Source organism: Cibotium barometz, chromosome 62, assembly GCF_041138505.1.
Source record: "Cibotium barometz isolate CiBa-2024 chromosome 62, ASM4113850v1, whole genome shotgun sequence".
NCBI lineage: Eukaryota > Viridiplantae > Streptophyta > Polypodiopsida > Cyatheales > Cibotiaceae > Cibotium > Cibotium barometz.
The window spans coordinates 27487238-27631416 of NC_141107.1; the positions used below are offsets into that span (position 1 = coordinate 27487238).

At 43.2% G+C, this 144179-nt stretch overlaps 1 protein-coding gene across 1 annotated transcript; it reads right to left on the reverse strand.

Annotated features, from left to right (window-relative positions):
- Positions 1–23147: 23147 nt before the first annotated feature.
- Positions 23148–115005, reverse strand: LOC147604314 (T-complex protein 1 subunit zeta 1-like). The gene is made up of 15 exons (XM_086795684.1): positions 114626–115005; positions 78405–78468; positions 77739–77874; positions 54963–55114; positions 54550–54597; positions 54200–54292; positions 41874–41980; positions 26830–26944; positions 26648–26734; positions 26252–26456; positions 25949–26043; positions 25719–25787; positions 24363–24470; positions 23862–23980; positions 23148–23732 (listed from the first exon to the last, which is right to left on the reverse strand). Exons 1-15 carry the CDS (start codon positions 114757–114759, stop codon positions 23660–23662), a joined length of 1605 nt encoding a protein of 534 aa, XP_086651810.1. The 5' UTR covers positions 114760–115005; the 3' UTR covers positions 23148–23659.
- Positions 115006–144179: the final 29174 nt, after the last annotated feature.

A 144179-nucleotide genomic window follows, 5' to 3' on the forward strand; every position in this document is an offset into this window, starting at 1 on the left:
CGCTCTCATCTAATGGGATAAAGTATAAATATCACTAGAACAAAGCAATCCAAATTTGATTTTTTCTTGAAATGGAGGAATTTTGAGCGTTCTACAAGTGCAAAAAGTAATTTCAAGAAAAACTATAAATGTGTAGGGTAACAATACTCATGCTTAATTCATGAAGGCTAAAATCAAAGAAATTTGTTTACGCACATTTAAAGGGAGGCAAACCATCTAATTAGCAAAGTGTGTATGATGACATTTATAAACTTATCCAAGATCTTTATATATATATATATATATATATATATATATATACAATGTACAGTACACTCTCACATGATCAATACATAGAAAAGTGAATAAACAATGGAAGACTTATTTCTTAAAAGGTGTAGAGCAACTTACTTCGGGGCTTCCCCTACATTGACACGATAAATGGCTATCCCAACAGCTCCCTAAGGCTTAAACTAGAAAAGTCTATCACCGAGTAATGTAGACATGGTTCCTTCAATTAACTCAAAACCTTCCCTTACATTGACCCCATAAAATAACCATCCTAGTGGCTCCTCGAGGCTCAACTAGAGAAGTACTTTATGGTGTAATGTAGGCAATTCAAGTGCAATCTAAACTATGTTCATGTAATGTGAGGGCAATGGCCATGTGTAAATAATGGGCCAAGGGCTTGTGGACATGGAGGCCAAGGGCTTATGGACATGGGCCTAGGCCTAAGTGTGGACATGGAGGCCAAGGGCTTATGGACATGGGCCTAGGCGTGTGGGCATGGGCACTAATAAATGAGTGTGAAAAGAGGATGACATATATGAGAACATTGTAAAGCCCCAAGGGCTTACAACAATGGGCTTGGATAGCCTTATCATTAAGCTTCCAATCAAACCATCAAGTGTATAAATCCTTTTTGGGGGTCAACTTGAATCTCCGTTGCCTCTAAAATCTCCTCCTAGGTAAGGGACTCAATAGTAGCTATTAACTTTCTAATAGATCACTACACCATTTTTCAATTGTCAAATCTCTCTCTCTCTCTCTCTCTCTCTCTCTCTCTCTCTCTCTCTCTCTCTCTCTCTCTCTGAATAATATAAAAAATGATCACGTGGACATACTGCCTTATGTTGCCATGAAATCGTATAGTTAAATTGGCAAGATAACATCACTTCAACTCAGTATCTATAACAATCAAACTCTAGTGTCCACTACAAAAGTCAATAAACCGTATAAGGTGGTAAATCTAGTATCTATGTCACAATAATACCAAAAGTACAATTTAGGACACCTGACACTTACTTTTCATGTTAGGTCATTATAAAGATTTGGGCTTGGTCCAAATCTGCATGCCTAAACCATGGACATATATCCACGTAGGGAAACCAGAAGCGAGGATATAAGAGAATCCAAAATATATGCTGAGTATATACCATGCGTTGAGCTTCCCATGGCAGATTTGATAAAACCAGGCTGCACAGTAATTCACATCGTATTACTTTGAGAAAGAATAACACTTTAAATTAAAGTTTATAGCATGGACATAACAAACCTTAAAATAGTTGGCATAACTCTGTTGTTAGGTTTAACCCTAGATAGATGATCAATCATGGCCCACCACATGAGGTGCACATGTCAACATAACCATTGTGACATACCAAGGAAGGGCTTGGCCTTGGTAGATGATCCTATAAGGATTCACTCATGGGCGAAAATTTCATAAGGAGCGACCTCAAACGTCACTCTAGGCACAACCAACATATACTTCTCAAAAGAAAAACCATTTACGTATCATCATGGAATCATTATTTTTAACAGCAACAAAATCTAACCAATTAATGAAAACTTTACTTTTAAACAACATGATTCACAATCACTTACATCTTTCTAACTTTTCCAAGTATTGAAACAATAATTCCAATCAAGGAACCAACATGGTCTTAGAGTGACGGTGACTGGGGCAGCCATGAGGTTGTTCCTGCTTATTGAACACATACCCGTTCAAGAATGTAGCTCTAATCTTATCACATAAGATTCCATACAATAAGAGATGCGTAGTAAAACCATTCTTTAAGCTTTTCCACATGGTCGAGAGAGGCAAAACTTTGATAGGTCATTTATTAGACAAGGAGACTCGTATAAAAGATATCCTAGTAGTATTAACCCTTGATATTACTTCTATTCCTATTGATCCACTGTCCTTAAGAAATAAGAGATTATTTTTGGTATATCTACATCTACCTAAAGTAAAACCTTTTAAAGCAAGGAAAACTTAGTCATGCTGCATTTTAAGTTCATTCATATGAGGTATTTCCTTTTAAAAAACTCAATTTGAAAGGAAAAAGGAACCGTTGAACAAGCCTCATGGACTCTCAACACTTCAAAGCACTCGGTAAGCTGCCATATCGTTATACTAGCGACTTATAACACAATACTTCTAAAGCATGAACCATGACAACTCAACATTTTCATCAATGGCTAAGAAAGCATGTGGTCACACCATTGATCCTCAGTATTATTACCTTCATGACACATGAGTTGTAATGCCACATCATCACATTCCATTAATAAGTAAAGTATGCTACCTCACCCATAACTCTCTATATCTTGTAACTAAAGAGCCTTACCACACAAAGCATGAACCATAACACTCAACACTTTCATCTATGGCAAAGTAAACCATTTGGTCACACCATTGATCCTTAACATTATCACCTTCATGACATTTGTCGTGATGCCAAATCAACACATTCCATCCAATAAGTAAAGTATGTTACCTCATCCATGGCTCTCTATATCTTGTAACTAAAGTAGTGATCCACCTTACCACATATATTGGCAACATTATTTACCTTTAATCAATATATATTAAGCTTTAGGCATTAATTCTTCTTAAACCCTAAGCTTAAAAAATAATACCCTATTATGAGCATTAATCATTAACCCTATTCATATCAATCCCTAATTTTCCAAGTATCAAAGCAATAACCTAATCATAAGGTTGATCACTTTTCCTATTCAAGTGATTAACCAAGCTTTTCTAACCACCATGAGGTTAACCATTCCTTCCTAAAACACGAGGGTTAATCAAGGCTTCTTAGCATTCAACTAAGCATGGAAAGAGAGGGTACAAAATAGATGAGAGTTCTAAGCATTCAAATTCATTCATGTCTAATACAATGGCCAAGATGATAGATAATTGAGTGGGCATGAGGTTAGTGCATAATTAGAGTGAGAAAGGGGAGAGATGTCTTGATTGGTTGAAGGATAAGGAACTCAATCATGTAGCAAAATGAGAAGGGATTGCCCAAAATGACTTGATTAGGGTGGAGGAGAAGATACTTAAACCTTTAACAAAATGAGAGGGAGATTGCCTCAATAGATGGAGAGAGGGATTATTATTTTTGATAAATTTCTATTTTGTAGACACATAAGCTTTAAGTTCATTGGTTCTATTTTGTATATCACATGGACATCACTTTAGAAATTATTTTTATTAACACATAGGGTCCTTGAGGCTACAAGCTCATTGGGCCCCTTTTGTATATCACATGGAGAAGGACAATGTAAGATTTAAAAATCCTTAAATTGACACATAAAGAGGCTTCAAGCTCATTGGGCCTCTTTTATGCATCACATGGAGAAGAACAATGTATGATTTAGAAATTCTTTTTAGTTGACACATAAGGTCCTTTGAGGCTTCAAGCTCATTGGGCCTCTTTTATGCATCACATGGAGAAGGATAATATTTGATTTAGAAATTCTCTGTAGTTGACACACAAGATCCTTTAAGGCTTCTAGCTCATTGGGCCTCTTTAATACATCACTTTAAAAATTCTACATCAATTACATGGAGAAAGTCAATGCAAGCTTATTAGGCTTCTTACCGCTCACCAATCACTATTTTTCTCTTTCTTCTTACTTGGTCTATGTTTTATATTTATACATGTGCTAAAATGTCTTAAGGTTATTTGAACCTTACAAAATCCTTTCCTTAAGTTTTAGCTTTCAAGTTCATACTTTATAGCCTACACCGTTTTATTTCATTTTTATAATATTTAAGCCTTTGGATATTAGCCTTAGCTCTATGTAAATAACTATAACTAAGATCTTATTCATTTAATTTTTGCTATCATTTTAAGCAAGGAATCGCCCAATGCTTTCTAACCTTATTATCTCCAAAATTCTTTCTAACTATCTTGGCTCTACACATGACCTTGTTATTCCTAGGGTTTCTTACATAGCACTGCTTCATACGAACCCTAGGGTGAATGTGAACAAGGCAGATTAATGGTGCACGATTGTTTGTTTAATGTATATGAGTAGTTTAACATCGCAATAAGAATCTTTGGCATCAGATTAGGGTTTAATATAAAAATTTACCCCCTTTTCCTTCATGTTCCCATGAGACTTGGGTGGCTAGATGTGGTTCACACATCCCTAAGTCAACGTCAGCTTCCAATTACGTATGTGGATGATTCATGAGTTTGAAGGCCTTTGAATTTCATATATTCAAGTTTCTATAAAGTTTGGTCCCATGCAAACCCTCCAAATAACTCTTTTTAACTTTACAAAATTACCTTAATATTACTTGGACGAGTTTAGCTAAATAAAATGTTTTCATTCCAAGAGATTTTTAGAACTTAACCGTCTCTTTCTAAATTTATTTTCTCTCAATATTTTTATCAAGAATATGAGAACATTTTGACTTCCTGGTTTGTGGGCTTCAAGGAGGGATCCTATGTTAGAACTTAACCTTCTCTTTTTAAACTTATTTTCTCTCTCAATATTTTTATCAAGAATATGAGAAGATTTCAACTTCCCAATTTGTGGGCTTCAAGGAGGGATCCTATGTTAATCTCCCTTAAATCCAAGTTAAATTGCATCTAGGTTAACATGAGAGCTCATGTGTGTTAGTTTGCATAGAGGAGGAGGCGACACCAAGCTAAAGAGATTAAGGTGTATGTGAGAGTGGGAAGCTCTCATGGATTTCTCTTTAGCTTCCTTTGGGACCAATCTACGAATTAGGGTTGAGTGGGACTTAGTGTGGGAAGTGAATGAAATTATGGAAACAAGGAAAATAATGCATGACAGGAGGAGATAAATAGAGAAGGTGTGGAGAAGGTGAGTGGGTTAGAGGAAAGCTAGCAAGAATCCACTTGTAGATAAATCTACCAATGCATTTTGCTTTGTGTTTTTTAGAGTAGGAATACACACAAAGCCCTTGAGGGAGACCCTTTAAGGGAGAAGGATAGGAGAGAGAGTAACTGTAGATTGCCACTATTCATTCTATTACTTGTTTTCATCGTGACTCACTTTTATAACTTCCTTGCGACACAACTCACTCGTTTCACAACTTACTTGCACCATGACTCGCTCCCACCTTGACTCACTCACACCTTGACTTGCTAGCACCACGACTCACTCACACCATGACTCATTCCCACCTTGACTCACACCTTTTTAGCTTTCTTACATCACAACTATCTCATTTCACAACTCTCTATATGGAGCTCAAATCTTAGAATTATGCTTAGGCACAATGAGTACATGAGCCTAAAGACTCTCTAGTGGTTAGTGTAGGTAATATTGGGAGTGAAAAGGAACATGGTAAGAGTAGAAATTGGTAGGATAATGGAATTATCACCCCCCATGTTAGTCATATAGTAGCTCTTCTAGGTGACAGATAAAAGGGGGAGGAACATGGTTGTCCTAGCATCCGGTGGGTTGCCTTAGGCCTCCTCAATAGAGTAGCTACTAAGGTAGCTATAGTGAGGCTTTTGTGAACCATAAGAGGCTGGATTATTCCCCATCCCCATCCCCAACATAAACCATGGTCTCTTCATCAATCACACCACATAAACCATTGGCTCATTCTAACCATCATTACTACAACTCAGTAACACATCACGTTGCATTGTTTTGTGGGCACGAAGCTATTTGCATGTAGCCACCCTCATTTGGCCCCTATCAACATTCTAGTAAGTAACAATTATCAACACAATTTTGATGTCTACGTCTTCATGTGAAATATCGATAAATACATGCAACCTTTTCACCCTCCTTTTACTGCTTATATTCGCTCCCCATTATTGAGTGGGTAGAGAGCTCCCCATGGAGGGTAGTTCTGGTTGTTGTTTGTAGGTATTCTTCCAAAAAGTCCAAACACACATCCTCCTAGATAACCCAAGACACCTCCCCAACAAATACGCACTCACTACATAACGACCGTGCACTTACCCAAAACCCAAGGACGTAATCCATTAATGTGGTAAGGAACTTTTACGCACACATCATGGACCATGGTGGACAACGCCACATCCACCTTGCTTTAGGAGCCTCAAATGCGGCCTTTGGATCTTTTGCATCCATTCACCAAACTACCCCTCACCATCAGGGGGATGAATCTTGCTCCCTAGACCCAAAAATACTTCGATCCACCATCCATGGTTGCCTCCTCCATGCCCTAGTCAAAAACCCCCCCATCGGTAACCTTTTTAGGGTCGCTTTCTGGGTGCCATGCCATACTCCAATTACCTTAGTAACCCCTTTCCTAGACAAGGTTAGCCTCATGGCGGCCTTCAGAATCCTATCCCCATGGGGGCCCAGATTTCCCTCTTTCCTTTCCCATTACATTGATTCCTACCACAATATGGATAACTTTGGGGAGGTTGAGATGTTGGATGAGTCCCTTTGCCAAATCCCACTCACCAAGGATCTCTCGTGCATAGAGCCCTACATCTCCCAAATCCATGAATCAAAGCTCCACCATGGGAAGAGATCCATGAGATTGAGGTTCGGCACCTAATCGCAAACAAGACCACCTCAATTCCAATGGGGCTGAATTTGATGACATAGTCATCCCAAACGGATGCCTCTAGTCCATGTGCTCACCTTCGTCACTTATCAGAAGGCTTTCCCCTCACCATCTTGTTATCGTTTGCCATGCTGCATTTTGTCTAACCTAACAAATTGAGCCGACATTGAGCTCCATAGCTCTTATAGGGACTTGACGGGCAAGATACATTGCGTACACATGCTCACCACCAAGATACTTTCTCATGTGCCATTAGCAAAGAGCTTCCCACCCATGTGCCTTACCCAACTCGTTCGCACCTTACGGTGCCTCGTTCCACTGATACCCCCAAGTCCCACCCTCTTTTGAAGAAACCCAAAAGAGCACCATCTTGTAATCCATCTTTTTCTTACCCAAGGCCCAAAACTTTTAACTGGCCACTCGGCATTGGCTCTAACCCAATTGCGACCTCAACCTCCTACCGTCACCTTCCATTTTCCTCAATCCACCCAAAAGGCCACCAATAATATGTTTGAGCCTCAAGACTTTTTCACCCTTGCGTGGAGCACCCAAGCTGTCGATGCCCATCCAGAGAGTCACTCAGTGACCCACGACATAGTTCCCGTCACCCTTCCCAAAGCTGTCACCCATTCCCACTTCCAGCTGGACAGCCTCTCGATGGACTTAGCATTATCGTGCACATGTAGGCTAGAGGCACGGTGTATTGAATGGGTGGGGTTGTCAAATACAAGGCATGGAAGGGTCTGATTATAGGAATGTCCAAGCATGCGATAGGTTGTTCCATGGGACCGTACCATGGGCTAGTGTCCGCCATGGTCCCCCCATCTAGAAATATACTTAGATGGCTATCTCAGTGCAATGAGGCTCAATATAGGCTCATGAAAGAGAAATTCCTATGTGTCTATTACATGCAGAGCCAGTGGATATTACAACTGACATGCATGGGCATTGGGCAAAAGGTGGCCTTGTGTAGAAGCTTCTTTCGGTGGAAACTTCAACACTACTTCAATCTAGGGAAAGTTGTAAGCTGGCACTTTTGCCTTCCATGTGCAGGATCTTGTGCTAAGACCACCTTCTTTTGATTCGCGCACAAACTTGGGGTCAGTGCAAATTTCTCTAGGGGAAACCATGTATTCTTACCACATTTAGTGATTTGCCGAGGATATAGGGTGTATGCCACTTGGGTTGGATTCCTATGTGACCTACAACTAGGTAGTCCTTGGGGTCAACAAATTGTCAACCTCTCCTGGTGTGATGTGGGGTGGTGTAATGCTCCTTGCATTATAAGCTTGAGGACTTGTAAAACTAGTACTTTGATTCTCCACCCAACCATATCCCAAATAGTCCCTAAACTCATGGTTATATAGGCCTAAGTGGTGCATGACCTTCCAACTTCAGCCCCTTAACCTTTCATTTGCTAGACATTGCCTTTTTATTGTTCAATGCCTCTTCAACTACCCCTATAAGGGGGCGCCTACTTCTGTGTCCCTTGGGCTTCCATTATGCACCATCTATTCCCTTTTAACTTTAACTTTAATGTTTATTAACCATTACTTAAATATTTCCTATTTAAAATCCCCTGAACCTTATTTATATGTAACATTTTACATATAAATAATCTTTCGCAGTCTTACCTTAGTGTTTCCTGTCAGTCTCTTAACATTTCCACCCTCTTGAAAGAAAAGTTTTTGTCCTCGAAAACAAACTCAGGAAACCTTTTCTTTAGTGTAGCCACTCTTTCCAAAGTTGATCATTATTCTGGTCTATCTTTCCACTTTACTAAACATTCTTTAAACACATAATGTTTAGTATTCAAGAATATTTTCAAGCTCATGTGGAAGAATAGGTGGTTCTATAAAATCAACTATTACTTCTTTTCCAATGATGTTATCATTGTTTTTCATCTTGCACTTCAGTCTACTATCATTGTTTTTCATCTTGCATGCATGTCTTTGAGAAAGTCTTTTACACTCTGCAATTTTTTAACATTGCTTGTCTTGCATGTCTTTGAGAAAGTCTTTTACACTCTACAATTTTTCTTTTTGTAACCCAACTGCTATGGGTTCTCTAGGTTGAAATCCGTACATTAGCATGAATGGACTAAAATAGTAGAATGTTTAGCACTATTATAAGCAAATTCTAATAATGGAAGATACTCATCCCAATTGTTTTGCTTACGATTAACATATGCTCGATCCAACTTTTTGAACACTTCTTTCCAAAAATGGCTCGTCGGTCGCTTACTATATTTGTTGGCAATCCATACAATCTATATGGATGATGGATAAACATTCTAGCCAATTATTGTGTTTTTACTCCTTTTTTTAGTTGGTATAAATTGTACCAACGTGGTTAACCTATCGACTACTACCCACATTGAATCATGCCCTCTACTTGTTTAGGGTAGTCCCACTATAAAATCCATAGAAATACTTTCCCACTTACCCTTAGGTATTTGTATTGGTTGTAATATTCCACCTACTTTTAGACGCTCGGCTTTATTGACTTGGTACTTAGGGCATTTTATAACATAATTTTGGATGTCCTTCTTTAAACCTATCCAATAAAATTATCTTTTAACAAGTGCATAATTCTTTAAACCTATCCAATAAACAATATTCCACCTACTTTTAGACGCTCAGCTTTATTGACTTGGTACTTAAGGCATTTTATAACATAATTTTGGATGTCCTTCTTTAAACCTATCCAATAAAATTATCTTTTAACAAGTGCATAATTCTTTAAACCTATCCAATAAAATTATCTTTTAACAAGTGCATAGGTCTTAGAAATTCTCGGGTGCCCCACACTTGGATTGTAATAATATTCTAGTAAAATATTCTCACGAATATTTTCTTCTTTGGGTACAGAAATGCGACCTTTATATGACAAGCACCCTCCCATTATCGTTGGAAAAAAAATTCTGATGATCTTTTTCACTTATTGGCCCTTCTTTAAGTGATTCCTTTGAACCACTATTTTTTTTATGTGACATTCTTTTATCACTAGCCACCTACATTTTCTTTACTCTCTATTTGAGAGATCTTTTTTGATCAAATAATTCCAAACTACTTGATAACTAGAGTCATTAGCACATTTTTCTTTTAAGTGAGCCAACAACTCACTTTCTAGTTGAGTCAAACTTAACTCATTTATAGGTGCTCAACTTAACTCATTTATAGGTGCTCAACTTAGAGCATCTGACGTGACATTAATTTTTTCTTTACTATATCTAATTTGAAAATTAAACTCTTGTAGGATTTAAGCCCATCTAGCCTTCCTACCTTTTAACTCCTTTTGCGTACTTAACCATTTAAGACTTTCATGGTCAGACAATACTTTAAAATTGGCACCATACAAATAATGACGTCACTTTTTAAGGGCATGCACAAATTCAAATAGTTCTTTCAAATGCAATTGGCCTTCCCTTTTGCAATAATACTGCTCCTAAAGCAAAATTACTAGCATCCGTTTCCAATACAAATGGTTCATCTGGATCAACTATTTACAAAATAGAAGTAGTAGCTATTGCTACTACTTCTATTTACAATACAAATGGTTCATCTGGATCAACTATTTACAAAATAGAAGTAGTAGCTATTGCTACTTTCAATTTTTCAAAACTAGTTTATTGATCATGAGTCCAACTAAATTGTTTTCCTTTTCCTTTAAGTTGATTCGTCATTGGAATAGCTATCTTAGCATAATTCCTTATAACCTTTCGATAGATTCTTGCAAGTCCTAAAAAGATTTGTAACTCATCTATATTAGATGGGTCCTTCCATCATCTTAGTATAGCTTTAACTTTATCAAGATCCATACAAATCCCTTCCTCGGGACACTATATGTCCAAGACATTGCACTTCTTTTTTGAAGAAATCATATTTAGACTTTTGAGCAAATAATTTATTTTTTCTCAATAATTGAAATACTTTTCTAAGGTGCTTAATATGTTCTTGTTCATTTTGACTAGAGACTAGTATATCATCAATAAAAACCACCACAAATTTTCCTAAGTAAGGATGAAGTATAGTGTTCATCATGGTCAAAAAAGTGGCGGGAGCATTAGTTAGACCAAAAGATGTAACTTAAAACTCATAGCGCCCAAAAGATATCCTCAATGCTATTTTTGGAACATCTTCAATTATAATTCTTACTTGATGATATCTAGATCTTAAATCTATCTTACTAAAATATTTAGCACCTTTGAGTTGATCAAACAACTCATCTATCCTGGGTATAGGAAATTTATTTTTTATTGTAATTGCATTCAATCCACGATAATCTATGCACAAAAACATAGATCGATCTTTTTCCTTCACTAATAATATTGGTGAAGCCTAGGGAGACTTAATTGGCCTTATAAAGCCTTGTTCTAAATATTCAACCAATTATTTTTCAACTTCTTGTCTTTCAGTCAAACTTACTCTATAAGGTGGCGTACTAATTAGCTTTGAATCCTTTAAAACTTCTATGGGATGATTTATCCATCTATCTAGAGGTAAACCTTTTTGCAATGTTTCCAGAAAAACATCTTTAAATTCTTCTAATAAATTGTTCAAAGAAGAATTTAGTACTTCACAAATACTTGAACCAAGCTTCTCACAATGGTTTTTAAATTGAGGCATTACATTACAGAAAAAAATTTGTTCTATTTCATTATCTTGATGAAGCTTTTGGAGCTCAATATTACATATCAAAGGAGAAGATGGTACATTATGCTCTCTTTGGAATGTAATAAATTTTCCTTTATGCTCAAATGTTAGTGTATTATGAAAATAGCTTCTCGAAAGTGTTTCCCCCCCCCAATGAAAATAACCATTCTCTCCCAAAAATTACATTTGCGCGGCGGCGATCGACATACACATCCTTGAAAATCCAAAAGTGCTTCATACTCTTAAATTTTTATCCCAATTTGGTTTACCACAGTATCCCACTCATCTTTATCATAGCCATTGGCTAATGATACTATATACTTATGAGAACTTGGACTTGAGGCAACTTAAGTTTCTTAACCAAGTTGTAATTTAAAAAGTTGTGTATGGTCATATTATCTATGAGGATTCTAACTTTTTTATCTTTAATATTTCCATGCACTCGAACCAAATCATGTGGTCCAAATGATGGTTCCCACATAGATTTTGCCACCACACAACAATGCTTTTTATCATAATGAAAAACCTCGATTGATTTATATTTAGGAGAATCCTTAAGTGTTACACTTGAATAGTGTGTACTGATTTTCCTTTAGGTTTATCATTACTATTCCCAGTAAGTTCTTGTCCTTGGGACTTATGTCAGAAAATGGCATTTTGCCCAGCCCTAAAAAGGAGATTTATTTGGATTTATTAGATATTATCCATCTTTTTATGTCTTGTTGCTAGCCGACTACCCTTTCACACTGGCTAACTATAGCAGCCCCCCTAACTATATATAGCATTTGCCTGACCATTCAACACTTGTACCACTTCATAAACATATCCAGTACTACTTCTGCTTTTGTTGTTGCTGTCGGGGATCGCACATCATCTACTTCATCATCATGAGCTCTTCAAGTCAGCACTTCAGCATTTTATATTAGACCACACCTTGACAGCAGCCCACTCTCTGCTCAACAGGTCAGCACTTCAGCGTTTTATATCAGGCCACACTTTGGGGCATCATCCCACTCTCTTCTACAGTAGAGCACTAAAGCGTTTTTCCTCATCTCATAGGACAACAGCCCACTCTCTGCTACATAGTATAGCACCTCAATGTTTTATCATCAGTACCACACTTGGGATAGAAACCCACTCTCTGTACTACAGTTTATCATTGTTTTTCTTCTATAGTTTACCTTGGGACAACAGCCCACTCTCTTCTTACCATCTCACACCACTCGGGATGGTAGCCCTCTCTGCTCCTCTCCATCCCTTAGGTATTGCAGCACCCTTGTCACCATAGCTTGCACCACTTCCACCACTCGGGACGGCAGCCCTCTTTGCTCCTCACCACCCCTCAAGTATTGTAGCACCCTTGTCACCAGAGCTTGCACCACTTGGGAGGACAGTAGCCCTTTGTGCTCTTCATCACCATTCAGGTACCGCAGCACCCTTGTTACTAGAGTTTGCATCATCATACATCATCATCACTTCATCTTCCGCCGCTACTCACTACCACCTCGGAGTGCCTCTGCATCCACCGACGCGAGCCTTCGACACCGCGACCACCTCACGGAGTGCCTTTGCCTCACATCGATGATGCAAGCCTTCATCACTAAGACTGTGCTTCAGCTCCGACATTGTCTTTGCTTCTGCAATGGTCCTCTTCTACTCAAAATCTCCTCACATCAGAGGGCTCGTGTACATATCTTCACTTACCATTATATATAGACTCACTCACCTGTTTCATGCTGTGTTGTTTTGCTCTGATCTCTCGTTCATTTGGTCCTTTCGTCCTTTTTCTGTCACATGGTATCAAAGCTATCGTGAGGGATTGAAGACCTCGACGAGAGCACATAGCATGGATCGTATGCTCGCTCTCCTAGAGGACCAATTCTTCTCACCAAAAGTTGATTCTCCAAACTCTGATCTGGACCACATAGGGAATGGGACTTCTTACTCAGAGGAGAGCCCCGTTCAAGATTTCTTTGGGAGACGATCAACCCATCTACATCACCTCACCTTCACCACCTTTGCCACCATCATGATCGCCTTCTTTAACTTTTTCAAACTTTGCTTCCAGAGAAGGATACATAATGTGTCAATGTGGGACCCTAGCATCCTTTATCTTCTCTCATAGTCCCCTTTTTGGCCTGAGAGGGGGTGTCTGAAAATGGCATTTTGTCTAGCCCTAAAAAGGGGGATTTATCTCAATTATTTTGGATTTATTAGATTTTATCCATCTTTTTATGTCTTGCTTCTGGTCAACTACCCATTCACTGGTTGACCAACAACCTCCTTGACTATATATAGCATTTGCCTCACCATTCAACAGTTGTTACACTTCATGGACATTCCATTGTTGTTGCTCTGCTGGCTGGGGGGACTGCACATCATCTGCTTCATCATCATTGTCTCTTCAGGTCAACACATCATCGTTTTACATCAGGCCACACCTTGGGACAGCAGCCCACTCTCTGCTATAGGTCAGCACATTAGCATTTTATATCAGGCCATACTTTGGGACATTAGCCACTCTCTGTTTTACAGTAGAGCACTTCAGTGTTTTTCTTCAACTCCTGGGACAACAACCCACTCTCTGCTACATAATACAACACCTTAGCATTTTATCATCGATACCACACTTGGGTCAGCAGCCCACTCTTTGCTACAGTTTATCATCGTTTTTCTTCTATAGTTTACCTTGGGAGAGTAGTCCACTCTCTGCTCACCATCTCATACCAGTCAGGACGACAGCCCTCTTTGCTCCTCTCCATCCCTCAGGTATTGCAGCACCCTTTGTCTCACCAGAGCTTGCACCACTTCCACCACTCGAGATAGCGGCCCTCTCTACTCGCCGTCACCACCCCTCAGGTATTGTGCAGCACCCTGATCACCAAAGCTTGCACCACTCGGGATAGCAGCCCTCTCTACTCTTCAATCACCATTCACGTACTGTAGCACCCTTGTGACCGGAGTCTGCATCATCATCACTTCACCTTTCGTTGCTCACTACCACCTCGGAGTGCCTCTGCATCCACTGATGCGAGCCTTCGACACCGGCCACCTCACGGTGTGCCTTTGCCTCACATCGACGTGAGCCTTTGTCAAACCGACCGTGCTTTAACTTCGACATCGTCTTTGCTTCTCAACTGGTCCTCTTCTACTTAGAATCTCCTTAGATCAGAGGGATCTTGTACATATGTTCACTCACCATTATATAAAGACTCACTCACCTATTTCATGTTGTGTTGTTTTGCTATGATCTCTTCTTCATCTGTTCCTTTTGTCCTTTTGCCCTCACACTTAGAAAACTGCTTTTTATCATGTCCCGAAAAAATGCTTTTTATCATGTCCCGGCTCAAGACAAGAGAAATAAAGTTTTTCTTTAACTGCTCTCTCAAAATTTTACTTTTTAGAAACTTACTAAGATTGGATTTTTGCTTTTTTGAAGGTTCTTCCTTTTTAAAGAAAAAACCCTTTCTTTTTTGAGAGCCTAAATTTTCTCCATGAGGTTTATATAAAAAATTTGTATCTTTTTATTTACGATTACCGTTACCCATGGTATTGTCAAAAAAATTAACAAATCTTATAGCCTCATCTAAGTTTTTTTTGGCTATTTGGAGGGAACTTCCTTTTCGTACTTCCTTTTTAGGCCTCTAGTTAAGCCTCTTACTTTTTGAAAATTGTCTATTCCCTTAAGCTTTAAGATAATTTCTCTAGAGTAAGTTATATATTGAGGAACCACTATCGACTACTCCCGAAGAACTTGAGGAAGAAGACAAGAAGAACCCGATGTTTTCCTTACATGTCCATGAACAACAACTCACATACCCGCCAACCATGGAGGATGTCACATTCTAAAGTAACTTCCATAGTCACCTAGATACCCCCTTTAACATGGCCACAATCTACCTGGTCGATTCCTTATTTAGCGTGGAAGAGGAAGAGGCTCCCATGGAACGTATTACAGATTCCTTGATGAGAGAATTATGAGTGGGAGTTAAAATGGGTTTGGTTGGAGAGGTCGTTGGGGTTGGCTGTGGGGGATTTTCTATAGCACCATCAAATGAGGAGGACTTGAATGGTTGGGCGAGATTCTACAATAGAAGGCTTATGCCCGCGTCCCAGGTTCTTTATAAACTCATTTGTGATTGTCCTCCTTGTCTTCAAGCATATGGCTTTAGAAAAGGGAAGTGGTCTCCTATGCCTCATCCCACAAAAATGACTTGCGAGTAAGCCACATGAAGGGTCTGAATGGTGGTATTGCCAGTTAACGAGGGCTTAGTTGAAGTAAGAGTAGACTAGATGATATAGTTGAAGGATATGCCAAGCGGGATGTAGTGGATGATTGGGCATGCTATAAAGATGGTGGAAGGTAAACTTCATTACTTTGGGGCAAACAAGGGTTTTCATGGTTAACATGCCCAATCAAGTGAAGTGAGTCTATATAAATAGGGTACTTGAGACTGGGTGGTACCGTCGGGTGTGGCGCCGTGAGGTCGAGGAAATGGTCTTCCTCAATAAAGAGTGTGGAATTGATGAACAGATGACACTAGGTGGCAAGGTTAGACAGAAATGGATGGGACTCCATAGAGTATAGCAATGTAATGTCCCTGAAGGAGATGGCTTGGTTGAAGAAGAATAGGGTGACGAGGGTGGGCTACTACGTAGTGTTGATATGGGCTAAAATGGTGTGGAAGTTGGGGTGGAGATAGGGTCTGATAAAAGATGTTAAATTGAAGCAAATATAGGGCCAGGGTGGAGATAGGGTCTGATAAAAGATGTTGAACTAAAGCAAATATAGGGCCAGGGTGGAGATAGGACTAAGATGGAGTGGAAGTTGGGGTGGAGATAGGGTGTAATAAAAGATGTTGAATTAAAGCAAATATAGGGCTAGGGTGGAGATAGGGTGACGAGGGTGGGCTACTATGCAGTGTTGATACAGGCTAAAATGGTGTGGAAGTTGGGGTAGCATGAAGCAGTTATTAGGCATAGGTAAGTTTGGGGCCCTCTTCTTGGATGTAAGCATCTCGGCTCTTGAGCTCTTTTTGTTGTTGTCAGAGGAAGTGGTGCTTGGAGGTTTCAGCAACATGGCCAATAAGCTTGACCCATCCATTGGTAAGTGACAACACCGAAAGTACCATGGGGAGTGGGGGGTGTTGCAAACACTTGGGGAAAAGAGATGGTTTGTGAGGGACCAATCAACCACATCCGTGTGAGGGTGTCTCAGAGATGGGTATGGGATGCAAAAGTCCAACCAAAGTATATGTCGTGGAGGTTGGTACCCTTGCTTGCTATAGGGCACCCCCATGTTTAAACCCACTGCCATGCTTCAAACACTCTAATGATCTTGACTCCCCAAGAAAAGGGATGTCAAGTAAATGTTGAAGAAAGCAATTATGTTGTGAGAAGTGTACCCACACAAGCACACCTTTCACCCATTGCCCATGCATGTCACTTGCATATTTCATGATGGTGTGGTTGGGCACCACCATGTGCAAACCCGCAGCCATGCCTCAAACACTCTAATGATCTTGACTTCCCAAGAAAAAGGAGGTCAAGTAAATGTCAAATAAATCAGTTGTATTAGTGAAGTCCTTGTGTTGAAAAAGTGTACCCACACAGGCACACCTTTTGCCCATTACCCATGCACATCACTTGCATATTTCAAAATGGGAATCATAATTTTTTTCACTTCTCACATCTCATGGAACTCTCAAACACATGCACCTACAACTAACCTCATCAACACTAACCCTCTAGGTATATCTCTAGATTGGGGGGGCATGGCGGTAGGACCAATCACCTGGAGAACTGGGGAACCCTTGACCTTGTAGGTCCCTCCCTTGAGCCCTCCCTCGAGCTTCCATGCCTATGTGTTTTGAATCCAATTCACCTCTAACAAAACCTCACCCTGGCCAATGTATGCATCAAGAAAATGCCCCATCTCTAAGCATCATGCTATGAGATCTGAGCATAATACCTTGTCACACCAAGATGTCCTAGACCTCGATCTACCCATGTTGATCTTTCCATGGGGTCCTAATACTCATTTTGCCAAACAAAGGATGGGACCACTCCTACCAACTACCTTGTGTTGAAGGGTCCATAACACGTCCATAACCAATAGAGGCCCGACATAAAGAACCTCTAAACCACCTATCACTTTCCATGCCCCCTGGACAAGGTACCTACCATCATGGCTACCCAAAGCTACCCATCACTTTGCCCTACATCTAGCTATGGAACAATCCTGAACTACCCACTTAACCTCAATCGGTATATCTTGGACCATCCACACCATCGACTTCTCGGTAGCTTCACCACCGACTTGGATGTGAAGACGTGGCCACCATTATGAAAGGGGGTATGTTAACCACTATGTATTGCCTGCCGACCTATCATAAGAAGGCGCTTTGCCATCTTACGTGCATAAACAAGCACTAATCTTTTGTAAGAAGACGACATTAGAACATATAAAGCAACATTACCATGAGCTTAATGTCAAATAGGAAAAGTCTATAGACTTAGTGTATATAGTTGCTTAAGATTAGTAATAGAGATTAGAACCTTTTTAAGTTTGGTCAGCCTAGTGTGAAAACTAGTCACTTGCTCAGCCAGGTGGGTGGTCCAAGAAGGCAAGGACCCCAAATGAGGCACCCAGGTGGGTGTCAGGTGCAGTGCTTGGCTTTCGAGGCCCTTGCGGCGGGCAACATGCGCTTAGGTGTGAACAACCCATTATATCTGGATAAGATAGGTGTGAACACGTGCTTAGGTGTGAACAACCCATTATATTTGGATAAGATAAGTGTGACATGTGTCGTGTGTATTTATGAGAGTATGATTTGAAAGATAAGGCCTATGTCTATAAAAGCGTTGCACTTGATGAACTTCAACACAACAATCAAACCTTTAGCTTGAGTCATGAAATTCTCTCTCTTCTCTCTATCTCTCTCCCAGGGCTCACCATTTACAACATACATGCTATGTCAATATATTGGAGGTGGCATACAAAGGTAACAAGAATGATGTGGCATTATCGATGACTAGGTTGATGACTTAGTAACTCAATTAGGTTGACCATGTTGACATGGACAATTGAGGGGACAAGGTGAGGTGGCATGATGCTTACTACGTAGAGTCTCCCCAAGTTAACATGGATACAAGGTTTCATAGACATATAGGAGGTGTGCCCACCAAGTCTAGGATACCAAAGCTAAATTAAGCTTACACATGGCATGGCTTCTAGGCTTGGTTCATTACCAAGCCTAGATTATCAAAGCTAAATAAGCTTGGGTTTAGATTTACGTGAACACAAAATGCAGATTTTCACTTATAACCTGGGTGAAAAATAGGCTTCCTAAACTTAAATTAATTTCATTTAAAAAAATTGACCATTATAAATATCTTAATCCAGATGAATTTAGAGTAATTTACATTAATATTATAATTTTTATTGTTAAACTATAAAACTTTCACATGCCTTCAAGTAGATTGCAAGAATTTTGTAAATGAGATCTAAAAAATTCTAACCATTGAATTTTGAATGTCACCTTATCTCCCATATACTATCAAACTTCACCATTCTCTAAAATTGAACAAATAAATACACTACTTTTTTTGCATATGAGATCAACTACTTACAAAGCACTCGTAAGTTCTTAAAATAATTTTAAAAAAAGAAACAAAACTTAAAAAAAACAGTGAATCAAGTTAAGCTCTATGTTATGTGAATGTATTATGTTCAAAGTGGCTTGTTGATTGGAGCCAAGATGCGAAAGTTATAAGCATTTTAAGGACATACTGTCCTAGGATCAAAATTGTGATATGAGATACCTCGTAAGAATGTGCGCAAGGAAATGTATATTTATAGATATCTAAATTTTGCTTGCATTACATCATTATGTGCTCGACTTCATGTATTATTTCATTAGATGATCTTGTAATGAAATTACTTTCGTAGCTAAGGGAGATTAGACATTGAAGCTGAGAAGAGAGGCAATTTTCAGCATATTTTTAGAGTGCCCAAGTGAACAAAGGTGAGCATCCTTACCATGCATCCGTCCTTATATGGTATGAGAGCTAAGGCTCTTAGACTAGTTTTATTATGTTTAATCAATGAGAGCTATGCCATGTGCCAAGGCATGTGCTCTATGCCAGGCCTTCCATGGCCTGATTGCCCTTGTTTGTGCAAGAAGCCCTTGTTTTCTTCTTTCCCTGCTCTCACGAGAAGGGCAAGAAGCACTTGTTTCTTCTGTTAGGGCAGCCAAGGCAAGCATCTCGCTTCTCTCCTGCTTGATGGTGCGCAAGGGCCAAGCCCCTCCAGTGCTCCTCTGCAAGGCACCAAGGGTCGAGCCCCTTTCTATCCTCTGCTCACCCTGCTCGCTAGTGGCTAGGGCAAGAGGCACAAGCCTGCCCCTCCTCTGTCTACACAAAGTTCTCTCCCCCTACATGGCAAGCGAGCGATCCAGGTGCCACATCATCAAAAATTGTGATCCAAGAAACCAGATTGCGATCGTCAATCTCACTGATCCAACAAACCCCACTGTGCGATCACACTTTTTCTTTTTTTTTCCAATTGTGCGATCACACTTTTTTTTTTCCCAATTTGGCATCTTTGATCGTCAATCTCACTGATCGCTATCTCACCTCCCCAATCTCACACCTTTCATCATCAGTGATCCCACACCTTTCATCATCAGTGATCCGACTCCTAGACGATCCCACTTTCCAAACGATTCAACCTCGTTGATCTAGACGATCCCACTTTCCAAATGATTCAACCTCGTTGATTTGTTAATCTTAGATCATGGTGATCCGACTCCTAGACTATTCAATTTTCTAGATGATTCAATCTCTTTGATCACCAATTCTACTTCTCAAATCGTGATTCAACCTCACAGATCTCTCATCTTGAATTTTGGGATCATGGCGATCCAACTCTTGGACGATTCAATATCTTTAATTGTTTAATCTTGGATCGTGGTGGCGATCCGACTACTAGGACGATCCCACTTTCCAAACGATTCAACCTCTTTGGTCATTCATCTTGGAACGTGAGGGACGATCCGACTCTTGGATGTAATCTCTTTGATCGTCACCAATTCTAGACCTTGAATCATCGATCTCACTTCTATGATTGAGATTCAACCTCTTTGATTCTACCCTCTGATCATTGCCTTCTAATCGTCAATTCAAATTTACCCCTATGTTTATAAGTTGAAAGAAAATTGTGCCACCTCCGTGCCATACCTTGTGTTTGGTTTTTTTTTTTCACATATGCACCAATAAAGTGTAACTATAGTAAAAAACAAACTTAGTAAAAAATTGATGGTGATTAACATATTCTATAAGGATTTTGTAAGGGGCTTCTTCTATATTCAACAATCGAAGCATTTGTCCCATTCTTAATAACAAGACTCAAAATTCCTACAAATACACTTCTAATGGCATTCTTGTTTTATGTTGATAAATAATGAAGATCAATTATTTTTTTGTAGTCGTTCAATAAAGTAGTCTTAGTAAGATTGAGAATGAATTATCAACATGTTAGTGCCCTATGAATATCACTTGATTAACAAAGACCTATGAAATCCCCAAACACAATACATGTGAATTCATTGACTAGGCTAGCTATGTCATGGCTCGATAAGCATGTTTAAGTACTCTAAAATTTGTGCATCTCCCTAAGTGTAATATACACAAATGACCTCAAGTCAAATTCACCATCCATTCTCGTTTTATGTGACGTGGAGAAAGTTATGGAGCATGACCTCCAAGATGTTCATAATCCAAATGCTAATTTTGGGACCCTCAAATAAAGATAAACATCCGCACTCTAGCTTTCTATCCACATCCGCAAACATAAGTGCCCTTTTCTCATGTGACCAAGCATCTAGGATGAGACATGCCAACATGATTGGATAAAAGCTTCCAATTGTTGTAACATTAGTTTTTTGGAGGCAAAATCCTAAGAATGTCTTTCAGATTCCCTTGATTCATTTCCATGCAAAAGCATTACTTGCAAATGTTGAGGTAGAGAATGTGATAGCATAGATTGGAAATGTGATGGACCAAAGGATAAGCCTCATCGGTAGAGAGGAAGGTTGCACCCTCTCTGTAAAGATGGAGGGAACTAAACCCCTCCATAGAGGAAGGATTAAGCCCCTTTGATAGAGAGGAAGGTTGAATCCCCCTCCACAAAGAGAAAATGAAGCCCCCTACGACACTTACAGAGAGGATCTGCACCCAAGAGGTGGAAGAAACTAGATGTCGGATATCACACCAATAATTTGAGTGGCATTTTTTACTTGGAGCTTAGTTCATTTTTCAGCATGTTGGGATTTCCTCCTTAACTGTCATAACCCATACTCATTCAGGAAAGAGAGAAAATAGGACCTATTTCTTTTTTCCCTTTGTGCTCACTCCCCCCCCCCCTCTCTCCCCCTTATTCTAATCTTTAAACTAGCTAGCAATTGAATTAATAGATTAGAGCAAGATCTCCGAGAAAGTTCAATGCTTCTCATTGGACTAATTGCACATGGTGCTCTATAGGACCTAGTTCTTAATTCCCTTCGTGCTCACTCCTCCCCTCTCTTCACTTTATTCATATCTTTAAACTAGCTAGCAATTGAATTAATAGAATTAGAGCAAGATCTCCACGAAAGTTAAATACTTCTCATTGGACTACTTGAATATGCTACTCTAGATAATCTCTCTGCCTTATCATATCTAATCCTCAAAACAAATTAGCTAGCTCCCTGGAATCTCTCTTGCGAGCACCACCTTCCTTTCACTTCTAGGAAGAAAGCCCTACCTTGTTTTCGAATATTCTTAGCAGACTGATATCCTTTAAGAGAGTGCAACATCGCCACCCTCCTTAATCATGTCCAGACCTCTAAAAACTAAAGTTGAGATAGAGACCCTGTGGTGAGTCAGGCTTTTGCATCTTTGGTACGTCAAATTATGCGATACATGCACGGTACACTTCTCTAGGTAACATAGAAATCCATAGCAGAAAAATTTAAAAAACAAAATAGCAAAAATTAAGTTACGAGGAAAATATCTTTCTGAAAAGCCAATAAACAAAAACCTTCCAACACAACACATAAGAGCAAGCTTTGAACTTCACCTGTCATAACCATCATTTCAATCACATTATCACAAACCACCACTGTACCCCTAAAAACTATATGAACCCACACCTTCACACTCAGTCCTAGTTCATCTACCTGTCTCTTGCCAAGGCTTATATGATACCTTGACAGCAACCCATGGTGCACCATGTTACTGCAGACGCATGGCAGCCTCTTCACGTCAATTGGCATGGGGAGCTGGCTCAGTGGATTGACTTCAATGGCTTTGCAACTTATCATCATGGATTTAATCTACTTCAATAAACTTGACCTTCACACTGTTAAATAGCCTTCAGACTCATCAACTATCACTCGTGAAAATGGCATTTGCTTTACCTATATATGTTACGTTGCCATTTTGAATACACCACTCAAATCCTTTCCGGTAGCAGAGCACCATATGCTAGTTGATTAGCAAGCGGCTTAGAGAGATGAAATTGGCACACTACAGATACATATCGTGGGTGTATTTGCTGTTATGTGACATTATCATGCTATGATTTGTCTCACAAAAAATACACTGGTCTGTATAAGGCATGAAGATAAGGATGTGCTGCAGTGTGTTACTTCTTTTACAAAGATCAATCAATTAACAAGTTAAGTCACTGAGATGAAGAAAAGCCCTCTTCAACACTGAACCCTTCGAGATGCAGTTACTGCATACGGCAAGGCCTCTCCGGCTACATCCACAGCATGTGCAAATGTCTGTAGTGTCACGCATACATTTGCATGTTCCCTAGGGTAAAGCTAAGACAAGAAAATAAGGACAGTATTCAAGGCTGCAAAACTTCTCATGTTCTCCTGGCAAAAACTTGTAATCCCCCTGTTCCAATGTAATACAATGGAAATTTGAATCCTTAAAACTTCTCATGTTCTCCTGGCAAAAACTTGTTATCCCCCTGTTCCAATGTATTACAATGAAAATTTGAATCCTTGACTTTAAAACAGCACATCAGACCACTAACTCAACATCATGTAAAAAATCACTCAATTTGTTCTACGATTCTCCTGAAGGCCGAAGAATGCCAATGAAGGCATCATCTTTGGGATAAATTTTGAACACACAGGGAAAAAGCACCACTTCAACTCTTCCTCATGTTTCTCCCAGCCCTGATAACCTCATCCACCAGAAGCAATTGTGATGCAATAATAGGCCTGAAAGCACAAAGAGAGTTCATACTCACATCCATATGCTTTGAGGTGTACACATCTTGCTTGGTGGCCCATGTAAAAAGTTCACAAATATTTGGGGAAGATAAAGCACACATGGGATTTTGAAGTTACCCTGAATTAATAATTTGCCGCTTGACACTGTAGTTGTCAAATATCCCCTCCATGTGTGGGTCCATGGGCTCACCCGTATGATGATTCAAACCAGCCACCACGCCATTGTCATGCTCTCTCTGAAAGTATCAAGCAGCCGAATGAAGAACAGCTGAATTCAGACAAAAACTCACTACACTCCCATGATTAAGCTTTTTGTTGGCATGGCAGACTCAAAAGCCACCTCACTCCCCATAACTACGGCAAAAGAGAAAAGCAGTCGGCGGTCTGCCTTCCGATTGGAAAAGAGCTCACAGCTACCGCTGCCCACCCATTTTCCTTGGGAGGCCTTCCCACGACAGTCTACCCATTTTCATTCTGGGAAAGGCCTCCTAGCAGCCTTTCCCTATTTTCTTAAAAAGCTCTAGAACTAGAGTCTAGTTGCAATAAAATCACACTCAAAATCCATCATAAATTTCATCCATCACAACAAAGTATCTCCAATGGCACAGAATCAGTCACCTGCAATGCTATAATAACGTCTTGGGTGTCCAATCCTGAATTTTCTGCCAGAGTTTTTGGAATGACCAAAAGTGCATCCGCAAATGCTTCAACACCAAGTTGTGCTCGCTGTACAATGCAGTAATAACATTAATAGAAGTGTCTTCCTACCCATGCCTCGTGCTAGAAAGGCAGACCATGTTTGTGCATTACAAAAACTTGGTTTCTTTTGTGGTGATGGTGGTGGTTAGTGTGTGTGTTGGGAGAAGGGGCACACGGGTGGGGGGATTGGGTTTTGGGGTCAGGAAAAGACTCAGACATAATTTGGCAACTTCTGCAAGACCTTTTCTTCAGCACAAGAAGTAAAACACAGGAGCACGCATGTACACGCACGCAGAAAGGAGCACCATGCACATGCAGGCAGACAAAAAAAAGAGCGCATTATGCACATTTACACGACCCCCCATGTCTTTCTGGGAAAAGATCCAGAAAGATAATTTGGCAAGTTGCCGATGAGGTGACAGCTCAAGTGGTAAAGGTGCTTGTCTAGCTCCAGGACATCCTGGGTTCAAAACCCACAAGGTGCTTCCTTGGCAGCATTGCCTGCGGGCGGATAAAAAAGCCCCTATGGGCAGATAAAAAAGAGAAGTACGAGACGATCTTGGGCCCAAGGCCAGTTGGGAAAAAAAACTTGTTCTGTCAGGACTTTCTTCAGCACAAGGGGCACCTTAGTCTAGAATAATAAGGAGCACACACATGCATGCACAAATGAGCACCGTGCATGCACACAAAAAATTAAGTAAACTATGTACATGTGCACAACCCCCACGCCAGCCATTGAAAGCTCAGAATATTCCCCAAGCTAAACAAAACACACCATATGCACACACACACACACACACAGAGCACACATAATGCACATGTACGACATGACCCCCACATCCACCTATCAAAAGCTCAGATAATTTGGCAACTTCTGCAGGACTCTCTTCAGCACAAGGGGCACCTGAGTCTCAAGTAATACAGGAGCATGCATGTATACGCGCACACAAAAGAGCACTATATGCGTGCACGTGCGAACAAAAAAAGAGCACATTATGCATATGTACACAACCCCCATGTCTCTCTGGGAAAAATCATTTGGTAAGTTCTGCAGGACTTTCTTCAGCACAAGGGGCACCTTAGTCTAGAGAAATACAGTATTGCACACATGCACGCATGTATAAAAGAGCAGTGTACACGCACATGCGCAAAAAAGAAAAAGAAAAAAAGAGAGCACATATTGCACTTGTGCACAATTACTAAGCACAAGTCACAAGCATGAACAGCTTTCTGGGAAAGGGCATCACTATATTTTGTTCATGACACAACACTTACGCCTTTCACAGTCTTCTTCACTTCATTCACAAGATATTGCCTTGCTGCAACTTCAAAGGCTCCTGCTCCCTGGGAAACACAGAAGAGATGTTTTGATTACTTTTTGGCTTCTCATGCTTACTGAAGCTGGTTATCTTGGGTGATAGCACAAACCCTTTCAGCATCCTTGAGTCAGTGATACTAGCGCTCAAAGACCTACAGCACAATGATAAGGGTTGTGAAATGCCAACCAGGATAACAGCCTCATCTTCAAGTGTGTTCTTTACTGCCCGTAGCCCATCTCGAACAGCATCCTTAATCTGTGCAATGGTATGGTCATTGGGACCTATATTGAAAAAGCAGCAAGTGAATGAAGAATTGTATTAAATTGGCATGCAAAAAGGATAAATGTTACTCTATAATACCTTTAGTACAGCCATTAACATGACTGCTAAAGACTTTTTGAAAGACCATACTAGAGTGTCCAACACACCTTGACACAAGCTCCAAAAGAACAATTTTACAGGGTTAAAAGAGTATGATGATGTGTGAACCTTTTATTAAGATGGTGCAAGAGTGTGGGTTCTTTACTTCCTCAACAAAAGTGTACTTTTCCTCGCCCAACACATGCTCGTATACAAGTCCAGCCCATCCCAAAACATCCGGCGTTAGATCATCCACAGAATTGACAGCCTCTCCACCACAAGCAAGCACTAACCGCTCCATATTTCTTCTCTTTGCTCTTCGAAGGGCCACAATCTACAGCAAGCAGTTTTCAGTGTTACTTCTCAGACCTGTGCATCGAACTCTCAGAGGTGATGCACTCTCACCTCAAACAGGCTAGCAGTATCTGTACCAACAGGACACACTAGCTTCCTTCCTAAGAAGGCCAAATATTCAAAAGCAAGCAATAATGGGTATTTATAGGAGGGAAAATTTAGAAGACTTACACCATTCCTCGCCAGTAAATCGAGAGACATTGGATCAATGCCTTTTTGATTGATTACCACAAAACTCTTGTCAGTTCCTTCACAAACCTGCACATTTTAAGCAACACATCAGTTCAGACACTCAATACACTCCTCTAAAAGATAGCTGGCATGAACATGATAATCAAACAAAGCTCAGTTACCTTCTTCTTTAGATCAATTATCTTTTGAACTTTCTCATCTACGCTTCTCCGTTCAGCTGCAACCATCTGCTCCCTTTGTTCCGCATTGTGATAAAAGAACCCTGCATTTATCTCACTGAAAATTTTCAAGGTTAATTAGGAGTACCAGTTTGCACTTCCAGAGTAGTTTTTAGCATATAAAATAACCACTGCAATTATCTCACTGAAAAATTTCAAGGTTGATTAGCAGTTACAGCAAATACTTCCAGAATGGTTTTTAACATATAAAATAACCATCCTGGAAGGATGAAACCACTCTTTCTTTTTGGCCTGCCTTTGTAAAAGGTAGGCCTTGATATGAGGTCTTGGTTTTACCGAAATTCACACTGAGGTCCCTCTTGTAACAAAAGGCCTGTAAATTATCCAAGTATCTCTGCAATCCTGTGGCTGAGTTCAAGATGAGGACTATATCATCTCCAACTGAAAGAATAGATACCATCATCTGAACCACTCATGAGCGGTCTCTCTGCAATCCTGTGGCTGAGTTCAAGATGAGGACTATATCATCTCCAACTGAAAGAATAGATACCATCATCTGAACCACTCATGAGCGTTTGCCCCCCAATCTATCAATGAAATTGGAGATCTCATCAATGCACGAGGGGCAGAGTAGCTCTTGGTACTCTCATAGCCATCCTGGATGGGTTCATTGGATGTGCTCGTCACCTCCACTGGCACACGTCTCACGACATGAGGGATTACCATTGGTAATAGTTGAGGGTATCCTCTAAACACCTTCAGATTGAGATAGGGAGAGCAGGGAGTATACCAATACACAACAGGAGGAGCACATCTGCAGATTATGCACAAGCCAATGTCTGTTTCCTTCATGTTTCAAGGATTTCCATTGGACTAGGCATAGAATAAAGGTATTCGGCTAAACTCTAGCCTTAACACCTGGATGGGATGGGCTTTGGTTTTACAAAACACCACAGCTTGGGTGAGCTAGGTATTAGTCTAGTCTAAAGCTCCACAATGATCTGACCTTGGAGCTACACCATCTTAAATGCTCGAAATTTTCACGTACTTATGATTTAAGTGTATTTGTGCAACAACCTGAAAATTAGGGCTTGTGCTATCAGGTTTGTAGTCTATATTGGGTGTAGGCATGGTTACCAGATGTTTTAGCGAGAAACCACAAGAAACGATTAATCAGATTCAAAACCTTAAGTTTCAAAGCATTTTTTTTAAACGCCTCTAAAACAAAGGCCTCAAGCTTCCAGCACAGTATACATCTGCATATGTATATGCCTTACAAACATACACACACCCATGCCCTTGCACACCGAATGTAGTGTAATTGGTATAGACAAGTCTTGCTAATGAAACAATCAATGAGCAATCAAAAATGTTTGACCTTTGGTGTAAGCGTAGGAATTGGCCGTTTTTTTTGTTTTGTGTTATTCATTTTGCTTTTGTTTCTAAATTCAAGTTTTTCACCATTCCCAAGTATATGCGTCTCGTCCCCTTGCAGTGCCATAAGCACAGATGAGAGCCTTCTGTTGCCCCTCAACCTCCCCCCTGCTTAAAATCAAATACCACTAGTGGAACTGAATTCAAAACGGGCAATAGCTGGGGATGCTACGATTGCGACTGTGGAAGTGGGTGCCTTGGTAGACTTTTCAGCTTGCCACTTAGTGCAATCCTTCATCCCGTGTCCTGCAGTGTGACAGAAGAAACAACGGTTCTCTACCTTGTATCGTGTCTGCTCATCTGGCTGGAGGTAATCTCCAATGACGCCCTCCTTTGCTTTTTTCTCTGGAGTCTTCTTGGGCATGGAATCTTTCTTATTTCCTAATTTGACCCTACGAATTTTTCTTTTGGTCCTTTTGGTCTTTGTTGTTGTGAGCCCCCTCACCCTAGGTAGATGCCTACTCGGTAGATGACTGCTGCTGGGGCTTTAGCAAGATTAGGCTGTACCTGCTTGGGCTTACCTCCATTCAACATCAGTTCTTGATTCTAAGCGAGGGTCAGACTTCAATACACGTGCATAAGTCTGAGGCTCAAAATTCCCAAATAGGTACCTAATGTTTGTGCCTAAGCCTCTAATGAACTGTTTCAGCTTGTCTTCTTCTCATATACCCAACTATTGGGCCGCGGTAATGACCTTGTTGGAATAGGTCAAAACACGAGACCCATTGTGAGTGGGTTTGTAAAACTTGTCCTCAAGATTGGTCATATAGTGTGGAGGAAGAAAACGGGCCTTAAGGTCAGCCACAAAAGTAGCCCACTCAAATTGAAATTAGCTTGTGAATGGATCTGTGTGAAGTTGAGACCAATATTGCCATCAACTAACAGCTTCTCCAGTGAGTTGGGGTGCTGCCACATGGTCTTTGTCCTGTGGATCTCTGATTTTCGCTAAAGAAAAATGTGCTTCAAACTGATGAATAAATTGACAAGATCGCACTTACCATCATACTTACTAAAGTTTGGTAAGTTCGGATGACAGTGGTGGTAGGGGTGGTGCAGGATGAAGGATTCGGAGCCATCTTGGGGAGGGATGCCAAAATCTGTGCCATTGTCTACTGATGTTGCATATGCATAGCCTCCCAATTGAGTCTTAGCTCTAACTCTCGGTTGGCTTCTTCTCGATGGCAGATGTCTTCCTCACACTTGTGTGTGGCTTCCTTATCCCTTCGTTCCTCCGCACGTCTCTGTTCTTCTTTATTTTTTTATTCTTCAACTTTTGTTCTTACGTCTTCACGTCTTTCATCGTCTTTTCTTCTTTGTTGCTCCAGATCAAAGAACATTTTTGCCAGATCTAAGAGGCCTTCTTTGGGCTTCTCTTTTTCTACGGCAAGCTACATCTTCAATGAATTTATTTGCTCCATCATTATTCTCAAGAGCTCCTCTGTGCTTGGCAGAAGCATACTTTCTTTGGTCTGTCGCTTTGGAGACTTTGTGCCTCCATAACTTCCTATTGGCTTTCTTCTTGATGCGATGTCTCTCTCGACATGGTGGACACCTAGGTGGTTTTTCTAGACCATAGTATTATCATCCACTGGATGCTCTCACTTTTTAGGTAGCTGAATTGGGTCACCAACCTGATGCTCTGATACCAATGATACATGCATTGAGGTTGATCATGGTAACACATTGAGGTTGACATATTTGGATGCATTTCAGTTGCGGACAACTGTTTAGAAGCGGGGGGTAATGTCACCATTTGGCCACCCGAATGGTTCACTCTTGCTTTCACACTATGTACATATTGGATTAGTGTCCACGGCTTATGGAATATGCCTATGCAGGTGATTGACACGCGTCATGCTGTATAGTTGGATATGATATTCCGCTGGGACTTGATGTTATCATGCCCGGAATATCTGGAGGACTTGGCTTTCCGTTGGGACTTGTGCCTTTGTGTACATGCCTGGAAACGCCTGGAGGACTTGGCTTTCCGCTGGGACTTGTGCCTTTGTGTACATGCCCGGAAACGCCTGGAGGATTGACTTTCCACTGGGTCTGGTATTGCGTATACTTGCCTGGAAACACCTGGTCTTATATGGTTTCATGAACAGAAATTACTCATGCCAATGCTGCATTGCACAGCATCTTTATGTGTTTACCTGCAAATGAAATTGCATGTTGTTTTCATGCCTGCATGACCTATGTGTAGTTCCGGGTAAGGGGACGCCCGCCCGTGAACCGTGCGTGTGAAACTATCTGCTGACATGGTTGTGTGGTATGTGAACAGATGGTAAGTATTTTCCGATCTAGGCTCAAATAGCCCTTAGGACTTGGCCAATATTTATAAGTGAGTGCGTTCCCATTTCATTAAAGTTTGGACGCCCAAAAATCACTTATAAATTATGACCTCTTCCAAGTTCACACTCACTGAAGTCCCGAGGCGGACAAAACTCAATGTCCAGGACCTGATCCTCCCCTTTTACTCATAAATGGACATCTCCTCATGTCCCTTCACCTGATTGGACCCCAATTCACTTACTTATTAAGAGAAATTCGTGTTTTCTCTTCATGAGGATTTTTGGAGGCTGAAAACTCTGTTTTTCCACCATTTCTCTCCATTTCCAAGCTCTCGATAGCCATACCCAACTTGCTAGGGTGTTTTCCAAGCTTCCAAGAGTGTTTCCAAGTGCTAATCACTCTCCTACTCACTCCCAATGACTGAAATTCAGCAAAACAGCTCTCATTTTTGCCGTAATTTTTGGTCTTTTTGCTGAAAACCCTAATTTCAGCCTTCCTTTCTCAAGTTGAACCATAGGGGAAGCTTTCCCAAGGTTCCCTTCATCCTCTTGAAGACTTTTGTCGCGAAGGATTGCGGCAAATCGAAGATATCAACACTTCTAAAGCTTCCAATGCGAAGGCTTCCGCTTGCAACAACTTTTACGAAGACTGGTAAGGTAATTGGACAATGTATTGTCATTACTTACTCAGTAGAAGGGCAGGACTCCTTGTTTAGCCGCCCTGTGTAGTATTTCTCTTGTCCTATGTGCTCTTGAAGATGTTGCTACCTTGCTTGGTAGAACATAGAGCCAATGGTAGAGAATATGGGCACTGAAGTCGGGCCGGGCATCAAGGCAGCTCCTTGGTGATCTACATCGACATACCATTGTTTTCTAAATGCTAAATTTCATATGCATTGGCATGGAGGATTTGACAATGGATGCCCGTGAAACTATGTATTGAATTTCTTCAATCGTAATACAATTTACTCAAGGGAGGGGTCGGCCGTTCCGGCTCATTGTGTGCCTCTTGTCAATTCAGCAATTTACTTCTTGTATTTGAGCAAGTGTCCTTCAAATCTTAGTGTATTTAAGTGTATTGATTAGCATTGTGTTTAACCAAGTTACATTGGTATCAGAGCATACGGTTCTCTTTCACTTCTATCGTGAGAGACGATCACCGTGAACACTAGCTATCTCTACACTTAGAACATTATGGACAGCCATACAATGAATGTTGGAGATGCTAATACAAGAGGCAGGGACAATGAAATGCATGCCTCCAATGCTTTACAGGATGAGCAAACTCATGTGGTGCACAATAGGGAACTTGAATATGTGGGAAAGCCGTCCCGTGGCAAAGAGAAGATGCAAGAAGAAGAGTCCATAGTCTTGAGGGCTGAACTTACTCGTATGCAGGCTCTTCTCCATGCACAACAAGAAGAATTGAATCTCTATCGCCGCGAGGATCCATTGGTACATGACCGTTTGAAGGCCAAGAAAGCTGAATCTTATATGGATCATGCAATGGCAATGATTGCTCAAGAGTTGCACATGCAACCGAGAGATGCAGCACGTGCATACTTGGCTCGTACCGAGGATGCCTATGTAGAAAAGGCAACCATCCCACATGTCTTGGAATCCCCACAAGTACTCGAACAAGAACTTATGTCTAAGAGGATGAACCTCCATGCGATGGGAGAGGAACAATCAGTGACTTTACGCCATGCAAGAATACCTCATGTAGCCCGTGAAGGATACAATGTTTATGGCAGTGATCAAAATGTATGTCAAATGCCATTGCCGGCTGAAAATGTACATGCACAACACATGCAACATGGGCTGCAATTTTCTGTTGGTGCAGGTATTCCGCGTATCTCTCATGCCACTCATGCCTTCGAGTGTGCTCGTGAGGGAGAACTTATGGCTGAAAATGTATCAATGCATGTGGAGGGGCCAGCCATGCCTCATGCTTACAGGGCACATGTATCTATGCCTTATGCATCACCTTTTGGTCCAAAAATGATGCCAATTACAGGGACTGTCCCAATGGACAATCATGGGGGAAAACATGTTTAGATGCACACACATGCATCAAAGTCTCGTGACTTCAAAGCCGGAGACAAATCTGTGAAGTTTGACACATATCATGGAGAATACGATGCATCAAAGGCACTTGCTTTTATTGCCCAGTTTGATATTGCTTTCAGTGATGAGGATTTCACTCAGAAATCCATGATCCGGCATGTAAGCATGTTCATGAAAGGCACTGCTGCCCATTGGTGGCTCACGGAGAAGCTCTCACCGAATCCCGTTACATCATGGGAAGAGTTCAAGGAGAGGTTTTATGCTCAATTCTTGCCTCCCAATGCATTGAATGAGATAACAATGAAGTGGGATTGGGTAAAGCAAAATGAGAGGGAATCGGTAAATGCATATGTACAAAAGTTTTGGAAAGTGCTTTTGGAGGTGTCTCCATTTATGCATGTCACCGAGGCGGAAAGGAAGAGAAGGTTTCAATCGGGATTGCAACCCGTGTACAAAGCGGGATTACAAATGTATCCTGGTCATACCTCACACCAACTAATCGCAGCCGCCACCGCCACCGAGCAATTGGAACTCAAATTGAGTCGATCCAATAAGACTAAACCCTCATTTCAAGGCAAAGAGAGGGCTGTCCAAAACCTGCAAAATGATGGACAGCCACCTAAAAGGGACCAAAACCAAGCCAAATCAGGTCCAAAAGCTGAAAATAAGTTTGCTAACAAGCGCCCTTATAAGCCGGCAAACTTTGGTCTTAGTGCTGAGAAGAAGGAGCAATATATGCGTGAAGGCAAATGCTTTACTTGTGGCAGCACTGAGCACATGGCAAGAGCATGCCCAAATAAGAAGAACAAAGCTGAAAATGCTAATGTACCGAAGCCTAATGTGCATATGGTTCCGGATGTGCAGGGCAACACTTCACATGATAGCAAAGATAGGATTGTATGTAAAGCTTGGGGACAGCTCAAAGATCAACCCGCTTTGTTCATGTTTGATGATTGTGCATCGGAGAATTTCATACCCACTCAGATGCCAGCTGCTTTGGGTATTGAAGTGGAGGACATGGGTCCTCAAATTGAAGCAAGGGCTGCCTTTGTTGGTAGAGAAGTGCAGGTCATGCCTATTTTTGGCAAGTTGCGCATACACATTCAAGGCTATGTGGATCATGAGGATTTTCTTGTGGCGCCTTTGAATGGTTGTGATGTATTGCTTGGAAAGCCTTGGTATACACGTATTGATCCGTGCAAGGCTTACAAGACTAACAGGATCATCTTCATGCATAAAGGCCGAGAACATGTAATTGATGCTGGTGAAGAGGGTGATACCATTCCCCTTGTATCTCATGTACAAATTAAGAAACTAATGAAAAAGAGTGTTTTTGCGTACTTGATTTTTGTACGAGATCATGTTGAGAAAAACAATGTACATGTAAACACTCTTAGTAATGATAGGCTGAAATTTTTGCGAGAGCACAATGATTGTTTTGCTGATGAGTTACCAAATGAGTTACCACCTGTACGACCAGAAGATCATCGCATTGATCTTGTGCCGGGTAGTTCACCACCTAATAGGCCAGCCTATCGTGTAAGTGCATCCCAAAAAGAGGAGATCATGAAGAAGCAAGTGAATGAGCTTCTTGAGAAAGGTTTGGTTCAGCCAAGCTCTTCCCCATATTGTTCACCCGTCCTCTTAGTTCAAAAGAAGGATGGATCCTTTCGTATGTGTGTGGATTATAGAGCTTTGAATAAGCTTACCATCAAGAATAGGTTTCCGATTCCACACATAGACGACATCCTTGACAAGTTGGATGAATCGGCATGCTTTAGCCGAATTGATCTCAAGAGTGGATATCATCAAGTGCGTGTAGTGCCTGAGGATGTACACAAAACTGCTTTCAGGATAGCATTTGGGCTTTATGAGTATCTTGTTATGCCTTTTGGTCTTACAAATGCCCCGGCTACATTCAATAGAATGATGGATCGCATATTCCGTGGGTACAGAAAATTTACAGGTGTCTTCTTTGATGACATACTAGTCTTCTCGAAGACCGAAGAAGAGCATAAAGCTCATTTGGCTATTGTTTTTAAAGAGCTCCATAAGCATAAACTCTTCATAAATGCAAAGAAGAGTGAGTTCTTCTTGTCAGAGATACATTATCTTGGGCCTATTGTGTCCAAAGATGGAGTGCGGATGGATCCTGCAAAGATTGATGCAATTCGGAATTGGCCTGAATTGAGTTCAGTGCATGAGATCCGTAGTTTTCTTAGATTATGCTCTTACTACCGCAGGTTCATTCGGCACTTTGCATGGATTGCTTCTCCTTTGCATGATTTGACAAAGAAGAAGGCCGTGTTCAAATGGACTAATGTAGAGAGAGATGCATTCCTCAAATTGAAAGATGCAACTACTCATGGTCCAGTGTTGATCGTTCCAGATTTGCAAAAGCCTTTTTGTGTGGAATGTGATGCATCTGGAAATTGCATAGGGGTTGTCCTTAATCAAGAGGGACATGCCGTGGCTTATGAGAGTCGTAGATTGCATGATGCAGAGCTATCTCTTGGCATTTATGAGAAAGAGCTCTTGGCTGTAATTCATGCACTTACTATATGGAAACATTACCTTCTTGGGACTGATTTCACTGTGAAGACAGATCACCAGAGTTTGAGGTATTTTCTTACTCAAACTAAGTTGTCAGATAAGCATATGAGGATGGCCAATTTCCTCTCTATGTTTCATTTTCAGATCTTGCACACCCCGGGAAAGAAGAATGTAGTGGCCGATGCATTGTCACGAAAGCCGTATGTAGCAGCTATCTCGGTTGCTTCTCATGGGGACTTGTCTACCATGCGTGATTTGTATCATACGGATGCTGATTTTGCCACTATTTGGGCTGATTTGATGACTGGTCATGCACATGCCTCATATGTGATCAAAGAGGGTTATCTCATGAAAGATAATTGCCTATGTGGGGTGTCTGACATGAGGCAAAAGGTTTTGGATGAGTGCCATGCTCCTCCATATGCTGGTCATAGAGGTATAATGCCTACTACGCACATGATTGAGCAGTATTTCTTTTGGCCAGGTATGCGGAAGGACATAGAGGCACATGTACATGCATGTATCACCTGTCAAAAGGTCAAATTTGATAGGCAAAAGGTACCAGGTTTGCTTCAGCCATTGCCTATTCCCACGCAGCCATGGAAAAGTATTACAATGTATTTCATTATGGACTTGCCACGTACCCAACAAGGTAATGATGCAATTTGGACAATTGTGGACAAGTTTAGCAAGCAAGCTCATTTCTTGCCGGTCAAAAAGACCATCAAAGCTGAGCATATGGTTAAAATATATCTTGCACAAGTGTTCAAACATCATGGAATGCCGAAGTCCATTGTGGGGGATAGAGATCCCAGGACTACAAGTCTCTTTTGGCGGGCCTTATTTGATAATATGGGCACCAAATTGAATCACCCTCAAACGGATGGGCAAAGTGAGGCTGCAAATTCAGCCGTGTTGGATCTCTTGAAATGTTATGTGGCGGATCAGAAGTCTTCTTGGGAGAAGTACTTACCGCTTGTGGAATTTGCATACAACAACACGGTGCATGCATCTACGGGAAAGGCCCGGTTTGAGATTGTTTATGGTAAGGTGGTTTTGCCACCCATCCTTCGCACAAAGGATGTGATATTTGCAGCTGATGAGTATGTAAGAGACTTGGATATTGCTTTTGCTCAGGTGCGGACAGCCATTGCAAGGTCACAAGACAAGCATAAAAAGGCTGCCGACAAGCATAGAAGCCAATTGGATGTTAAAGAGAATGATTGCGTATTGCTGAAATTTGAGAAAGCAAGACTCGCAAAGAGGCCTGGCAAAGAGAGTGCATATCCTAAGCTTGCAACCAGGTACTATGGACCTTTTCGAGTGATCGAGAAGATCAATGAAGTGGCTTTCAGATTGGCATTACCTAGTCATTGGCACATACACAATGCTTTTCATGTGAGTCTTCTTCGCAAGTATGTAGGGCCGGAGCCCAGTGAAATGCTCATTAAGGATCCACCAGAAGTGGATGAGCTTGACGAGATCTTGCAACCAGAGCAGATTGTGTATCACAAGGAACGCAAGCTTGCTGCAGGCAAAGTTGTGAGGCGTTACCTTGTGAAATCTTCCCATTGATGCTAAATGGGTAGATGAAGAGTTCTTCAAAGATTGCCCCTATGTGCTTTAGACATATTTGGATGCATTTCAGTTGTGGACAACTGTTTAGAAGCGGGGGGTAATGTCACCATTTGGCCACCCGAATGGTTCACTCTTGCTTTCACACTATGTACATATTGGATTAGTGTCCATGGCTTATGGAATATGCCTATGCAGGTGATTGACACGTGTCATGCTGTATAGTTGGATATGATATTCCGCTGGGACTTGATGTTATCATGCCCGGAATATCTGGACGACGCTGGGACTTGTGCCTTTGTGTACATGCCTGGAAACGCCTGGAGGACTTGGCTTTCCGCTGGGACTTGTGTCTTTGTGTACATGCCCGGAAACGCCTGGAGGATTGGCTTTCCACTGGGTCTGGTATTGCGTATACTTGCCTGGAAACACCTGGTCTTATATGGTTTCATGAACGGAAATTACTCATGCCAATGCTGCATTGCATAGCATCTTTATGTGTTTGCCTGCAAATGAAATTACATGTTGTTTTCATGCCTGCATGACCTATGTGTAGTTCCGGGTAAAGGGACGCCCGCCCGTGAACCGTGCGTGTGAAACTGTCTGCTGACATGGTTGTGTGGCATGTGAACAGGTGGTAAGTATTTTCCGATCTAGGCTCAAATAGCCCTTAGGACTTGGCCAATATTTATAAGTGAGTGCGTTCCCATTTCATTAAAGTTTGGGCGCCCAAAAGTCACTTATAAATTATGACCTCTTCCAAGTTCACACTCACTGAAGTCCTGAGGCGGACAAGACTCAATGTCCAAGCCCTGATTCTCCCCTTTTACTCATAAATGGGCATCTCCCCATGTCCCTTCACCTGATTGGATCCCAATTCACTTATTAAGAGAAATTCGTGTTTTCTCTTCATGAGGATTTTTGGAGGCTGAAAACTCTGTTCTTCCACCATTTCTCTCCATTTCCAAGCTCTCCATGGCCATACCCAACTTGCTAGGGTGTTTTCCAAGCTTCCAAGAGTGTTTCCAAGTGCTAATCACTCTCCTACTCACTCCCAATGACTGAAATTCAGCAAAACAGCTCTCATTTTTGCTGTAATTTCTGGTCTTTTTGCTGAAAACCCTAATTTCAGCCTTCCTTTCTCAAGTTGAACCATAGGGGAAGCTTTCCCAAGGTTCCCTTCATCCTCTTGAAGACTTTTGTCGCGAAGGATTGCGGCAAATCGAAGATATCAACACTTCTAAAGCTTCCAACGCGAAGGCTTCCGCTTGCAACAACTTCTATGAAGACTGGTAAGGTAATTGGACAATGTATTGTCATTACTTACTCAGTAGAAGGACAGGACTCCTTGTTTAGCCGCCCTGTGTAGTATTTCTCTTGTCCTATGTGCTCTTGAAGATGTTGCTACCTTGCTTGGTAGAACATAGAGCCAATGGTAGAGAATATGGACACTGAAGTCGGGCCGGGCATCAAGGCAGCTCCTTGGTGATCTACATCAACATACCATTGTTTTCTAAATGCTGAATTTCATATGTATTGGCATGGAGGATTTGGCAATGGATGCCCGTGAAACTATGTATTGAATTTCTCGAATAGTAATACAATTTACTCAAGGGAGGGGTCGGCCGTTCCGGCTCATTGTGTGTCTCTTGTCAATTCAGCAATTTACTTCTTGTATTTGAGCAAGTGTCCTTCAAATCTTAGTGTATTTAAGTGTATTGATTAGCATTGTGTTCAATCAAGTTACAATCACCTTCATGCATAAAGGCTAAGAGTGTCATGTGCACGCTAGGGATAGGCAAATTGAAGAGCTAGAGTGTGATATGTTGTGGGCGGACATGTGCTTTTTGGTCTGCTATTGATAGTGTGTGCTTTTTGGGTGTTCCTTCCCTATTTATTAGGGGGAGGGGTACCAGTTGGGCACACACCGACAAACAGAGCACAGGAGTGCAAAGCGTGTGGAACCATCGCACAGGAGACCGTCGTCCTTGGGAAACAACCCCGGGTAGTAGAGGACACCAGATGAGGACGATGGCATGGCACTCACGAGAGCATGACGCTCTAGCTCATGGCTCAGTGGGAACGGCCAAGATTGTGAACCTTGCTCATGGCTGTCATGGTTGGGTGGCGAGTATGCCTCCATCCCCTTCATGGTTTATGGTTTGTTATGAAGGTCTGCCTTATGTCATGTGCACGCTAGGGACAAGCAGATTGACGAGCTAGAGTGTAATATGTTGTGGACGGACATGTGCTTTTTGGTCCGCTATTGATAGTGTGTGCTTTTTGGGTGTTCCTTCCCTATTTATTGGGGAGAGGGATACCAGTTGGGCACACATCAACGGATGGAACACAGGAGTGCATGGCGCGTGGAGCAGGAGCACCATTGCGCAGGAGGCCATCGTCCTTGGGGGACAACCAAGTTTAGGGTTTGTTCTGAAGGTTTGCCTTATGGGGAGATCATGGAGGTTTGACAGAGAGCATGTGATTTATGCCAGTGAAGAGGGTGATACTATCTCCATTGTATCTCATGTACAACTTAAGAAATTAATGAAAAATGGTGTTTTTGCGTACTTGATTTTTATACTACGAAATCATGTTAAAGAAACTAATGTGCATGTAAACACTCTTAGTAATGATAGGCTGAAATTTTTGCAAGAGAACAATGATTGTTTTGTTGATGAGTTGCCACCCGTACAACCGGAAGAAGCTCACTGTCTAATAGGCCAGTCTATCATGTAAGTGCATCTTAAAGAGAGGAGATCATGAAGCAGGTAAATGAAGGGTTTGGTTCAGTTGAGCACTTCTCCATATTATTCACCCGAAGGATGGATCTTTTCGCATGTGTATGAATTATAGAGCTTTAAATAAGCTCACCATCAAGAATCGAGGTTTCCAATCCCACACATACATGACATTCTTGACAAGTTGGATGGATCGGCATGCTTTAGCCGAATTGATCTCAACTGTGGGTACCATCAAGTGCATGTGATGCCTGAGGATGTACATAAAACCGCTTTCAAGACAACATTTGGGATTTATGAGTATCTTGTTATGCCTTCTGGTCTTATGAATGTCCAAACGACACTCAATCGAATGATAGATCGCATATTCCATGGGTACAAGAACTTTACAAGTATCTTCTTGGATAAGATCCTAGTCTTCTAGAAGACCGAAGAAGAGCATAGAGCTCATTTGACTATTGTTTTTAAAGAACTCTGAAAGCATAAACTCTTCATATATGCGAAGAAGAGTGGATTCTTCTTGTCAAAGATACACTATCTTGGGCATATTGTGTCCAAAGATGGAGTGCGAATAGATCTTGCAAAGATTGATGCAATTCGGAATTGGCTCGAATTAAGATCGGTGCATGAGATCCGTAGTTTTCTTGAATTATGCTCTTACTATTGCAAGTTCATTCAACATTTTGCATGGATTGCTTCTCCTTTGCTGACTTGGCAAAGAAGAAGACTATATTTAAATGCACTGACGTAGAGAGAGATGTATTCCTCAAATTGAAAGATACAACTACACATGGCCCAGTGTTGATCATTTCGGATTTGCAAAAACCATTCAGTGTGGAATGTGATGCATCTCAATGAAAACTGTAAAGGAGCTGTCCAAAATCAAGAGGGACATGATGTGGCATATGAGAGCCATAGACTGCATGATGTAAAGCTCTCTCTTGGCATTTATGAGAAAGAACTCTTGCCTGTCATTTATATACTAACCATATGGAAACATTAACTTCTTGGAGACTAATTTCACTATCAAGACAGATCACCAGAGTACAAGATATTTTCTTACCCAAGTATATGAGGATGGCTAATTTCCTCTCTATGTTTTATTTTCACTGTTCAAATCTTGTACACTCCAAGAAAGAAGAATGTAGTGGCAAATGCATTGTCACGAAAGCCGTATGTAGCAACTATCTTGGTTGCCTCTCATGGAAACTTGTCTGCCATGCGTGATTTGTATCATAGGAATGCTGATTTTATCATGCACATGCCTCCTTTGTGATCAAAGAGGGTTATCTAATAAAAGACAGTATGTGTCGTGCTAACATGAGACAAAAGGTTTGGATAAGTAACATGCTTCTCCATATGTTGGTCATAGAGGCATAATGCCTACTACGCACATGATTGAGCGATGTGTCTTTTAGCCATGTATGCGGAAGGACATAGAGACACGTGCATATATAACCTGTCAGAAGGTGAAATTCGAAAGACAAAAAACTCCAGGATTGCTTCAACCACATTGCCTATTCCCACGCAACCATGGAAAAATATTACAATGGATTTCATTATGCACTTGCCGTGGACCCAACAAGGTAATGATACTATTTGGACAATTGTGGACAGGTTTAGCAAGCGGGTTCACTCCTTGCCGGTCAAGAAGACCATCAAAGCTGAGCATATGATTAAGATATATCTTGCACAAGTGTTCAAGCATCATGGAATGCCAAAGTCCATTGTAGGGGATAGAGATCCCAAGACAAGTCTCTTTTGACGGACCTTGTTTGATGATATGGACACCAAATTCGACTTCTCATCAACCCTTGTGAGTTGCTTTAGGATGTGGGTGACATTGCCATACACATTCACACGGGCATGACATATAAGGAGTTTCGAGATGGTTGGATGACGCATGGTCATGATTTTGGTGTTGATGATACACATGGCTACATGGCCATCTCTAGTGATACAGTTCACATTTAACACCCCCTTTGAATAGAGATTTCACATTTCTCTAGAAAAACCCTCAGATGTCTTAGCAAGTATCTCATATTTTGATGCTTTTACTTTTCGTGCAAGCAACACAAGCTGGGCTGCTAGCCCAACTGACTACATTAAGGTAGTACTCATGTGCCTGAACCCAGTCCATAAAGGCTCAGCATGCCATTATCCCCATCACACACATCCAAACTACAAACTGTATAGTGTGTACTATATTTATATGCACTCCTTAACAAATCATGGCCAAGTGTGACGCATACTGTGGACCTAACTAAGACTATCAAAGACTCAAAATAATTGATTGATCCGACTCCAAAAACTGAAGTTTAGTAGACCAACAGAGATAGATAACACTTTATGTGAACCACACCTTTTTTCATATTCTAGTGAGACATTGCAGGTAAGGATGTAACAGTTTTCAGCCCGTTTTTTCATATCTGGGTGGCGTGCTCCATGATCCAGTACCAACCCTTCAACCTACACAAGAACTCAGCAAGCAAAGCATTTTGAGAAATGAACAATACAAACACTCCTAATGACTTTACATTCTTATCGCCCTTCTTTCAATACTCAGTATGGAAAAGCACCATTGGAAATCATCAAAATCTTAAGTTTCACTGAACAGCATGCATTATCACATGCATCAGTATGTCCCATCAGATGCATATAGACATACTTAGCCAGAGCAGAAAAGGCAGAGATCAGGAACCTAATCTAAACCCAATGTAGAGAATTGCTACTTATTAGTGCACAGTTTGTATGGGAAGCACGAATGGGTTTGTGCGCAAAAGGACAAGGATAAACCGCCCTGAGCAACTGGCATTGGCCACAGAAGCAGGGGTAGCAGACAGAGTAGCCAAGCATTCTTGGCTTACAACTCAGCTGGACCAGCCAGCATAGCTTTTAGGTATTTATCAACGTCCAAGCTGTAGCATATGTCAAAATTGTGCATGCCCTAAAAGTGCAACTAGGATGTCATGATGGTTTAAGTGTTCGGCCCTTATGGATGACCCATTAATGCTCCTTGGTCCATGGAAATTGCAACTTGGCTTTTCCAGGTGACAAACCTGGGGCTTATCTGACACCAAGAATGACATGATCTCTGCTAGCTGTCTAAAACCTCAGAATGCCTGGCTAAGCAATCTTGCATGGTTTGTTGTTTGGCTCCTCTATGTCTCCTGTGCTTACTTTTCCAGCACGGCTGATTGTACACATTTTTCAGCCAATGTAAGTGACTCAAACCATGTAAGACAGCCAACCATACAATACACTTGAGAAAGATGTAAATGAGACACCCTCACTGGCTAACTTGCATAAGTCCATCTTAGAATCCTAGGTAAGTGTACTAGTGCACATTAAAAAATCCTTCAACAGTCCAGGCAAGGTGGCAGCATGGACGTACATCAGCATCTTTACCAGCACCAACTTCTCTGACCATGCCCCAAATCCCTTGCACGTAGGGGATCCTTAGCAGTAGGGCCCATCTCAGACCGCTTCATCTTGGACCCAAAGATCTGCCAGAGTGTTGAGGAGTTCTAAGAGTCCTACAACTTCCCCCCCAGGCACCACAATTGCAGCTCTTGACAGGGCTCTCCACGAGAAGAGTTGCTTTATGCAGGTGACAGGTTTCAAGCTTTTCGGGAGCAAGTGAGGAGTCTCTGCCACAAATTAGCCTCGCTCCAACATCTTCAGGAGCAGACCCTGGACTACCCTTGGATTGGTGCCCAAACGGAGGCAGTTCGCACTTTCACCGGAGGCCCTGGAGATACAGGGCATGGAGTACAGATATCATGTATGCACTGCCTCCTGGACTCAATCCCGGGTGACTGGAGATTTCTTCTTGGCCTCAAGCTCCCATCACCGCAGGGACAGCAGAAGCCCCGAGAAACTTATTGGATTCTCTCTTCTTGGACAACGATACAGAGTAGACCTTGCCAGCCCCATAGTTGTTACGAGGCGCACCTCTAACAGTTCGAGGTGTAGGACTGCCTGATCAAGGCATCCACAAAAACAAAAACAAACCAAAAATAAATAAATTGCTGGTTTGAGTCTTTAGATGGGGCTTTAAGGACCCAAGGCAGCCCCTCTCACACACACTCTCTCTCCCTCATTCTCTCCCTCCCTCCCTTATGCCTTTCTCAAGACCCAAAGTTCAAAGTTCAAACACACTACGATGATGATGTTTTTTATACCCACTTTTGGAGCTCTCTCTATACTCTACCGGTTCATTTCATTTTACTTTGTACCCTTGAATCTTGATGATGTATCCAGATGATGAGGATGGACTATTTTGGTCCCATAAGTCATTTTGGCCTTTTGCAGACGTTTAATACAGCTTTCTTTCTTTCACACACACTCTCTCTCTTCCAGCGCCTACAGTCATTGGGGATCCCATCAGAGAGAGTTTGGGGCATCTATGCTTTATATGAGCAGGTCTTCGGGCGCATACAATGCCCCGGGGGGCTATCTGATGTTATTGCTAGCACCATAGGTGTGAAGCAAGGATGCCCACTCTCTCCTACACTATTTGGGCTATACATCAATGAGGTGGCTGACTTCATTGGTCACGGTGGTGGGGACGGGGTAGACATCTCAGGTACCACAATCCACATTATGCTATATGCAGATGATATTATTATGGTCTCTGAGTCACGATGGGACTACAGCACCATCTCCATGCATTGCATGACTTCTGCACACAGAGGGGGACTTACACTGAACCTTGGGAAAACCAAGGCCATGATTTTCACACTCGCAGGAGGACAGGTAGAGGTGGTAGACTCATATGTGTACCTCGGGATTACATTTACGACTCCGCCGAGAAGATTTACTATGGCACAGGCAACCAGGGATAGACTCACACGAGGGTATGCAGCACTGGCCATGCTAGAGAGATAGTGTCACCAGGCACACTTCCAGGAGACCTGCACGAAGGGGTGGTTGTTTGACACACTAGTCACCCCTGTTTTGATGTATGTTGCAGCAGTATGGGCACCTGGGCTCACCACCTCCACATGGTCTCAGATAGAGAGGCCTCAGATTCTCATGCTCTCACGGATGATCCGCAGCAAACCCTCCGTCCCACATGACATTGTACGGACGGAGTTTGCTGCACCTCCTATGCTAGTAGAGGCCCTCTTCCAGGCGATCTGCTTCATACAGAGGATCAGAGATATGCCATCAGATCGACTCTCACATAGAGCTTTTGAGACGTCCAGGCAACTCGCAGAGAGTGGAGATAGGAGATCATGGTATTCACAGATGATACAGTCGCTCACTCAGCATGGTCTTGACATAGATCACTCAGTATGATATACATGCACCACACATCCAGCTCTCTCACAGTGAGAGGAACAAAGTCCTTCGGCAAGATTTATGGCAACGATACACTCAAGAGACTTGGATTACACCCATTCAGCCTCCACTGCCGAAGATGCTATACTACAGAGATCAGTTTATGCGTATCTCAGCGGATGGATTCATACAGAGACCTGGATACATGGATGTGTACATGCCTCACAGTGCCCAAGTGGTGATTGGCCAGCTCAGAGTGTCATCACTCCAGCTTGAGATTGAGGCAGGTAGGGCAGCACGGATCCCCAGAGCAGAGAGGATATGCATACTATGCGAGGAGGAGGTTGAGAGTGAGGAACATTATGTATGCATATGCAAAGCATATAGTGTCATTAGAGAGAGATACACCACCATCTTCAGTGGACATCCCTCACTCCCCCAGATCATGGAGTCCGCAAACCAGCGCAGATTTTGGCCAGTTCTTGCTAGAGACACAGTGCCACAGAGAGACACTGCTACGGACTCATACCGCAGGGAGAGGTGGGCGACAGCTCCAACTCACTAATTTCTTCCAGAGATCTATCCCAGTGCCTACCCTGACACAGGAGGGGGTTACGCTCCAGCACGTTGCGGACCTCCGAGCCAAACGGAGACCGAGAGCACCAAGCTACCAGACTCCCAGACTACATCAGAGGGAGATCACAGGGTACGGGCTCGACATCAACACCGTATCCAGGAGCGGCTAGCTCACTTACACTCACACCCGGAGATCATGCTCCGAGGTATTTTTGCCTCACCATCGCCTATGTATCACATATTACACCCCCATTATGGTACTGGTTGGAGCTAGACAGATCTGCATTGCATTCTTGTTTACCCTGCGCATATAGGTTGCATACTGAGCCTCAGTAGTGCTCCATCCATCACACCCCCCAACTAGCTCAGTACTTTCATAGTTTATTTCATGTTCATTTTGTCCTTTTTTTTATGGACATCCAGAAGATATTGACAGTTGTACATTGATTTGTCTCATAGGTCGAGTTCGGCCTCTAGTAGACGTTAATACAGCTTTCATTCTTTCTTTCTTTCTCCCTCCCTCATACACACACTCTCTCTCCCTCTCATTGCAGCTAGCCCCAGAGTATAGCCGCACCAGAGGCACACTGATTGATTGGGCTATAGAGCTAGGGCGGTCCAGGTGCCCCAAGATGAGAGGCCCATCCCGACACCAGCGGAGACTACAACAGAGGATCAGGACCATACTAGGACGGCATGGGAGACGTCCAGTCAAAAAAATTACCATGGAGGACATTGAGGATATCCGCCATCGACCGATGAGAGACATCTTTGGATAGTGATATATATGATGCTTACCTTTGTTGCTGGAGTTTTCCTTCCCAGATGTTATCCATTAGGAGCTCCTACTACCTTACTTTTCCTCATAGTTGTTGTTTCAGTTTCAGTTAGTTGTTTAGTTGTTTTAGCTTTTCTTACACAAACATTGTATCAGATCCACCAATTGTTGTAACCTTTTTGGTCTCATAGGTCAGTCATTTTGGCCTTTTGAGGACGTTAATATATCATTTCATTTCTCCCTCTCTCATACACCCCCTCTCTCTCCAACTTTCACTATATATATATATATATATATATATATATATATATATATATATATATATATATATATATATATATATATATATATCTATCTATCTATCTAGGCTCATACATATAGTGAGAGAGAGAGAGAGAGAGAGAGAGAGAGAGAGACTAGAGTGTGTATGTATGAGCCTAGATAGATAGATAGATAGATAGATAGATATATATATATATATATATATATATGGGACCAATCTCTACATTGTTATATAAAGAATGTAGATGCTAAAATATCCATGTATTTCTCGTTCCTTGGAGAAAGGTTCTTGGCTTTTCCCATACAACCCAACCTATTTGTACAAATAGATGGAAAGGTAGATACAGATATTTAGCAGTAATTAAAAGAAAAAATTATTTGTTTCTTTTTACCGGTACCGCTCTACTAATCAAACCAGAATATTGATTTAGATATTTTATGTAACAATTTACTATACACACACACACACACTCTCTCTCTCTCTCTCTCTCTCTCTCTCTCTCTCTCTCTCTCTCTCTCTCTCTCTCTCTCTCTCTCTCTCTCTCTCTCTATATATATATATATTAACACGCCTCTAACGTCTCTAAAGAATACGAGTCTTTCGAGGTGCGTACCATACCCGCCTCGTACCAAACGCCTCTAACAACCTTGGCCAACCCTGCCCCATGCTTGAACCAGATTATGGTCTCTCTCTTTCCTTTGGCACAAGAAACTCATGGAAGCCAGTTTCAGATGACCTTCAATGAAATTATGTCTTCAGGTTTCCTTCTGATAGAGGACCTCATCCACCTGAACCCCAAAGAAGGGGGTGATTTTAGAGATGCATCATAATTGCTTGCTTGGCATCACCTACAAAATCCTTGCCAAAGCCATTAGCAACCGGTTGCAGCCATATCTCCCTAACTTGATCCAAGGCATGCAAATGGGTTTTATCCAAGACAGGGCCCTCAACAAGACAACCCGTGATCCGCCATATCGATGGCAAGACTAAGCCTCTTAGTCCAAGTTCAGACCACAATGAATCCAAGAGTCGCTTATATAGTGCTTATTGTCGCTATAAAAATAGTCCATCCATAAGTAGCCAATAACCTTGGATTATGGAATTTGAACCTTAGCCACCTGAATCCGCATGCTTCTCCTAATCCCAAGGCTCCCCTAACCCTGTGAAATTGGTCCCTAACCCCAAGGGTTAGTGTTAGGTACGTAACATAGCAATACTTCTTGACTTTGAGGAGGCCTACAACATGGTGACTTAAGCAATTCTCAAAAGTACAATGCTCCGGATGGGTCCTCAACCAAGTCTCGTCCTCGTACAAGGTGTACAAGAGAATCTTTTTTTGATGTCTTGCTCTATTCTTTAGGCTGCCATTTCCTCTCCTTGTTCATGGTGGAGGCCATAAACAACTTTTTGAGATCCCAAGGCACAAGTTCACATGGCCTTCGCCTTCCCATCCACATGGAGAAGCTTCTCGACTCAAAGTTTGCAAATGGCACTACAACCTCTCTCTCTCAGGCAAGGGGAACATGCAACATTTTGCCTTGACGATCGAGGAGTTTTTCTTGGCTTCAAGGGCATAGATCACCTGGCACAAGTATGGATCTCCGCCACTCCAACTTGGCTTTTTTGGCAAGGGCCAACCAAACATCCCTACTACCATGTGGTACATTACCTCCATTCGACCTTCTCTTGCTCTTGCATTGGCCAAATTTAACACCCCATATGTAACTTTCTTCGGGCAAGAGGGGATGGTCATGCGGCTCAGGCCAAGGTAGCCAAGAGAGTCTTCATTACACCACCCCCCCCCCCAAAAAAAGGGAGATTAAGGATCATAAATCGAATGGTGCAAAGCAAAGCCCTACTCAGAAAAATAGCTTACATGGGGTAAGGGGGGGATTCCTTTCTCAAACTTGCATCAACCCACATCCTCATCTGCGCTAGCCCCTAATCCCCCAGTGTCAAGTGGATCTTAAGTGGCTTCTCTCGACAAATTCAGCACCTCTTTTGAGGATAATGAGCCACACACATTTGGATTGTTTACCCCCTCTTCAAAAGCGGACTAGTGTGTCCCCGAGTGGCACACGAGGATATTCCGTTTCCACGACCACAATGACACATTGTGTAACAGGTCCATGAGACTCGGAACAATAGACAGACACTTCAAATACCAACAGAACTTGGAAACACAACGAAAGAACCACAAATAAAATAAAGAGCCGAAACGGCCGGCCCCGTGTAGGAACTTCTTTATTCAAAGAGAAGCTTTTACAAGAAACCAAGGTGTGGGTGTGAAAAGCACCGGATTTTGCACCACACGTCAGCAAGGCTTTTTTCCCATATCACTATCCAAGAATACGAGCAGCACCAAAGGCTGTCCCAAACAATCACAAAAATCAGCCTTCAATCACCACCTATTGTACGGCCAAATCAATGGGAGAAAATATAACTGGCTGAAACCACATGTGTGGGTTCTGTACGGCTGTGCGGATGCTGAACAGCTGCTGAAAGCTAGTACTGTTCTACGGAGGTGGTTAGGAGAAGCTGTGCACGGCTTGTGACCAGCAGCCAAACAGAGAGGAGAGAAGGTGATGTACAGCCTGTGTATGACCAACTGAGGCAGAGCAAGGAAAACAACCAAGTGCTGTCAGCTGTACGGCCAACACACACAAGAAAACGGAAAACATGACAGTTGGCGACTTGCTGTGTACGGCCAACGCAAGGAAACCACCTGCAATCAGCTGTACAGCCAAAACCACCAGCTTCGCCTGCTGTACAGCCCATGCTGAAGGGAAGAGAAAAAGCTAGTGCCGACCAGAGGATATGGGTGCTTGCTGATTTTTTCCATTTTTGCCATAAGTGGCTGAGTATGCCCAAAATATCAGCTTTTGTGCTTCTCACAACTTGTAGCCCAAGTTTTCTCTAGGCGCCTCTTTCTGTCCACCTATTCATGCTCAAAAAAATAATATGTCCAGCCCGTCATTAATGATGTGTGAACACACTGACTTATAAGCATTATAAGTCGCATTAATGAATAAAATCCCATGTTGCTCATGCTCAGTAGCCATCTTTCACGCCAAACTTTGCCAATGAATGCTTCAGCTTTCTTTTGTGGAAATCCATGTCTCACCTTGGTTCTGTTCTGTGTATGGGCTTGCCCCAAAACACTCATCAAGACTAGTGAAGGGACCAAATGGTGACATCCCCTCCGTCTTATAAAGCAATTGACCAGCCTGATACCACTGAAGTATTGCAGATCAACTGCCAATCTATAATATTTCATAATCCGAGTATTAAAGCCATAAGTCCAAATCCATTATTACCAAAGTGAAATAAACTTTATCCATATCCAGAGTAAACAACTTTGATAATAACTTGACATAGGCACAAGAGCCAATTGTGTCCGAAATATTCATAAATCCATATGTAGCTTTAAGTACTTGCAAAAGAAAAATAAGCAGAATACATATCCACAAAACATCTTGTCATGCCATTCAACTGCATAAGAGCACCACTTCTATGATCCATACGCATGCCCAAGCCAAACATGCTTCACATGTTCATGTGGATCTCCAAGTCAATGACCCTTCCATGAAACCATAAATGCTCGCCAGAGTTTCCTCTTTACTCGAGAATACACTCAATAGGGTCACCAACCCTTCCATGAGTCCAAATACTAACTCACTAGAGTCACCAAGTCTTCCATAAGTCCACAAGGTCACCAACCCGTAGTCACTCATTGGGGTCACCAACCCTTCCATGAGTTCATGAAATACTCACTGAACAAAGTCACCAACCCTTCCATGAGTTCATGAAATACTCACTGGACAGAGTCACCGACTCTTTTGACTCATAAGAGTCACTAGTCACTGGACAGAGTCACCAACTCTTACTTCAATGCAAGTACTCACTCACTAGAGCCACCAACTCTTCCATGAGTGCAATATAACATAAGATAAGAATGAATCACAAGCATCGAGATCCTGGCTCTCCATAAACATGTCTGTGATAGATAGTTTTACAAGCATTTCGACCGAAGATAAAAATGACCTACCTCTCCACAATATGTACACGTAGGCTACCACGAATGTTGTTTCACACTAGCTCAGGGTTTGCTTCCAAGTGCTACTCTTCCCCGAAACTCCGAAGGAAGAGAGGAAGCTCGGTGAGGATCTTCAGTCTTCAACTCTTCCTCAAGAGATGCCACAGAAGCCAAGAGGGGCCTCAACTTCACCTAGCATGAATGACTCATCCAAATCCTCAAGTGAGCATTTTGTGTATTGCTCAAGAGGTTTTGGGATAAGAAAATCACCGTTAGGTTGTACCTTGATGTCACCATTCTCCCAGAGGTACTCGAAAGCTAAGTCTACGGGACCTATCGGCGTACAGCTATGCTAGATCTCCGAAGATATCCATAACCCACCGATCACAAGCTACCATTCCAAGTAATAACCTTTCCACGTACTGGTAGCATCGGTATTTGCTCCTTCTGGGCATCTAGGGTCTTCTAGAACCCTGTAGCCATGTGCTCCAACAATGTTTTGACGTCATATCCCAATAAAGCTGTTCTATACATGGTATAGAGAACTATAAAAGTCTTTCGAGTCTTTCCCAAAATCTCTGCCCTTTTCCAAACAGTCTGGAAAAGCTGCGCTCTAATACCACTATAATCGGTCCGTGAGACTTGGAACAATAGACAAGACACTTCAAAACCCAACAAAGCTTGGAAACAGAGCGGAAGAACCACAAATAAAATAAAGATACCGCACTGAGCCAGAACAGCCAGCCCCCCATAGGAACAACTTTATTCAAACAAAAGCCTTTACAAGAAACCAAGGTGCAGGTGCGAAAAGCACCGGGTTTTCCACCAAGAGCCAACACGGCTTTTCTCCCAAATCACTATCCAGAACCACAATACGAGCAGCACCAAAAGCTGTCCAAAGGCTGTCCCAAAAATCAACCTTCATTCACTGCCCGTTGTACAGCCAAATCTGTGAGAGAGAATAGCACTGGCTGAAACCACACGTGTGGATACTGTACAGATGCTGAAAGCTAGTACTGCTATATGGAGGTGGTTGGGAGAAGCTGTACACGGCTGGCGACCAGCAGCCGAACAGAGGAGAAAGAAGGTGTCGGCCTGTGTACAACAAGCTGAGGCAAAGCAAGGAAAATGACCAACTGTTGTGGACTGTACGACCAGCGCACAAAAGAAAACAGCGAATAGGACAGCTGCCTGCTGGCGGCTTGCTGTGTACAGCCAGCGCAAGGAAACCACCTGCAGTCAGCTGTACAGACAGAACCACCAGCTTCGCCTGCTGTATGGCCAATGCTGAAGGGGGGAGAGAAAAAGCTGTTGCCGACCAGAGGATATGGGCACTTGCTGGTAATCCAAAGAGAAGCCCCTCCTAGCTTTTTATAAAGTCAACCAGCCCCTATATTTGTTGTGGTTTTCCCCTTTTTGCCAGAAGTGGCTAAGTATGCCCAAAATCTCAAGTTTTGTACTTTTCCCCACTTGTAGCCCAAGTTTTCTCTAGGCGCCTCCTTTTGTCCACCTATTCATGCCCAAAATAATAATATGTCCAGCCCATCATTAATGATGTGTGAACACACTAACTTATAAGCATTATATAAGTCACATTAATGAATAAAATCCCATGTTGCTCATACTCTATAGCCAGCACTCATCAAGACTGACGAAGGGACCAAATAGTGACACATTGATCTCTTCCCTCTTAAGGGTCCAAACGGCCCCCATGTGGCATTTGTGTCTTTAGTAGAATTGCCCGTTGGACAGCTACAGTGGGACCCAAGAGACTAGCCTTAAGAGGGGAGGGGTCCCACAATCCCATCGAGCACCCAGCTTCTCCATTTTTGAGCGCTCTACTCGACCAGGCTTATGTATTACCCCCTCCTCCTTGCAACTAGGATTTGGAATAGCTTCAAGCCGAGGAAGATCACACTCTTCCTTTGATTGGTGGCCCACAAGAGCCTCTTGGACACAGCTTGCAATTTTTGGCCACTCAGCCTCATGTGGCCGAAGTGGCGCTCCTGTGGAGACCCCAAGAGACTAGCCCTAGAGGAATCCCACAATCCCGTCGACCATCCAGTTTCTCCTTTTTTGAGCACTCTACTTGACTAGGCTGATGTGTTACCTCCTCCTCCTTGCAACGTATCCAAGAGGCTTTGGAATAGCTTCGTGCTGAGGAAGATCACACTCTTCCTATGATTGGTGGCCACAAGAGCCTCACGGTGGACACAGCTTGCAATTGTTGACCACTCAGCCCCATGCAGCCAATGTGCTCCTCTCGAGACCCCACGACATGCCTTTGAGATTGCTTGAAGGCATAGTAAGTTTGGGTGCTTCTTGTACCTCTTCACTTTCACTCCTGGCACCTTCAAGACTATCACTTGGGGGGCCACACTGATGCCATCGCATGATCTACGAAGGCAAGTCTAACACTCTTCCACAAGGAGATGTGCAAAGGCCTTGCACTTTTTTGATCACTTGATTTTGGATCACCATGTTACATCTAGGAAAAGTCCATACTTGGCACCCAAGCCAAAGGTCAGGTGTAGTAAGTGCCCTGTAGGAGATAATCCAACTCACATAGGAGGCGGCTTATAAGTGGAGGCACAGTTATTAAAAATTATAGGACTATTAGCTAATTATAGCATTGGGGCCACTTATAGAGCCCTGTGGCCTATATAAAGCATTGCCCAAGCACAAGCCTAGTTCCTACGTGGTTCCACTTCTTGTGATTTCTTGGGTAAGGTCACATGAGACCGTATACTGGTATTAGAGTTGTTCTAGAACTCGGATATGGGAGGTTATAGGTACCGTGTCATGGCAAGAAAAAGAAAGGAAAAAGCACCACCGCCATGAAGCCTCTGATTTCCACCTTTCCTCAAGTGTAGCACGTTCAGATATGTGGGACCGGTGGACGATGCCTGGTACTCTGGGTATGCCAAGTCGGAGTGCTAGCGACAAGGGCGGGCAGCCACAGAAGGCGGCGGGGCCCACCTAAAGCTAAGCCCTTAAGGCCATGCAGTCTGGCTAGTTGGGCCATGTGGGCAGTGGGCTGGCCAGCAAGCACAGCACGCAGCCATGAGCATGTAAAATGCTAGGCGCACGAGACGAGAGAAGTAAATTGCCTTAAAAAGGAGAATGCCATTACAAGCACAAAAAGTGAACTTTTCCTCAAGAAGAATCACATTTCTAGGTTACAACTACCAGACTTCTATCAATGGCTCTGGCTGTTAGTCACCGTTGCTCATGCCAATGCGAAATTCATTCTCTTTATGAAGAGATCAACCTTGAGATCATAAAAATTTGCAGAAAAAATCATAATGGCAATCTTCTCAAGCAAGCATACCTTACTCACCATGACAACTCTGACGTTCTCAAAGTCTGTCCATTGAGTTCATGATTAGTCAAGTAAATAAGTGGTCTAAAAGGCCCATTCTAACCTGAGATTTTTAGAAGGTCAAACGAGGGTACCTACAATTGGTCACCCTCACAAGAAACTAGGCTCATATCAAACTCTGAAAACATTTACATTCTAAACAACCTTGAAAGTCATCGAGACTCTCTAATCCAACTAACTTCAACTGGAAAAGAAGGCAACTTTTGATGAGCAGAAGCTCGATCTAAATGCCATAAACATAGAAATTTCAAAGCCAGAGGACAACAATTGTATAATTCCATACGAAAGGTTTCCATATGCTTTTTAAACTTTTCCAATAAACACTGAAAAAAATTTGTGTGTAATACCAGCCTGGTGTCGATATCGAACCTATGCTTCATGTGCATTATCTCTACCATGAACAAGTCTATAGCCTCAGCTGGCTTACGAATGCAGAGAACCTGTCATAATATTCAGTTACATGTCAAAAACAAGCTATCAATTTCTCCCTCCCTTCCGCACATTAGCATCATATATAGAAATAGGCCCTAAAACAAAAATTAAAAACCAATAACGTTGCACATCAAATAAACTTGCTAATTGATCACATTGTTCAATACATACATAGAATAAACAACACATTAAACATCATAATAAAAATAACTCAAAGAAAGAACCATCGTAATCAGAATCAGGGGTCCTTTGAAGAGAAATTTACCGCATTCACAATTATATCTGTTAATTGATCGGCAAGAGCTTCATATACCTAACCAAAAACAAAATATACAAAAAGCAAACAACAAAATTTTGTGTTAAACAAGTGTCACCTTTGTCATCCCTGAAAACACATTCATAAAGGAGAGCATAAGAGCATGACATTCCAGCTAAAGCACAAGCAACCAAATTAGATGGAAGAACCACTAAGTGAATAACACCTCCATATAGATCAAAGGGAAATGTTAGGGTTTAATTTTTTTTCAGGGCAGAAAAACACAAAGCAAGCAACCAATTAGATCTTATGCATAGCTAGGACAACGTGAAATTCTAAAAAAGTCAAAGAGCAATTGACACACTTTAATAGGATTGCAATGGCATCCAAGACCCTTGATGTAGTGGCACATTTTAACCTACCTTTGTCCTTAAAGTTGTTCTAGCAACCATTTTCAAGATCTCCTTATCAGGCGAGTCACCCATTACTACTGGAGTCTTGAACTTTTCCAAAAACTCTAGAGTCGCCTTCTTTGCAATTTCAAATCCATCCACTAAAACACGTGGATGCATCCCTGCATAAATAAAAGGAATAATCAAAAATCATGCTAAAGAAGCTCTCTCTCTCTCTCTCTCTCTCTCTCTCTCTCTCTCTCTCTCTATTATTCCTATATGACGTTAAAAGCTTCTCTCTCATCGGCTGTGTGGGTAAATAAACCAAAATGGGCTAACCCTTCTGCCGCCCAAATGTGGCAGAAGTGGTTAGCTCATGGAGGTGATATTCAACACGTCCTGGGTTCAAAACTCACTTCTTGTCGGATAGATCGTTTCGGTCTCTTGGCATTGTTCCTACGACGTTAAAACCTTCTCTCTCTCTCTCTCTCTCTCTCTCTCTCTCTCTCTCTCTCTCTCGTGTGTGCACACGGAAGCATGTAAATGCCCTGTAAATGCAAAGAGCTACACGTACGCAGGGTATGTGGCATGCAGGCAAGCATTCAAAAGCACATCATGGTTTGGTCCTCTCAACAATTCATGGAGTACAAAAACTAGAGAAATCTTGTATGAGATGTTTTAACAGCAAACAAGTAAGAAACATAGGCAAGCAAACAGATAGGTTGATAGATAGAATCATAGATAAGATGGATGGATGGACGGATGGATGTATTGTTGTCTTAAGGTAAGCATGAAATATTGCGCATGTGATTATTCATCAATACCTTTTAAACAACTATATGAGGAGTTGTATGTTTTGGGATGTCAATGGACACACATGCTTGACTTACAAAGTGGTTGTTGAGAATGATGGTGGCACATCAGAGGCAAAGCAAGAAGCAAGGCAACATGCTCAAGGGGAGATCAATGCACAAGTAAATGTGAAAAGGCATCAAGTGACACCTATGCCACAAGGGTCTAGTAGTGGCGAAGATCAAATGTCGCTTTTCTATCAACATTTGCTTAAGAGAATACAACATGATGAGCAAAACAACTTGCTAAGGTTTGAAAAGATTATGGAAGGCTTGAATCAAAGACCCCAAGCTGGTACTCGTGAGGATCTATTCTTTGATCGCTTGGATCAACGATTCGAAGCTACAGATCAGCACTTTCAAGGAACTGAAAATACATGGCACGATGGCATTAAAGGTATGAGGGAAGACTTAAGCGTTCTAAGGCAAGATATGAACAAAGATAAGGAAGTTCACAATGGACCAATGGTGTCTCAAGCTTTGGGACCACAACCTATTGGTCATTCCATCGCTACTCCAAATTTCAATCTCAAGCTAGTGTTTCCCAAGCTATTATAACTATTGAGGATGCAAGTAAGCGCAAGGAAGTAAGAATGGTTTTGATTAATGAAGTCGTGCACCTACTTTACCGACACCGATGAGCATTGAAGACTTCGTGGCATACATAGTTACCACTCAACCGATAAGCTTTTGGTTTGACGACGTAGTGTCATTGGTACAATTTGATAGAGAAGAAGTAACTTTTTCATATCTCAGAATAGATGGAGTTGAAAAGCATATTTCTTTGCTTTTCCATGTGTTGGACGAGAGTAAGTTGAAATGGTGACTTCTTATTTTTATGTTAAAGCTAAGAAGTGGTGGTTGCAAACAAGATAAGATTTTGAATGGTGTTGGAAACGTTTAGCTTATGATGTTGTGCAAAACTTTGTGGATGCTTGGAAGCAAATGAGCTTTAGAAAGAGTTGTATGACATTTCTACATGATGATTCCTTGCCTAATTATACAAAGGATTATTGGTATCTCTCCTTCTTTGAGCTATATCTCACGGAGAATGAAAGCATTAAAGGGTTTGTACAAAGATTAAGCGAAGGATTCAAGTAACCGGTTCGTTGCATTATGGAGAAGAATAATTTCATTGCTCTTGGCGAAATCTTGATATTGTGTGGACTTTTCCATATACACACTTCATCACTTTATGGGCATCCCATATGCAGCTCACTTCAAACTATAGCTCCTTTGAAATATTGTCATTATTATGAGACCGAAGGACAAGGGATGAAAAGGATGTGAAGGGCCAAGAGTTAGGACTAGGGTTGGGCATGCCCATGGACACTTTTAAGTGTAGTGTGAAAGGTTAGCCTAGTATATAAGTCAATATGGACCTTAATCTCTTGTTATCCTTGATAATCACTTTCCTAATGGGAAAAGAGTTGAATCGATCGGCTCGCTGAAGCTCCCGCCGTCACCCCCCTGCTCGCGCTGCTCGCCCCTCGCCTCCCCTTACTCGTGCCCTGTCCCCCGCCTACCAGCGCACTTGCGCCCCCCCTCTTCTCGCCATCGCGCCCCCGCTTTCTCTCCCTCTTTCGCGTTGAAGCGCCCCCCTCCCCCCCCCCCCTTCAGTTCGCCTTCGCTCCCCCCCACTTCATTTCGCTTGCGCTCCCCCCCCCCCTTCATTTCGCCTACGTCCCCCCCCCCCTTCAGTTCGCCTTCGCTCCCCCCCCCCCACTTCATTGCGCCTACGCTCCCCCCCCTTCAGTTCGCCTTCACGCCCCCTCCCCTCGTCAGCGCCCCGTCCCCCCCCCTCCGCCAGCCCTCTCTCCCCCCCGCCGCCTCTCCTTTCGCGTTGCTCCCGCCCCCCCTGTTTCTTCGTCGCCTTATCCCCCCCGCTCTTTTCTTTTCTTTTTTTTTCTTTCTTTCTTTCTTTCTTTTTTTTCTTTTTTTTTTAAAAAAAAAATCCTCCCGCCTTCCCTCTCCGCCCTTCGTGTGCAGCTCGGTTCTTGCAGGTATCGCATTCGCTCCGCCTTCGCCGCAGCTTCAGACTCTGATGGAGGCTCCTCCCGCCCCACCTCAGAGGGACTCTTCTGCAGCCCCCTCGACCGCCCCTGAGGATACCCCCATCAGGCTCTCTCTTTCGCCAGAAGAGGAAGCGAGCCTCGCCGCAAAGATGGAACGCCTCCAGGCACATTCCACCATCTGCCGTATAGTCGACACTCGCCCCAGCAGAGGGGAGATCCGGGATCTTCTTCAGGCCCGCCTTCTTGCAGATGTGGACAAGATCCTGGATGTACAGCTATTGGGCCGTGGACATTACCAGATCGAGTTCGAGGCCGCCCAGAGTGTTGCCAAGGTCCTTGCCATGAGTCCCCTTGACATCAGGGGTGCTCGGGCTTTCTTCAGACCTTGGCAGCATGGATTTGACCCAGTAGCGGCGGAACAGGGAGGGCACCTTTTTCATGTTACAGTCTGCTTCCCTGGACTCCGCCGTGAGTATCTTCCGCTCCTCCCCAAGCTCGGAGCATTGGTGGGCTCGGTACTAGAGACTGGCCCCTCAGCTGCTTCAGTGGTGGCCAGAGCAGCTGGGCTACCTTCGATCAGAGTGTTGGTGTCTGACATCTCCTCCCTTCCTAAGGTCATTCAGCTACCTAGGATAGGGGGGGGATGGATAGATCAGAGAGTGGAGTTCTCGGGGCTCCTGAATCAGTGCTTCATTTGCAGACAGGTCGGCCATCTGGCCAAGGCCTGCCCTCGCAGGAGACCCCGACCCTCAACACAGCAGGCTACTGATGGCCCGCCCACAGATTCGGCTCGGCAGGCTGCCTCCGGGACACCTGCTCAGGCCACAGAGGCCTCGGAGTGGCAGCCTGGACAGGGGCGCCACCGAGGGAGACAGCCACAGCAGCACGTCCAGAGACCGCTGCAGCAGCAGCCACAGTCTCAACCTCACTGGGTTCCCGTGAGGAACAGCTTTTCTCCCCTCCAGGAGGAGACCCCCGCGGCGACGACTGAGGACCAGGAGATGCCAGCACCCCCTCCTTCACCCCCCCCACCCCCGTCCCCCCCCACCGCCTCGCTTCCACCATCGCCTCCTCCCGCCTCCGCTCCGGTTTCGGCAGCGGCTCCCTCTCCACCCCCCTCGCCTCCCCCTCCTCCCCCTCCGCCCGCCTCACCTTCCCGAGAGGCCCTCGCAGTTCCCTGGCGTTCACCTGCAATCCGGAGAGCGCTGAGCACTGACCTCGCTCGAGCATCACAGAGGAGACCTATGCCGATTAGGGCTTCACGGATTTCATCTATCCGCAGTCGGCTGAGTCGCCTTGGCATTAGACAGCGCTCGGAGGCTTTTGATTATACCTTCACACGGCTTTTTGGAGCAGAGGGCCCCCATGAGCCAGCACCCATCCAAGTTCATGTAGTGATACCTCCGGCCCGCGGGGAGGAGGCACTAGACTCAGTGGTGGCCTTCTCGTTCCCTCTATGTGGCCCTTGCGACCGGGAGTGGACTCTAGAGCTCGCTCTCAGCACTTTGAAGACTCACGCAGTTGAGTTTTCTCATCACATGAGCGATCTGGAGGTGACAGATGTGATAGGCCGACTTTGGGAGTTGGCTCATTTTTTCTTGGATCCTGGGAGTGTGGATACCTCAGGGATTCGGCATTTGGTCGTTCGCATAGTGGCAGACTTAGCACGCGACCCTGGATATGTGTGTATACACGAGGTTGCTTTGTCAGAGCGGGAGGCAGTCGCCATGGGCCACAGCCACTGGCGCCTGATCCGCAATTCTTGCAACACACCAGGTCGGCAGATTCGCAGCCGCTCGGATGGGGACTACTCTCCATCCAAGCCGCTTGCGAAGGCCTGCCGTACGGCTGAGACAGCATCCACCTCAGCAAGGCATCCATGAGGATCATCTCATGGAATGTACAGGGCCTTGGCGGAGCACATTTTATACGCTATCGTGGTCGCTTGAGGCAGGCGCTTCAGAGATGCCTGGTTGGTGGCAGCATTGATATTTTGATGATGCAGGAGCACCACTTGGGTGAGAGCAGGATCCGGAGATATGGTTCGGTGATGCCTGGTAGATGGGACACTTTTTGGTCTGCAAGGTTTGGTCCTTTGGGTGGACAGGGAGGAGTATGCATGGTCATTGCAGATGTATGGCGGCAGGCCATTGTGGATCGAGGGATCATTGTGCCTGGTAGAGCACAGTATGTCATTCTGAGGATGCATGATGAGCTATTGGGCGTGCTCAACGTCTATGCGCCCAATCATGCTAGTGCCAGAGCAGAGTTCTGGACCCAGGTTACGAATGCATTGCCAGAGGCCACACATTGGTGTGTCGGGGGAGACTTCAACATGCTTGAGGACCCGGCAGATAGGGTGGGAGGCAGTCATGTTACAGTGCACGGCACGGAGCTTGCAGCTTGGGACCGGTTGTGCATGTCACTGAGGATCACTGATGCATGGCAGCATGGGGCTTTCTCCCGGTCTCAGGACAGTCTTAGTTTCTCCCGGTCGGATCGCCGGCAGGGAGGGACTAATCTATCACGGATTGATCGCTTTTATGTGGGCGACTGGTTAGGGGAGCGAGGGGGCTCCGTCGGCATTCTCGCTGGCACCTCATTTTCAGATCATGCACCAGTTATCTTGACATTGGAGGAGAGGACACGGGAGCCCAGCTTGCAGTTGAGGATCCCAGAGAGGGTACTTACAGATCCCAGTCTCGCTGAGGACATTGAGAGGATCTGGCATGATAGTCAGTGCTCTGACCAGGATGCAGCGGGCCAGTGTGCCCAGGGACTCATCGATCTTAGCTCTTTTTTGCATACTGCAGCTTTGACACGGTTGGGAGAGATTCGCGAGCGGGAGCATCGGCTGAGACGCAGCCTTGCTTCGCTACAGCGCCTTCAAGAGCAGCAGCCCGCATGTGAGTGGGTGGCGTCCCAGCTGAGCCAGGCACGCCAGGAGGTTCGAGAGATAGAGGAGCAGAGACATGAGTTTTACTATCGTCGTCAGGCCTCTCAGTGGACGCAGCTTGGCGATAGAGTGACTGGAGAGTTTTTTGAGATCACTGGCCCCGTCATGCGCAAGCAGGAGTCCGCCAGCTTAGTAGACCGGATGGATCGGTAGCTACTGAGCTCGGGGAGATCAGAGCCATTGCCACTGCATTCTATAGAGACCTGCTTTCAGCGGAACCTGCCACTGAGGATCGAGATGTTTGCAGACAGACTGTGTGGGCCCATGTGCAGAGGAGGGTCACAGACCGTATGCGTACAGTTCTAGGTGCGCCTCTGTCAGAGATTGAGCTTGCCGAGGCCTTGAGGGTCCTGCCGCGACATAGTTGCCCAGGGGAGGACGGACTGACGCCGGCCTTTTTTATGCGCTATTGGGACCTTTTGGGGCCAGGCCTCCGCAGGGGCTTTCAGCATGTTTTGGACACTCGGGTGATGCCGCAGAGCTTTTCAGAGGGCTTGATCTATCTTATCCCCAAGGGGGAGGGAGTATCAGATGATATTAGACATTGGAGGCCTATTACGATCCTCAATACGGTCTACAAGGTCTTAGCAAAGGCCTTGAGTTTGAGGATCCAGCCGTTCCTGGGGGAGTTGATTCACGCTAGTCAGACAGGATTTGTCAAGGAGCGCAGTATCCTTGACAACATCTTTACTTTCTGGGAGGCGACGGCCCGAGCTAGATTTCTTGGCGAGGACTTGGTCGTGATGCTTCTCGATTTTGAGAAGGCATACGATAGAGTTGATTGGGGTTTCATAGAGGGCACTATGCTTCGCCTAGGCTTTGAGCCAGGATGGATCAGAGGGGTGGCGGCTCTGTATTCCACAGCTCGCAGCCAGGTGTTGACTGCAGGAGGACGGGGGCCGAGTTTTGAGCTGACCAGATCAGTCCGTCAGGGGTGTCCCCTCGCCCCTTTTCTTTTTCTCTTCTTTGCGGAGGCTATGAGCATGTATTTGACAACAGAGGAGGTCGGTTTGAGAGGACTTCAGCTCCCAGTCCGGGGGGAGGACCTGCTTGATGCTGAGTTTGCAGACGACATGGGCTTATTTTTGCATGGCCAAGAGGCCAATCTTCTTCGGGCAGAGCAATCGCTCCAGGTTTTTAGTGCAGCTTCGAGAGCATTGATCAATTGGCGCAAGACAGTGGCCTTTTGGATCAGTAGTGCTCCCACTCCGGCATGGAGCCCGGACCCCGGTTTTAGATGGATTCCTCCAGGCACAACAGTGCGGTATTTGGGATGCCAGATTGGCCTAGATTTGTCACCTGAGCAGCAGATTGCCCCGCTTCTTCTGAGCATTCGGAAGAAGCTTTTGTATTGGAGTCCAGCTCGACTATCCTTGGCTGGGAGGGTGGTGGTGGCAAATCAGGTGCTGTTAGCGACCATGTGGTACATTACGTCTTGCTGGATCTTCTCGAGCTCTTGCATCAGCCAGGTACGGAGGCTGATCAGGAACTTTCTGTGGTCTGGGCGGGACGGTCAGCCAGCTCGGGCAAAGGTTGCATGGGCAGTTATTACACTTCCGCTGGCTCAGGGAGGTTTGGGCATTATAGATCCAGTCGATCAGAGTAGAGCTTTATTGGGGAAGCTTATCGTTCGGGGGTTGCTTCCAGGCGCTGAGCCTTGGAAAGAGCTCCTCTTGCAGCGGCTGCAGGCTCGGGCGCCCCCAGCAGGGAGCACTTGGGCACCAGAGATTCGCTGGATCTTTATAGAGATGAGGAGGACAGGCCTCAGTAGAGGATGGGAGGACAGATTTGCTTTGAGTATCCTGAGAGCTTGGGAGCTGCTGAGACCGGGGCTCTCTCAGCGACCTCCTTCTTGTGTTGAGGAGCGGGCCAGACAACCGCTCATCTGGAGCCCTACGGTTCGCACAGAGAAGGGTCATATGCTGGGTTCTCGGCCTCGGCTAGCCTGGGGGCCTTTAGCGGCAGGCCCAGCTCGTAGTTTTGGAGACTGGCAGGCCTTCTGCAGTCTACCAGAGGAGATCCAGGTGGAGAGGCTGAGTCACTTCAGAGGGGGGTTGATTATGAGGGATGATTGACCCCACGGTGGATGGGAGCCTTTACACAGTTGGAGATCCTGATTGCTGTCAGAGCTTGCACTGAGGATGGCAGTTGCCTCTACTATGAGATTCAGGATGAGGGCAGACTCCAGAGAGTGGAGGTGGAGTCGCCTTTGGTTGCAGAGTGCACCTTGCAGAGGATTCGGGTAGTGGCCGCCGCTTCTCGGAAGTGGCATATTGATCCCGACCCTGCTGATGTGCTCCCGGATTGGCGCATATGGGCATATGCAGCGCGCCCCTTGGCCCGGCTACAGTGGGACCCCGGGGAGCACGAGTGGCATGAACCTTATGCATCCCTTGAGGCCACAGAGATCACCTTTTTCCAGTATACTGTTCGGCTGGGGCGACATATTTTGACGGCGAGGAGGACGGTCTCTCCAGCGGCAGCGAGGCATTGGCGACTACAGGGACTCTCACAGGAGTTTCTGGAGGATTTTTGGGCTCGGCTCTCGGCTAGTCGACAGGCCCGCAGGATCTCGACTTTTCAGTGGCTGGTCGCCCACAGGGCCTCAGCAGTTGGTACTTGGCTTGTTTACAGCGGTCTTCCGGCGGCCTGCATCCGATGCGGCCACCCTATGGAGACACAGAGACATTGCCTTTGGGATTGCCCTCAGGCGCAGCAGATTTGGTTGCGGATGCTGCGTATTCTCGCCCCCCTCTCTCCAGAGGGTATGTTTACGTGGGGTGCCGCTGCTTGGTCGACTTTGTCACGGCCTGCTATGGGCTATGAGATGGAGCAGGGCAGTCAAGCCATCAGATTTATTAGGGGCCAGCCTCGCCTGGTTCCGGCACCGGATTTCTCGTCCGCCAGCTGGACACATGAGAGGGATTTACGATGGGAGCTCCTCAGCAATCTCACCATCTGGTTCAGCAATCTCACCATCTGGTTCACCTCGAGAGCCCGGTGCTTTACGGCCTTTGAGGGGAGATTGGAGCCACCAGCAGAGACTGTACGGGGGATTTGGCAAGAGTTGATCCACACCCTGCGAGGACAGTACGACCGCATCCGGGGAGACTCGAATGAGGCGATCTTACGGCGCCAGGCCTTTCACACCACTTGGCGCTGTGGCCCTTTCTACACCTTACACACGGGATCCCCCTATTGGCACTACAGGCCACCTGTTTGGCTCTTCCCCCCCCCTATTGTATGATTTAGCCTCTCAGTTCTTTGTACTGATGCTTGTATTTTGCAGCACCTAGGGAGAGTCTCCCGAGCTGCCATGCTGTATTCACTGCTCTGTCTCTCTTAGGAGTAGGCGAGATCTTTTGTAGCCCTACGAGCGTTTTTTATATAACTAATGAAAGGATCTTTTCTCGGGAAAAAAAATCACTTTCCTAATGAAAATTACCATTTCTTTTCCTAATCATAGACTAATCTCTTTAAGCTCTTGTTAATCTTTGTTAATCCATGTTTCTTAGTCTAATCTAGGCTAGTGAGGCTAGCTACTTTCTTTCACAAATGGCGCAACACAAAGCAAATACACAAAACTAAAAATTGATGGTGCTTCCTATTGGAATAAATATCATCTCCAAAGGGTCTACATACACCTTTTCATGCTTGTATTGGTCATTTTATGAGACCTTGCATTAGCATATTTTAGTAGATGTTATTTGGGATTTTTCTACCATTTTTAGGTTTTTTATAGCATTTTTATGCTACATGATAGTTGTCGTCCTGCTACAACTGGCTGACCAGCTCATAGGAGGGATATATAAGGGTGCACACCCTTCCCCTCAATTTCCATCTCATTCTTGTACATATGTTGGAGGTCATTGGCTGTAGCAACAGTCTCTAAGCACCTACGGGCTTCCCTCGTGCTCATTTTCAACAATAATCAACTGTTCTCAGCCTTCTACAGTTTGTGCTTTTGCCTACAACTTGTGTTTGCTCTTTCTTTCATGGATCAGAGCCAAACGCTGATCTACATGCAAGAAATTGCTAGGTTTTTCTGATTGGAGCAGAGGCTTCATCAGCTTTGCTGCATTTTCTGCATCTGAACTCTTAGACTACTGCATTTTTGCTGTTGGAGGCTAAAGCTCTCTTCTAGGTGCTGAGGACAGGGTTCCTAAGAGATTTGCTTTCTCTATTTCTCTTTTCCCACCCTCCCTCCCTCCCTTTCTTCTCTCTCTCCTCTTGCTGAGCACAGCTTGAGAGGAGGCTATTTGCTGTTTTTTAAACCCTCTTGATACAGAGAAGGTTTCTTCTCAGAGCACATGGCTTTAGGAAATTTCTCTACTGTTGCTCCTTCTCCAGTTGATACTCCAACACCTTCACTACCTGGATTCCATGCTCTCGCTCCCCAAGTGGTTCCTCTTCCCAATCTTTCTTCTCTAAGTTTCTCTCATCCAGGTCTTAGGTCTTGCTCCAACCCCTACCCATATACCATCCTACAATCCTCCCCAAGTTAGTGACTCCATGAAGCTTACAACAACCAACTATCATACTTGGTCTTTCTATACTCAATTATTGCTAGAAGGAGCCGGTGTGTGGATGTCCATCTCCACACCTCACTTGGTGGACCCTGCTTTGAGAAGCATATTGGATGCTCGGGCCCGTCCTATCATCCATTGCATGACTCCATCTATACAGGCACAATTTATCTCTACTCCGAGTAATGCTCATCAAATGTGGATGGAGACCCAAAAGAGGAATGGGAGAGTTTCAACACCGAAGATTGCCAAATAGGAGTCAGATCCAAAGTCAGATCTGGAGAAGCTCACAATGAATGAGTCCGATAACATGGTTGAGAAGATTGGAGAGTTCACCCATATCAAGCTGTACCTTGAGAAGTACAGGAGCACAATCAACAATCCTATCCATAAACTTCTTGGTAAATTGCCTGCTTCTTTTGATTCTTTTAAGGATAATATTTATTTCCGTGATCCCTTTTCCCCTTTTGAGGAAGTCGTGAGTTATCTCCACGACAAGTGCATGCTTCGCGGTGGAAAAGGCAAGTCGGTGCCTGCTTTTGTTGCCTCTGACAAGGGCAAAGGCAAAGGCGGAAAAGGAAACTCCAACAACAACAAAAACAAAGACAAGGGTAAACAAGATTCAAGGAAAGCAATGAAAGTGATTATTGTGGCAAGACAAGTCATACTAAGGCTCGCTGCTTTGCTCATCATCACAATTGCTCTTGAGCAACCAAAGCCAAGTATAAAGCCTAGAATGCTTCATGTCACCTGCCTAGACATTTCCCAGTATGAAAGGGGTCTGGTGGACTCCAAGATGTCTAAATATTTGGAAAGTACAAGCTTTGGGAATGGGAGATTATCCTAGAATACAAAGGATCACACTCCTAAAATTTAGGAGAGTTGCTATTTTTGGCCCAACTCCCATGGAAATTCTGTTCACGTCATTACATCTGGAATTGAGCAGATACCAAGAGTTGGCAAAGTGCCTATGACAGAATGTCTACCAGTTGGGATATTTTTAGTGATAAAGTTTATGGAAGGATCCATCTCTTAGATTGGGACATGTGGCAAGAAAGTGGATCAAAGTGAGACAAGTGGCCTCACACTTGTCAGAAAGTGGATCAAAGTGATTCACTCATGGGAGCCCCAAATCTATAAATTGGAGCCCTCTCTCTTCATTAAAAAAGGCTCTCTTGCTGTGCACACTAGCCTCTACCACCGTTACAGGCTGCCCTAATGATGGCTACTCTCTTTCTCTCTCTTGAGGGCTGCCCATGAAGAATACCGACTGTTGGGGACTGTTTTGGAGGCTTCCATCGCGAAGAAATACTGAAGGCAAGGGTATTTAATCATTTTTTATGATTTCTAGCCACTGTACTTGTTGTACCATCCCTTGTACTTGATGTACCTACTGTACCAACCACTGTACCAACTGTACCGACCACCGTACCAGCTGTACCAGCCACTATACCTATTGTACCAGCCATTGTACTTGGTGTACCGGCTGAATGGAGAGTTATACTTGCTGTACCAACTCTATTGCATGAAGACCCGTGGTTTTTGGGGAAGAATCAGTACCCACACAAAGGTATATGGATTATATTGTTGGCTCGGCATTTCTACAGCCTGTGTTCCGGCTTGGTAGCCTCGTGTTGGGCTCTGTTATGGCATTTGTATATGGATAATTCGGCATCTCCCGTGGGGAGATTAAGGCCCTCAAAGCTTGTACATGATATTATTCTCCTTGGGTAATAAAATACTCCAAAGGGGGGGGGGGGGGTCGGCCCATTCTGACCTCTATGTGGTCACATGTGCAAGCTCCATTTTCAGCATTTGTGGATGTTTTATCCAGCTTCTATGTTTTATGCAGAGTGATGGTGGATATGTGTTAAGGTTGTGGCCATGTTTAAATGTTTTAATATATATCGATGGTATCAACAAGTGTGCCAAAGGCCCTAGTCCCCCGAGCGTCACGAGTTTCATTGGTATCAGAGCATAGGCTTTTCCTTGGAAACGGAGGCTTCCTTCTATCAATAAGGAAGAGAAAAGATCTCAAGTGGGGACCACACTTACCATCATTGCTCTTAAGCATGGCCAGCCACTTCATAGCTTATGAAGCAAGAGCATGAGCAGTAGACAACTTGTTGATCTAAGGATTTATGAATTCACAAAATTTATCTTGGAAGTATGGAGTTGGCTTTATGTGCATACATTTAGCACTCTTTTCATTTGGATATTGTGGATTATATTATCAAGCTTACAAGTAAGCTATATGGAGATATATCTCGGGGATATCTTAAGGATATGGTGAGGAAATATTTCTTTTGTCTTCATGACCAACCTGGCAAAGAAAAGCTAAGTATGCTTTGAGTTTGCAAAGTTGGTGCTTTTGCTATTCACTATGAAGTGTTTTTGATGTTCACTAACCCTTGTATAGCTATGCAAGAAGAAAGGTATTGTTGTTTGCCTTGAGATGGTTTCAGGGAAACATTGTTTATGGCTCCCTTTAATTGGATGAATTCTTTTCATGGCTCCCTTTATTGGGATGGATTATATCTATGGAGATTTCTTTCTTGGATGAGATTTATATAGATATTGGGCTTTACAAGTAATTTCTATGGACGAATCTGTCCTAGTTTATAGAGAATAAATATTTGGATATCTCCTGGATATGATGCTTTTATGGATAAAAGTCCACCTCTACTCCAAGGTGTGTTGTCGGCACGGAGCATGAGTTATGGTATACAGATCTATGGAGCATGTGATAAGAGTTATAGTATACAGATCTATGGATTCCTGGACTTCTTTTCTAGGGATTTGGATCCATCCTCAGGTTTATTGATTATGTTTATGACTCCCTTTTACTAGGATGGATTATTCTTTTTGGCTCCCTTTATTTGGCATGCATTGGACTTACGGAACTCATGGTTCACATACCCTGTGTAATGTTCTCCAGATTGTTTCTACCATGTGTGGGTGGAACAAATAGAGAGCAGATGGAAGTGAACATGGGCACTTCAGAGGGTAGTGTCGAGCACAACATACCGTGTAGTGTTCTCTTGTCCTACATGCTCTCTTGAAGATTGTTTCTACCATATCTAGGTGGAACAATAGAGAGCAAATGGAAGGGAACATGGGCACTTGAGAGGGTAGTGTGAGTTGGTGGCCGAAATGCCTACAAACTATTGGTGGCTGAAATGCCTATAAACTATGTGTAGCAGAAATGCTTATGGAACACCAGGCTATCTATGCCTACGAATGATTGGTGTCTATGTGGTGTCACATGTGCAAGCTCCATTTTCAGCATTTGTGGATGTTTTGTCCAGCTTTTATGTTTTATGCAAAGTGATGATGGATATGTGTTAAGGCTGTGGCTATGTTTAAATGTTTTAATATGCATCGATGGTATCAACAAGTGTGCCAAAGGCCCTAGTCCCCCGAGCGCCACGAGTTTCACTTCCAAAGCATCTGACAAGGATAATACCAAAGACAAGGGCAAGGACAAAGTTTCAGAGGTGGGATCTACCGAAATTACATACATGGCAATCACAAATTCATCCACTTCTTCACAAGATTCACTCCTCGTGATCACAGAGATGACCTCTCCAGAAGAGGTCAGTGACACGCCTAAAGCGATGGAATGGGTTGGTGATAGTGGTGCTTCTGCCCACATGACCAATCAAGCCCATATCTTGGAGGACTACCAGACTCTCTCTTCTGTTCGCATCGACGACAACTCCTCACTTTCTTTCACCGATGTTAGTAATGTTTCTTTCTTGCAAGAGCTCAAGCTCTCTTCCCCCCTGCATCTTTTCATGGTATCAGAGCCTGGTTCGTGCTATTTCTTTGCCACCTTACATGATGTTTTATTATATGTACCACGGATTTCCAAAAATCTGTTTCCAGTGTACAAAGCTTCTTAGAAGAGACTTAGTGTGTACTTTGATGATGAGGTCATTGAAGCGATCGACAAGAAGTCTCTCTCGGTTGTTGCCAATGGAGTCCATGAGGGGGTCTCTACAAGATCACCAACATTTCTTCTCAAATCCCTCACATTGACTCACATATTCATCAGCTTTTCTCCCCCTTGATGGCTTTGGTTTCTGAGGCAGATACTTCTCTATGGCATTCTCGCTTCGGTCATGTACCCATTGCTGCCTTACAAAACTTTCATTCTCAACAAGTTGTTAACGGACTACCTCAGCTCAGGTCTCTTTCACACATTTGCTTATCCTGCATGATGGGCAAGCATCATCGAAATGCATTTCCAAAGGAGGCCACTCATCGAGCAACCCAAAGATTGGAGCTTATACATGCAGATCTAGTTGGACCCATGGAGGTTGAGCCTCTTGGAGGGGCTCGATATTTTCTTCTTCTTATGGATGATTTCACTCGCAAAGTCTAGGTATGATGGGACCCATGGAGGTTGAGTCTCTTGGAGGGGCTCGATATTTTCTTCTTCTTGTGGATGATTTCACTCAGCTCAGGTCTCTTTCACACATTTGCTCATCTTGCATGATGGGCAAGCATCATCGAAATGCATTTCCAGAGGAGGCCACTCATCAAGCAAGCCGAAGATTGGAGCTTATACATGCAGATCTTGTTGGACCCATGGAGGTTGAGTCTCTTGGAGGAGCTCGATATTTTCTTCTTCTTGTGGATGATTTCACTCGCAAAGTCTGGGTATGTTTTTTGGCTCGCAAGTCAGATGCTTTTGCCAATTTCAAGACTTGGATCGTGATGGTGGAAAATCAACCTAGGAGAACAGTTTGATTTCTCTGGATTGATAATGATAACGAGTTTGTACCATTTGATGACTTCCTTGCGTCGAAGGGCATTCACCGATAGACCACAGTCTCTTCCACTCCTCAACAGCATGGAGTTGTGGAACGAAAGAACTGCACCGTAAAAGAGATGGCTCATTCTTTGTTGCATCATGCAGATCTCCCTCCTAGGGTGAAGCTGTGGCTACCTCAATTTCTCATTAACCGCTCTCTCACAAAAGTGGTTGAGGGGATGACTCCGGAGGAGACTTTCCCAAGACACAAGCCTTCTGTTTCTCATCTACATGTTTTCGGTTGTGTTGCTTATGTGCATTTCCCATATCAAAAGAGGACCACACTCGCACCGAAGTCAAAGAGAATGATCTTCACAAGCTACAGTTTGAGATCTAAAGGGTACCGCTTTTGAAGACTAATGACATCATCATTTCTTGTGATGCTCGGTTTGATGAGAGCTTGTTTGGCATCGACTCCTCTCCACCTAATGCATCTTCCGACTTTCTAGATAATCCATTCCCGACAGATGTTAGTGATCTTATACCTCTTCCACGTCCAGCTCCTCCTCCTCTCCCTCATCCTACTGTGACTCCAATGCCAGCTGCTACTTTACAGCCGCCCGTTCCTGTTGCACCAACTTCTGCAACTCCCAGTCCCTCTACGAGTCTTGCTTTGACTTCGAGAATCTTCTTGGATTCTCAGAGTGCTATTGCTCTAGCTCAAAATCTTGTGATATGGGGACAATCCAAGCATATTGAGGTGCCATTATCATTTTGTACATGACGTGATCGAGTTGGGACTTCTTCGGCTAACCTACTGTTCTACCAAGGACAATGTGGCTGATCTCTTCACCAAACCACTTCCAAGAGCTACTTTGGACATGTTACTTCAACGTGGGTATTGGACCGCCCCTTTGGCGCTTAAGAGGAGGTGTTGGAATATATATCATCTCCACAGGATCTACATACACCTTTTCATGCTTGTACAAGTCATTTTATGAGACCCTGCATTAGCATATTTTATGCAAATATTATTTGGGATTTTTCTACCATTTTAGGTTTTTTATAGCATTTTTATGCTACATCATAGCTGTTAGCTGCCTACAGCTGGCCAACCAGCTCATAGGAGGGATATATAAGGGTGCACACCCTTCTGATAGAAGTCATCTCCTGTCTATACATATACACCAAGGGCCTCTGTTGCGGGTGTGCCCGCCCTTATTAGGTGTTTTCTCATTTTTCCCCACTCTCCAAATTGTTTCCCCATTTTTCCCTTTCTTCAATGGCTTGGGTGGCTGCCCTGTGTTGGCAGGAGGGCCTTTGAGCTGGCCGACTGTACCTTCAAGTACCCGACCTCATATCTGTTCAGGCCGACTCAGGACAGCTAGCCGACTGGGTGTATTTGCTGGTCGTGGAGGTTCAGGGCCTGTCAGTTGCCTCTGATGCACGCCGACTGCAGTATTGGGGCCATATAAAATGGCCCCATAGCCCCCTTGCCATATTGTATCATTCCAGGATCTTCTTTGTGTATATAGAGCAGAGTTACATACCTCTATCTCTCTCTCTCTCTTGTGCTGTTATTTTCTGCATTGCATTCTCTTGTGTTGCCAGATCTGGTCATCATCTCCGCTACGCATTCTGACATGGTATCAGAGCCTAGGCTCTAGATAGTTCTTGGGATTTGTGTGAGCAAGAGGGGGACTGTTGTGTTGCTGATTAGTGGACTGTACGGGACTGTTTGGGAAGAGGAGAAGCAAGAGGACGGCGGGCTGATTTGCTGGACAGCCACTTGTAGGTGTAAGTTCTTCTTTGTTCCCACCCACCTACCCTTTTGCAGAGTACATCCCCGCAATGGCAAATCTGTTAGAGATGGCCGAGAGGCATGTGAAGATCCCTACACTCCCCACGTTCCCGGTGGACCGTCAGTTGGACGAGAACAACTACGGCATATGGAAGGTTATGATGGAATCTGTTCTAGAGTCTTACGACCTCGCTGATTTCGTCGTTGTTGGGATTCCAACGCCGGAAGTAGAGGAAGGGGAGTTACCGTCGATCCGAAAGGACCGGGAGGCACAGGCACAAATGTGGGATCGTGTCAACGCCAAGGTCCGTTCGTTTATCTTCCTCAAATGCACACCGCAGGTAATCAATCATGTAAAGCATATGACGCTGGCCAGAGGTATATGGCAGCATTTGGCCTCTCTTTACAATAGGGTATCGCCCATGAAGAGGATTTCCTTGGAAGTACAGATGCGGGTTATGAGCCCTGCAAAGTTGTTGACGATGCCGGAGCATATGAACAAGCTACAGGCTCTTCAACAAGAAGTTCTTCAGGCTGGGAAGGAGATATCGTCAAAGGACATGGCCATAACCTTGCTGTCGCATTTGCCCTCTCAGTACTCAGCATTTTATTCGTCTTTGATTACCAGTGGCAAGCTCAGCACCATCACGTGGGCGGAGTTTGTGCCCATGGTCTTGTACCAGGAGGAACGATTCACGAACCCTCCTCAAGGTGGAGGTTGGAAGGCCTTAACACGCCAACGGTCGAAAGGCTGTAACACGGGTAAAGAGAAGGCTTCATCAGAGAAGTCTTTTGAGAAGAAGTTCGTCGCTGACCACGAAAAAATAAAGGCAAAGAGGACCTATAATGATTGTGGCGAGAAAGGCCACTATTGGAGGCAGTGTCCCAAGCGGAAGATCGAGAAGAGTGAAGATTCCTCGGCAGCAATCATGACGACTCCGGCTTTTGTGCACCTGGAGGTGATGGACACCGATGTTTCATTTTCTTCAGGCAGGAAGGAGGTTGGAGGATTCTCCGCAAAAACGGATACTCGGGAGTGGATTCTAGACAGTGGTGCTTCCAAGCACATGACTCCTTCCCATTCAGATTTACAAGATCTTTGCAGGTATTCTGGTCACATTCTGACTGGGGATACATCCACTATCCCAGTTCACAGTGAAGGCACGTTGGAGATAGTTCCTGATGGCAGAGGGGGGAAGCATTCCTCCCAGGTGTTGTATGTTCCGCCACTTCGTTTTCATCTGTTGTTAGTGCATCAAGTTTGCAAGACTGGCGTACGGGTTGAGTTTGATGAGCATTTTGTTGCTCTCCGGGACACAACATGCCAGGTGGTTTGGGAAGGCGGAGTGGAGAATGGAGTTTACAAGCTTTCAGCACTCTCTCTCCCCGGTCCTCAAGTTTGTGATGAGTGGCAGTCTGGTAATGGCCACTTAAGTGTGGATGCGCTGCAGGTGCAAGCTTTCCGGGACCAAATGGTGGATAGCTTGCCAGTTGGCAAGAACTTTCCAGTACTGATGTTGGTGGTTCTTGTGTTCGTCAGTCAGAGAAAACTAAACAGGTAACTTATGCTCCGATGTCTCCTAGCATTCAGGACAAAGAAACTCTAGATGAGGATGTTCTGCCAGGCATGTGGCAGTTGATTACTTGCAGAAGGAGGTACATTCTCCAAGCTTTGTGGTTCCGGATTCAGAGGGGGTGGTTGATAGGTTTCAAAAGGCCTTGCGTGGTCTTCAACAGGTTTCTAGGACTTCGCTTTGCACTGTAACAGGTGTTGATCCTTGTGAGCAATGTGATGCCTCTTTGACTCGGAAGCAGAATGGTTCATTGATTTGGTTGATGCACACTAGATTGGATGTGAGCTTCCTGATGAGGCAGTTGCGCTCATGGTTGCAGATGACTCTTTGGGAGGCAAGATTGTGTATCCTATGGTTTCTGCGGCATGCGAAGGATCATGGACTCTTTTACACAGGAGGGGGGTTGATGGATGGAGTCCGACTCCACGGTTGGAGTGACTCAGTTTGGGGAGGAGATCCGGACACGAGGAGATCTACTTCAGGCCCAAGAGCAGTTTTAGGTAGCAGTAAGAGGCACTCATCTTTTGCCTTGTCATTGACAAAGGCAGAGTACCGGGCCGCTTGTGATGCTGCTTGTGAGGTGGTGAGGTTGCAGAGGTTGCATTGCAAGATTGAGCTTCCACAAGATTGGGCTTCCACTGGAGGAACCCATGGTCATCCAGAGGCACTTTGTTCATGAACAGTTTTGCTAATGACATCTTGCTAGAGTTCTGTTCGATGGAGGACAGTACGGTGAACCTCTTCCGGAAGTCGCTATCTCAGGATTTGCTCAGGCGGCACCCCAGCTCCCTGTGGTTGGTTTCACACCCAAGAGCTGAGAGGGGGTGTTGGTGTCATCTCCTGTCTATACATATACACCCTCTGTTGTGGGTGTGTCCACCCTTATTAGGTGTTTTCTCATTTTTCCCCACTCTCCGTATTGTTTCCCCATTTTTCCTATTTCTTCTATGGCTTGGGGCTGCCCTGTGTTGGCAGGAGGGCCTTTGAGCTGGCCGACTAATCTATGTTCTGGCCGACTGTACCTTCAAGTACCCGACCTCATATCTGTTCAGGCCAACTCAGGACAGCTGGCCGACTGGGTGTATTTGCTGGTCATGGAGGTTCAGGGCCTGTTAGCTGCCTCTGATGCAGGCCGACTGCAGTATTGGGGCCATATAAAATGGCCCCATAGCCCCCTTGCCATATTGTATCATTCCGGGATCTTCTTTGTGTATATAGAGCAGAGTTACATGCCTCTATCTCTCTCTCTCTTGTGCTGTTATTTTCTGCATTGCGTTTGCTCTCGTGTTCCCAGATCTGGTCATCATCTCCGCTGCGCATTCTGACACCTTCCCCTCATTTTCCATCTCATTCTTGCATATCTGCTGGAGATCATTGGCTGTAGCAACACTCTCTTATGCTTGTAAGCACCTACGAGCTTCCCTCGTGCTCATTTTCAGCAATAATCAACTATTCTCAGCCTTCTACAGTTTGTGCTTTTGCCTACAAACTGTGTTTGCTCTTTCTTTGGGTCCAGAATGGGATCGACCCGGAATGGTCAGACCCCCACCCTTTCAATAATATTTCATTATTAAAAGGTATTTGATTGTACAAGCTTCATAGGAACCATGTGCCAGATTTCCATATACAAAAATATGAAAACAAGTACCAAACAGGGTGTACATGTCTATGTAGACTTGCGATCGACCACAAGGGCAGCCCTGCGTCCTTCAAGCTCCAACCTCAATCCAATCCCACTCTACCCACCGCTGGGCTCCGAGCAAAGCATGCGAGCTCTAGGACCGTGCAGTAGCAGACCGGATTTGGGCACACGGTGAAGGTCAGGGTGTCCAAACAAGTCTTCGTCTTCTCTCAAGCATTGAGTGACAAGCAAGAGCTCCTAATCAGAAGATCACCAGGGTTCCCTTCATCATCAACAGCAGCACAAATGAGCAGAAGCGAATGGTTGTTGGCCTCACACAAGTGCAACCCACCGGACAGGAGCACTCTGGTGCAGTCGAGAATCACACGAGAACTTTCCTCATACGATGACACTTGTAGAGTCCACTTGTGTGGCTTTACGACCGGTACAGCTGTACACTGTATGAGTAGCAGCAGCCCACACAGACAGCACACTTGTGGGAGCAGCAGAACCAGCAGCATAGGTGGGAGCAGCCGGTACAGAAAACGATGGAGCGTACGGCCTGTCCCATACTATACAATAGGGTGTGGCTGCAACAGGGTGTATAGCCAGCAGAGTCGGAGTTCGGAGGATGCACAGGAGTTTCTTGCTTGATGGGGGGAGAGAGTCCTTTGGTTGGCCATGCACCTACTTGAAGCCACATGTGGGGCAAGCCCACATAGGAGGGCCACACACAGTCCACCTTTAATAAAATAAAAGGGGTGCAATTCACACCTTTGGCCAGGGCCACCCTGTAAAAAGTCTAGCCGCATTAATGAAGCGTCCACCCATTTATAAGTGGGTGTGAACCTACAAAACCACTTTATAACATAACAATGCTTTCAAATAAAAAGAAGTGTAGAGTCGTACTTAACCACCTATTCACATGCCCACAAGCAACATCAGCAAACAAGTCCATGCGCACAATTCACTGACAGGCGTCCTCAACCCATGAACTGGACACACACATACCAAGCATGCAAACCAAACAACTTCAAGCTCAGGACATAAGTCCTAACCACCATAGGAGCCAATCCAGAGCCCAAGGGCTCAAATCAAGAGCTCAAAGGCTCTAAGCACAGAGGTCATTCCAATTTCACTATTTGGGCAGCCCAATGGTGAGTGACGGAATAACACCCACAGCTCAAAGGCTCAAAGCACAGAGGTCATTCCAATGTCACTTATTTGGGTGACCAAATGACAAAGAGAATGACAGAATTATACCAAGTCCCAACTAACCCAGTCACGGCCCCCCATCCATGCAACAATTAAATATCAATTGTATGAGAAAAAATGCATTGACTGTTTTGTATTGAGGCCTAAACCTGATGGCAACTCACAATCGGTCCGTAAAAGGTAACCTTGCGCTTGTGTACAAATATCTCCATGTGGCACTCTATAGCAATGGGTGCACATGACATGCATAAGAATCAACAAAAAAATGAGAGCAAGAGAGCACTTGGGACCAAATGGGAGGCCCCATCCCATCAAGGGAGCTCGTTAATTTATCAAGAGCTACAATCACTCCCTCACGTAAGAGCACCACCCCTACAAAAAGTGGTGTCAAGTGCTACTTGTCCTCTAGACATGGTGACTAAAGGAGCATGATTTAGGGTTGACACAAGGCTGAAATAGAAGTGAAGCTTGAGCAAGGATTGAATCAAGGCTAAAGAAAAAGTGCTACTTGTCCTCTAGACATGGTGACTAAAGGAGCATGATTTAGGGCTGACACAAGGCTGAAATAGACGTGAAGCTTGAGCAAGCAAGGGCATGATTAAGAGTTTCAAATCAATGTAAGTTTAGGGTTAAAACAAGGCCAAAATAGGATTGAATCAAGGTTAAAGAAAAAGTTGTAGCAAAGAGGTGATTGGGCTTAGCTAAGGCAGAGAATGCCCTTGAGAATGAGGTTTCCACTCTTTTATAATAAAGCAAATCTGTGTTCACAGTATGAAATGCGAGGAAAGAAAACAAAGGGAGATGCTATGCCAACCTATCCAACACACCATGAGATACCAGGTGTCAGTTTGCTGCATTTAAAGGATACTCCATACACACCTAGACAAGAGCCTTCGCCCATGCATAAAAGCAAGCTACAATCAAAGAACCAGGTACATCGGGATAGGCTCTCGTCCAAGAGCTTTCCAAGGAATTGACTTCCACAAGAGATGCACCTTTCTAGTTTGCCATGTCTTCCCATTCAGCTGAGATTTTTGTACACGAGAGCTTAACAAATCATTACGAGTATGATGTAGGACCCACATGCTAGGAGTATGCGCATTCCAAAAAAGTTGGCTTCATATGGATGTCAAAGATCCAAACTGGCTTTGTGATAGCTCTTTAGATATTTTGTGCAATGGTCCTGTGCACAAATGTCCTCACATTCTAAGGCTTAGTCGGGCACAAATCAGCCCAAGTATTGAAGTAGATATAAACAACACATCTTTGACCCTAGCTCACCTTATAGGTGGCCAACTATTTAAAAACCAAGAAAATATCCACTTTCTCAAGCCACCCAAGGAATATCATATCATTTTCAGAAATTCTTATGATAGACATGCTACTGAAAAAACAAGTACCTGCAGAATTGATCAGCATAACAAATTCTACGCAGCTTTTCGCTGCAAATGCTCACTAAGACAGAACTCGGGAGGGAAAGAAGTGCACCTTCTGATATGTAGCGCTCAGCCTGCTTCATTAGCTCACCAATGAAGAGAACAGTAGAAGTTGTCCCATATCCGCTGATATCATCTTGTGCCACTGCAGTTCGGGCAATCATTATTGCTGTAGGATTTTGAATTTGCTGCATGCAGGAGAGCTGAATCACTATCTTCTCTTCTCCTCTCTTGCGAAGTGGAGTCTCCACTTCTCAAGTTCAAGGTTTACCATGATATTTTGATATTTAAGATAAAAGATGTAGAACTTATTGCCTCCTAGTAAGCATGTTAGATGAGAAATAGATATGGTAGCCACCCTGAGGAGCAAAGGCTTGCAGCTTGCCTATGGTTGCAGCTGAAAACAGCTCAAGTCAATCCTTCTGACACAGAGAGACTGGAAACAATGCACATTTTTTGTGTGCTTTATTTATAGAGGGATTTATGCATAACTAATATTGACTGCCTCTTAAATGTTACCAAAATGTTTCAAGGGTCGAGTTTTGGTCAAGTTTGTTTCATGTTTGAAACTGTGTAGGTTTCATAGAAGCACAACACATTTGCACACCTAATCATGCATTGACTTGTCTATGAAGTCCAACAACTTTTTAAGGCAAATGACTAAAAACCTTCCAACCTTTGACAGGTGGGCAGAGATTTAAAGTTCAATTCTTCATACCATTTCCTTTAGAAGAGTGTTTCCATCTTTTGTCAGCCTTATATCTCCAGAACCTCCAACTAACCTGTAAACAATTGTGTCCAAAAAAAGAACTTCATAAGGTGTGAAATATGGTGAATCACCTTTAAATCAACAACTAACAGACAATCATAAGTAGTGAAAGTGCATAGTGAAGCTTCAGCTGGAAGGTAAAATCTCAAGCCACACCCACATTAGTTGTAAGAAAAACAAGCTCACTTTTCCGCCTCTCAACACAGCAAAGCAATGTCATGTCAGGATACACAGCGGAGATGATGACCAAATCTAGGAACACTAGAGCAAACACAGTGCAGAAAAACAGCACAAGAGAAGGAGAGAGATAGAGGCATGTAACTCTGCTCTATATACACAAAGAAGATGCTGAATACAAGATAAGAATGGCAAGGGGCTGTGGGGCCATTTTAAATGGCCCCAATGATGCAGGATCCTCCACGACCCGCCAAGACAGCCAGCCGGCCAGCTGTCAACAGTCGGCCAGTGCATGTGTGAGGTCGTCGACCTGAAGCATCAGTCAGCCAGCTCATGGGCCCTCCTGCCAACACTGGGCATCCACCCAAGCCAAGAAAAAAGTAGGAAAAAAATGGCGGGGAAAATACGGAGAGTGGGGAGAAATGAGAAAACACCTAATACGGGTGGGCACACCCACAACACAGGCCCTGGTGTCTAAGTAAAGACAAGAGATGACTTCTAACACCCCCTCTCAGCTCCTAGCTGTGAAACCAACCACAGGGAGCTGGGGTGCCGCCTGAGCAAATCCTGAGATAGCGGCTTCGTGAAGAGGTCTACCATACTGTCCTCCATCGAACAGAACTCTAGCAAGATTCCATCAGCAACGAACTGTTCACGAGCAAAGTGCCTCTGGATGACCGTGGGTTTCTCCAGTGGAAGCCCAATCCTGCCATGCAACCTCTGCAATCTTACCACCTCACAAGCAACCCCGTACTCTGCCTCTATCAACAAGGCAAAAGATGATTGCCTCTTACTGCTCCATAAAACTGCTCATGGAGCCTGAAGTAAATCTCCTTGTGTCTGGATCTCCTCCCCAATCTGAGTCACTCCAACCGTGGAGTCCGACTCCATCCATCAATCCCACTCCTGTGTAAAAGAGTCCATGATCCTTCGCATGCCGCAGAAACCACAAGATACGCAATCCTGCCTCCCAAAGAGTCATCTACAACCATGAGCTCAACTGCCTCATCAAGAAGCTCCCGTCCAATCTGGTATCCATCAACCAAATCAATGAACCATTCTACTTCTGAACCATTCTACTTCCGAGTCAAAGACACATCACACTGCTCACAAGGATCAACACCTGTTACGGTGGAAAGCCAAGTTCTTGAAACCTGCTGAAGACCACGCAAGGCCTCTCAAACCTGTCAACCACCCCCTCTGAATCCGGAACCACCAAGCCTGGAAAATCCACCTCCTTCTGCAAGTAATCAATTGCCACCTGCCTGGCTTTCCAAGAGATCCCCGTGAAAAGAACATCCTCACCTACAAGAGTTTCTTTGTCCCAAATGCTATGAGACATCAGAGCATAGGTCACCTGTAAAGTTTCCTCTAACTGACGAGCACAAGAACCACCAACATCAGTACTGGAAAGTTCCTGCCAACTGTTGCCATCAACTAGCAAGCTATCCACCATCTGGTCCCGAAAAGCCTGCACCTGCAACATATCCACACTTAAGTGGCCACTACCAGACTACCACTCATCACAAAACTAAGGACCTGGGAGAGAGAGTGCTGAAAGTTTGTAAACTCCATTCTCCACTCCACCTTCCCAAACTACTTGGCATGTTGCCTTGTCCCGGAGAGCAACTTAATGCTCATCAAACTCCACCCGTATGCTAGTCTTGCAAACCTGATGCACTACCAGATGAAAACCAAGTGACGGAACATGCAACACCTGGGAGGAATGCTTCCCCCCTCTGCCATCGAGAACTATCTCCAACCTGCCCTCACTGTGAACTGGGATAGTGGATGTATCCCCAATTAGAATGTGACCAATGGAAGAGGATGGTATAGGAAGGGATTTTATATCCTTATTTAGAAGAAATAATGGATGGCTTAGATGAGTCATTCACTATCAGAGCCTAGGGCTCTGATACCATGTCAGAATACGCAGCGGAGATGATGACCAAATCTGGGAACACTAGAGCAAACACAGTGCAAAAAAACAGCACAAGAGAAGGAGAGAGATAGAGGCATATAACTCTGCTCTATATACACAAAGAAGATCCCGAATACAAGATAAGAATGGCAAGGGGCTGTGGGTCCATTTTATATGGCCCCAATGATGCAGTCGGCCTGTAGAAGGGCAAAACCGACAGACCCTGATCCTCCACGACCAGCCAAGACAGCCAGTCGGCCAATGCATGTGTGAGGTCGTGGACCTGAAGCATCAGTCAGCCAGCTCATGGGCCCTCCTACCAACACTGGGCATCCACCCAAGCCAAGAAAAAAATAGGAAAAAATGGGAGAAAAATACGGAGAGTGGGAAAAAATGAGAAAACACCTAATACGGGTGGGCACACCCACAACAGAGGCCCTGGTGTCTCGGTAAAGATAAGAACTGACTTCTAACATGTCATTCATCAAGCTACAAAATAGTGCTACGTGAACCAATCCTTGACATGTATAGCATGACATGCACACTTAGCAAGTTAAATAGTGTGTTTGTACTTATGGGGCTCCAAGTCAGATTTTAAATTCGACAATTGATTAAGGGCTTAATTTGAGGTGTCACAAGTTGTTCTTTGTATTTGAGTTAAGTTTGCATGCATCTATTCCCTTTACCCTATCAATGGCCAAAACCCAAATTTCTTTGAAGTGAATTGAGAGGTTCCCTTCCTCCCCCTCCAACCCCACCCCCACCCCAAAAAAAAAAAAGAATAGAAGGGACTATATTGCTAACACCTTATGCATAGTATAGAATAGTGAGTAGCAAAGACACAGAGAATCGTGTCAAATGAGAGCAAGATAATAGGGGAACAGGTGCTCAATGACGACATCTAACCTGAATAGCTCTCACATAGAACTAGCTAAACCAAATGGGGACTCTGGTGGGAATGGAAGGAGTGGCATTGAGGAGAAGCTAGGGACAAAGAGGACATGAGGAAAAAACATTGACAAAAGACACAGCTAAATGATTGAAAAGGCCCAAGGAATCAAGTTGTTTGTAGAATTCCAAGAAAGGATGGGCCTTCAAAAGAACATATCACCTAGGTAAAATCAAGATTTCAACAAATGCTTCAACAAAAGAAGAAAGGAATCAACAATGAGATTCACAAAACCATGGTACCACACGTAAGGATATCTTCGCCCTCTAAGTTTGTGGATTTTAAGCCATAGTTGCCACATGCTTTAAGAAAAAAGTTTCTAGTGTTTCGTACTTTTAAGAAATAGAACTACCAAAAATTTCAAAAAAATGGTCCAAAACCGTTCTAAAACCTTGTTAATGTGTAGAGCATGTGTCATAATCCTCTAGAGATCTGTGCCATGAAGAAGGATTTCTTGGAGCATGATGGATTCACTCATGTAAAAGTTGGTGACTTTATGTATGATTAGAGTTGGTGACTCTAAGTCAGTAAGAAGAGTTGATGACTCTGACTACTATAGTTATGCATTCGTGCAAGGGTTGGTGACCCTAGTGTCTGCATAAACTCATGAAAGAGTTGGTGGCTCTGTTGAGTGAGTATGTTAACTCATGGAAGGGTTGGTGATCCTTATGAGTTAGCTGGGCCCATGCAAGGGCAATGGCTCTAGTGAGTACAGCATTTGGATCCAACATGGGTGGTGCCCATGGTCGCGACAATTTTTGTGTACAAGATGGCAAGTTGGGAGGTTTAATCAAAATCGTTGCACACAAGCATTTGCCTGTGAAGTGCACTTGCATGTGTGACATGTTTTGTTTCTCGCGACATTGCATGGTATTTTGACTATGAATGTCCACGAGCATCGGGGACGCCTGGACACCCCATGGACGCGCGTGTGCACACCTGTTTGGGACTAAGGCGGTGAATTTCATGTGTTTCACAGGTGGTAAGTGTCCACAATCAACCTTATTTAATTATTATTTCTTTGTTTACTAAAGTCTACGGTTGCAGGTTCACATTCATTAAATTTTGGGCAGACAAACTTAAAATTTATAAGAGTTCACATCGGGCAAGAATATTTGAATGAAGCGGGACCAATTTTTAGGTTCGGGCACACGAGCATGAACCAAAAACCCAAGAGTTGCTAAAAGTCACCCTAGGGGCTACTTTTGCCAGACATGAGTTGCTTTTTTGGGTTTTGGGGTGTGGAGCAAGCCAAGAGCAGCCAGATGGAGCAAGTTGACTTCTTCTGTCAAGGGTATATGGGCTGTGGACAGCAGTAGGAAGTGTGGAAAAAGCTGGCCGACTCCATGCACAAGAGCTACAAAGCTGGTCGACTTATGGAACAGGGTCAATAGGGCTGGTTGGCTGTTGATAAACAAGTTACAACGCTGACCGACTGTTTTCTCTCTCTTCTATCGTTGGTCGAGTTTCCACAATCCACAGAGGGTCAGTTGAGTTGCTTAACCGCTCCCTAAAGCTAGTCGACTTCCTCTACTACTTTCTCTTTTAGCTGTGGCTGTGCTGATTTACAGCAGATTTCAGCAATGCTGTAAGGGTTTCCTTGAGATGGAACAGATACAGGTTGTGCCCGGCTTCAACACAACTTCAAGGGAAGCAAAACGATTGGCCTAAGTGCTGCATTGGGCCTGTTTGGAGCTGCTGAATTGCACAGTCATGTGGACAGCCATGAAACTAAGGAACAGTTGGTGATTGTGAATGCCCAGGTTGGTGACCAAGGGCTTGGTTTCACGGGACAGCAGTTGGTGACTGCTTTGGCCCTGGTTGCTGACCGAGGGTTGGCTTTATCTGGATAGCAGTTGGTGACTGCTTTGGCCTTGTTTGGTGACCAAGGATTTGTTTTCTCTATTGGGCAGTTGGTGACTGCATTGCTCTAGCTAGTGACCACGAGCTTGTATTGTTCGTTTTCCACAGATTTGGATAAATCTGGTGCTGACTGAGGAGTGGAACTCACAGGCACCTGCATCTTGTATAAGAGAACACTCTGTTGGTAATTAAGATAACTCGGGCGGGGGGGGGGGGGGGGGGGGGGGGGGGCGGGGGGGGAGCTGGCCCAACTTCAGCCTCTAGTGCTGTCATAAGAAAGATTATCTTATGTGCTTGCAGGATGTGTATGTGATTTATGATGTCTATGGCAGATGTATTGATTCATGCTCATGTTGTGATGGATGTTGAATGTATGTTGTGATTTGAGCCATTGGTTTTCTGTATTACAAATGCCCGCCTTGTGACATTGGTATCAGAGCAAGGGCTTCTTTCTCTGCTTGAGAAAGGATGATTTTTGGGCATACATAATTTTTCTTGGCTAAGCATACAAAAGAGATAACATGAGCACTCAAGCTGAGACTCGTGGGCAGGAGAGGGCATATGCCGAAGGGTCTATTGGAATTGCTTCTACTCCTCCTAAGCAAGAGAGGGCAAATGCAAGAGAGACTACTGGTACTATTTGAGGCCATGTGTCACCAATTGGCCGACTGTCATGGCCCTGTGAAAATGGAACAGTACAAGTGTGGGCATGGTGGTTGCAGAGTCAGAATATTTTATGATTCACATGGGGGGTGCCCGGACAGAGTTTAAGATGTGTGGACATCCCTAGGTGTGAAGGGGGGAACTAGAAATATTAAACTTTAATGTTTATTAAAGTTTGCCCCTAGGCCTTAGTGGCCCTAGGGAACTTATTAAAGTTTGGGGCCCTAGGGATTATTTTGGGGAGGAGTGTTTCTCTCTCCTCTCTCTCTCTCTTCCCTTTTTGGGAGTCGTGGAGCAAAAGTGGAGGAGCCTTCATGCGCATGTTCTCTAGCGTGGAAAAGCACAAGAAAACGGAGGCGGCTGCTGTATCTGTGCTGTAGCTGCTGTTTTCTGCAATCTGTGAGCTGAAACAGGCCGTACAGAAGCTGTACAACTCTGTACGACTGTAGGTGCTGCTGAGGACAGAGAAGCGCAGGGCTGTGGGACTGATACAGGCACCTGCAACTGCTGAATACAGGCTGTACAGTGCTGTGCGACTGCAAGTACAGCCTTGTACTTTCTGCAGGTACCCTGTACAGCCAGTTCTAGGGCAAGTACAGGTGCTGGACAGTACTGTAGCAGACGGCGCAGGCAACCAGTAGCCAAATCCAGCAGGCGGCTACTTCTGATTCTCTGCAGATAGACAGTACCGTCAAGTACAGGCAAGTACAATCAAGTACAGTGCTGTTTTTCAGATCTGTACTTTCAAGGACAGCATAAGAGTGAACATCAGGAGGAGGATACAGGCAAGTACAAGCACACGTGTGAAGCAAGGTTGTGGATACAAGTGCCTGCAAGTACAAATTGGTGCTGTTGCTTCCTCCAGTGCTGTTTCACGAGCTGAACTTGGTAAGCCTTGTTTCTGTTCATCTATCTCTCTTTCTACTGCTTGATGTCTGTTGCAGATATGAGTTATCTGGCCCCTTGTGAGAGGAGGGGTATGGCAGACTGACAAGGGTTGAGACAGAGTTTGGACAGCACATGTATGTTTGAGCTGAGATGATGTATCATGCACTTGAGTTATGCCAGATGTATGCCCATGGCTGGCCTGCTTAGTGATCTTGGCTGATCAGAGGGAGGCACAGTGTGTTATTTGGGAACACAGATCTGTGTGCATAGATCCTCTGTGCTAAGAAGGATTTGTGGGCCGTCAGATTGGATATACAGGTGTAAACTCTTGGCTGATCTTTGTGTTGTACTCAGCCATTCATTTTATTATAATTGAATAAAGAAATACCGCAAGGGGCGCCAAGCTTTGGGGCCAACAGGTGTCGCTGTGTTTTCAGATTTGGGCACTCTAGCTCCAATCTGTGTTTTGTTTTATCATCTAGACTACAAGTGGACGGGTGACTGCTAGTCCACCGCACTCTGGTTTCCTATCAGAGGCCGGTTTCACCGACCATTTGGTCCATCTCCAGATTTGTGTCTTGTTCACTTGAGGCCAGGCCGGTGTCTCATGTGAAGGGGCCAGTATTTTGCATAACATGGACGGGAGCCAGACTAGTGCCACCCGTGTGTTAGCAGGATGGTGTTGTATGGACGGGAGCCAGACTGGTGCCACCCGTGTATGACTTGGACTGCATTCTATCCATGGGATTGTCACGCCATGGAAGAGCCAGTATTTGTGCCGTGTCTAGCCTATGGGACTGTCACTCCATAGGGAGGCTCGTGCCTGGATCTGTGTCTTACCTATGGGACTGTCACTCCATAGGAAGATCGAGATTTATACTTTCCGTCGTGCCATCACTGTGCCCGACAGGAATGAATAGTACTTGTTCCATGAACGGGAGATATGTCCATTATACTGATTGCACATGCATTCATGTTTGCATGCCTGGAACTCTTCACGTGACTTGTATTCTTGTGTTTGCCTGCCTGACGTGCCACTTACTGAGCGGGGACGCCTGCCAGTGAGTTGTGAATTTTGCTCTGTCTTCTGACGAGTTCTGTTGCGTGTGAATAGGTGGTAAGTGTATTGCATTTGTTTGTTTTATAGCATTATTTCTAACCTTTGTTTTTTATAAGGTTGCAGGTTCACACTCATTAATGAGTGGGCGGCCTCCTCAATATTTTATGGTGTCCTTTTGTAGGGTGGGCACCCACACTTGGGCTATGGTGGGGAGAGAGGCCCTCCCTTAATGGTGTGTGTGGGCAGCTAACACCCGTTCGGTGCCGGGTAGTCCAAGCTTTTGGAGAACCACGGTCCGTGGGTGCCAAGATCGGAAGAGCCAAGCGTTAGTACGAGAGCGCCTAATTGTGCGTGGTCCTGGAACACCAGTGGGGTGCTCTCTACGGATTCCAATGAAGGCACGGGACTGTAAAGACTGCGCTTCTTCAAGTGGTTTGCTCTTCTTCGAACGTCTACTTCAAGACTATTGTTTGGTAACTGTATTCATTTCAGTTGTACATGGACATCATCTAGTTCATTGAACCCATGGAACATTGTACCCCTTAAATACTCCCAATAATATATTATATATTGAGGGGGGGGTCGGCCCGTTCCGGCCCCAGTGCTGGTGTCCATTGATCATTATTTCATTTCAGTTTTTTCAATCGTCATTGAGTTGTTCATTCATGTTGTGATTTTTAAGTTGTGCTATTACGCGTGTGGGTGTCCAACAGAGTGTACTCCCACTCGACGGGATCGGTTTCACCATGGCAGCAGAGATGGGATATAAAGATCCTCGTGAATTGGCCAAGTCTTATGTAAGAGGACAAAGGGATGTATCTGAGAACTCCCGTGATAGAAAGGTTTCTCGTCGAGAAGCACATGCAAATTCTGATGATTCAAAAGAGGCCCATATCTCATCCTCATCATACTGCTCCACACTAAGAGCGTCCTCATCATGCTGATTCCACCCGATCTACGAGTGTTGCTTGGGATAGTGGAAAGAGAGCTCAACATGAGTCCCCTATGGCTAAAACTGATGGGCATGGCAAATCTCATTCAAAGAAGAAAGCCAAAGAGTTTAAGTCAAGGGATAAGGACATCAAATTTGAGAACTTCTTTGGAAGTTACCAAAGCTCTTGCTTTTATTCGGCAGTTTGAGATAGCTTTTTGCAATGAAGACTTCTCGGAGAAGTCTAAACTGAGACATGTGGGTATGCATCTAAGAGATACAACTCGTGGTTGGTGGATGGCCAAACTCTTGGACCACAGTGCTGCTCGCACATGGGCTGAATTCAAAACTCAATTTTATGATCAATTCTTACCACCAAGCTTTGCTAAAAATGTGTGCAAAGAATGGGATTGGCTCAAACAGGAAGAAGGGGAGTCAATGCAAACTTACAACGCCAAATATTGGAAGGTATTGCTGAAAGTTACCCCTTTCATGACACTCTCTGATGAAGAGAAGAAAAGAAAGTTTGAGTCTGGGTTGCATCCGATCATTCAAGAGGGCCTTAAAGTGTACCCAAACCAAACCCTTCAACAATTAACACATTCGGCTACCGTGGTGAAGACATTGCACATAAAACATGATAAATCTAAGCCAATTTCAGATTCTTTCAAGGCCAAGAAGACGACTGGTTATGACCAAAAAAAGGACGGACAACCCCTAAAAAGTGATCAAAAAGATACCCAAGGTACAAAGGAACGTCCATCCAAGAAGCTATGGGGCAAACGCAATGATCATGGGCTGTCAAAACAACAAGGGATTGAGTATGCACATGAGGGAAAAATGTTTTGGATGTGGAAGTAAAGATCACTTGTATTATGGGTGCCCACGAAACCCAAAAAAATGCAGATGGTGGCACCGAAAAGCCCCATGTAAATGCTGTGCCAGATGTCCTGGGAAACACAGGACATACTTCAATTGAAAGACTCATATGTAAAGCATGGGAATAGCTAAAAGATCAACCCGCACTATTTCTTTTTGATGATGCATCCACGGACAATTTCATTTCTGTGCAAATGGCTACCACCATAGGATTGGATGTATCACATTATGGCACTCAAATGGATGCAAATGCAACTTTTGAGGGTGAAGGAATGAATGTAACGCCAATCATTGGCAAGCTTAGCATTCACATGCAAGGCTACCTTGATCATGAGAGGTTTATGGTTGCTCCTCTCACTGGTTGTGATGTTTTGCTCGAAATGCCTTGGCATGCTCGTATGGAGCCAAAGAAATCATACAAAGAAAAGAAGATCTCATTTATGCATAGAGATAGAGAGATTGTTATAGATGTTGATACTCCAAGAAGTACCATACCTATTGTTAGTCATGTATGTGTCAATAAGGTAATAAATAAAGCTGCTTGTTCTTACTTGGTTTTTGTAAGAGAGTGTTAAGCATGAAAGAGTGAATGTTGATCAACTAACTCGAGAGCGAGCAGAGTTCTTGCATCGCTATAGTGATTGTTTTCGCAATGCGCTGCCTGGTGAATTACCACCTGAGCGTCTCGAAGACCACCGTATTGATGTAATACCTAGTAGCACACCGCCCAACCGACCTCCATACAAGGTAAGTGCTAGCCAACAAGAAGAGATTATGGCACAGATCAATGACTTGCTTGAGAAAGAATTGATACAGCCCAGCTCATCTCCTTATTGTTCGCATGTGTTATTGGTGCAAAAGAAAGATGGAACATACAAGATGTGCATCGATTATCGTGCCCTTAACAATGTTACGATAAAGAACAGATTTCCTATCCTGCACATCAATGACATACTTGACAAGTTGGAAGGTGCAACTTGTTATAGCCGAATTGATCTCAAGAGCGACTACCATCAAATACGAGTGGCACCATAGGATGTACATAAAATTGCTTTCCGAACGCAGTTTGGGCTTTATGAGTTCTTGGTAGTGCCGTTTGGACTTACCAATGCAATGACCACGTTCAATCGGATGATGGACTAGATTTTCAGAAAGCGTAGACAGTTTACTAAAACCTTCTTTGATGATATCATTGTGTTTTCCTAAGATGAGGAACAACACCGCAAGTACTTGGATATTGTGTTCGGAGAGCTTCGTAGTCACAAGCTCTACATAAATGGTAAGAAGAGTGAATTCTTCTTGTCAAAAATTCACTATCTTGGTCACATTGTATCAAAAGAAGGCGTATGCATAGACCCGATCAAATTACAAGCAATCAAGGATTGGCCACAGTTGTGTACAGTGCCTGATAGACGTTGATGCTGACCTCCACGCTTCGATGCAACAACAACCGCAACACTGCACAACACCGTGCATTGCTTGCATTCACACTAGAAAATTCAAAGCTTTATGGGATTATGTGTTAGCACATTCATCCCCAATTTCTGCCCATTTCTGGTGTCCTTTTGGTCCCTTTTGCATAGCCCTTGATTGTGGGCTGGTTACCCCTATTTTATATATTTTTCTGGGATTTGTCCTAGCCTATATGGTTTTTTCCCAGTCGGCCAGCTTCAGTGTCTCCAGTCGGCCAGCACTCCCCACCTATAAATAGGCCTCTAAGTCTAGTATCTTACCTAGTCTATCTTTTGCTCCCTCACTTATGACACTGCTTGTGTCTCTTGCTTGGGACTATATTGCTTCAGTATATTCAGCATAGTTGCTCCATCTCTCTCTCTCTCTCTCTCTCTCTCTCTCTCTCTCTCTCTCTCTCTCTCTCTTGCACTCTCTATTCAACACACTCCAGTGCTCTTTTGCTTCCGCTCTGTGCACTTTTTCATTATGCTCGTATTATTGACACTTCATTAAGCACTTTGCTGAAATTGCTTCGCCATTACATGATCTCACCAAGAAAAAGACAGTTTTTCTGTGGAGTGATGTATAAAAGAAGGCTTTTCATGATTTAAAACAAGCCATCATGTCTGGACCGGTTTTGATTGTGCCAGATTTGCACAAACCATTCTCTATTGAATGTGATGCTTCTAGAGATTATATTGGTGCCGTATTAAACCAAGAAGAACATGTTGTTACATACAAAAGCTGGCGATTGCAACATGCGAAACTTCACTTCCAAGTTTATGAGAAAGAGCTTCTAGCAATCATTCATGCTCTCACGATGTGGAAGCATTATTTGTTGGGAGCTGAATTTACCGTTAAGACATATCATCAAAGCCTTCGTACTTTCTTACTCAAACGAAGTTGTTAGAAAAGCATATGAGATGGGTAAATTTCCTCTCTATGTTTCATTTTCAGATTCTATACACTCCCGAAAAGAAGAATATAGTGGCTGATGCGCTTTCCCGTCGAAGGCCTCTCAGATATGCGATATGCCTATCACACAGATGATTTTCACCATATATAGGCTGATGCGCTTTCCCGTCGAAGGCCTCTCAGATATGCGATATGCCTATCACACAGATGATTTTCACCATATATAGGCTGATTTACAATAGGGTAATTCAATTATTTGATGATGCATACCCACCTTTGTGTGCATAAAACTTAAGGCGAAAAGTGCGAAAGAATGTTCATGTACCACCTTATGCAGGACATAGAGACATTCTTACCACTACGCAAGCTTTCGATAAGTATTTCTTTTGGCCTCAAATGTGTAACAACATTGATGATTATGTTCGCCAATGTTTGGTTTGCCAAAAGGTCAAATTGACAAGCATAAGACTCCAGGGTTGCTTCAACCTTTGCCGATTCTGAATCAACCTTGGGAAAGTATTGCCATGGATTTTATCATGGATCTTCCAAAAACGCAACAAGGGAATGATGCTATTTGGACTATTGTGGACAAGTTCAATAAACAAGCTCATTTCATTTCAGTGCGGAAGACCATAAAGCCAAAACATATAGTGAAGATATTTTTGGCCCAAATCTTCAAGCATCATGGCATGCCAAAGACAATTCTGGGAGACCATGGTTATTTCTCGTACTGATACGAACCTATTCATACCGTACGATACGGTATGGTTTTGTACGTTACCAATCCCCCCCCCCCAAAACTTGAGAAAAAAATATAAATCGTTCTCAACAATGATCCCAAATGCCCGCAATACTTCACAACTTCAATGTCCACTCAATATACCTAAAAAATCTGGCAAGGTAGACTGGTAGTGTACACTTGATTGATATGATGAGAGAATCTTGCTACATCACTTGGAGATCCCTGGTCATAGTCACAGGGGACGGAGGGGACGGAGCCTTGGAACGCCGAGATCGCGAAACAGGACGGCGCAGGGACGGGGACGGACGTTTCAAACAGGGGACGGCGACGGGGACGATGCAGAGACGGGGACACCTGTGCGGGGACGGCAGAGAGCCGTTGCGCCTGCTGTTGCTGCGTTTTTTGTCGTTGCGCCTGCCTGCTCCTTTCGAGCCGTTTATGGCTGTTGAGCCTTGGCTCTTCTAGCCGTTTATAGCTGTTGGGCCTTGGCTCTTTGAGGCTTGGCCCTCTCTCTCTCTCTCTCTCTCTCTCTCTCTCTCTCTTGAAGACAAACAGGGTTAGGGTTAGGGTTTACAGAAAGCAATCAGGCGTGGAAACCAAGGTGAAGGAGTGAACACGACTGCTGTACTCTTCAATGATAGAAAAAATCAAGTACAAGCCACATAATAGTGACCCGTAAAGGATAAGTGTTCACATGTCCGGCCATAAATGTGCCGGGTGGACCAAAACACTTATAAACTGCATATAAGTGAAACTGAACTAAACTGGGGGAAAAAACCTCCACTAATTGAAGTAAAAAGTGCCCCAGTAACCTACTGATGATCACTAGCACTCCTCTGGGTGCATACACAGCATAAAACCCAACAAAACCCCCTGGAGTGATATGTGATCACTGTACATCATCCACCAAAAGGAAACAAATTCAAAGCATTGCGGAATGCTTCAAATTTCGGACGTGGTAATGCCTTGGTGAAGATGTCTGCCACATTCTGATCTGTAGGACAGTAGATCAGACTGATATCTCCTGCCTGGAGTCTCTCCCGAACAAAATGATAGTGAATCTCAATGTGTTTCGTGCGAGCATGAAACACAGGATTCCTGGCCACAGCAATGGCACTCTGACTATCAGTATAGATAGGTGTAGGCTCCTCCACTGAAATATCTATATCAGTCATAAGACGACGCAGCCAAACACACTCAACAGTAGTAGTGTAGGCTGCTCTGTACTCTGCCTCACAAGATGAAGTGGCCACTGTGGTCTGTTTCTTGCTTAGCCAAGAAATGCATGAAGCGCCAAGGAAGAAACAATTCCCACTAGTGGAATGTCTGGTATCAAAATCACGAGTCCAATCTGAATCACTGTAAGCATGTAACTGCATGTCACCCCCCTCAGGATAAAGCAACCCAAGAGACAAGGTACCCTGCAAATAACGGAATACACGCTTCACAGCTTGCCAATGTGACAACCGTGGGCTGTGCATGAATCTGCTCAACTGAGAGACTGCATACTGAATATCTGGCCTTGTATTACACAAGTAAATGAGGCACCCAACAGCCTGAGCATATGTAGTGGCATCAAAGGAAACACTGTCATCTTGTAGTGACAGTTTCATCCCAGGCTCCATAGGAGTACTAATAGGCTTGCAATCCTGAAATTTAAACTTCTCCAGAAGTTTAGCAACATAACGTGATTGCAACAACCCAATGCCTCTGTTATCCTGCACAAACTGTATGCCCAAATAGTAATGTACAAGGCCCAAGTCAGACATGTCAAATGTCTGTTGCAGTATCTCCTTAAAAGCTGCAATTTTGTCATCATTTGATCCCATGAGCAAGAGATCATCCACATAAAGACTGATGACCAGCAGATCTGTCTCTTCTTTCTTCACATACAAAGTGGTCTCTGATGGACTGTTCACAAATCCCTGAGTGAGTAGAAAAGCATCTATTTTTGCATACCAAGCTCATGGAGCTTGTTTCAAACCATACAAGGCCTTTTTCAGCCTGCATACTTTCCCCTCATGACCATGTTCTGCAAATCCCATGGGCTGAAATACATATACTTCCTCCTCGAGGTCCCCATGTAGGAATGCAGTCTTTATGTCCAACTGGTGAACAACCCAACCACGATGTGCAGCCAATGCAATGACACACCTAAGTGTCGACATACGGGATGTAGGAGCAAATGTCTCCTCATAATCAATGCCCTTCTTCTGTGCATAGCCCTTTGCAACTAAACGGGCTTTGTACTTGTCAATGGATCCATCTGCATGTCTTTTCAACTTGTAGACCCATTTAGTACCAATGGCTTTCTTGCCTTTGGGCAGATCAACCAAATCCCATGTTTGATTCTTTTTAATAGAATCAATCTCATCCTGCATGGCTTTGTTCCAATGCACATTATCTCGTGCATCCACAAATGAATCAGGCTCATCATCATCCTGTAAACTGGCTGCCATAACCAGATTCAAATCCATGATGTGTGCATGCTCATTGGTCCTTGTCTCCCTACGAGTACGACCAGCAAGAGGACCCTCTAAATGGCTGTCCTGTAATGTCCTCAAATACCATCTAGGTATATGTCTGACCTGTGGTGCCTGCTGTCCCATATTTGGTTCAGCTTCTGGCTCATTTAGCTGCTGAATTTCTGCACCACCTACATCATTTGCTGGCTGTCCAGTACCCTCATGAGTTGGATCACCAACTATGGAATGAAACTCCATGGGTAGTAGACCTTCAAACACATCATTTTCAGCCTGATTTGCCTCATAACCAGCCATGGATAATTCTGATTTTTCATCAAAAATCACATCCCGACTGATGAATATCTTCCTGGATAGTGGGTCATATAACCTGTAGCCCTTGCTCTCACGGCTATACCCAACAAAAATGCATTTTGTGGCTTTATCATCAAGCTTCCTCCTCAACTCTTCGGGTATGTGTGCATATGCGAGACACCCAAAGATACGAAAATGTGATACAGAAGGCTTGCGGCCATGCCAAGCCTCAAAAGGAGTAATAGAAACCAATGCCTTTGTGGGACATCGATTCAAAATATGACAAGCACACATTACTGCTTCCACCCAAAAGATATGTGGTAGTCTTTTTGCCTTTAGCATACATCTGGCCATCTCCATGAGTGACCGATTTTTCCTTTCTGCAACCCCATTCTGCTGTGGAGTGTAAGGAGTAGTATACTGATGTTTTATACCTCTACTCCCAAGAAAGGAATTCAGCACATGTGACATATATTCCCCCCCTCGGTCAGAACGGAGAGTCTTCACCTTGCATCCTGACTCTGTCTCAGCAAGTGCTACAAAGGCCAAAAATGCATCATATACCTGTGATTTCTGTGTCAAAGGATAGACCCAGCATATACGAGAGAAGTCATCAATAAATGTTGCAAAATAAAAGCAACCACCTAATGACTTCGTTTGCATGGGACCACAAAGATCACTGTGTATAAGTTGCAACTTTGCAATTGCTCTTAGAGCCTGATCACGTGGGAAGGAAAACCTGTGCATTTTTCCCAAAATACATCCTTCACAAATGTGCTCTGGAGGCTTCTCCATGAGAGGTAGATCTCTAAACATATTATGTCGCTGCATAAGCATAAGACTACCAAAATTTACATGCCCCATGCGAGCATGCCATAACTCCGCATCAACCATAGCTGGAGTAAGAGTGAATGCATGATAAGCAGACTGATCCACTGGCTGAAATGCATCCAACTCATTAAGTCCATGACATAATGTACCAGTAAGCATCAAGGTCAAAGCATTTGCTTTGTCTCTGACCATGCATTTATCATCATCAAAGTGGACTTGCATTCCACAATGTGCTAAAGAAGAAATGGACAACAAATTCTTCTTTATCCCTGGTACATATAAGGCATCTGTAAGGCGGAGAATGGAGCCATCAATGGCTGTAAGCTGAATCTCCCCAATGCCACACACTAGATATGAAGCATTGTTGGCACACTGAACAGTTTTGCCAACAGGGGCAGGGCCAACATGACTGAACAAATCCCTGCGAGATGTGATATGCTTTGAGGCACCACTATCAAAATACCAAGTACATGCATGCTCTGTCAAACTGAGTGCCTGTGAAGACCAAGAGGCATCATAGCTGCATGTAAAAAAACAGTAATCCCTGTCCTCAACAAAAGAAGCAGTCTCTGGAGGAGCTTTAGGAGCATCATTAACGGACATCCCAGCTTCCTTTGCCTTCTCTTTGGCAATCCTCTTTCTACATTCCGTGATGTAGTGACCTGGCTTCTTACAGTAATGACATTTGCCCTTCTTCTTGGGCTGTCCATCACCTTTCTTGGTATCCTGTGAAGAACCACCATCGCCTGAGTTTTGATTTGCACTCTTTGGCTGAGATTTTCCTTTCCCCTTTTGACCTGTAGAGTAAATGCTTGTTCAGCATTTGTGTTCATATTCATATTCTTCCTCATTTGCTCCTCTTGTAGTAAGAGAGCAACAAGTTCCTGATACTTGAGGGGTTCAACAGCATTCCTCATGCTAAGGTTCAAAGAGGTATGGAAAGCCAAGTAGGATCTTGGCAAAGAGTGCAAGATGGTGGACACAAGCTGTGTCTCAGGAATAATCTCATCCACATTGATGAGTTGCTCTCTCAAATCCTGCAGCTTGTTTAAGTGGCTAGATATATCATCTCCTTCATTCATTTTCTGATCTTCCAGCTCTCTTTTCAAAAATGAGATCCTAGCCTCATTACGAGCAGCATACATTTGCTCCAAAGTCACCCATGCATTCTGTGAAGAGCCAGCTGAACGAATATGAGGTATAATGGACCTCTGAACTGACAATGCAATGAGTGACAAAGCTTGTGCATCCCTGGCATCCCATGTCTTTTGAGCATTTGTTCTCTGAACAGGCAATGGCTGTCCTGGAGCTTGTACCTGTTGTCCTCGTCCACGAGCACCCCCTTGGGGAGGAGTCTCTAGAGCCAATGGACCTGGACGTGGTTCATCACCACTAACAAAATCCCAAAGACCTTTTGCCACAAGCACATTTTTCAGCATAAAACTCCACAAGGAGTAGTTCGTGCCATCCAATTTGTCTTCCTTAGACAAATATGTGAATACATCACTTTGCTGTTGATTTGCCATTATGCTTTACGCACAATGTTGTACCTGTTTACCAAAAAACCCAATAGCAAAAACCCTGATAACAACTGTACTCCACTGAATACAGTTCACCCAAATCTGCCTGCACTCTCAATCCTCTGAATGTGCAGCTCAATGCACCAATGACTGAGTAGAGCAGCAAATGGCGTACACAATGCCAAAATGCCCCAAAAATGCCCAAATTTGCTGCACCCAAACTGTGCAAAAAACCTGTATATTTTCTTGCTAGAAAAACTGCCTGTTGTGCCTGTATATTTTTCACAGAGAAAAATAAGAATGCCCAAAACTCAAAACCTGTAATGCTTACCAGCTGAGATTGCAATATGTATGAGTTGATTGTTGTACTCATAGACTGTTGTACTGTGCATGTACTGTACAAAAGCAGTCCTCTGTAAGCAAGCAGGTACAGTACGGGTACTGAGGCGACCACAGTACTGTGCAGGTTCAGTCGACGCTGAAGGCGTATGGCTGCGCAGGTGACAGTCGGCACTGTCAAGGCTGCAGGCGACGTCTTGTAGTACTGTTGGCGCTGAAGGCGTATGGCTGCGCTTGACTGTACGGTGGCTGGTAGACGTGCGCTGAAGTTATAGGCGGCACTGTAGTACCCGACTGAAGGCGACCACTTTACAGAAGGTGGCGCACAGCTACACGTACAGTCGGCGCTATCTGGTACAATTGGCGCAGGCAGGTGACAGTCGGCCCTTACAGGCACGTAGGCTGCAGTACGGCGGCGCTATCAGGTACGGAGGCAGCAGTACGGCGGACTGGTACGGACAGACGTACGGACAAATGTACGGGCAGTTGATAAAGGTGAATGTGTACTGGTAGTGCTGAGCAGAGCTTCAATGGCTCTGATACCAATTGAAGACAAACAGGGTTAGGGTTAGGGTTTACAAAAAGCAATCAGGCGTGGAAACCAAGGTGAAGGAGTGAACACGACTGTTGTACTCTTCAATGATAGAAAAAATCAAGTACAAGCCACATAATAGTGACCCCTAAAGGATAAGTGTTCACATGTCCGGCCATAAATGTGCCGGGTGGACCAAAACACTTATAAACTGCATATAAGTGAAACTGAACTAAACTGGGGGAAAAAACCTCCACTAACTGAAGTAAAAAGTGCCCCAGTAACCTACTGATGATCACTAGCACTCCTCTGGGTGCATACACAGCATAAAACCCAACATCTCTTGCCCTTGAGGCTTTCCTCTCTCTCTCTCTCTTGCCTATCCATATAAGAACAAGCCTCTTGCTATTTTTCTTGAATGAATTTGTGCCTGCCCGTTTCTAGCCGTTTATGGCTGTTACTTCTTGTTGCTATTTTTCTTGAATGAATTTGTGCGCTCAGCGCACAAAATAATAGGATGTTTTGCTGCCGACCATTGAAAAAATCATCACGATTTTGAGTTCATTTCAAGCTTCGGGGGCGCTGCCCCCGAACTCCCCCGCCAAGGGGGGCCTAAATGGCTGCCGCCGGCCCCCCTTGGATCCCCCCGGTGGCAGAAATTTAGAGAGAGTAGTGTAAGAACATGCTATCTATATGGTGCTGTCTCAAACACATTGCATAGACTGTCTCTCTAGCCTCTAGTCTTCAGCACTTTTTTGCCATTGACTCATTTGAGTCCGTCCATGTATTTTGCCTCCTTAAGGCTTAGTCCTGACTCCTGAGTCTTGACTCTTGAGTCATAACTCATTTTGTATCTACTTAATTATTAATATGACTCAAAAGCTTACCATTTTAGTGTAAATTTGTGCTCATTTTGATGTACTTCCAAAGTAGAATAAGTGTAGAGTAGAAAAAAAAAAGTATTTTTTGAGTGCCGTTCTCTCCCCCGTCCCCGTTCCCTAGTTATGGCCGTCCCCCGTCCCGTCCCCGTCCCCGTCCCTTGTGACTATGTCCCTGGTATAGGTAGGCTGGACAATCAGATCCTCAAGTTATGTACATGGGAGGAGATTTGGACAAGGCCATTTTGACCTAGAGAGTCGTCCCTAAACCTATCACCCTAGATGCACTGCCCGTATTTGTGCAAGGACGGTCCCTTAGTCATAAACGCTACACTGGGAGACCTTTGGTATCACATTATCCATGCAAGCTCTTTTTTGGAGACAATTGGGAGATCCAACTGGGAGAGACACATCTCCATGTTATGGTTCCTCAAGCATTGTAGACTCCTCCCCCCCCAACCTTTCCTCACATTCAAGCTTGAAGTTGCATAGTTTGTGAGTGTAATTTAAAAAAAACCGTATTTTATCGTACGATATCCCAAAATTTCATAAAAATTTCATATCGTACCAAAAATTCTCGTTCAGTATCGTATTTTCATACCGTGACAACTATGTGAAAGACCATGATCCTCGCACCACTAGTCTCTTTTAGTACGCACTATTTGATAATATGGAAACCAAGCTAAATTTTTCTTCAACATATCATCCATGGACGGATGCGTAGAGTGAAATTGCAAATTCAATAATGCTTGATTTACTGAAATCTTATGTTTCTGATCACAAATCAAACTGGGAGAAGTATTTACCACTTGTTGAGTTTGCCTACAACAATACAGTGCATACTTCTACGAGTAACGCACCCTTAGAAATTGTGTAAGGCAAAGTAGTTTTGCCTCCTATCCTACACACCAAGGATGAAATATTTGCAATAGATGAGTATGATCTGGATACTACCTTCTCACAAGTCAAGACAACCATACAAAGATCCCAAGAAAAGCATAAGAAAGCTCTAGATAAACATCAATTGCAGTTCAAGGAGAGTGATTGCGTTTTATTGAAATTCCTAAAAGCTCGCCTCCGTAAGAAGACAAGCAAAGAGAAAATGTATCCCAAGCTATCTTATAGGTATTAGGAACTATTTCAGATCTTGGAAAAGGTCAATGAGGTAGCTTTTCGATTGGTGATACGGAGGACCAACCGGAGATTGATAAATTCGAAAAAATCTTGCAACCTGAGCACATTTGTCTTTCATCACGAGAAACGAAAAGCGCCTCATGGCAAGCTTATTTGTAGATATCTAGTTAAATTCAAAAACTACCTGCACTTGATGCGAAGTGGGTTGATGAAGAATACTTTAAGAACTACCCAAATCTACTTACAGCATATATGGACGCTTTCAGTTGAGGACAACTGATTAGAAGCCGACAAGGATGTCACAATCCTCCAGAGATATGTGCCATGCGGAAGGATTTCTTGGAGCATGATAGATTCACTCATATAAAAGTTGGTAACTTTAATGAGTGATTAGAGTTGGTGACTCTAAGTCAGTAAGAAGAATTGGTGACTCTAACTACTGTAGTTATGCAAGGGTTGGTGACCCTAGTGTCTGCAAGAGTTGGCGACTCTGTTCAGTGAGTATGTTAACTCATGGAAGGGTTGGTGATCCTAGTGAGTTAGTTGGGCTCATGCAAGGGCAATGGGTACAACATTTGGACCCAGCATGGGTGGTGCCCATGGTCCCGACAATTTTTGTGTACAAGATAGCAAGTTGGGAGATTTAATCCAAATCATCGTGCACAAGCATTTGCCTGTGAAATGCACTTGCATGTGTGACTTGTTTTGTTTGCCTAGACATTGCATAATATTTTGTTGGCAATGTCCACGAGTATCGAGGACGCCTGGACACCTCGTGGACGTGCGTATGCACACCTGTTTGGGAATAAGGCGGTGAATTTTATGTGTTTTGCAAGTGGTAAGTGTGCACACTCAACCTTATTTAATAATTATTTCTTTGTTTAATAAAGTCTATGGTTACAGGTTCACATTCATTAAAATTTGGACGGACAAACTTATAATTTATCAGAGAGTTCACATCGGGCTGGACTATTTTAATGAACCGGGACCAATTTTTAGGTTTGGTCACCCGAGCATGGACCAAAAACCCACAAGTTGCTAAAAGTGACCGTGGGGGCTATTTTTGCCAAACACGAGTTGCTTTTCGGGGTTTTGGGGTGTGGAGCAAGCCAAGGGCAGCCAGATGGAGCAAGTCGACTTCTTCTATAAAGGGTATATGGGTTGTGGACAGTAATAGGAAGTGTGGGAAAAGCTGGCCGACTCCATGCACAAGAGCTACAAGCCTGGTCAACCTATGGAACAGGGTCAATAGGGCTGGTCGGCTGTTGAAAAACAAGTTACATGGCTGGCCGACAGTGTTTTCTCTCTCTTCTATTGCTGGTCGGGTTTCCACAATCCACAGAGTTGCTTAACTGCTCCCTAAAGCTGGTCGGCTTCCTCTACTACTTTATCTTTTGGCTGGCTGTGCTGATTTACAGCAGATTTCAGCAATACTCTAAGAGTTTCCTTGAGATGGAACAGATACAAGTTGTGCCCGGCTTCAACACAGCTTTAAGGGAAGCAAAACGATTGACCTAAGTACTATATTGGGCCTGTTTGGAGCTGCTGAATTGCACAATTGTGTGGACAGCCGTAAACTAAGGAAAAGTTGGTGACAGTGTAATGTCAGAATGCGCAGCAGAGATGATGACCAGATCTGGGAACACGAGCAAAAACGCATGCAGAAAAAATACAGCACAAGAGAGAGATGTAAGCGTGTAACTCTACTCTATATACACACAAGAGCAGTCGGCCTGCTGAAAAAGGCACTCCACGACTGCATCAACAGTCGGCCAGCAACAAATGAGGTCCACGACTGCATACATCCAGTCGGCCAGCATACAGAAGTCCACGACTGATGTCTGGGCAGTCAGCCAGCCACAGGACTGCAGATGGGACAGTCGGCCAGCCACTCAGTGCTCCTGCCAACCTCAGGCATTCCTCCACACCATTGGAAAAAAAATGGGAAAAATAAATGCAACCTCTGCAACCTCCCCACCTCATAAGCAGCATCACAAACAGCCCGGTACTCTGCCTCTGTCCTCGACAAGGCAAAAGATGACTGCCTTTTACTGCTCCGAAACACTGCTCCTGGGCCTGAAGTAGATCTCCTCATGTCCGGATCTCCTCCCCAAACTAAGTTGGAGTCGGACTCCAACCAACAATCCCCCTCCTGTGTACAAGAGTCCATGATCCTTCGCATGCCGCAAAAACCACAAGAAACGCAATCCTGCCTCCCAAAGAGTCATCCGCAACCATGAGCTCAACTGCCTCATCAGGAAGCTCCCGTCCAATCTGGTGTCCATCAACCAGATCCATGAACCATAATGCTTCTGAGTCAAAAAGGCATCACACTGCTCACAAGGATCTGTTAGAAGTCATCTCCTGTATAGTTTTATACACCAGGGCCTTTGTTGTGGGTGTGCCCGCCCTTATGAGGTGTTTTCCCATTTTTCCCCACTCTCCACATTTTTCCCCTATTTTTTCCCATTTTTCTGAGGCTTGGGAGGGCTGCCAGGTGATGCCAGGAGCACCCTATTGCTGGCCGACTGGATCTACATCAGTCGTGGGCTTCAGGGCTGCTGGCCGACTGGATTTGATCAGTCGTGGGCACCTATTTTGCTGGCCGACTGCATTTATGCAATCATGGGTCTTTTCATCAGTCGTGGGCATTCCTTCTGCTGGCCGACTGCCCTCTATGGGAGGTATATATAGGACCCTAGCCCCATACCTCATTTGTATCATTTCTCGGGATCCTCTTGTGTATATAGAGCAGAGTTACACGCCTACATCTCTCTCTCTTGTGCTGTTTTTCTGCTTGCGTTTTTGCTCGTGTTCCCAGATTTGGTCATCATCTCCGCTGCATATTCTGACATGGTATCAAAGCCGTAGGCTCTAGATAGGTCTTGGATTTGTGTGAGCAAGAGGGGGCTGTTTTGTGGCTGATTGGTGGACTGTTTTGGGCTGATCGGGAAGAGGAGAAGCAAGAGAAAGGCGGGCTGATTTGCTGGACAGCCACTTGCAGGTTTTAGTTCTTCTTTGTTCCCACCCACCCACCCTTTTCAGAGTACATCCCCGCAATGGCAGATCTGTTTGAGATGGCCGAGAGACATGTGAAGATCCCGACACTCCCCACGTTCCCGGTGGACCGTCAGTTGGACGGGAGCAACTACGACATATGGAAGGTGATGATGGAATCCGTTCTGGAGTCTTACGACCTCGCCGATTTCGTCGTTGTTGGTGTTCCACGGCCGGAAGTAGAGGAAGGGGAGTTACCGTCAACGCGAAAGGACCGAGAGGCCCAGACGCAGATGTGGGATCGCGTCGACGCCAGGGTCCGTTCGTTTATTTTCCCCAATTGCACACCACAGGTAATTAATCATGTAAAGCATATGACGCTAGCCAGAGGTATATGGCAGCATTTGGCCTCACTTTACAACAGGGTATCGCCCATGAAGAGGATTTCCTTGGAAGTACAGATGCGGGTTATGAGCCCTGCAAAGTCGTCGACGATGCGGGAGCATATTGACAAGCTGCAGGCTCTTCAGCAGGAAGTTCTTCAGGCTGGGAAGGAGATATCGTCAGAGGACATGGCCATCACGTTGCTGTCACATTTGCCCTCTTCGTACTCAGCATTTTACTCGTCGTTGATTACCAGTGGCAGGCTCAACACCATCACGTGGGAGGAGCTTGTGCCCATGGTCCTGGACCAGGAGGAATGATTCACGAACCCTCCTCAGGGTGGAGGTTCGGAGGCCTTAACTGGCCAACGGTCGAAAGGCCGTAACTCGGGCAAAGGGAAGGCTTCATCGGAGAAGTCTTCTGAGAAGAAGTCCGACGCTGACCACGAGAAACTGAAGGCAGAGAGGACCTGTAATGATTGTGGCGAGAAAGGCCACTACTGGAGACAGTGTCCCAAGCGGAAGATCGAGAAGGGTGAAGATTCCTCAGCAACAATCATGAAGACTCCGGCTTTTGTGCACCTGGAGGTGATGGACACCGATGTGTCATTTTCTTCAGGCAGGGAGGAGATTGGAGGACTCTCCGCAACGGATACTCGGGAGTGGATTCTCGATAGTGGTGCTTCCAGGCACATGACTCCTTCCCGTTCCGGTTTACAGGATCTCTGCAGGCTTTCTGGTCATATTCTTACTGGGGATACGTCCACTATCCCAGTTCACAGTGAGGGCAGGATGGAGATAGTTCCCTATGGCAGAGGGGGGAAGCATTCCTCCCAGGTGTTGTATGTTCCGGCACTTGGTTTTCATCTATTGTCACTGCATCAGGTTTGCAAGACTGGCGTACGGGTGGAGTTTGATGAGCATTTTGTTGCTCTCCGGGACAAAGCAACAGGCCAAGTGGTTTGGGAAGGTGGAGTGGAGAATGGAGTCTACAGGCTTTCAGCACTCTCTCCCAGGTCCTCAAGATTGTGATGAGTGGCAGTGTGGTAATAGCTACTCAGGTGTGGATACGCTGCAGGTGCGAGCTTTCCGAGACCAGATGGTGGATAGCTTGCCAGTAGATGGCAGCAGTTGGCAGGAACTTTCCAGTACTGAAGTTGGTAGTTCTTGTGTTCATGAGTCAGAGGAAGCTGAACAGGTCACTTATGCTCTGCTGTCTCGTAGTGTTCGGGAAATAGAACTTCCAGTAGTTGAGGATGTTCTTTCCACGGGGACCTTTCGGAAAGCCAGGTAGGTGACAGGTGATTACTTGCAGAAGGAGGTGGTTTCTCCAGGCTTTGTGGTTCCGGATTCAGAGGGGGTGGTTGACAGGTTTCATCAGGTTTCCAGGACTTGTTTGTGCACCGTAACAGGTGTTGATCCTTGTGAGCAGTGTGATGTCTCTTTGACTCAGAAGCTGTATGGTTCATGGATCTGGTTGATGGACACCGGATTCAACGAGAGCTTCCTGATGAGACAGTTGAGCTCTTGGTTGCAGATGTCTCTTTGTGAGGCAGGATCGCGTTTCCTGTGGTTTCTGCGGCATGCGACGGATCATGGACTCTTGTACACAAGAGGGGGATTGTTGGATGGAGTCCGACTCCACGGTTGGAGTGACTCGGTTTGGGGAGGAGATCCGGACACGAGGGGATCTACTTCAGGCCCGGGAGCAGTTTTACGGAGCAGGAGGAGGTTACATTGCAGGTTTGGGCTTCCACTGGAGGAACCCATGGTCATCGAGAGGCACTTTGTTCGTGAACAGATCGTTGCTGATGACATCTTGCTGGAGTTCTGTTCGACGGAGGACAGTACGGTGGACCTCTTCACGAAGTCGCTCTCAAGATTTGCTCAAGCGGCACCCCAGCTCCCAGTGGTTGGTTACACAGCCAGGAGCTGAGAGGGGGTGTTAGAAGTCATCTCCTGTCTAGTTTTATACACCAGGGCCTTTGTTGTGGGTGTGCCCGCCCTTATGAGGTGTTTTTCCATTTTTCCCCACTCTCCACATTTTTCCCCTATTTTTTCCCATTTTTCTGAGGCTTGGGAGGGCTGCCAGGTGATGCCAAGAGCACCCTATTGCTGGCCGACTGGATCTACATCAGTCATGGGCTTCAGGGCTACTGGCCGACTGGATTTGATCAGTCGTGGGCACTTGTTTTGCTGGCCGACTGCATTTATGCAGTCGTGGGTCTTTTCATCAGTCGTGGGCATTCCTTCTGCTGGCCGACTGCCCTCTATGGGAGGTATATATAGGACCCTAGCCCCCATACCTCATTTGTATCATTTCTCGGGATCTTCTTGTGTATATAGAGCAGAGTTACACGCCTACATCTCTCTCTCTCTTGTGCTGTTTTTCTACTTGCGTTTTTGCTCGTGTTCCCAGATTTGGTCATCATCTCTGCTGCGTACTCTGACAGGATCAACACCTGTTACGGTGCACAAACAAGTCCTAGAAACCTTATGAAGACCACGCAAGGCCTTATGAAACCTGTCAACCACCCCCTCTGAATCCAGAACCACAAGGCCTGAAGTATGCACCTCCTTCTACAAGTAATCAACTGCCACCTGCCTGGCTTTCCGAAAGGTCCCCGTGGAAAGATCATCCTCATCTACTGGAGGTTCTTTGTCTCGAATACTACGAGACATCAGAGCATAAGTGACCTGTTCAGTTTCCTCTGACTGACGAACACAAGAACTACCAACATCAGTATTGGAAAGTTCTTGCCAACTGCTGCCATCTACTGGCAAGCTATCCACCATCTGGTCTCGAAAAGCCTGCACCTGCACCGTATCCACACACAAGTGGCCATTACCAGACTACCACTCATCACAAACCTGAGGACCTGGGAGAGAGAGTGCTGAAAGCTTGTATGGGAGAGAGAGTGCTGAAAGCTTGTAAACTCCATTCTCCACTCCGCCTTCCCAAACCACTTGGCCAGTTGCTTTGTCCCGGAGAGCAACAAAATGCTCATCAAACTCCACCCGTACGCCAGTCTTGCAAACCTGATGCACTAACAACAGATGAAAACCAAGTGCCAGAACATACAACACCTGGGAGGAATGCTTCCCTCCTCTGCCATCGAGAACTATCTCCATCCTGCCCTCACTGTGAACTGGGATAGTGGATGTATCCCCAGTAAGAATATGACCACAAAGCCTGCAGAGATCCCGTAAACCGGAACGAGAAGGAGTCATGTGCCTGGAAGCACCACTATCTAGAATCCACTCCCGAGTATCCGTTGCGGAGAGTCCTCCAATCTCCTCCCTGCCCGAAGAAAATGAAACATCCGTGTCCACCACCTCCAGGTGCACAAAAGCCGGAGTCTTCATGATCGCTGCTGCGGAATCTTCACCCTTCTTGATCTTCCGCTTGGTACACTGCCTCCAATAGTGGCCTTTCTTGCCACAATCATTACATGTCCTCTCTGCCTTTAGTTTCTCGCGGTCAATAACAGACTTCTTAGAAGACTTCTCCGACGAAGCCTTCCCTTTGCCCGTGTTACGGCCTTTCAACTGTTGGCAGTTAAGGCCTCCGAACCTCCACCCTGAGGAGGGTTCATGAATCGTTCCTCCTGGTCAAGGACCATGGACACAAGCTCCTCCCACGTGATGGTGTTGAGCTTGCCACTCACTGGTAATCAAAGAAGAGAAATGCTGAGTACGAAGAGGGCAAATGTGACAGCAACGTTATGGCCATGTCCTCTGACGATATCTCCTTCCCAGCCTAAAGAACTTCCTACTGAAGAGCCTGCAGCTTGTTAATATGCTCCCGCATCGTCGACGACTTTGCAGGATTCATAACCCGCATCTGTACTTCCAAGGAAATCCTCTTCATGGGCGATACCCTGTTGTAAAGAGAAGCCAAATGCTGCCATATACCTCTGGCCAGCGTCATATGCTTACGTGATTGATTACCTGCGGTGTGCAGTTGAGAAAGATAAACGAACGGACCCGACGTTGACACGATCCCACATTTGTGTCTGAGCCTCCCGATCCTTTTGGGTCGACGGTAACTCCCCTTCCTCTACTTCCGATCGTGGAACTCCAACAACGACGAAATCTACGAGGTCGTAAGACTCCAGAATAGATTCCATCATAACCTTCCATATGCCGTAGTTGCTCCTGTCCAACTGACGGTCCACCAGGAACGCGGGGAGTGTCGGGATCTTCACATGCCTCTCAGCCATCTCAAACAGATCAGCCATTGCGGGGATGTACTCTGAAAAAGGGTGGGTGGGTGGGAACAAAGAAGAACTAACACTTGCAAGTGACTGTCCAGCAAATCAGCCCACCGTCCTCTTGCTTCTCTTCCTGAACAATCCAAAACAGTCCACCAATCAGCCACACAACAGTCCCTCTCTTGCTCACACAAATCCCAAGAACTATCTAGAGCCTAGGCTCTGATACCATGTCAGAATACGCAACGGAAATGATGACCAAATCTGGGAACACAAGAGCAAAAACGCATGCAGAAAAAATACAGCAAGAGAGAGAGAGAGATGTAGGCGTGTAACTCTACTCTATATACACAAGAAGATCCCGGGTATGATACACAAATGGTATGGGGATTGGGGACCTATTTATATGCCCTCATATGAGCAGTCGGCCTGCTGAAAAAGGCACTCCACGACTGCATCAACAATCGGCCAGCAACAAATGAGATCCATGGCTGCATACATCCAGTCGACCAGCATACAGAAGTCCACGACTGATGTCTGGGCAGTCGGCCAGCCCCACAGGACTGCAGATGGGACAGTCGGCCAGCCACTCAGTGCTCCTGCCAACCTCTGGCATCCCTCCACACCACTGGAAAAAAAAAAGGAAAAAATAGGAAAAAAATACAGAGAGTGAGAAAAAATGGTAAAACACCTCAGCAGGGCGGACACACCCACAACAAAGGCCCTGGTGTATAAAACTGGACAGGAGATGACTTCTAACATGTAAGCCCAAGTTGGTGACCAAGGGCTTGGTTTCACAGGACAACAGTTGGTGATTGCTTTGGCCCTGGTTGGTGACCGAGGGTTGGCTTTAGCTGGACGGTAGTTGGTGACTGCACCGACTACTTTGGCCTTGGTTAGTGACCAAGGATTTGTTTTCTCTATTGAGCAATTGGTGACTACCTTCTCTGGTTGATGACAGAGAGCTTGTATTGTTTGTTTCCCACAGATTTGGATAAATCTAGTAATGGCTGAGTGGAACTCCCGAGCACCCGCACCTTGTATAAGAGAACACTCTGTTGGTAATAAAGATACCTTAGGGGGGGCTGGCCCAACTTCAGCCCCTAGTGCTGTGTCTTGTGCAAGATTATCTTATGTGCTTGCAAGACGTGTATGTGATTTATGATGTCTATGGCAGATGTATTGATTCATGCTCATGTTGTAATGGATGTTGAATGTATGTTGTGATTTGAGCCATTGGTTTTTTGTATGACACCTGCCCACCTTGTGACAGCATGCAACCTAGTGCAAAGGCTACTATTGATATTGAAGCTCAATTGCAAGGTGAAAGCCTCAAGATTCAAGAAGACTGAGATCAACGAGAGGGGCACTTCGATCAAGCCAAAATATCCTTATCTAGCTTTATGGGTATAAAGGAAGATCACAACAAAATAGAGGATGAAAATGGTATTGGAAGGTGAGGGAAGCCAATAGTCACATACTAGTCCCCAAGTATGAGAGAGACAAACAGTATGGGGATAGTAATGGACAAAAGCCAAAGGACATATAAGAGGCACGACAAATCCACAAAGTAAGCAAGTGAAGAAGGCTCTAAGGGAAGGGCCAAGGACAAGGGACAAAAAATACAAGAGATGAGAGGGAGTCATGCAAGATTTCAGCAACCTCAACATTCCCCTAGGTTTCATAAGTGGATGGCTTTGGATGCCCAAAAGATTAAGGATGTACAAGCTTTGGAAATAGGAGATTATCCAGTAATTGGCACAAAAATGGGCATCGAAGCTCATGTGTCAAGTGGAAAACATGTATGGCAAGCTCTCAAGGATTTAGGAGATCTAGTATTAAAACATGCTTCTACATAGTTCTCACATACATTTCTTATAAGATGGAATACAAGGGAGCACTCAAAAAATCTAGGAGGGTTACTATTTTTGGACAACCCTGAATGGAAATTCCGTTTGCATAATTACGTCCATAAGCTAGGCAAATGAGGGGACTTGCTAAAGCACCTTTGACAGAATGTCTATGGGTTGAGATATTTTTAGAGATGAAGTTTATTGGGGGAACCATCTCTTAAATTGGGACATGTGGCAAGACAATGGATCAAAATGCAACAAGTGGCCTCGCACTTGTCACCTTAGCTCTCTACTTGTCATTATAGCCTTCTCATCCATTTTCACTCATGGGAGCCACAAATCTAAAAATTGAAGCCCTCTCTCTTCATTTGGAGAGGCTTTCTTGCGCAACCTAGCCTCTACTACGATGGTTGCTCACATTCTTGTCTACAACACTTCATGGAGAGTTCCTCCATTCCTTCACTCCCCTCAATTGAAGGTCTCTATTTCCATAGCCTCTTGATGGTTGTACCAAGCTGTACCGGCTGATTTATGTACTATACCAGTTGCATTAAGTGATGTACCAGTCGATTTGAGGATTGTATCTATTGTACCAACCATGTACTTGCTATACCGGCTAAACGGAGGGTTGTACCGTCTGATTTGAGGATTGTATATGTTGTACCAGCCCATGAACTTATTGTCCAGGCTGAATGGAGGGCTGTAATAGCTGAATTGAGTTATATCTACTCTATCAGCCCATGTACTTGCTGTACACCGGCTGAATGGAGGGTTGTACAAACATACTGTTTCAGATTTTGTACCTGTTGTACCAACCCATGTTATTGTTGTACTAGCTGAATGGAGAGTTGTACCTACTGTAACAACTCTATTGAGGAAGACCTATGGTTTTTGGAAAAGAATCAGTACCCACACGAAAGTACATGGATTATATTGTTGGCTCGGGATTTCTACAGCCCATGTACCAGCTGAATTTTATGGTTGTCTCAACATGATATTTTCACCTTAGGTAATAAAATAATCGAAGGGGGGGGGGAGACCATTCCGGCCTCTATGTGGTGTCAGCTATGCACATCGCTCTTTTACAGTTTTTTGGATTAAGTGGCATATATTTAAGACTAGCCAATTTCAATGTTTAATGTCATTAATGGGATCAAGTGCTTTGCTAAACCCCCAGGCCCTCCGGAAGTTACATTGGTATCAGAGCATTGCCTTTTTCACACTCGTGTGAAGACAATCTTGTTGGGATATAAACACTGGCTATTAGTGTAGTTAAATATGGTCAACAGATCCAATTATGGAAGCAATCATGTGTCAAGAGCATGAGCAGTAGACCATATGGTTTATGGATTCGTGGAATCTATCTTGGCAGCATTGAATTGGCTTTATCATGCCTGTTGTGTATTCTCTTCTATATTGATATCATGGATCACTTTGTCAAGCTCAACACAACATGTATGGAGATATATCTATTGGGCTTCATGACGAACATGGCAAAGAAAAGCTAAGTATACTTTGAGTTTTGCTATTTATTTTGAAGTACCTCTATTGTTTACTCACCGTTGCATAGCAATGCAAGAAGAAGAATGGATTGTTTTCCTTTAACTTATTTCAAGGAAATTTGGGAATGTCCAAGGCTTATGAATCATGCTTGTGGAGCACTCTTAGATCCCAACATCATGGATTTATACATATACGATGGTTTGGCACATCTACATGGTTATAATTGGCCAAGTGATTCTTACCAAGCTATCTACGCTTGCAAGTGATTGTTTTATCTTATTACTTGATCCCACCTCTCCTCCAAGGTGTGTGGTCAGAGTACCAACACAAAGTGTATGTGGTAGATTGGACATGGCACACTCTGTTGGCAATGGACTTCGATCCATGTCAAGGGTCATGCGGATTGGCACCTATTCGTGTGCCTTAAGCCTGTTTGTGCTCTAGATTGGCGCACCTGTTCGTGTGCCTTGAGCTCTAGACAGGCACCTGTTCATGTGCCTTGAGCCTCTTTATGCTCTAGACTGGCACATGTTCATGTGCCTTGAGCCTATTTATGCTCTAGACTGGCACCTATTCGTGTACCTTGAGTTCTTGGATTATGATGGTTATCTCATATATAATTTATTTCATTGATATATGATTTATCTCATTGACACTGGTTATTGAGACAACTGGCTCGTGTCGTGTCTAGCATGACTCTCTAGATTCCTAGAATGGATGTATAGATGATTTGGATTTTTTTATGGAAATATGGAATTTTGGATTCTATGAAAATATATATATATATATATATATATATATATATAGAGAGAGAGAGAGAGAGAGAGAGAATTGGAATTGGCTAAATCTAGCACTTGACTATTTGGATTATGGGATTGTTTTGTCTCGCCCATTTATTTGGAACATGATTATGATATCTGGACCTATGTAAATGTTTTGTCTCGCCCATTTATTTGGGATATAATTATGATATCTAGACTTACGAAAATGTTTTCTCGCCCATTTAATTGGGACATGATTACAATATCTGGACTTATGGAACTGTTTTGTCTTGCCCGTTTATTTGCAAGTGACATGGTTATGATATCTAGACTTATGGGATTGATTTGTCTCGCCCATTTATTTGGGACATCATTTTGATACTGTTATTATTGAAACTTATTTAATCGTGTCCATTTATTTGGAGATGGATTCTTTTAGTTATATTCGATTTCTAAGACTATCTCATCTTGCCCACTTGATGGGACATGATTATATCTTGCATATATGGCTTGAAGCTTAAAGTTGCGGATAACAATTAAGAAGCTGGGGAGGATGCCACCAGCCTCGACATTCCCCAAGGTTTCATATGTGGATGGCTTTGGATGCCCAAAAGATTAAGGATGTACATTGTACAAGCTTTGGAAATGGGAGATTATCCAGTATAAAGGACCAAGTGCCGAGGACAGTTTCTTGGACACAAAAATGGACATTGGAGCTCAAGTGTTATGTGGAAAACATGTATGGCGAGCTCTCGAGGACTTGGGAGAGAACTAGCATTGAAACATGCTTCTACATAGTTCTCACGTACATTTCTAACAAAATGGAATACAAAAGAACACACACCTAAAATCTAGGAGAGATACTATTTTTTGACAACCCCAAATGGAAATTCCGTTCGCATCCTTACATCCGTAAACTAGGCAGATAGGGGGACTTGTTGAAGCACCTTTGACAAAATGTCTACAAGTTGAGATATTTCTAGAGATGACGTTTATTGGGAGAACCATCTCTTAAATTGGAACATGTGACAAGACAACGGATCAAAGTGAGACAAGTGGCCTCACACTCGTCACCTTAGCTCTCCACATGTCATTAGAGCCTTCTCTTTCCCTTTTTACTCATGGGAGCCACAAACCTATAAATTGAAGCCCTCTCTCTTCATTTCGAGAGGCTCTCTTGCTGCAAACTAGCCTCTACTATGATGGTTGCTCGCATTCTTGTCTACAACACTTTATGGATTCTACACTCTTCCACTCCCCCTCAACAAAAAGTTTCTCTATTTCTATAGCCTCTTGATGGCTATACCGAGCTGTACCGATTGATTTATGTACTAAACCAATTGCTTTAAGTGTACCAATCGATGTACTTGCTGTTCCGGCTGAATGGAGGACAAACCTGCTGTTTTAGATTCTGTACTTGTTGTACCAGCCCATGTTATTGTTGTACCAACTGAATGGAGAAATGGTACCTACTGTACCTCTGCTCTATTGCATGAAGACCCATGGTTTTTGGGGAAGAATCAATACCCACAGGGAGGTATATGGATTATATTGTTGGCTCGGCATTTCTATAGCTTCTGTACCAATTGAAATTTATTGTTGTCTTGACCTCATATTTTCTCCATGGGTAATAAAATACTCAAAGGGGAGGATAAGCCCATTCCGACCTCTATGTGATGTCAAGTGTGCACATCTCTCTTTTACAGTTTTGTGGATTAAGTGGAATATGTTTAAGAGACTGGCCACTTTCAGTGTTTAATTTCATTGATAGGATCAAGTTTTTTGATAAAACCCCGGGCCCTCCAAAAGTTACACAAGACAAACATGTGGTGAAAACTCAAAGAGGGATTTTTTGGGTGGGGGGAGGAGAGGATTTACTACCTTTGCCATGCAAGAGATAGACTTGAAACTAATTCAAAAGAACAAAGGACTAAGCAACAAGAAAGAGGAAAATTGGGTAACTTAAAGCCGTGTTTACCAAACAAGCTTTTAGAGGAAAGGGGAACATGAGCACGTCTCCATTGTCATGCTCTATATACTCAATATGATGCTCGGAATGTGAATGAGTTAGCATTGGTCTTTACAAAAACTCTTGCAAGCAAATAATGATATGATCCTCTTTGAGAACTATTGCAAGATCCTTGGTGACATAAGGAATTCCAACAAGATATGGAAATACTTCTCAACCTAGGGAGGAAGATGGCAGATTAGAAGATATTCCTATCATAAGTTGTCATCAATGAAGGGATGTTCATATAATATTAAAAGGGATTAATGCCAACAAGCAGGAAAGGGTTCTATTCTAGAAACATGTTAGTGATGGGAGGATGGATGCATGGCTGGTTCAAAAGAACAACCTGAATGGCAAACAGACTAGGAGAGAACACGTCTTTACGGGCTACACACACACACACATTAGAGTTACTTGCAACTAATCCATGATCTTCTGCTATGCATGTGACAAATAGTGGCAAAGACAACATATACTAGTGGATGGATGGGATATTGGGGAATGGTCCTCCCTTCCTAGACACGCATATTTCAGCTTGCAATATGCTAACTCCTCATCCAGTGTAGACAAGGCTTTCTTTGAGAGTATCTCTTGATTACAATGTGGTATTGTATTGGCAAACCATTTCTCTCCATGTTTGTCATAGGAAAACCCTAAATGGTGGGTTGAGGAGAGGCCTCTAAGAGGAAACTTATCATTAATAATAGCCTCCTCAAAGACACTCTGTTTGTTGAAAGATGTAAAACTGTCATTGAACAATAACATGCAGGATGAAGAGAATGCATGGCAAAGGTTTGTTGCAGATCTGCAAGGTGTCACCAGGAAGGTGGGCAAGCAGTTTAGGCACTGTGAAGAGTGGCTACCGTGCATAACACCTAGAGCTGCGAATGCAAGGGAAGCAGCCTGGGTTGACAGACCGCTTAGAAGAGATGAATGCTTCGTAGCTCTCTCCTCTATGGGCAAAGATAACAGCCCAGGCTGGAATAGGCAGCTTGATTAAAATTTGGGCCTCTTATCTTTAACCTGATATTTGAAGTCTGTTGATGTCGAGTCTAGCTTGCTTCTCAATGGGCTAGTGGTAGCAAATGAGATGTAAGATCGGGCACCTCCAGAGCAAGGCCAGGCACTTCAGCTGCTGACAAACTCAAGGACGGGGCCCTTCCTATCAAGAATCCAATACAAAAAACTACGCTGCTAGAGATGGGATCAATTGGTGACTCTAATTTCAAAAGCTCACATTATAAGCTTCATTCAAAAAATAAAACCCACCTTTTTTATGTTCTACTTGTGCCATTACCTCTTGTAAGCACTCCGGCAGCACCACAACTCCCGAGTCCCAAGGTACCATGTATGACCTCTACCTTACCAAGCCATTGACACACTTGGAAGCATTAGGCACTTCTGCAACTATTTCGTGAGGATGCTATCAGGCCTTTTGGCACATCCCATCTAGAGTAGGAGAATATCAAAGGTGCAATATTATGGGACACAATACGATATCTGTTTGGCTTTCCGTGACAAAGCTGGCCATTGCTCGTTCAGACCGGGTTCTTTAAAACAGTACCAACACCTAATTACCAATAGAGTAGAATTTTGCAATAAAAGCTGGTCAAATCTACATGGAAAATGTGCAACATCATTGCATTCTTGCGAGCAGATCTAAGGCTGATCTCATCACTTGCACTTGGAGATTCGCCCAGACTCTTCATCAAAATGCAAAGCCTTTCATGATTGGTATCAACCGACCTGGAGCAGTACACAGTCGAGATGCAAATGCTTACAGAATATAGTGACTCATTGTGATGGCAGTTACATGTATTCAGATAACAATGTGCGGGTTTCTCATAACTACTAAAGCCAGAAAGCAGCACATCACGTGAACCAAAAAGAAAAAAGAAACACATCAAGATACCCAAAAACAGGAAAATGAACATCAGAATATGCCAAAAAGATATCAAAGATGATATAACAGCAGAAAATCAGATGTGTTCGCTTACATCTTTATGGTGCCTTTGGGACCTAGGTTGGTTTTGAGAACTTCTTGCAAGCCTTTGGCGGCATTGATGTTCATAGAAAGGGCAGCAAGCTTGTTGAGAGTCTCTGCGTTGGGATTGAGAAGCCGGATCGCCATCTTCTTATTGCAGGAAAAATAAGAAAGGGGGAGGGAGCGGAGCCTAGTGCAACACAGGCAAATACGAAGATCCTAACCCTAAACCTAACACAGAGGCCGACGAGCAGCACCAGCGTGTGTTCGCGACAATTCGCGCGCTCTCTTCCGCTGTCGAAGTAGTGCGGGAAAGAAAACCCCAAAATATGAAATGCCTCTCACATGAAATGAAATGCGCTTAGAATTCAAATCTGAACTTGGTCTTTACTTGATTATTTGCACAAGAACGATTTTGAAAAGGCAAGGAACCAACAAACTTACAGATTTCAGGAGAGAGCAGGACAAATTCATCACCATCCACAATAGCTTTTTTGAATTTATATGCTCTCTCCCATACAAATAGATAAGATGTACTATAATCATGTGGTGACTGGGGTTGCTAATAATCGTCAACGACGATTGGATTTGATCTACTTCCCAGTGTAGTGTTGTTGTTAGTTATCTTGGAGTCCATCAGCATCGTCATTATCTTCCTCTTCATAATCTCTGCTTCCTCTTCCATTGAAGGGGTCAAAGTACCTCGTCGGAGTAGTATCTGCAAAGAAAATCTCTTCTATATCTATACATTGAGTTAGATGCGGGAGTTTCATTACTTTCCACATTGCTGTTGCTGCTGACCTTTTTTTGCTCATATCGGAGCCAGTTTTTGGAATAATCCAAGAGGCTGCGGGGTAGTACTTTCCAGTGCGAATCATTTTTAAGAGAGTGGTTTGTAAAGATGCACCTAGTTTATTGGCTATATAATTATCCAGATAGACGTATGCTCTTTCAAAAAGATTCACAAGTGATAAGCAAACTTTATTCTTTAAGTCTCCCTGGCCATATAAGGCACATACTTGACCACCTCTAGTAATTTCTTCAACAGATATGTTGTGCGAGAAAAATTTAAAGTGTGGTTTATGCAAATCTTTCATGTAATAACCCACCATGCCTTCTAGTATGCATCTTAACCTGTCTAAGACCTCTACTCATAACCAATGCACCCTCATGCTTAAACAAATCCCATCCTAAATATCTCTTTATAGTTTTTCCTATGCTTATCAAGGATGGTGCCATCAAACTAGCTACCATTTGAAAGTGCAAGTGATTTAAGGTTCCTCCTTTCTCAAGTGCAAAGAGACCTTTTAAACATTCCATCCTTACAAATTCCTCCAAGGGCTCCCAGCAAGATAAGTGAATATCTCTATTGCCTATTGCAATTATTATAACGGATACTTCAAAGAGCTTGGTTTTTTTCTCTAGTGGAAAAGAAGAGATTTTGTGTATAGAAGGTCTAGATTCTACATTCTTCTCGCTTTGCATTGGTTTTTTTCGTTTTGTGTCTACTTTGCTTGAACCTTCAAGAAAACATCAAAAATGACAGAATATCAAGAATTATAATATTTAAAGGCAAATGTACACTTACAACAAAAATTTAAATTACCATATAATCAATGTAAGATAAATGCACCAAAATTTTGATATAGAATCTTATTATTTATTTTATAATTACAACACAAACTATTACATACATTAATTAATTTACGTGTATTATCAAATAATGAATTTTAATTGAATTTAAATATTTTTTTATCATGTATAAATTTATTAATTAGTCAAATCAAATTTGTATTGCAAGTACCAAAATAGCAAAAAAATAATTAATTTAAGTATACTATCAAACAATGAAATAAAATTAAATTGATCCATTTTTTATCATTAATAATTTAATTGATTAATAAAATTGATTTTTTTTTTTTTTGAATTTATACTACTTAAAAAAACTCTACACAATTCAATACACTCTAAATGTTTTATACCACCATTAAAGAAAATTTTGTTGCCATATATATAGGCAGTGATGTGTGTGAACACACTTAGAACCGCCGGGGCACTTTTTCCCTCTTTAGGAGGTTTTTTCCCCCAGCTTGTATATACGCCCATCCTTCTAGGGCTAACTTATCTTTTGTACATTGACACAATCTAATACACTTTGTGTTGTGTGCATTCTTGCTTCTTCTTCTCCAAGCTTTGTGTGCTTTCCTGCAACCCTAATTCCAACAATTGGTATCAGAGCAGGCATCGGCTCCCAGGGCTACGCCGCCAGCACCCTCCGACTCACGTTCTCCGATTGAGGTGAGTTTTCACGAGTGCTTGCAGGTCCCTATACTCTACAAGTAAGCCCGTACGGCTTTACGTTCTCAGAATTTGCATCTGAGGTCGTTTCGGGCTCCGTTTTTACATTTCAAGTTCTGCACAGGTGTTTTCGTCATTTTCTGTATAAATTTTGACAGTGCAGTTTTCTGCAAAACAGGCATACGTACTCTATTGTGGACCGTGCTACATAGTACGAGTTGTTTTCTGTTCAGTCTTTGCTTCATTACACGTAGCTTTTGCATCAGTTCCAGTCAGTGGCCATGGCTGATAACAGCAAACAATGATGTATTTCGCATGTTGTCTGCTAAAGACAAACTGGATGGAGACAGCAACTACCCACTTTGGGCATACATGATGTAGCATGTTTTGGTTGCAAAAGGAGTATGGAACATTGTGCAGGGTACGGATGTACGTCTAGGTTCTGTGGATGTAGGATCTGTTGAGGATGTTGCAGGTTCTAGCAGCTCTACTGTTGCTGCTGTTTTACCCACTGCTGCTGAACAAGCTCGTTGGGATGGTAAAGATGCGCAGGCTCATGCCTTGATTGCACTTTCTGTCAAACGTAACATCACCCCACATATTCGTTCAGCTAAAACAACAAAACAGGCTTGGGATATTCTAGCTGGTTTGTATGTAGGTCGTAATGAGGTAAAAATCGCTTACCTGCGTAAAGAGCTATAATTGAAGATTATACAAGAAGATGATGACACGAATGTATTTCTTGCTGAGATTAAAGATCTCAAAGAACAGTTGATTTCTGCAGGTGAGATTATTCCTAATCATTCTCTTATGCAGACTGTTCTTGATGCTTTACCTGAGACATATCAGACTTTTGCTTCCACGTGGAGACTTCTTAATGAGGACAGACCTGATGCTGTCAAGTATGATACTTTAGTCAACAAGCTCTTGCAAGAAGCGCAGTCCAGGCAAAACAGGGCCAGGCAGCGTGCAGTTGATCAAGCATTTATTGCTACCCAGCAGCAGAGAAGAAGTGGTAAGGCAGCCCCTTCCACTGTTTCTTCTCCTTCCACAGGTAGCAACAATAAGTCTGAGAAGGCTCTTGATAAAGGCAAGAAAAAGACCAGGTGCAACTATTGTAAGGCAAATGATCATGTCATTAAGAATTGCCCTAAGCTAAAGGCTAAAGAGGCAAAGAAGAAAGAGTCAAATGCAGCCACAATAGCGGATGCTTCTACAAATGCAGATTCTGCAAATGTTGTGCAGGATACAGAATGGGCGTTTAGCGTGTATTGCCAGTATGACCCATCTGTACATGATGCATGTTTGGCAGTTTCTGTTGACTCTCATGTATGGTATTTTTGACAGTGGTGCTACAAAGCACATTACCTCGCATCGTGATATGTTCACTTCTCTTGAGGCTGTCCCTAATGGGAATACTGTCACATGTGCCAATAATGCTTCTTACCCTGTGAAGGGCATTGGTAAAATTATGCTTACTGTGCTGCAAATGGCAGCGCTTTCACACTTTCAGATGCTTTGTATGTGCCAGGGATAAAGAAGAATCTATTGTCTGTCTCTGCGCTTGCTAGACTTGGACTTGTAGTCAAATTTGTGGATGACAGATGTACTGTTGATGATTTGACTTCTGGTGATACGATTATTGTATCTGGCACCTTGTTTCGTGGGCTGTGTAGGCTCAATTCTTATGACAAGTGTGTGGAAGATTCAGCAAATGCAGTTTCTGATGAAAAGGCAGTTTCAGATGCAAAACTATGGCATGCTCGTTTTGGTCATCTGAACTTTGCTAGTTTGCTGCGTTTGCAGAAATTTGATATGGTTGCTTCATTGCCCCCTCTTGAGGCACCATTGAAACATGTTTGTGAAGGCTGTATTTTGGGCAAAATGCAGCGTTCTGCATTTCCAAAGGATGGTTCTGTGCGGGCCACTCGCAAATTGCAACTTGTACATAGTGATGTATGTGGGCCTATGCAAACTCCATCATTTGGTAAACACTCGTACTTCGTGACTTTCATTGATGATTACTCAAGGCATGCATGGGTATATCCACTGAAGGCAAAGTCCGAAGTGTTTTTGTGCTTCAAACAGTTTTTTCTTATGGTTGAAAATGTATCCAATTGTACTGTGGGCACCCTCCGTTCTGATCGAGGGGGGGAGTACATGTCTAAAGAGTTTGATGCATTTCTGGCTAGTCGTGGGATAAAACTCCAATGTACAGTGCCGTATACCCCTCAGCAAAATGGTGTTGCTGAGAGGAAAAATAGGTCACTTATGGAGATGGCACGATGTATGGTCAAGAGCCAAGCTTTGCCACATGCGTTTTGGCTTGAGGCTGTCATGTGTGCTGCAAATGTACTCAACAGGTGTCCCACTAAGGCCTTGCAGTCTATTACTCCATATGAAGCTTGGCATGGCAGAAAGCCTTCTATTGGTCACTTGCGTGTCTTTAGTTGCTTGGCCTATGCTTTAGTGCCTGTGCAACAACGCAAAAAATTGGATGATAAGGCTGTCAAATGCATTTTTGTTGGTTATAGTGCTGAGAGCAAGGGTTACAGATTGTATCATCCGCAGTCAAAGCGTATCTTGATTAGTCGAGATGTTGTTTTTGTGAAAGATGCTGTGCAGCCTTTGTTATCATGTACCAAAGAGACAGGTGTGAGCTCACGGGATGTATTTGATACATTGTTGCCTCTCTTTACAGGTGGGAATTCAAATGTAAGTCCTAATGAGGCAAATATTCAGCCTATGCAGATTTCAAACGACATCATAGATCAGCCTATTTCCGATGCAGATTTACAGGATGTAATTCATGAGGATAGGGTTGAAAATGAGCAGGCTAGAGGTATGCCTAAATGGCTGGTGCAAACCTTGCGTGATAGTAAGATTGATGCACCTATGACTAGTCGTACTCGTTCAGGTTTTTAGCATGCCTCTTATACATCAGATTGTTATGCTTTGGCTGTGTCTAGTATGTGTGAAGAGGAAGAACCTCTTTCATTTGATGAGGCACAAAATTCAGAAAATTGGTTGGCTGCAATGCAAAGTGAATATGATGCTATAATGAAGAATGGTACATGGTCTTTGTGTGATTTGCCTATTGGTAAAAAGGCCATTGGATGTAAGTGGGTTTTTAAGTTGAAACGAAAGCCAAATGGCAATGTTGATCGCTATAAGGCTAGACTTGTTGCAAAGGGTTATGCTCAAGAAAAGGGCATTGATTTTGATGAGACCTTTGCTCCCACTTGTCGTATGACTACCATTCGTAGCATTTGTGCATTGGCAGCTCATAATGGCTGGAATGTACATCAGTTGGACATAAAGACTGCGTTCTTGAATGGTGATTTGCATGAGGAGGTGTATGTATCGCAGCCTCGTGGTTTTGTTCAAAGAGGGCAGGAAAACAAAGTGTGCAGGTTGAAAAAGGCTTTATATGGTTTAAAGCAAGCTCCACGAGCTTGGTATGAAAAGATACATGCATATTTGACTGTACATGGGTTTCAGAATAGTCCAACAGAAAGCACTTTGTATGTTAAACGTGTGGATGGTGTACATCTAATCATTGCTCTCTATGTCGATGACATGCTGCTCACAGGACCAAATGAGAGTCATATTGCTGATTTTAAGGCTGATTTGAATGCCTCTTTTGAGATGTCAGATTTGGGGCATTTGCATCATTATTTGGGGATACAATTTAAGCAGTGTGATGAAGGTATTGCTTTGTGTCAGACAAAGTATATTGAGACATTGTTGCGGAGATTTGGCCTTGAAGACTGCAAGCCTATTGCTACTCCAATGGAGACAGGTTTGAAGTTGAGTCTTCGTGATGCTGGAGATCACTTTGATGTCACACTCTATCGGACAGCTGTTGGTTGCCTCATTTATGTATGCATTACGAGGCCGGACATTCAGTTTGCAATCTCACAGGTGAGCAGGTTTATGCATAGCCCAGGGTCTCAGCATTGGAAGGCAGTTAAACGCATCTTTCGCTACTTGAGTGGCACCATACATCTTGGGTTGTTTTATCCCAAGGAGGGATCGTTGTCGCCAGATTTACATGCTTTTTCGGACTCAGATTGGGCTGGTTGCTATGACACAAGAGTGTCCACAACAAGTGGTTTTTGTTTCATGCTCGGTAGCTCATGCATATCTTGGTTGAGCAAGAAGCAACCTACTGTGGCCACTTCTAGTTGTGAAGCTAAGTACAGGGCAGCTTTCACAGCTACGGTTGAGTGTGTGTGGCTCAGATGGCTTATGGCTGACTTGGGTGTTGGACAGGAGTCTGCCACCTCTATCTTCACTGACAGTCAGAGCGCATTGGCAGTTGCGAGAAACCCAGTTTTTCATGCTCGCACAAAGCACATTGAGGTGCATTATCACTATGTCAGGCAGAGACTCTCAGCAGGAGAGATCAGCTTGGCCTATGTGCCAACACAAGACAACCTCGCCAATCTTTTCACAGAGGCGCTTCCTCGTGAGAAGTTCGAAGCTTTTCGCAAAGCTTTGGGCTTGCTCCCCTTTATGGATTGATCTACTTCGGGCATGGCACTCCCCTATACATGAGTGCCAGCTCTCGTTCACACCATCACTCCCAGGGGGGATTTGTTGCCATATATATAGGCAGTGATGTGTGTGAACGCACTTAGGACCGCCGGGGCACTTTTTCCCTCTTTAGGAGGTTTTTTCCCTTGGCTTGTATATACGCCTATCCTTCTAGGGCTAACTTATCTTTTGTACATTGACACAATCTAATACACTTTGTGTTGTGTGCATTCTTGCTTCTTCTTCTCCAAGCTTTGTGTGCTTTCCTGCAACCCTAATTCCAACAAATTTAAACAACAAACAAGTAAATAATTCATTTAAAATTACTGTTTATAACTAACTTTATCATAACCACTTGGGAAAAAAGTAAAAATTATATATATATATATAATAGGTGCTAGTAATTTATTACTATAAATTATCAAAATTAAAGTAATTAATTAATTCAAATTTAATATATATACATTATAAGCGTCAATAATTTAAATTATCTTAACGCAAAACCAAAACTGCAGATAAGAGTGACATATTTCTTCATTTTAATTATATTGTATAAATACTTTAAATTCACTATCTATTGAAACTAAAACCACATTATTTACACTGATTAAGTAATAATTATTACTTTTAAGAACTTTAATTAAAGTTATTAATTATTTTCAAGTAGATAGTAGCAATACAGAAGCTGCGATAAATTAACTTAGCAATTAAAAAAATGGAACCATATAATTTAGAGTGATTAATTAAAAGAAATTACTTTAAATTACCTAAATTAAAGTGATTAATTACTTTAAAATAGATAGTAGCAACCAAAAAGCTGCAAACAAGAAATAAAGATCGGAATATATATTATAGAAGCCAATTTTAAAATGTACATTTTCGGCTATGGACGCCTTTTTTCAAATCATCATGGAAGGAAAAAGAGATCTGACACAAATTTGCCCAAAAAAGTACATCATGGTTTCTTTTATATACAAAGTCTACATGTTATATATTATGGATAGCATATTGCAAAGCATGATGGAAAGAAAACAAACGATGTAACACAGATGAAAAAAAATTTAAATAACACGCATGCAATAATATATAACAACAAAATTATTTAAAGGAATCGAAAATTGTTACCAAAAGAGCGCGCTCTATTTTTTACTGCACGGAGGCTACGAACGGTATAGGTACCTTCCAGAGGTGTCTCAATTCGAGGACATGCTCTGGGAACAATGGAAGTGGAAGGTTCTACTTCATGACAGAGCAATGGTGAAGTACATGGACCAGCATGCTCATGAGAACGACCCACCAACGAAGAAGATGGACAGCGATCAACCTTCATGGTATTAGTGATATCATGAAAAGCGTTCCTCCTTGGTGGCATCACAACCACATGATACAGAGGGTGAAAGTAGACTCTATTGAATTGAATTGAGAACAGTGAGACTAACGTTCATTAAATACTATAGAGAACGAATTATCAAATGACATGCTAAGGATTCGAGAAGCAACCCATACTGTAGAGTCCCAATTATGCAGAGACACGAAATAGATTCTAGAAGAAAATATACCGGTACACGATAGACGCCATACATGTTGGCAAATGGTAGATCTCATACGAATATACAAGAAGCACCGAACATCCACAGATGAAGAAGATCCAAGGAGTAGCGATCGGAAGCCATCTAGAAGCACATGCATGTTGATGGAAAATCTTAGACGAATATGAGAGAAGCAAAGACGTACATCCAGATCCGGGAAGATCAAAGAAGCAACGACTGGAAAAAATCCACTCAACCAACAAAACCCGGTGAAGAAGCAGTGACATACATCCACATCTGCGAATATCAAAGAAGCAGTGACATACATCCACATCTGCGAATATCAAAGAAGCAACAACGACCAGATAACATCCATGCCAGCAACAAAATCCGGTGAAGAACATGCAAAAGGATAGCATGTTAGACCTAAAAATATAAGAAAAATTAATGACACGTGGCAGACATGCTTAGTTGAAAATTAATAAATGCAACCAAAAAAAGCTTTTCGGGTGCATATTCATGAGCATTTTGGTTTTCAATACCAATTCTATTATAAGAATCATTCAATGCTTAGAGTTCATTACATCAAAATGAAGCAAGGTGGGTGTCACCTACTTATCTCTACATCCCACATCTTTATTCACTATTGTTTAACAAATTACATAACAGATTCCATCTATCATCTCTTTGCTGATTTTATATATATATATATATATATATAATTATAATTATAATTATAATTATAATTATTGGTCCCAAAAAAAAAGAATCATTCAATGCTTTAGGGGACTCCAATTGCCATAAAAATCATTCAATGCTAAAAATGGGTATCTAGTCAGGTGCTTTTTTTCTTTAGTTGTGCTGGAGTGAGCTCATCTACAATAATCCATAACTTACTCTCCAATTTCTTTAGTTGTGCTGGAGTGAGCTCATCTGCAATAATCCATAACTTACTCTCCAATTTCTTTAACTGCTTAAGGACATCCACCTTCTTGGCTTTAGTAACATATAAAAGGACTTTGTGAAGTATGCTTCTCAAATTTAGTTACTGTACACTTTTCCATTAGAAGATGCAATCCCTCCCACCTATCAATTCCATAATTCTCCCATCTTTTTGGTAATCCCCAAACTCTAATTTTGATGGCCATTGACTCCCTTCATTTACTTTCCTCGATTTTTTGTGTTGGCCACTGCCCTTATGTTACTATATGTTTTCTTCATCTCTTCATATCGTTCCTCTTCGAGTTGATGAAGATGTTGCTCTCTCTCCCAAGAGCCTTTGTGAAGATATATGCACAATTATTTGTTGTTGGACCAACTCGACCTCTCCAACCAAGATCAGCTCATACACAAAGTGATATTGTATCTAAATGTATTTCGTGTGAGCATGGAACAACAGGTTCTTCACAATTGCTATACAACTCAGTTGATTGTTCTTGAGCCACACCTATATCACCCAAAATTATCATCAACCAGATTTGCTTCACATGATGAAGCATAGCATGCTCTTGTGCTTAACCTCTATAAAAGAAATTGTCACTCAAGCATGCTATTGTACTCAACCTCAATAGAAGAAAGTCCCACTATAGGTTACTTTTTATTGATTTGAAAAACTAACTCCAAAACTAGAAACCAACTTCCTACTATCACAATGGCCTACTCCCAATCTACATCACGATATCCAGTCAAAGACTTACCTATTAAGGTTGATCCAACTTCGATCTAAACTAAGATGGAGCAAAAAGCATGCCTTGGGATATGACCCTAGCTGCTACACACTATCACTTTGGTGAAACCCTCTCTAGCTATTATCGAGCCTCATAAATGAAACTGCTAAGTGATTATTACAAGCTATCGATACCCAAATGCTTATTGAAAGCTCAAGGCTACCTATGAGGGTAACCATTGTATTTGGATACCAAAACATAAATGTATACAACTAGTCTCACTGTCACTCGCTTACAAATTCCCAAGTCTCCTCAATGATGGATCAAAGCTTCAGTAGCTCAAATTCCAACAAAAGGAAGACTACTATATTGTAAAGGAACCTTCACCACCAACACCAAAACTAGTTTGGATCCCAAAGAGAAACCCTATCACACGAGACATGGTGATTGACGGTGAAGCTTCTACATCACAAATTGTTATAAAACCATTGTTGGCTATCCAAGCCCAACCCCATTGATTTTCCTATAGCGACCCATTATACAAGTACAAATTACCTTGATCCTGCAAGTGTCAACTCCATTGCTTATCTATAAGGGAGAACCCACCATAAGCTCCATCCAGTCTTATGAGTGTCCTTTACGCCAATAAAGTTGGAAATTGACATGCCATAATAAGTAACAAAGGGTGCTTCTAGCCAACAAATACTAATGGAGCACAATTGGAAGGGATGGTTACAAAAAACCTACAATACCCTCCACGAGGTCAAGGTATGATAAAAAGCATGAAGGGGGGACTTATGCTAATATCATTAATTTTAGCCCCGTGTTTTGCTCCCCGACAAATTTCATATTCTATCAAGAAGGAGCCTGTTAGAAAAAGATAACCTGTGTTAATATCACGTACTCCAACATGTATAGCAATATAGCACCTATACACATACAAAAAATCCAACTACCATAAAAATAAAAAATAAAAAAGATGATGAGAAAGAGCACATAAAATAAGAGAATGAAGTACGACTGTGCTGTTACTACAACGACATGATGATGTGAGTGTCCTTTACCTAATGGGAGGACCCTATCAAGTAAGAAATGCACAAGAAGAGCATGTAGAGCAAGGGAGGAGGGAAAAAGCTCATGCACTTACCCTGTCATTCTATGAAATAATGTTACCCACTTCTTATCCCTTCTGGAGCATGGTTGGTCATTTCCTAGACAGCTTAGCTAGCGGTAGCTACTTAGCTCACTTGTTTATAGTACCCATGCTATATTGCAGTGAGGATGCACTCAACCCATTGTCTCATACACTATAGGAGGCATATATATTAGAATCAAATTGTGAGGATGATGAGCTTAGTGACATTGAGTCTGACCCAACATATGAGTTATGGCTATCTGATGATGTCATGTTGCACTGATTTTTGACAATTTTATAAGGTTCACAAGAAGCACAAGGGAAGATCTCAACATTATAAGTAAAATTCGCAAGACCGACTTCCCAACTATACAACTAACCATGTGTATTCTAAACCCATCCTCAACTACTGTTATTGTTTCCAATCTCAATCTTTTTATAATTCTCCATTTAATGTTTGTTTGAGTGCTTGTTAGCATCGTTCTGACTGGTCTATCGCTTTTCTAGTTATTACTTGGATAACCATTTAGGCTTTGATCCTAGTTCAATCCTTATTGAGATCTACTTTAAAATATGCTAAAGGAGTATGTCAAGTACTCCACATTCCTTAGTGTGCCCTCTTTAGCTGCAATTGAGCTTTTTATGTGAATTGTGAAAGTGAAAGTAGTCTAAACAAACAACCCAAAAAAAGGGAAAAAAAAACCCAAGAAGATAACCATCGCCATTTGCAATCTAGGTAGGACTTTTAGATCTTTTTAGTGATGGAGCCTTATGACCGTAGCCTTAATCTCCATGGGATGGGACCTCGTGGCTAAAAACCTATTAATAAAGGTTTTTAAAAACCCATCGCCATAGAGATACTTAACGGTTGTGAGATACTCTTGTCTGAGGTCTCTGGGCCATTGTTTGGATCTTTGCAGGGTGGTGCCCTACTTTTACATTTTTATCTTTTTATTATATTTTTATCCATTTTGGGGTAACTTGTAATTTGGAATTCCTATGCCAATGATTGCCTTCTTTGATTTGTTGGTTGAGGTGGTATAGATGGAGAAATTTGGGAACCCATTTCAAGATTGATTTGGGTTGCCACTTTTTAGCACATCGTATCTACTCGTCGTTTTAACATACATGTGTTTGCCATGTGGTGGTGAAAGAATCGAGAGTTCCTTGAACAGTGGACGCTGAAGTGGAGGGGGTTTCCTTAGATTTTTTGGATGTTGAAGCTTCCTCCTCGTTTGTGACTCTCGATAAGAGTGAAAGGAGGTAGGGGGTTTCCTTAGATTTTTGGATGTTGAAGCTTCCTCCTCGTTGTGACTCTCGATAAGAGTGAGAGGAGGTAGGGGTTTATGAGTAGGATGTTTAGCCATGACTTCACCCATAGAGACACACCCTATCAACCAATCAATCATACATCTAGCAGCCTTCATCGATGTGCGACCAAGTACTACCGGTTCAGGTAATGTTCCGGCTGGCATAACCAGGAAGTCTCCCACCAGGTGCTTGTTGCAATCACAATATGTCTCTATTTGTAGTATCCCAATAACCTTGGTATTTCTACCATGGATAACTTTCACCTTTAAAGAGGTGTCTAAAAGTTGAGCTTTTCTCAACAAGTTCAATGCATTGAAGGAGCTTAGATTGTGGCTAGCCCTCGTATCAAGCAATACATTGTAAATCACTTTACCATAAGGGCTAGGCAATTAAATGGATGTTCACAGAGGTGCTATGTGCTCCTCTGTGTCTCCTTCAACTTCTCTCACAAAGGCTTGTGTAGTATTAAGGATAGCTTCTCGTCATTGTTGAAGTTTTGCCCGTCTTTCCCTTGCCTCCTATTGGGCTTAGATTTTCTTTTGAGCAGCCCTTTCCATGGCGGCTTTCTTGTCATGATGAGAAGATCGTAAGGATTCTTCAGTAAGAGTTCCATAGTATTTTTTAAACTTACTTCCATTAAAGAAACCGATAGCTTCAACTTCGTCAAGAGTCTCAACATGTATAGTACCTTATGGAGTAACTTCACAAACCCTAAATGGTCCCTTTCCAATATATTTGAGCTTTTTCTTTTCACCTACGAATCCCATTTATAAGTACAAGATCTCCTACCTCGATCTCCTTGTCCTTGAGATTTTGGTCAAGCCACTTCTTTCTTTGGCCCTTTTCTGTTAGCATATAATGTAATTTATCTTTCTTCTGTAAGTTTTTCTAAAACAAGCAACGGATCAACCAATTCATTACCATCAAGATTTTCGTTTACAGCTACCTTGAGCGAGGGATCATGAACTCCTAAGGCATTACTACCTCAAGTCCATACACCATCTTAAATGGCATACAATCAATTGTAACTTTGTATGATATGCGACAGGACCATAAAGCTACTGTGAGCATAGACTCCCAGTCAGTGAGTCAAGCCTCAACATTCTTTGTCAATATCGAAATAAGAACCTTGTTGGTGCTCTCTTCTTAGCCATTTTCATGTGGATAATATTGCGTTGACTTGTGATGTGCGATCATGAATGTGCTAGTAAGATTTTTTATAACATCGTTGATGAAATGCTGATCTTGATCACTCACTATCTCAAATGGACATCCAAAGCAAGTAATGATGTTCTCATAGAGAAACTTAGCAGTCACCATGGCATATGCTTTTCATGAAGCTCTTGCTTTAGCCCATTTGGTTACATAATCTATGGCAACAATGATGAAGCGTGCTTGTGTGCCACGTGCAACAGGATTAATAGGACCAATGAAATCTAAGCCTCACTTTTTAAAAGGTTGGTCGATTTTGACAGGATGCAGTGGCATCATGTCCTTCTGTGGCTTTGCACAACGTTGGCACTTATCACAACCTTTTACAAATAGCGCACAATCCTTAAAAAGCATAGACCACTAGTACCCTGAGTGGAGTATTTTTTTGGCTATGATTTCTGTTACAAAATGTCCACTTGCTACCCCTTGGTGTGCTTGCTCCCTGATTATGAGGTATTCATCCTCCCTGTGGGCAGCATCTAAGAATATCATCCTTACCTCTTCTATAAAGAGTTCTAGCAATAAGTTGGTAAGTCTCACTCTCTTTTAGCAACTTTCTTGCTAAAACTTTCCTTAGTTCCTTTCCTTCTAGAAAACCATTAGCTAAAAAGTTAATGATTTTCTCGCTTCACTCTAGAATAGCCTCGACCTTAAATAGTGTAGCATTCAATAACTCATCAAATCAACTCTGATTGGTGCTTCACCATTAGGTACACGTGATAGATGATCCGCCGTGACATGTTTCTTGCTAGGTCTCATAGCTACAATGAAATTAAATTCTAGAAAAATGAATAACCACCTTGTGATTCTCCCCGCCGTGAAGCATACAAGGTATAAGTGGGCTTGATGATCAACATAAAAAACAAATTTATTAGCAAGAAGGTAATGCCTAAATTTCTTAACAACATATACCATTCCCAAACCCTCACACTCTATGGTGGTATAATTAGTTTAAGCCTCATTCAATTGATGGCTTGCGAAACTAATAGGGTAGAGTCCAATTCATAATCACCTGGCTGGGGGCTAGGACGTATCCATCCAATTGTAAAGTTAGAAGCATCAATATGCACATGGAAGATAACATCCAAGTTTGGCACTCGTAGTATGGGAGTGCTAGCCAAAGCTTGCTTCAACATGCTATAGGCTTGTTGACATTCTTCTATCCACATAAATATAATGCGAAGCCTGTACAAAGGTCTAGATATCTCAGCATAGAATAATATGAACCGTCGATATTAGCTAACATGACCCATAAATCTTTGAACACCCTTATAGTTTGTGGGTAGCGGGCGGTAGGTCTAAAATTACTTTAATTTTGCCCTCATATGTAGAAATACCATTTTTGGACACTATATGTCCTAAGATCACTCCATGCTTGATCCAAAATTAGCATTTAAAAGGGTTCAATGATATGCGATAAAGCCTGCACCTTTCAAAGATCTTTCTTAAGCATGCTAGATGTTCTTTCCATGATGAATGAACGTATAAGTCATCTAAGAAAGCCTCAACAAACTCTCTTAAGGTAGTGTTCATTAGTTTTGAAACATGGCTGGTGCATTGGCTATGCCAAATAGCATGACACGATAAGCATACACCCCACCTTCTGTAACAAATGTTGTTTTAGTTTGGTCCTCAAGTGAAATGGAAATCTGATTATAGCCTAGTATCCATCTAAAAAGCTGTAAGCTTCCTTGCTTTTTGCAACTTGCTCTAGCACGTGTTCAGGATAAGGCAAGGGGTGGTGATTCTTACGGGTGGCAGCATTCACCTTGTTGAAATCCACACACACTTTTCCATTTTTCTTAAGCACAAGCACAATAGGGAAAACCCACTATGAGTGTTTGATCTCATAAATGAATCCACATTCAATAAGGTTGTCAATTTCTTCTCTCACAATTTTGGCATATTTAGAATTCATTGGATAGGGTCATTGCTGGACTGGTCTAACATTTGGTACCATTGGGGTGGTGTGATGTACACAACACTAGTAAGAACTCCCTTCATGTCATGATAAGTCCACACAAAGTAGTCCCTAAAATCCTTAAGGAGAGGTATAAGTTCAGCCTCCTCGGCCTTATTTAAGTCCTTGGCTATGTAGACAAGCTTAAGATCTTCTCCTAGTTTAGCCAAGTCTGCTTCCTTGACCTCTACAAGCCCATTATAGACTCCTCCACTGTCACTTGTGGGGTTACATTTTGCATTATCAAACACTAACTTGTGTTTGCCTATCGTGTATGACTTGTAACGCTCAGGTGCTTGGGAGAAAATCAAGCTCATTTTTCTTTCCTTCATCAACTGCAACCTTAGCCTCTCATTCCATCTTTGTGAGTTCACGATTTCTTTTCTCTAAACGACTCGATTTTGGTTCATCAGAGACTTTCACCTTAGCTATGTCAATTGGGGGCGGCCTACAATACTTGGCCTTTTGTAACTCCTCTCCCCAATCATCTATAAACTTTTGATGCACTGCATCCATGTACTGGAGCCATTGGGTGGGACTCTTGTAGCCTTCTACGCTGCATAGCGTTTATGTCTTTGCCATCTTTGAAGATCCTCCTTGGCATTTTGAAGAAATTCATCCCTTTTCTTAGATTGGGAATCCGTATCAAATTTGGAGCTACTCCCTGCAGTTTCTTTTGATCTTGTTAGCTCTGTTTTTTTTGTGGAAACTGAGTAGTTGGTGTCGTTTTTAGTCCTTGTTTTAGACTCCTCACCACTATTTGTGCTTGAGCTTGAATCATCCCATGTGGACTCAAGTTCATTATAGCCAATCCCCATTGACATCAGAGGGTAGAGCATGAATCATTTAAAGGGGCACAATCTTAGGGAGCTTTTGACCATCAAGTGTAACCTATGTAGATTCTCTAGCTCCCCAGCTATCAATTGTACCCATATGCATCCAATTTAGATCATCTTCAGGCTCAATAGCTTGTTTTTTAGCATCTTTGTATGGTGGGTCCTTCCCTATATTGGTCTCTTCTCTGCAAGTATAGCAGTGTTGTAAAGGGGTTGAATGGATGGTAGTATTAGATCTCTAGTCGAATAGTCCACCACTACCCATTGGATGTACATGACTAGTCACAAGGTCTACTCAAAGGATCAAGTCATCAAATTGTAGCTAGACATGGTTTTTGGACTAATCATGGACCATTTTAGCCTCACACATACATGGTCTTCCTAAGATCATTTCATAAAAAATAGGTTGCTTGGAAAAGGCCATTACAATAAACTTATGCCTCACCCCATGTTTCAACACCTTGATCTTAAGATTGCGCAACATTCCCATTGATTTGGTAATAGTACCATCAGCTATTTTAACCACAATGTCTGAGACTTCAAGCCTAGGTTTGGCCATTTTTCCCCATCATTTTTTGGTGATTATATTGACTCCTACACCACACCATCAAGGACTCCCATTACTATGATGCCCTTGGCGATGATTGGTAGTAATGCATTGGATTCATCACCTTCAAAGTATTGACCCAATTTATTGAATGGAATTTTGACCATTGATTTGGCATACTCATCTTCTACTTGGGTTCTTGGATGTTCTATGACTTGAGTTGACAAAATTCCATAGTAGGGTTGAGTCTTGTGGGTCTCTGCAAATGGTGGTAGTCCTACATTAAGTTCTCTGTTTAAAAGAGCTTTCAATGCTCTCAAGAGTTTGAGATCCCCACACAAGTGTGCGCCCCCCATCATGGCCTTTGTTTTAGAAGCCATGAACTCCAACAATTTAGGGATGTTTAAGGGAGTACCCGTCACCTCTCTACCATATGAGGGTGCTGGTGATATTGCAATTTCCACCTCTTGAACAGTTTCAGGGTTCTCATACTCAAACATTTGTCTAAAGAGTTCAAAATCCATGCTTGTTGGGATAGGTGACTTCTTCACTGACCTCAAGGATGACAGTAGTGTTAACCCATTCACAGGGTTAAAAGGAGCTACTACCATTATCTTATATCAAGGAGTCAAGGTAGATACACCAAAAGGTCATACATTCAAGATATGAAGCTATGGTATCCAAATCTACAATTTGGATGGGTGTCCATAAAGGGCCTATGGAATACTTATGGCGATTTTCACTTTAAGAACGTGTGGTAGTAAGTTAGGATGAAGTCTCAAGTGATGTACTTCATGGATATATTATGAGAGTAATCATTGTAATAACAATAGGCCTCTTATGAGCCTAAAGTGCCCGGCCGACCACAGTTTAAGTGAGTGTGAACACTTATGGCCATGTATATAAGTGAATATCTCTCATAATACAAAGAACTCTCCCATTGTGCAATAGAGTCTTACTCTTGCTAATCCTCTTGCTAATCCCTCTCTATAATGCATGCCAGTGAGTGTGTGTGAGTGAAGTGAGATGAGAGGAGGAATGAGGACACGTAGTGCAATGCAACGGTGTGACAACGCTCGCAGGAGACGTGATGGAATTACTTCTCAAGGAGTTGTAGAGCTTGGAGACCTTAAGGGTTATGAGCTCGGCCATTGGAAAGATCCTCACGGCAGTTGCGGTTCACTAGGTAATCTCTTGTTGGATGTGTTTCAAGAGGGGTTAGGGTAAGTCATAACATTTTTGGCACCGCTGTAGTGTAGGGGAGTCATCCCTTGCCTTTTTCCGTTGTCTTGATTAATGGTTTCTTATGAAAAAGATGTGGTTTTGATAGAGATTTGTGTGTGATTTGGTGAGAAATAGCTCTCTTTTTTATTTTTTGAAAGAATGATTTTTTAGCTTAAATGTGTTTTTTTGTTAGCCTAAATTTAGTTTTTAGTGTTTTTAAAGTGTACACATTGTGTGTGTTAGATTTAGTTTGCATCCATTACATCAAACAATGCAAATTTTAGTGGTTTTTAGCTCTCTTTAGAGTTAAACATAGAGCTAGAATCATTAATTTTTGTTTGATTTATGTGTTTTTTGTTTGATTTGTATGCATTAGAGTGTTAGCAAGCATTAGGAGTAGCTAAATCTTTTTTAAAAAATCTCAAAATCATAAAAAAATCCTTGAAATCGATGACTAATCTTCTTTAATTGATTGGTTTTTATCATTAAGGGTGATTAATCCAATTTAAGAGGTAAAAAGATTAGAAAATGTTTTTCTTGGGGTTGAAATTGATTATGTGAGAGGTCGAAATTAGTGTTTTTGAGTGTTTTGAGAGCATTTAGATACATTAAAACACCTAATTACATCAATTGGAGGAATTTCTATCTCTTTTGCTTAATTTTGCAAAAAGAGAAGAGACTAAAATTAAGAGTTTAATTAATCTTCAATTTTAGATTAATTTACACATTATTTCATGCACATGACTTAGCAATTTCATGCTCTATCCAATGATGTGCTCAATGGTGTGAATTAATTAGTGATCAGTGGTTAATTAGAGCCTTTGATTAGTCTAAAAGAGGGAAAGATTAGTGGAAGGATTAATCTTTGATTAATTTCTAAATAATTTTTAATATAACTTATTAAAGCTAATGAGCATTGAATGAAAAGATACCAATGAGTTGTTAAATTATCCATTTTGGGTGTCATTTATGAAGGGTATAAGGGGCTGTCATAAAAGGGTTGACTTTTTTAATTCCACTTGCCTTTTTAGAAAAATGCCTATATCCCCCTATTTAAAATTCAAAAAATATTTTTCCCAAATAAGAAAATTATAATTTTCCTCTATAGAAAAAAATAATCGTGAACCGCCTTGTTCACGTCGTGAACTGTACCTACTCGTTCATGCCGTGAAACAGCCCCCTACACTCGAAAAAACAAAATAAAATTCAAACATTTCACGTGTTAAGGTCTCACGCCTTCAGTGGTTCACACCTTAAGGTCTTACATCAAAAAATAAAAATTAGACATTTCACGCGTTAAGGTCTCACATCTTAAGTAGTTCATGCCTTAAGCAGTTCACGCCTTAAGGTCTCACACCCAACAAAAAAAAATCGGACGTTTCACGTGTTAAGATCTCATGCCTTAAGTGGTTCAGGCCTTAAGCAGTCACACCTTAAGGTCTCACCCAAAAAAAAAATTCAGACGTTTCACGCGTTAAGGTCTCACGCCTTAAGTGGTTCATGTTTTAAGCAGTTCATGCCTTAAGGTCTCATGCAAAAAAAAAACAGACGTTTCACATGCTAAGGTTTCACGCAAAAAAAACCACATTTTATAAAATCTGTGAAGTCAACTTCACATCGTGAACTGCACCTTGCTAGTTCACGTCATGAAAGGGGGTCCATTGGCCATAAAAAAGTTTGGGAAACAGCCATGTTTGGAGGCTATCTTCTCATAAACCATGAATCCGCTGAACGCACTCTAGTGCTCATTGGAAAGCCGTCTCGAGCTCTTCGAAATTGGTCTAAAGCGTCCGAGGGCAAAATCCATCATTTTGGCTTCCGACCAGCAGCCTCAAAATTCAACTTGGAAATTGAGGCAAAAAAAGACAGTACTAAAAATCACCCAAAACAACCTAAAAATGATTGCGAACCATATTCGGACTACTTTTTGAGTGTCTAAACGATGAAATCACGAAAAGCTTAGAGAAACAAAGTTGTAGTACTGCAAAAATACTACAACTCTCTCATACATAGTTTTTTCAAATTCCTTTTGGAACATATTCAAAAACGGGCTGCGAAACAAGAAAAATCTTTTGGAAAAAAATAATCATCTTGAGACACTGATGGAAAATAGGTTTTGAGACCTCCTCTTCCATCTGGGATACTATTGGCATCCCATGCACTTTTTCTTAAAAAATATCTCTAAGAGGTCGTTCATGTGCGTGTAGCACCTATGCTAATTAGAGCAAATGGACACCTGTTTGACCCAAACGACGGATACACCGTCTCCTAAGACTGTAACGGGCTGTAAGCAAACCTAAAAAGCAAAAAAAAAAAGTGTTTGCTCACTAAAGGAGTAATTGACAACGTCAATTATATGGCCACGATAGAGGGATTGCGTGGGCTCACACCTAAACTAAACCTAATGGCTGATATCTTCTAGCCATTGAGGTCCATGCCCCAAATGTGTCCCCATTCCATTTGCCATGTCCATAACAAGCGTGTCATTGGGTTTTATACTCCTTGTCACATCAATCCCTCTAGGATTTGGTCCCTTGCCTAGCACTATCACAAGTTCTAAACCTTTAGGAGGGCTAAGTACCAACCCTTTGCAACCCCTAGATACCCACACTTTGGACATATTGACTAATCTAGGAAGGGGGGTTGCCCAAGGACTAAGCGAGTCCCTACCCACATTAGCACCCACACACGACCTAAGTAACTCGTACAAAAACACGGCCATATAGATTTCTAAAATAATAGGCAAATACGATGGAAAGATTGATCTTGTTCAATTCATACAAATGTTTGAACAGCGATGTGAAGCCTTTGGAAATCCAAATTGCCCCACCAAGGTACATGCGTTGAACCTATACTGAAGAAGGCTAGTCGATGGTTCATCACATTGATACCGATGATTATTAGGACAAACATTAGGACCTTGAAAACAGCCTTTATCTGCGGCTTTTCAAGATAAGGTGATCGGTGGAGTGCAGTGAAAGAACTCTATTCAATTGAGTGGAAACAAAACGAAACCATTAGAGATTGCCCAAGGCGAGTTGCTTCCATGCAACCTATCTCACATAATACAAATCTTAACATCTTGAGTGTACAAAATAGACAATTTCTATGGTGCTCTTGAATGTGCTTACACGCTTACAAGCCAAAGCACGAGAAATAATAAAAAAGAATGCAAAAGAAAACACTTCGAAATAGATAGCGGAACATGCTTTAAAGTTAAAAGAGAAAGCAAAACCTTCTAAACCCAACAAAAACAAGGGGCAACAAACTATCAAAACCAAAGCTGAAATAAAGAACTTGGGAAAAGAGCTTGTGGAGAACATAACCCCAAAAGAGCAAAAGCTACACATGATGCAGAAACATCCACCTTAAAGGCTACCACTTAAACCACAAAACCTACGGGTAAGACAGAGAACAAAAAAACAAAAAAGAAAGTTCATTCTCGTCGCATGGGCAAACATAATGAAAACCTGATGATCCAAGGAAAGTCAAAAGATGATACGAGTCCTAATACATCAGTTAGTGTGGATGAACCAAGTTCAGATTCGTCGCTAGGTGCACCTCATAGACCAAAAAAGAAACTAGAACCCGCCCAACCACCCCAAATTGAAAAATCATGATCACATGACATATGGAGAATGCAAAAAGCAAGCTCAAGAGAGCATGCTTAGCATAGTTGAGTGTCATACAGGATCACCGATTGTGATTGAACCTCATAATGCCAATCCTAAAAAAGCAACCAAAATATAAGGACCAGAGGAGTATCACTTTCCCTTTCAAGAGGAAGACGTGCCCTCTAAAGAAGAGTCGTTAGAGGCAGATTGCACAAATGATGCGATTAAAAAGGCACGTGAGGAATTCGATGACCCTTACGAAATTAAAGCAGTCTCTCAAATCCTCATTTGGAGGAGTGCTCTTCTCTCGTGGCAAAGCCAACATAGCATCAGCACTTGCACCTTTTAAGGCTAAACATGAGTTATACCAAGACATCAAGAGCTACATAGAACAGGACTGCGAGGATTCACAAGTTTCCAAATAGACCTCAGTTAAATTTGTTAGAGGACCGAGTGTGCCATTGTACACATTGGGTACTCTTGAAAAAGTTGAGAGCCAAAAAGAGGATGAAAGTGAATGGAAATATGAAAACAAAACGGGATTTGAGGCTGAAACAAAAACTAAAACCTCCATGGTTCCTCTTCAATATTCTATCATAGTATGGTTGGATTTCCCTATGGGCAATGATGCTAAGTGCAAATGCGCGTTGATTAGCTCTTGAGCTAGTCATAACATCATGACAATAGACACTTAGGTATCATTGGGACAACTAAAATTAACCCTAAAGATAATGGTCTTGAAAGAGGTGCCAATGGACAAAACATTGAAGTTCTAGGTTACTTTAGCTATGCTACGCAAACAATCGGTGGAAATGTGAAATTTTGATTCCATGTTACCCCATATCTCTTTTAAGTATGATGTCATCCTAGGTGGAAGTTGGGTATATGACTCATTGTATTCAATTGACGAATCCATGCAAACAGTCACCTTGAATACTCCTTGCGGGCATTATGAAATTGTTATTACGGGAGGGAGAGACCTTGGAGGAGTTGGAACTTCCAACATATCTTACTTAGAATATCCCAAGGATCATGGTTGGATTGGAAGTTTCCAATAAAATCACCACAATCTAAGCACAGCTTTATCTACAACGAGAGAAAAATCTCATGACCCTCGAGTTATGGGATTTGTTAGGTCAACCAACACTCATGGCTCATCTTCTTGAAAGAATTCCATTCACACAAAACTTGAACATGCCATGTTTGGGGTACTTTGAACATACAATGTATATTGAAACTAACCCCCTTACATGCAAGTTTTTTATGGTTGAGTATGTGTTGGAAGCAGATTTGACCTTGGGACATAAATGGACTATTACTGCCTAAGCACCACTATGCTTTGCTAGTGATAGGGTCATCATGATGGTCAACGACACAAAGTTGACAATACCATACTGCACGGAAGAGGATCCAACCCTAATGGATTTCTATGATGCTGAATGCAAAAAGTTACAAGCCTCTTCCATGGAAGCCCTTCTACACAATGACCTACCATCTGCATCAATGACCAACTCCAATAAAGCATCTACTCCTCCAACTCCATCTTCACCAACAAGAGAAAGAGTTTCTATTTCCAATGCTAAAACCTCGTAAAAAACAACTATTCTTGAAAAAGTTTCCCAAGCGCAACCATCTACCTCTAAAAAGGAACTCACAAGAAAAGCCCCGGATCCCACACCTCTTCAACCACCAATCTCACCAAAGGAGAGGATTGCATACTCAAAAGCCTCATCCATCAATAGTCACTCCACAAAAGACTCTAGCCTCATTGCCAACAATGCCCATGCGTCTCAAACCCATAACCTTAGCATCAACCAATGTGAAGGAGGGCCTTCCACTTCCACAAAAAAGAAAACTCCACCAAGACAACCAAAATCAAGGAATGGTATCAAAATGTGGGTGGAGAAGCAAGTACTTGTTGTAGCCCAAGGCTACTATGAAGGCACAAATTCAATTTCGGTGCCTCGATCATCAAAGCCTCTTCCTCAACACAACACTTAGAGGCTAAGTAAAAATAAAAGTACTCCACGACACTGTCCACAAAAAAGCCTATGCGAGTTCCTCAGAGAACTCCAACATCTTAACAAGTGTGGGTACCAAAAAGATTACTGCAAGCACAAGGATACCACCAAGGTAACACCAAAGCTTGGATTCCCAGGCATATCAAAAAGTCCCCTAATCCTGCACAAAAAAAGAAACCTCAGCACCAAAATCATCAGTCACCAATTCATAATGTTCATCAAAGATGGGTGTCTGTGTACATGCTTCAACAACAAGGATACTATGATGGTAATCCCATTATATGGTTGCCAAGATCGAACAAAGGAAGGAACGCTTCACCAACACCTTCAACCCCAACAGCTTCACCTAAAGTTCAACAAGAATGGAAACCTAAGCAACACCAAGTAATAAATACACAAGAGATTGCGTGTTCATTCAAACCCAATGGCAACCAACCGGAAGCTATACCTACTACCTTGACAACACTTGAGCCACAAATTCAAGATTCAATTCCTGCATCTGCAAAACGGAGACTTATAAGTGCATCAAAGACAAATTCACAATGCTCTTTTCACCCCTTTGGATGAGAAGCATCAGTGCAGAAGCTACATGACATACATAAGAACCTATTCTCTAAAATAGGGAGTAGACACAAGAACCTATTGCTTGCAAGGTGGTAACCAAACACACACACACACACACACACACACACACACACACACACACACACACACAAGGGAGTCACACATACGACCTACCTAAAATTGGTAGAATATTACAAGCAACTCCCAACGATCCTCAATAGTCAATACATTTTTGTCAAGCTTATGGCTTACTATTCTTTTGGTTAAGTTAATGTAACAGCTACTCCATGAGTACATATCTATACTCATGCACTGGAGGACATATGCACCAGAGCCTCATCATCGATAACCTTCCAATTACATCTCTGGATGGGGAGGCCATGGTGGGTGAAATCCTGATCCATAGTACAACTCATCGCTTGGAATTTTCCTTCAAATTGCAAACCTGACCAAACAAAGCTAGAATCTTCACAACACAATGATATCTATCTTTCATGGTGGTGAAGATATCTATCCAAGCCTCACAAGTTGACGTAATTCTTTCATGTCTCGCCAATAAGTGGCTACTTCAACAAGAGCAGCTCAATAAGTGTCTATGTGACTCAATTCTTGTACTTCATGTATACTTGCTTCATAAGAGCACTTAAATACACATAAAAGCATAAAAAGCACATGGAAAGAAGCATGCAGGAAAACAAGTTCTAGTCAACAACATTTGGTAAGAATCCTGCCACAAAAAGGGACATCATTGAAGGCCAAGTTTTACAAATGATGAATGTTGCTTCAACAAATAATTTGAGGAATTGAGAATCACAATCTTGTTCTGATGATTTTGTCTATGTTCCTCCGGATCCTTCCTTCTCTTCTCCCCCATTATTAACATCTCTTAGTTTCCCCACTAACACAAATCACATGTAACTTTGCTTATGATTGCCAAAAAACAAAGTGAGGAAAAAATATTAACAAAAAGGACACAAAAATAAAAAAATGCAATCATTCGCAAATACCCCCACCCATCCATCCCATTAGGAATTCTCGTTAATTTCTAACCTTTTTATTTACTAGCTAGCCTTTCTTATTCCTTTTGGAGGAACAACGACCATTGAACATCACTCAACATTAAAAGCCATCAACAAAGCTTGCTAATTCTCCCCACACAAAGGTTTTCAACGCGATCACGAGGACATGATCGGCATCAGAAAGTGGGGAATATTAACCCATTCCTAGGGTTAACAAGAGCTACTACCATTATCTTATATCAAGGAGTCAAGGTAGATACACCAAAAGGTCATACATTCAACAATGGTGTCCAAATCTACAACTTGGACGGGTGCCCGTAAAGGTCCTATGGAATACTTATGGCAATTTTCGCTTTAAGAATGTGTGGTAGTAAGTTAGGATAAAGTATTAAGTGATGTACTTCATGGATATAATATGAGAGAAGTCATTGTAATAGCAATAGGCCTCTTATGAGCCTAAAGTGCCAGATCGGCCACAGTTTAAGTAAGTATGAACACTTATGGCCATGTATATAATTGAATATCTCTCATAATACAAAGAACTCTCCCATTGTGCAATAGAGCCTTGATCTTGCTAATCTCTCTCTCTAATGCATGCTAGTGACTATGTGTGAGTGAAGTGAGGTGAGAGGAGGGACGAGGACATGTAGTGCAATGCGGTGGTGTGACAACGTTCACAGGAGACGCAGTGGAATTGCTTCTCAAAGAGTTGTAGAGCTTGGATGTAACGTACCCATCTTCACTAATAAAGAAATGTCCATGTAATTATGAGTTTTTATGGTATAAATATCAATAATTTTATTATTTGAGTCATTTCCACTTAGAATCTTCAAATTCTGAGCCCAAATTTGAAATCTGCGCGCGATTTTACCCTAATATAGGATTTTACAGCATCCAAAACGGACACCGGATCAAGCCTATACGCTAATTTTAATCATTTTAGTTAAAAAACGACGACCTTTAAACCTTAATAAATGCACGACCGCGCGTCCGATTGACGAACGGTCTGAACCCCTGCGACCAGGAGAACCTCCCGGACAAAAAAAAATTTCGCCCCCCGGGGCGGTCCGGCACGCAAATCGAGGCGGGCGTCCCAAATTTGGGTACCTCGCCCCAAAAATTTGGTCCGTACACACTTACTAGGGCGCCCGTACAATGGCCGCCCAAGAACCAAAGGATGGCCGCCCACTGTTTGGTCCACGTGTACCCTTGGGCGGACACCCAGACCGGATAAGGTACATGCGTACCACTCCTTTCCCAGACAACCGACACCGTACCTTTCCGGTAGACCCATGCAGGCCACTGATCCATAGCCTTTGAAGGTACACCGTCCTTTCGTCCCTGCTTTGCGCAGCGCCCGTACCCTCACCCCTCAGCTATATAAACCCCCGGGGTGCTCCTCAGTCGGCACGCACTTCTGTGTAGCGTATGCCCTGTTGTGCTGCCATCCGTACCGCCGTAGCGTACTTGCTGCAAGTACAGCCGCCCTTGCAGCCACCCCTCTCACAGCCCCTCATTTGGCTCTTTTCAGATAAGCCAATTTTCCTCTATCCTCCTCTTGCCATGGACCAGTGTCCTTAACTCTTCTCCCCCCCCGTGTGAATAGACTTACAGAGAGGTTTGCAGCAACCCCTCCCAGCCCTCTCCACGTTTTTGCCTTTGGCCTTAAGGACATCTCACAATTCCCCCCCCCATTTGCGTAGACTTTAGTAAGGGATTTTTGGCTCAAGCGAGGGTTCGTGCGCCATATTCTTTTGCTCATACGGTGAGCAAACGAGCTCGGAATTCAGATCGGACTGAAGCGTTTCGATCGCAGCATCGAGCTCTACAAGGCGACGCCTAAGATGGCCTCATCCCGGAGACGGCAAAATATTACCTCAAGAGACGCACGTAACAACGAGATGGAGGGAGATGCTCCCAATGCGGCTCCAGTCCTCCCTTTTCAAGTCCCTCAAGGAAACGGTGGCCAGGTTAGCTTGGTTAATTTTCAAAAGAAGAGAATTTTCCTTAAATTAGTATTAATGAATGGTGTCTTTTTCTTTTAAGACAAGGACATAAAAGTTATATGAAATTACGAATTATGTGATGTTGTTTTCGATAAATTGCGTTGAAATTGCTATCTTCATGAATTGTGAATGCTATACTTAGAAAATTGCATTGAAGTTGTTATCTTTGGAATTCAAGATTTCTTTTGGCTTCAACGCTAACTCCGTTCCGTGCTTGTGTAGCCGGGCGGCGTCACTAGCAAAGCCCGGGATTGGCCCAAGGTATCCCTCATACCTTTGGGAGAATAAGGATCGCCGATTGAGGCGAGAGATTATGAGGCTGCCTAGTTCTGAGGGCCCAGGCTAGTGCGGTAAATAAGCCCACCCTAGTGCGCAGACATCCCTCTGAGGGGCGGGAGGATCGAGCGATGGAGCCTGAGAGGGCGACAGGCCGGCTTGAGTCCTCGCCAGCGGCCGACGATGAGGTGTATGGTCCCGTAGGGTTTTGCCCAGCATGTAGAGGTTGGAAGGCCGAATTCTAGATCATCGGCAGAGTAAGAATAAGAGAGCCGGATTGGCTTGTATGGAAATGGATTCATGTATAAACTTTTTATATAATTGCATCTTGTCTTTGGTATGATTGTATTGTGTAAGAAGGCTGTTATAACGAACCTTGTGAAGAAGGGCCCTAATTAAGGAATATGCTTATTTATGTCAAACAGTGTGGTAGTATTAATTAGAAAACAAATTGATGCGTGAGTAGGGTGGAAAGTGGGAGGATGGAATGCCCTGACGGCACCATCCTACGGATGGGTGGACCCGATTAGTCGGGTAGCTTTCCAACAAATTAAGTGAAAGCCCTACGTTAGATAGTTAGGTTCTTGGGCAACTCTATTCAAGAAGACTAGGCCAGCGGCTGTGCCTTGCATAAGATGAGGAAAAAAGCGTTGTCCCTAGAAATCAAGTCTAGTAGTTGCCCAATTTTTGATCAATTGCCCTATGGGTGATTTGACGTTTAGGAAATCACGCTCCCCCTGCGGGATAGAGCTAGGTCATACCTATAAATCGTATCCTTGAATCTCTACAGGGTCAAGGTGTCGATGAATAGGAAATTTTTCCCAAGATAAGACTTAGCGGACTATCTTAAGTGTTTCTCCCATTTTTAAAGGGAGGAACCTTACAATTGGTATCAGAGCAAGTTTGGCTCCTAGGAATTGCAGTTTAAGGACTGTTTTGTAATAAATGTTTTACCTAACATAATTAGTAAAGACATCCTACTAAAACAAATAAATTAAATTGATGTTTGAATGATTGTAGGAAGAGGAAGATGCCTACTCCAAATTTCTAGTTTTCCAATGCATCTTCGAGACTGCTAGTCACTCCTCGAATTTCGAGTTCCGCGACACCATGGTGCAGATATTAGAGAAGATATCCCTCCCTCATTTCTCTCGTATTCAGAGAGGATGGGGTAGAGATTTCTGGAGTCATGGGCCGAGATACTTCATCATCCGAGCAGATCAGATTGGGAACCTCACCACCGACCTTAAGCGGATTCGTTGGATTGAGAAGTTGAAGATGGTCCGCTTATTTTGGTTCGTCGGTACCCCCAGGGACGACACCTCGGTGACTATAGATGGGGTTCGCATACCTCAGGATCGTTGGGTGTATGACAAAGTGATGCAGGTCTTACCTGCTGATAGAGTAGCAGTGTTGGGACCCACCCCAATCCAGAGTTTACCACCCTTACCATCAGTTTTTAGAGTCTTAGAAACTACAGCGGAACCCCCATATTTCACATATGTGGACCGCTCTACCCTTATGTCACAGTGAAGCCTAGGAATTTCCCTTGATGTCAAATAAGACTAATTATATTAGTCTCAGATCTTTGTAATAAAACTTGTCCTTGTAAATATTTGGAAATAAAATAAATTCAATGGTTTTGCTCTCCAAAAATTAAGCGTTGTGCAAATATGAATCTTGTAATCTTAAAAATTGTTTTTACGATGATGGCCAGGATGACCACCCTCCACTTCCCAATGCGCTTTATACCGATACCCAGGAGAAGAAGCTCGTGCTCAAGCAAATGCAACCTCCCTCCTTTAAAGG

Bases quoted from the DNA above. Each gene is read 5' to 3' on its own strand.
- LOC147604314 (XM_086795684.1), bottom strand. From the start codon at position 114,759: ATGGCGATCCGGCTTCTCAATCCCAACGCAGAGACTCTCAACAAGCTT. The intron at 78,469-114,625 runs GTAAGCGAACAC...AATTGTTTACAG, and splicing joins CCCAAAGGCACCATAAAGAT to GTTAGTTGGAGGTTCTGGAG. The intron at 23,733-23,861 runs GTAACTTCAAAA...TTGTGCTTTCAG, and splicing joins CGGCAAATTATTAATTCAGG to GCCTATTATTGCATCACAAT.